Raw genomic sequence first — 121,896 nt, 5'->3', positions numbered from 1 at the left:
GTGGAACACGGGCCGGTAGGGGAGAAATCGGAACAGTTTGGAGGCCACCCGTTTCTTTCGTATTAGTAAACTCCCACAGTTCAAAGCGACGCTAAGCACTCTGGGATTTTCTGAACTCGCCTATTCAGACAGCAAGAATTCCTGTTTTTTGAAACAGCGACGTTCTTCATGGCGCGTTGTTTCGGTTTCACTATGCATACCGACGTCATTATTACGTCACGGTGACGTCTCTTTGGGTAGAGGTCTATCGATATGCTGTTTCAAGACACACGATCGGTAGTAAAATAGTAGGTGTCAACATGCAGATTCGTTTATTTCTGCGTGGTATATAAAAAGACGTTCACTCGTGCTTGACTGGCAGCGCGGTGGTTACCCCTCCCTGGATGGCGATGGGCACGACTCGCTCGTTGGCTGCCAGGGGCGGTTGTTTGGGGGCCGTAACGGTTAAGACACCGTCGGGGCTGAGACTGGAGGTGACAGCCTCGGGGGAGACTCCCTCGGGCAGCACGTAACGGCGGGTGAACTCTCGGGAGACGAAGCCGTGTTCGTCCATCTTCTCTTCGTGCTTGGCGGTGACGGTGATGCTGTTGTTCACCGTCTTCACGGTGATCTCTTCGGGCGCGAAGTGGCTCACATCGAGCTTTACCTGGAATGGCACGTCAGCGTGTCAGGTCATGTCAGCGACGACTAGACATGGTAAAAAATCCTGCAACTACATGAGGCCAGGAGACCTCAGTTCCACGTACGGTTCTTTATGGTGATGTCAAGGACTCACCGGGAGGGCAAACAGTAGTGGCAAGGAAAGACCCATGCAGCGCAATATCTTGGCCCAGTATTGGCCGGATGTCGGCAATACTGGTCCAATACTGAACCAATATTGGACCAAGATTTTACGCTGCTTGGAGACATATAACCGAACTTGGAGTTGGGAACGGTAGCGAAAACAGCAACGTGTACCGCTTTTCCCCCATAAATGAAAACATTGCGTGAGGGTTTGTATCCGTTGACAAGCTTTCTCCACCTCCACGTCGATAGGAAAACGGGATGTCGCAAGTTTTAGTTGTTGAGATTTTATACGGTTTAATTGTTGAGTTCGTTGTTGAGCAAATGACATTGATATGTTTACTGCTCGGACTCACATCAGCAAAGCGAGGTTAAGAACTTGTTGTTATTCTTCCGGTTTTCCTTCGATTGTCAAATGTCCTTCATTATATGTGTTGTTTTCCCAAAAGGAAAATGCAATGATGTTAATGGCGGCGATCTGCGCTCTAATTCATGCGCTTGTAAATGTAAGTATCGATACCTCCAGTGTGACGCCCTTGATTGGCATGTTTTTAAAAGTTGCGAAAGCAACAAGGAATAACTGCTGCAATACATAAAAAAGTCTAACTCTCAGGCTAACAGTTAAACGCGTTGAATATGGGTATGGTGAACTATAATATGGGCTTAATTATTCCGTTATATGACACTTCTTTCTCCTTTGTTTCTTTTTTAATACAGCTCACGTTAAAAAAGCTCTACGCCATTACGCTCTAAAAAAAAGAACTTGACGCTGAAAACCAACCGGGATTCCGAACGATATTGTTATTTTTCCGATTTTTTAAAATATGGGCGGCATACACTGTTTTGTGGTAACTTGGATACGCGTAAATTCTCACGCGGCCGTGATGGCTACAAAAAAGCGTACATCCCACTCTGTCCTCAAATTAGAAGCGATAACTGCCCCATTCGTCGCAATGATTGGCGCACATCATGATACACACTGAGGTTCAGTTTTTAGACTGTCACGTCGAGACTGGGAGGTACCCGGGTTCGAATCCCGGTGCCGGCTGTGCTGTCTGGGGTTTTTCCTGGGTTTTCCTCAGACGCTTTCAGACATATGTCGGCACAGTTCCCTTAGAAGTCTGCCCAGGACGCACATTCCCCCAGGGCGTGAGTCGTGACGTTGCCCACATACGTGAGGCCGACAACGGCAAGCCCTATCACCACCACCACCACCACCATCAGTTTTTAGACTGTATATAGAATTTTGTACGTGTGGTAGTACCGTAAGCCAGAATCGTACATGCAGACACACACCACTCGCCATCTCTGATGCAAGACCTCCACTTAGCGTTATACTCTTTGCACAGTATAGTCTCTAATTCGTGACTTCGAAGAAAAGCCTTCAAAGGACCACTGCGATGTGACCCCCCACCCCCCCCCCACACACACACGAGTTTTCTATTATTTCCTTTTTTTCTTTTTCTACTCTGCACCATGTGCTGCAATTAATAAAGTGAACTCCTCCGACAGAACGACGGACGAAAGTTACACGCAGCGCGCGCGCGCGAGGCCTCGGTGGTGGTGCTAATGAAACAGCGCGTCGTTGTCGGCTTATTCACACATGCGTTTCAAAAAGCGGCGCCGCCTGAGCGTTCGCGGTGCCGCCGAGAGGAGCCTGTCACACATAACCGAGCCGCCATCCTGCAAACGCGCTTCGTTGTTGTTGTTGCTATGCGTCAAGATCGTACCGACACTTCCAGCTCTCTTCCTCCAAATTTACATCGTGAAGCATGTTATCTACTTTATCATTATTGTGAAGTATTTCTGCTGGAATCATCAATCGTTGAAACGACAGACGTGACACAATATAGCACGGATGCAGAGAAAGAACGGCAGAACGTCACTGGGTCATGTGACCCTGTGACGTCACTAGTTTTCTATGCGGAGCCTCTACCGGAGCTCATCTCCTACCGGAACCTATTCAGAGCCCCTACCGTCAATCGCGAACGGCCCATCACTACTGGGGAATGTGCATCCTGGGCCGACTACTAAGGGAACTGTGCCGACATATATCTCACAGCGTCTGAGGTAAACCCATGAAAAATCCCCGACAGCACAGCCGGCACCGGGATTCGAACCCGGGTACCTCCTAGCCTCGACGTGACATGGCCAGAACGCTAACCCCGCAGCCACGCGAGCTGGTAGCACGAGGCCTCTGTTCCGCAGACCTTTCGAAAGAACTCCACTCGTGAAAAAGAGCGTATATCGGAGAACGAGGGAACGTCGTGACGTAACCTGGTTCCTGAGCACGTGACTCGTGACGCAGGGCGGCGCTGCTCAAGCACGTATAAGCGGCGCTTGAACTGAGAAGAAAGAAGGAAAGAAAAAAAGTCACGGCGACATCCCTACGTCACGCGAGGATCGTGTCGGCCATCCGCAGGTGGCTCTCTTCGACTATTTTTGTAAATTTGATTGCGCAGTACACCGCAGAGCTAAAATATTTTTGCATGGTGGTCCCTGATGAACGACTTGACTGAGGAGACAGGGTTTGGAGCCACATTAGATGTCACCTCATTGCCCCTTTAATCTCTAAGAGGCTACGACGCGTGCAGAAGCGCGGAGCTAGCTCATAGGTATTACCCCCAGCACCTAATTCCTTCCAAGAATAGCCCTTGGATGATGGACTTATGATGCAACGAAGAAGCCGTCCCCGCCCCCTCCAAAGTTGTATAGGGTGTTCATTTCCTCAACGTCCGTGCAAGCGGGCTTAGGTGTGCTTCATTCTGCTGTTGGTATATTGGAGCGTGTTACCTGATGAAGTTGCATTTCTCTTGGCAGATCGCACGGAAATAAAATGCCACCGATCAGCCTATACACACAGAAAAATAACCGTTCGAGAAAGAACCATTTAAAGTTCTTCGGCTTGTCCGTATTTTTCACAATGGAAGCGTTCTTCAGAAGTTCAGAGAAAGAGGTTCTACCACGATGAAGAACTCTTGAAGAACCCCAGACAGCAAGAAGAACCTACTCCTTGAAGAACGGTTATTTTTCTGTGCGTTACCAATCTGTTTTAAGAGCGTACATTAAGCCTAACTGGAGCAGAAGGCAATAAGCAGAAGGCTGTTGCGTCAGCCGTCTCCTTACCTGGAAGGCTTCCTCCTCATTCTTCACTTCAGACACGCCCGTGTTCCGAGACAGCTGCCTCCTGAACGGGCGTAGCGAGACTCCTCGGTACAACTGAGAAGGCAGCAGGTCCTCATCGCGCAGCTCGGAGCCGAAATGCTGGTCCAGCAATCGCGAAGGAACGTCCCAGGAGTCCCACCAGTCCCGGCCGCCGAACCACGAGGATGGGACGAGGCTTCGTGTGCGTGGAAACGCCATATTTCGGGTGCGCTCCTCACTGTCTCGCCGTGGAAGAAAGAGCCCCGTGTTCCGAGTTTGCTCCGCTTTTTGCTCGCTATTTCGGGCCTTCGGTTGGCTGACTCAACTGAAGTTTCTATTCAGGTTTAAGGTTGCGCTTCTGTTTCTTTCGGCGTGCGAAGGAATTTCGCGGCAAAATTCTTTCCTAAACGAAGGATTGAATCAATAAGTTCAGTAATATTCCGATACACCGCCAGCAATGGGTTTATTTGTTTTTTTTTTAACGGAGGATCGAGAAACAACTAACTATTCACGTAAAAAAAATATATTTCGAAGAAAGTAAAGGGAAAACGCTCTTACTCCCTGCCAAAAAAGGCGACCTACCCAGACTATCGAGAATTTATTTTTTAGGCTTCTCTTTCCCTTAGCGATGAGGGTCCAACATGACCGCCCATTCTCCTCTCCTCGGAAAAAGAAAAAGAAGAACACGTCGTGATTAAAAACTTTAAAAGAAGAACTTCACTGCATAACATGCTCAGTGCCGACCACCATTCAGAATGTTTGCACTCTCACTGCGAGAGGGATGACGGTGTGTTTATTACGTTGAAAAGAACTAGAATGAACGCGATGCCCTGTCAGGTTAGGATAACAGACAGTGACTCATCATCTTCTTTGGTGATATCTTCAACACTCACTGATTTGCTGAGGAGGAGGGGTGCGTCTTCAGAACACTGTGTTCGTGTGTGACGTACATTCTCCTGGGCGTCAGTCTTGACGTTGCCCACCTCTGTGAGGCCGACAACGGTGAACCCTTTCATCATCATCACCACCACCTCTGTGTGTGTGAAGTGTTACACAACTTTCAACAAACAGAGGACGACTTCATTGTGAGTTCTGGTTGTCATTGAGCGTGGTGGTAAAAGTTTTGTTTTTAGAGTGGATGTATATTGAGAATATGATTCTCCGGTCGATCAAGCCAACCAAAATGATAAATAAACGGAACGATAAGCAGTGGGAGCATATGTCATCAGTCTTGTCTCCTATGTTGTTTTCCTGTTGATCGTATTTCGTAGAACTATTTTCTAATACCGAAGGAAATTGTTTTTGGCTTGACGCGCACGAAAGAAAACAATGGGCCTTTTCCACATACGCGTCTTATCCTAGCGGCTCTCCAGAGAACCACGCTTGGCGCGTGTCAAAACAAATTCACGTGGGTAGCACAAAGGACCAAAACCGGCCCGGATTGCGACCGACTAGAGTCACTAAATAAGCTTCGTAGCTTATTTAGTGACTCTACGACCGACGAGCTCGCGCCGTTCGTGCGGTTCAAGGTCATGCGCATGCGCAGAGGTCGTTGTGAAAAAGGTCCATACGACTTTGCGTGCCGTGACCGGGTGGTGACTCGTGTTCGAATCGCGACAACGGCTTTGCTGTCCGGACGTTTTTCCTGTATTTTGCCCAATGACTCCAATATCCCCGGCACTCGTGCAACCAAAAGGCATTTCCAGAGAAGGATGCCTACTAAAACGGGGTTCTCTGTCTACTGACGCAGAGAAACTGAGAACCTCCTTTTTTGCGGCACGGCGCCCTTTTCGAATCAGGAGATCGACCATCTCCTTTGTGGTTAAAAAGCGGTAGCCTCGAACGCGGGACCACCTGACGGTTTTCATATCGTCATTACGCGGGACAAAACCATATTGGTTATTTTTTTTTGGAGGAATCGCTGAAAGAGTTTGCAAGCTCTTAGAGCCTCCATAGCCTCCATACCATAGGCTGTCTCGTCAGTATATCCCCCAAGCTTCCAGCACGACGCTGCCAGAGATTTCTGCTACTAATGATAAACTTCACGGCCAGATGCACTCCGCTGCACAATTTGAATGAAATGCGCGCATACTTAGCGTTTCAAAATTTACTGCCCTGAAATATGCTGTGTTTCTACTTCGTTAGGGAAGTCGTTGTCTCTCTCATTTCGTCCTGGCTTTGCTGTGTAAAGAAAAAAAAAGTGTCTGTTCAGCTGCGTTTGAGACTTTGTGTGTGTGTGTGTCATTTCTCTCTCTCTCTCTCTCTTTCTCTCTCTTTTTCATTCCTTCTACTCGGGATTTACCGTCATGTATTCAGGTCACAGCTTGCTTGCTTCTGAGCTATTATTTCGATGCTACATTGCTCCGTCATTTCTTGTCTGAACAGCCAGCGCCACATTTCTGGTGGCGTACGCCGAGAGAAACGGCAAAGGGAGATCGGCAATGCTGTGTGCCGGCAGCGCAAACTCTTTTCGCTCAGGAGTTCTTGAAAATTGTACAATACCCCTATACTCCAAAGAAGTTGTTGGCTGCTCATGTGTCGGGGGTACAAGGCAAACTGTCGGGACAATCGATGAGTTCAGAAAATCCCAGAGTGCTTAGCGTCGCTTTGAACTGTGGGAGTTTACTAATACGAAAGAAACGGGTGGCCTCCAAACTGTTCCGATTTCTCCCCTACCGGTCCATTGTCCACGACGTGTCAAGGTAAGCGAAAGCGAAATGTGAAGGATTATTCTTCGTTCCCCCGCTCAGCAAGTGCCCAGGATGCAATGCGTGCGCAAAGAGCACTGGGATTTTCTGAACTCGTCTATTCCTCGTCAAGTCGACCGCACGGTCTCAACGAGCACAGGAAGGCAACTAGGTGATAACGCCACTCACCCTTTTACCAGGATTAACAATTACTACGGCGTCTCTAAGAGAAGGAACGGAAGGTAATCGTTTTCGACATCCTAGACTGAGTCGTTACAGACCTTGTCACTGATTCTTTTTTTTTCTTCTTTAAGTATAATTCGTGGCTGTACGTGTCGAGACTGCTGTGATCATGAGTGACGCCACAATCTGTGGATTAATTTTGGACTACCTGGGGGTTCTTTAAAGTGCGCTGAAATCTCAACACACGGCACACCGATCTAACGTCACTCGCGGAAGACGGCCACATGCAACATGCCACCAGCGCCCTCAGCGGGGTTTTCGGGTAGTAATACAATGTAATTATACATCATAATTTTGCTAACACGACAAATAATTCTAACGTGCGCATATCAGATTTTGAACGCGTATACTGTAAATGAAATATTAAAGGGAGGCTTCGGAACCAAATGGATTTCAAGCTTGCGGTATTCCCACAATCATTTACACGAATTTGAATTTACACAATCATTTACACGAATTGAACACAGTTGTGAAATATCCGACTTCGAAAACGAAGGCGGAATCATAAAAACAACTTTCGAAATTTGAAAAAGTCTTGCTCCCACCGAACGTCGCTGGAAGTACTTCTTGCTTAGAGTCACTGTATACGGATTGTATACACGGTGTCCATCCAGGACTCTATTCTTCCTTTCTCTGCTCCACCGACGTCACCGTGCATTTGTCATACCATTCCTGCGCTGTTTTCTGACTCTCAGGGAAGCAGGTGATCGATGTTTCTTTCCATCTGTGTCTGAGTGATCTGATCCCCAATCTTCGTTCATTGTTTTGTTCCGGGATTGTAACGCAGCGGCTACGACCGGCGTGGTATTCTACTTGTCCGCTCCATGCAGGGTGACGTAACACGTTGGCCTTCTGAAGGGAAAGTTTTTGAGTCTCCTCTCCACATTCATGTTTCGGTTTGATCGCTCGTTTATTTGGTTTATTTGAGGCATAATTCGTCACACGAGAATGAAACAAAGTTGATGGAAGGCATACTGTGGATGTTATGCACCAACTACGATGTGCAGCAATTTTTTTCACCGGTCGACTAGGTCCACGTGACTCACACGGCGCGTGAGAATCAAAAGCTAAATAGTTTAAATAGCTTGCCGTTGTTGACCGCACGCGAGTAGACACGACTATAGCAAAAGAAAAAAAAAGAAAAAAGAAAGCAAAAAGAAAGGTAACGGGGGTATATTTATTAGAACAAAGAAAAAAAGGGAGGAAAGGTCAGCCAAACGACGTGGCGGCTTGCTATTCAAAAAAAAAAAAAAAAAAAGAGAACAAAGCAAAATTAAATAAAAGTAAAATAAAACGAAAAGAAAAGAATTAATAAAGGATAAACTAACAAAATGTGAAAGCAAGGTGAGGTAGATTAAAGACAAAAATGACTTTTAAAAAAGATGAGGGCAATGCATATGAGGATGAGAGGTCAGGGTGGGACACTGAAGAACGAGAACTTGATTTCACGGGCTGTAACATGAGACCTGTGTCGCTGAGGAGCGTCAAAACTCAAAACTGCTTTTGTCACAGACCGGTGTGTGGGATGTCGTACTGGGCAAGCAGAGTGGACAGAGAAAAGTCTGTGCACCGCAGCTCGAGTAGGCGTCGCCTGAGCGCGGCTCGAGGGGTGTCCAATCGGCGGCAGTGGAGGAGATGATTCGGAATATGAGCTTCAACAGCGCAAGTGGGGCATTTGGGCGAGTGGAGAAGACTTATTTTATAGAGAAGCAGAGGTGTCCTGGCGACATTAAGTCGTAGTCGGTGTAGAATGGACGCTTCTCGACGCGAGCAGTAGTGTGTCGCAACGTAATCCACCGTCGGGTCGATGGACCGGAGATGATCGTTTGACCGGATAGCGCCCTCTTGAAACTGCCGAGTGACGCTGTGGCAGATTCGGTGTATATGTAATCGACATGCTGAGTCTGCAAGTGGCAGTGGACAGTTATTAACCGGAACGTCCCCATGTACCTGACGTGCTAAGGCGTCTGCGGGGGTGTTTCCATGCAGGCCGGTGTGACTGGGTACCCAATGGAAACACAGGCTATGACCCGAGGATAGAAGTCGGTTGTATATGTTGCGACTATCATGGTGTCTAGGCTGTAGATTGTCTGGTACAATAATTTGCCAGAGCCTCTAGCACCGCTATACTGTCCGTGAACACAGTCCACGCGCAAGGCGCTGATCCCGCAATATGGCTCAACGCGTAAGTATGTCGAAGAGCTCTGACTCGGTAGATGACGTTTCGTAGGGGAGTCTCTGCGTCACTTCAACGTTTTCACGTGTGATGTAAAAGGCTGCTGTTGAACATCCTTGAGACACTGATCCATCGGTGTACACAGGGAGCCGTTGAGAGTAAGCTGAGCTGAGGTGCTCCAACGTAAGTTGATGAGCAACAACGGGAGGGACAGTGTTTTTCTTTAGAAGACCAGGAATGTGGTTTCATACAGGAGGCCTGCGAAGAGGTCACATTGGCGGGCCATAGGAACGCACTGATGGTGTGTGATGGGGAGGCACAGTTTCAGGCGGTCAGCAGCGCTGCCAAAACTAGAGTTCGGACAGTCAATATCGATTAGCCGAAGATAATGGTTGGTAGGGGTGTCGTGTGCGCATAAATCCGAAATGTTTCCACGCCCCGTAGGACGCCTTCTGGCGTTTCGCGTGCCTCTGCCAGGACAGTGTTGGTCTCTGTTGTTCTGGGAACTCCCAAACAGACGCGGAGGCTTCGGGCTTGAATATTGAGAAGCTCACGCTCTCCAGACACGCTGAGGCCGTGTAGAATAGGCAGGCTGTACCGCAATGTGCCGAGAATCAACGCTGTGTGCACGTGACGGAGGTTAGCGCAGGAAGGGCCCCACGATGATTCAGCAACGCAACGTAGAGCAGAAGGTAAAGGGTTCAAGATAAGGTATGGGTAGGATGAATGACATTGATGTGACTGAAGTGCACTGTGGATGAGGGGTGCGCTAGAGGAGTCTTTGCACGAGGAGAAAAAGAGGACCACAGAACTTCACCGCACAGCACGACCTTACTAAACCATAATCCCGAATGACATCGTGCTGCCCCGATTTTAAAAACGGAAGGCGTACGCCTTTTTGTGACACTTATGCAGTTACGTTAATTGTCGCAAAAAAGCGTACGCCCCGCAGTTTTCACAAACCAGGGGTGACACAATGGGTGACAATGGGGTGACAGGGGTCCGTACAATGATTGGCCCTCACTGTGCCATATGGTGAAGTTCTGTTTTAATAGTAGGGGCACTAAACAGGTCGACGAACATTCTCCGATTATTATGCTCCATGAACGAACGTGTCTCACGACATCCAAATATGGAAATCATTTACGAGCGAGCATCTTTACCACGAAACAATGCCCTTCAAAGATAATAATCCGCGTGAGCCTCTCCTTCATCCCTGGAACCGGATCACGTCACAACGTTCCAACTCGTACAACACTGCATATAGAGCGCTGGAGGTGGGGGAGATTTCGCTTTCCTAGTCAATGACAGGCCTCGCTGAGGACAAGCTGCAGTTCTCGAAGGAACCGGTTGCCGGAGCATCGCGATGGCCTCGCAGAGATATACAGCACTGAAAACATAGTGCGCAGACGAAATTGAACATAGCGTGATTTTGGTATACCATCAGTTAAACCTCTCCCGGACCTATAAACAGAGGACGGCGTCGGAGCGTCAGTTGTTGATAGACGATTTAAAAAAGATGCGCGCGCCATCAAGCGCGTGGCGCAAGGCAGCATGGGAACTTTGAGGGACACTGCTCCGTCGTCTGCTTGGGATATGGTTTATATCGGCTGACGCTGATGCAGCGCACACCGGGAATGTTGTTGTTCTTCTTCTGCCTCCGCCTCTGGCCGTATCGTAATGCTTGAAGGCGCTCTAAGTTCCCATGAGCCCTTGCGTACCACAGGTGGCGCTTGCTTTTCTAAAATGGTCTATTGCGGCAGTCGTCTTCGTCACCTCGCCACGAGCCATCACCGACATACACCACCGCCTCGTCGTCGTTACTGTTCACAGTGGCTGACGACGTGTCAGTACCGTTTCATCTGGCTACCTTGGGATTGACAAGTGGAAATATGTTTAGAATTGACCTCACTTTCAGATATTACAACAAAATCAATGTATACGCGTCCCACAAGTTGAATGGTTGATGGTGCGCGACGGGCGGGGCATGAGCGCGAAAGAGTGCATCGAATATTCGGTCGATTTAGAGCCATTATTTACTTTTTTTTCTTTTTTGGCGACAAATTTTTTTGAAAACTTTCACCGTGGGCAACGAATCACGCTGCATTAGAAAAAAGCGCACCTTGAATACCTGTTTATTTCCCCTTCAAATAGCGGCTCTGCAGAGCGTACTCCAACCACTCTGTCCATCTCGCTCCGGAGCCTCTGCTAGAGAGCGTTACGTGTGCAAAGCTCCTCTAAGCATGCTTTTTAAATTTCGTGTTAGCGCCGCGAAGCAACTGTGACTATGAGCGGCGTACAGAGGCGGGGAGATGGAGAGAGGACAGCAGGGCGTTAGTATGTATCATTTGCCGACGTCAGGGGCCTCTACGCCCCTGAAAGGCCTAGGCCTAGGAAAGGCCTCTACTAGGCCCCTGGGTGTGACTGCATGTTCTTTTCCGATATAGAGCCGTCTTCCTATCCGGCTGTCTGTGCAGCCTTAAAGTAGCACAGAAGTCATTTTTAACACCCAGTTTTCTTCCTATAAAACTGTTAAGTAGGCCAATAAGATGCACCATGGGAAGTAATTTACACCACGGAGTCATAATTATCGCAGAAATTGAATTTAAAATACGCCGCAAAAAGCGACCGTGCGCAATGGTGGTGAAGAGCAGTACCAGCCTGTGATCTGCCTGGAACCTCGCGCTGACGCTATAAGGAGAACGCTCGCTGATTGGCCTAAAGAAATGTTGTCTGCTACTCCGCTGTCGTCTGCTACTCGGCTGTTCGGGGTTCTGATAAAGCCTTTCTCCTTGCTCGGTAATGCTTCGGCCGCTCCTTCTATCCCCAATTCTCCAGGAGAACTGGCAAAACAGGTTTACGGCGGCAAAGGGACAAGGCGCTGACCCCCACTGACCGGCAAACCAGAACGAGTCTCCTTATGCCGTCATCGGTGACGTGCCATGATACCTCCTCGTTCTCGTTATAGCTGGAGTGGCGAGTTAAGGGTGAAGGCGCGGAGCTATGTTTATGTGAGTTTTTTTTTTTTTTTTCTGGGAAACAAATTGCACACATCAAAACCTTTCGCGCTATTCGGTATAATGACACGCACACTTTCATCACATGTCTTAATCTCAAATTTTTTTGGATGGCCCTCTGTACTCCTTTAATAAGATTAACTAATGGGAAGGTGGGTCCTATACCGGAGAGGAGGGCGGAGAGCGCGTCGCTGCGAGATCGAACTATATAGGGGGCGACACTGTCACCTTTCTAGTGTGGATAACACGTCGGCCGATGTTCGGACTTGATGGTTCTTTTCCGTAATCCTTTTCACCGGAAGATTACTTGTGCCGCGATGGTACGATACCGTTCGGTTTCCCAATGCTCCGTCTATTGCACTGAATGCGGAATAAACGTGTAAAGCAGACGACGCGTCCACACTACGGTAGTTCTCCGTTCTCCGCAGCGCGCCGCCACCGTTCGATCGATCTCGGAGCGAATAGGAGCGCCGCAAAAGGAGATGACCCGTTTAGTAAAAAAAGGAGCGCGCTCCATGTGCTCCGGGGCCGCTACTTAACGCGCCGTCATAGTGTTATGCCAATTGTCTAAGAAAAGCGTACGCTCACCTCTCACTTCGAATCAGAAGTGATGACACTATCATTCGCGACAATCGTTGACGCACAGCGTGCTACGCGGTGAAGTTCTATTTTTAGAGAGTATCGGAGAACGAGGTGGGTATACAGTATCATTCTGTGCAGTGCAGAGTTGTGCCTAACTCGTTACAAGTAACTCGTTACTTGGTAACGGTTATTTTTTTTTTTTGTAACGAAGTAACGATTCAGTTACTTTTTAAAAAATGGTAATAGTAACGGAATCAGTTACAAAAATTGGTAACTCGTTACTGACGTTACTCGTTCAGCTCTGGAGAGCACATTTCGGCACTCCGTGTGGTGCAATGCGTGGACTTGCGTGACCCACGACCACGTGTGACTCAATGTAGTATTGCAGACCCTCCCTGGATGTGTTGTTGACGTGCTGAATCGTCTTAAACGAAGGCCCTTGTCTTTTCTCTTGCTTCCGTAATCTCCGACCATCACTCCTTCCCAAGAATGGGCACCAGTTGTGCTATGGCTACAAAAAATGCTTTTCGACTTCTAGTCTTTTCTAGACTTTGCTAAGCTTCTGAGCGCCCTAAATTATGACGCAGCCCCTCGTCTGTTTTTGGGAACCGTTGGTGATCGGTGGCAGGAAAACCGGTGTCTTTTCTTGTGTTTTCATAACTTCCGGTCACCCCCACTTCGGCAGCAGATGTCTTCACACGAAAGGGAACGAAGATCACTGATGTAAATTTCTTGTGAAGTGCAATTTCTCATTAATAATGAGTTGACGGCATGTTTGTTGGCTCCTTTAACTATGCGGCGGTAACGTAAAAGTAACTCGTTACCTGTGAGTAACGAGAACTCGTTACTTTTGTATGTTGGTAACGAGTAACGTATTTAGTTACTTTTTTCTGAAGTAACAGGTAACCGTATTTAGTTCCTATTTTTTGGTAACGGGCACAAGTCTGGTGCAGTGGTTGTCCTTGAGAGTGCTATGTGGTCAAGTTCCATTTTTAGAGTGCAGAAGGGACGCGATCAAAATGGAAACGACGAGTCGACACGTTCAGATCGCATACAACCTTTCCTCTGCCACCCTCCCTCCTCAAATAGCGACGTGGAAAAAGAAAAGTTTGTTTTGCTCGCTCTGGAGTTGCGGTCGTAAATTTAGCCGCAACACGTGCGACCCGACGGCTGGGCATCTGTTGTTGGTAAACGAGCGCTGCGTAGAGTGAATTTGGCCCGGTGGCAAAGTGCATAAAATAACCAACTCTGGTTTTGCGCTCGAAGGTTTTATGCGCATAGATACAAAGCCTTTCAGAAATACCTTTCGGGACAACACGTTCGGTGGCACTAAATCAGCCTGACTCTCGCTCTCTCTCACTATGACAAATAGTGCTTCTTGGATGGTCTAATCCAGCCCACCAACGCTCTGCTCTAAAAGCACAGCTGGCGTTCTTGGAGAACGTAGGGGACGTGGGTTCTCACTCTGAGGCTCATCAACCAAATTACCGCGAGCAGTGGGGTAGAGTAACGCCCCAATCATAATCATCAATGTACAATTGTTGTTGTTGCACGGGGTGTTTCACGAAAAATCATCCGGCTGAATAATCCGGTTGACACCGCATGTCGAAGACCTGACCAGCCAGTGGCTCACTTGCGTACGCTGACATAAAATAAATAAATAAAAATGCAGACTTTTAAATTTTACTTTGGACACTTTCGGTACCTGTGCCGTAATGACAGGAACATTCAACAAAATATATCCCAGATAAAAAAAAAAAGGAAAAACAAGAGCGCGTCGACACTGGTATTGGAAACAAAAGAAAAATATGGAGATGTTAGTCCCGACCCAATCGGGACTGGCTACTCCAAAACGCTTTTGGGGGTGGAAAAATAGAGCAAAAAAAAAAAAACCAAGCAAACAGGAAAGGAGTACAGTGGGTCAAGCAGAAGAAAGCATAAAGGAAAGGGGGAAAGGAAAGGGGGAGACGTTAGGCACAGAGAAACACCCACTGGTTCGTAATGGCAGATACCGCGTCGACACTCTTCGGTTTCGGTTTACACGCTCCTTGCGCGGAGATGCTCAACAATGCGTTCTTTCGCTCAGCTACCCAACGACAGCTGGGAGCGGTTGTGCAATCAGCCGGGTTGAGGAGAAGGAATACCTGAGCGTCTCCCAGCAACATCCCGGAGTATCTTTCGCCGACAGACACCCGAAAGCTCGCAGATCGTTCCTTCTGGCAACGGACTTTGCGCAAAGACTCTCGCTTAATGTTACTCATCCCTGCTCATATTTCCATAAAGTACTTCCTTTCAATCCCGACGTAGATCCATCTACTCCTCTGCTTTCGAAATCAATATTTTTTTTCCATCTCGGCTACACACGCTGCCCACAGTGAGGCCAACAGCGACAAGCTGCTGTACAACCACCACCACCAGATCTATTTAATTTTTTTCTAAATACGCGCACGACTATAGAGAACTATTGCACAGTTTTCGAGTCGGCGTCGTAAAAATTTATTTTGTCAAATAGTCAATATAATTACGCCGTGCAATTCCAATTAGACTACACGAACAGAGTAAAACACAGCTGTAGTCTACCAACATTAAAATGTTTCAACAACATATCTCGTGGGTGGCGTAAAACTCTGAGACTTACTACCATAATTTATTGCATTCAGGCTGTACTTTACAATCGTTTTCTTTTGCGTGTCTGCATGATGTACGTGTTGTGAATGTCACCAAATAGCATAATGTAGGAGTTACTCACCTTGCGTGTGTATCTACTCCCAGTTATTATTATGTTGCTAGGACGTAGAAGAATTGGAAAATTCCCACGGTTGGTTTCGCGTGCACGCTTCGAGTTCAAATTCGTTGTCCTATACGTACGAGCAGACACGACAGCTGACACTGTCGCTTGCCTTTCAATAATCCCATTTTCCTCTTCGGGATATTTCGCGGCCTGTGAAACGTTAAAAAAAAAAAAAAAGGTACAGCCACTAAAACGGGTCAAATAATGGGTTTCAGTGGGTCCTGGTCTCGAGGATCCAGCACTGCTCAAGGTATAGGGCGATCCAAATTAATGTAGTGTGCTTCTTCGTCAACACAAGTCGTCAACTGATCTTGTTTTTCTTCAGTTTTCCTCAATAAGGACCATCCCAAGATTGGGGTGATTTATGGATTTGAGAAGAGGGATCACGTGACAAATACTTTATTAACAAGCACGATGAAGAGGAGGGAAACACGGCGAGTGATGGAGGACGGGGAAGTAGTATTGCTAGGTGAGGCTTTGGAGGCAGTCATCATGAAATCCATGGTGATTACGCTATGGTGATGCGGGCTCCCGGTTGGAGCTGGAAATTGAGACGAAATGAAATTAATTCCTATTATTAGGATACACGGTTCCCGCTGAATTTGGGAACAAAAATTCGAGGGTTCTTCGAGGACCTTTTTCAGGTTCAGACGTCATTTTGTCTGGGATGTAAAACACAGTTTATGACCAATATTCAAGATTTGCAGGAATATTTATAAGCTACAATTATCACATGAGAGAATACATGGGGACTGCACAATATCAGTTCACATATGTGACTGACATCTACCGAATTTCAAAGATCGTACTATACAGAAAGAAAGAAGAAAATAATAGAGGATGTCGTTCATTTTTTACTGCTGATTCTTATTGCAATAAAGAGTGCTAACTCCTGTGCTTTTGAACAACAACAACAACAACAACAAATAAGTAATGATGATGTAGTAGGATGTTTCGCCGCGGAGCTGGCACCCTATCCGATTGCTTTTGAAGTTGTGACTCCGGAAGAGCGTAATTTGCACAAGCAGCCGCATAAGAACCTGCACCCTATGTGGCGAACTTTCCCCATTCATCGTCATTAATTTATCAGTTGTTGTTGTTGCATAAGAACAAGAAACGAGAGTTTTTGTAGAACTGCCAAAAAAAAAAAAGGAAAATTCAGGGCTTTCCAAACATTGAAAATGGCATTTCCAAATTCCAGGATATTCAAAGCTTCCAAGGACCAGTGAACAATGATAACAGATACCAGCATTGCACTCGGCGAAATCGCCGTAGTTGCTGTCGCACTCTGTTTGATTCGTAAGAGGTGCGGACTTAAAATGTTCCGGGTCGTTCTATTTCGTGGCCGCTGAATGGCGAACGACGGCGAGTTTAGGAAATATCTTCGCGCAGGTATACTGACTGCTGGACGTCACGAAACGGTTGTTGTTCCAGTCCCACCCTGAGCGATTCATAGGAAGCACATAGTTTGGTCTAACATCCTGTTAGACCTCCGTCCTGTTAGGACTTCCTGCGTGACCGGAAGTTGCTCAATCGTCGCGTTGCGTCAAAAGGATGGTGTCGCAGCGGATTCCAAACACATCGCTTTAATCTCCGGGGACTCGCACGAATTTCGAATCACACGAGCTATTTATGTCTCTCTCTCTCTCTCGTTTATTTTATTTATTTGTTTGTTTTTGTGAACGCATTGCTCTGTGCTCATTACGCTGTGCCGTAACCTAGCTATTGCAAAAGTTCGTTTGGAGTGCACACAGCACGGCTCCCATAAGCGAAAAGAATGCCACTTACATTAAACTGCGAAAACCCAGTCCGGAACTGTGCAGTGTGCACTCCGAACGGATTTTGTGGAGCATATAGGTTACGGAACATACGCCAGCAACACAGTTACCAGTTACTTGTGCAGTAAAATTACGGATATTTTTTCTTACAGTGCAGAGAACGCGAATGCGGACATCGGTCCTGGAAACGATAAATTTCGAAATTTCGGCCAGAAGTAAACGTTTGGCGGAACCGTATGTGGAAGGCTGATTTTCTCCGTCTGTTTAGAGCCGCCTCTCAACCCGTGACTGAACTGCACTCTTAAAAATGAACTTCACCGCATTGCACCCTCCTGGCCAACCATCATCTCGAATGATATCGTTATCTGCCCTGATTTGTTGAAAACGGGAGGCGTACGCCTTTTCTGTGACAATTATGAACAGCATAAGTGTCACAGAAAAGGCGTACGCCTCCCGTTTTCAACAAATCAGGACAGATAACGATATCATTCGAGATGGTGGTTGGCTAGGAGCGTGCTATGCGGTGAAGTTCATTTTTAAGAGTGTGGGTGACAAAAAATATGTGAAGAACCTGTCTGTCGCATGGTGGGAACAAAAACTGTACGGAAAACTTCCGGCGCTGTAAAAGAATAGAGGTGAATACCGCTCAGAAATCAATACTTCGATAGAGTTTGGCGGCGGTCCGAAGCGCATATCGCAGACCCTAGCGCTGGTCGTTATCACCGGTATTTAGCTTCCGCCCAAACGCATAACGATAAGAAAGAAAGAAAACGTTCTGGTGGACACTTTTTCAAAAACAACGGGGGATTTTCTTTAACCCTGTAAAGCGTGCTTTGCCTGCATTGCTCAGAAGGAATGCGGTTCAGTCACATCCTCAGGCTCGCTCCGTGACACATGAAGTGGACCATGGAGGTTCAAGATCGTCACGATTGCTTTACAATTTCGCGACGAGAAAACGGCTGCGGTGTCTACTTTTCACGACGACTGCCAAGTGCGAGAAGTTGCCCTAAACTTTCTAGAATTCATTCGAGACGACATACTTCCCAGACGATCCCGAACAGTTCAACAAAGCTCGGTGCGGGACACATTATTTTCGGCGCGAGCGGTAATTTATTTTTTATTTATTTATACATACTGCAGTCTTAAAAAGGCTAACTGATCCCACCGATAAAAGGATACTACTCGCGCGCACACACAATGCGCACGCACAAACAAACAAGCAAGCAAGCAAATGGGCACAATCATGTGTGGAACAGACAACTGCACTGACGTAGTCATTGAAACTTAATTAATATTGTTACTACAACACCAGTGAACAAAAAACCTGCTACGCAAACAGCTTTTATGGGGGTCGCGCGATCCAATTTCGACGAAACGTCGTTCCTGCACGAAAAAGCCGACGCGATATTATACGGTTCCTCTACCTTCGATGTCGCGTGCACGCTCACCATGGTGGTACAATATGGCTCATAGGAAAGGCGAGCCATCAATGCACGACCAAAGCTTCTCTTTCTCAACGCCTATTTGATATACTACGTGAGACGACCTCCTCCCAGGTATGCCTGGTTACGCGCTAAAGTGCACTGTACTATACTATATTGTAATGACAACATTACTTGCTATTTTGGACGACGTCGAATATCTGTACGAGAAAGCCGAAAATTCCTCAGAACAAACTATACGTCACACCTTTTTTTTTTTCTGTTTTCATGAACTCCTATGAAACTTTGGCTCAGTATCCGAAAGGCACACTCACCCAGTGACCGATGTTACTTCTTTTTGCCTTTGCTCTCCTTTTTGTCGTCCTTCTTGGCATCCTTCTCTTTCTTTTCCCCTTTCCCTCCTCCCTTCTTCTTGTCACCTGTCCAGAGAAGAGAGATCCTCCATCAACTCCCTCGGATTGAAATTGCGCGCGTTACAGTACAGTCGGCGGTAAGGTCCACAAAAAGAAGCGGACCATTAATACATTACGGACCATTTAAGTTATTCAATTTTTACGTAATATAAATCATTCCTTATCTAGTAAATAATTAGAATATTTAGAAAATACTCGTATAATAAATCGTATTAAGCACCAAGGAATATTAATTCGTTGATTCGTTCAAACTCATTTAATCTGTCAAAAAGTGCCCATTTGCTGGTAATAGTTTTCATTGCGCGCATACACCACCGGGTATTTTCCCAGCATCCCCTCTTCCTTAACCCTTTCCGAATATCTTATAACGTCCCCCAAGAATCTTCTGTTGTGCTACGCTTCCAATCGAGCGAGTCTTACAGCGAGTGCGAGGACACCCTTACTTCTCGCCTCTGTTCCGGAAGGTGTGCACGCGAGAGACGTTGGAGCAGAATACTGTAATAATAACCCAAGCAGCACAATGTACTGAAAGTCGAGTACAATAGGGGTGGACGGTATGTGTCTTATCAATGTTCTTGAGCATCACGGGTCTGTTCAAGGTCTTCCACTTACCCGTCCACCCCTATTGCACTCGACTTTCAGTACATTGTGCTGCTTGGGAATGCGGTCTCAAATGCGCGCAGTTGCTCCACTTCGTCCGATGTAACGCCACTGTTGCAAATACAACGGAAGAACTATCATAGATATTTTAAACTTTGTATACGGTGAGACAGACGTAAATGTAATTTTAGGAAAAATCTTCCAGGGAACAGCACCGCAAAGGATGCTGCCCCGACAACCGTTTCATAGGCCGCACAATCAAAGACACGGCACACCCATGGGTGGATCGCGTTATCAAGGGGCCCTTCTCCAATCTGCCTCCCTCCACCGCGCACGCGGATTTGAAGGGAGAACAGAGACGTAAATGGTGATTTATAGGGAAAAAATCTCCCCCAGAACAACATTGCAAAGGATGCTGCCCCGACGATGGTTTCACAGTACGCACAATCAAAGACACGGCTCATCCGGGGGCGGACCGCGTTATCAGGGGCCCTTCTCCTATATATGAAGGTACGGCTCCCCTTTGCCTCCCTCTACCACGTACGCGGTTTTGAAGGGAGACCAGAGCAGAATGTGATTTAATGGAGGGATTCCCTCCCCCCCCCCTTTTTTTTTTCGCACATTCACTAAGCGCGCGAAGCTCCACATCGATTTCTGAGTTGTGCTGTAAGAAACAGCTTTTAATTTCCTCTGTGTCTTTTGCACGGACTCTCGTAACTCCACGGACAACACGAGACTTCACTGCAACATCGCTTCGGCTTTTCGTAATATTATTTATCCAACTTTTTCAACCTTTTATCCCACGTTCTGCACCTATGCGAGGCATTGGCCCATTTTCTTACAGTATAATTGCGGGCCAGCTGATGAGAAAATTTCATATAGTGCAAAAAGTCTAAGTATGGGGCACAAAAAGAAGTGTTTGGTGTCGTCCTTCGGTTTGTTCCACGGACTCAGGCCCATTTCCTTGTTTTATGAAACATTTGCTGCGACGTGGAATACGTACCCCAGCGGATTCCGAGGGGACTATATTTCGTTGTTTACGTTGTTGACTATACTTGCACTGAACAATTTGTTTAAGATATTGCCAACGTACTTAAAATGCCAACCAGACGGGTAACCTGAAACAGAGAGGGAGCGAGAACAGAAACAAGACGTCTCTCATCGCGTCTGCGTCTTAGCCCTCGTTTGATGCAAAACGTCTTCAATTTTTTGCTTCACATGGTTCAGTCAAAATTGTCTCAATTGTTGTTATAGGAAAATTTATTGACGACAATAACATGCGCGACAAACTTTGTGACAGGCAGTTATCAATTGTCTTGCATCGGCATGCTCTTACGTTTTCGTTGTTTCTTTTTTTTTTTTTTTTCTCCTTACGAAGTCTTTGTACCTTCCAGCTTAAATGTATTTCGCACCAAAGTGACTACAGTGGTCCCCGCTATGAGGCGACACATTATTCCGTTTCACCACATTACAACCAGCAATGGGGCACAATATCGCCCCTGGCGATGAAACTCCCCAACAATGAGGGGATACCCTGTGGGGAAACCCAGTCTTCAGAAGCAACTTAGTTGCAAGTAATCACTTAATGAGAAACGAACTGAAATGAACTGTAGTTAATAACGCGTTCTCAGCGAGCAACTTTCATGTTGAATACCAGTCGACGACAGGCCGGTAGCGCGAACCGAGGTGTGACTAGTTCCCGAAACAAGAGAGAAAAACAGGAAATTCTGAAGTAACTATAACTATAGTTGCTGTCTGGCAGTCACTTTAGTATTTCCGCTTTGTCTCGCTAATTTCAGAAACCAGTCGGACCTTCGTTCGCAACCTGTCATCAGCTCGTATTCAATATGAAATTTGTTCCATGAGAAAGCGCGCTACGTTAACTACAATTTCCGGTTAATTCGCTCATGAAGCGATTACAATTCCAGGTTGCCATATATGCCCCAGAAGTGCGGAGCAATGCTACCCTGGAAGGTGGATGCGCTTTTCGAGGCGTTTTTTTTTTTTTCCCAAAGCGAAACTTACTTTGCCTGTAGCCCTGTTTTGAATCCATGTGCTCAGGTTACGTGCTTTATTTGTCACCGGATTAGTCACGGATGACCGTAACGAAATTGATTCGCTCTTGGTCTCCGGCAGCTCACCAAAGCCATGCCCCCCAAAGCACCTTGAAGGTCATTGTTATATTTTCACCAAATGACCAATGGGTAGAGTATCGCCCACCACGATGAAGCGCCCCCTTCATCATCATCATCATCATCATCAAAGTAAAGTGTTCTCGTTACGTACACTTTTGTTTCGGTATGGACAAATGACGTTGTACTGACGTCATTAAAGGAGCCTTTACATGAACCTATAGGGAACCTCCCGTCTTATATGTGAAGTTCTAGTGTTGTGTTGTTGAAAGAGAGCAACACTAGGTTACGGTGTTTGCTGGAAGGAATCGTTCGCAAGATAGGCAAATAAGCGCTACCATCTGGAACGCCAATTCGCGCTTTCCCTTCTCCTTTTGTCCTTCGAATAAACATATACCCCCTCGGCTTCCCTCGTCGCATTAATTTACGGAGTTGACTCGTTTTATTTATCTTTAATCAAGAATACAGCGAAGAAAGAAGAGATCAAAACAAACAAAATGGCGGATAAGGCAAAAAACAAAACAAAAAAACGCGTCGATGAGACATGGCGCGACAAAACAATGAGGTAATGCGGTGAAAAAAAAAAGCCTAGGAAGTGTTTCTTTTTTGAAGAGGTTAAGACGCATTATAGTAACTAAATCTGAAGGGAGGTTATTTAAGTCACGGATAATGTGAGGGGGGGGGGATTAGAAATTCTGGAATTGCGCAATATAAATAAAACTGAGAAAAGTGCGATGCAAAGTAAGAAACGGCGACCTGTTTACATTCATACGATCGGGATAGACTCTCTTTGAATGTTTTGCTTCGTGACAAGAAGGAACTTTAAATGTCAACAAAACGGTCTTCCGCGACAACGGGCTCGGAGGAGTTGCCACTCCCTCGATCCGCGAAGCAAAGTTCTATACGTGCTGCGGAATGAAACTTGCATGGTCATATATTACACTTTGGAACACGGCTACACGGCAACGCATATGTCAACGTCAACTGTCCCCCTTCATTCCGAATACCATGCAGTTGCTCTGCTTCGGAGCTACGCAGTAATGAAACTCATCTCTTCCGCCTCAGGAAACCCAAGTTTCGATAGCATATTCGTAGCAACCATGCACCAAGCACACATACACACACATGCTCATCAAAAACAGAAAGGGACATGAACATTACCTCCGCCCATGACTTCTGTTTTCCTGGCTGGCTATTTTTCCCGCGGAAAAAAATGCTACCTATCAGGTCTGAGGGCCAGAGTCCAACTGGGCCCGCGCGGGGCTAGAGCTCCATCGATCGCAGTCTGGGAACCGGTTCCAGCTGGGTCCGGGCCAGTTACTGCCGCCTGTTTCCACTACGCATGCGCGCTGGCGATTTCTCTCACGGTGCGCCCCTCGGAACGGTAGAGGGCTTGAAAATAAGAGTGACGTATCGATATCCGCGATGTTCGATCGGTTCCTTCTTTTGAACGAGTGCCGCTTTTGTTGTGGGGAGAAGTTGATCGGGATTGGCCGCAACGACAGCAGTCGTAGATGGAGGATGTAGATTGAGTTCATTTTTTCCGGAGAAGTTTTCATGTGCGGTTTTCGACGAAAGACTTCTTAAAATCGGAAGGAATATTTATCAATAACCACCGAATAATATATATTTTTTTAAACAATAGTTCTGGAGCATGCTACGCATTTGCGCTGCTTTTTCCCGGCCGTTCATTAACATCTGGAAGGAACGTACCTTCTACGTGAAATGGAGAAATTATAAAATATACTGTCAGGACGTGCGAGCTCTCACAGCACCGACGCCTGCGCAAATATGACGATATAGAGCAAAGTGCTGCGACTGGCTGACTTATGAGTATAGGGTTCCGAGTTTACAGAGTTTTCATTTTTGAAAATTTGGACGGTGTTTATCGGAGTTTTCAACTTTTCGGAGATTCGGCGTTTCTCGGAGGATTACAAAGTCTGAAAAATGAACGGCGCCGATTTCGGAGTATTGCGGAGCAGTCATCGCAGAGACAATGCAGGGAAAGATGTGCACAAATTGTGAATGGTGCCCAGACTCAAAATGAGTAGCAGCTGTGACGAACAGAGAACTGTTCTGTGCCAAACTAGTTCAGTACCCGGGGTCAAGTAGAGTCACTAGGGTCGAGGATACATAGAACAGATGGGACAAGTGTGTGTAGTATCCTCCTTTTCATGTAGTATTCATGCGTCCACCGTCTCTGAAGGAGGCAGCCACTTCTGACCTTTTCTTTTTTTTTTAGTTGTGAATCATTTTGAAGTCGAAAACTAGGCGTGGAAGAAAAGGGGGACAAAGGAAGAAGGAAACGGGAAAAACCTTAAGGCCGCCCCGTGGGCGTTGGAAAAATCAGAGTTTATCGGATAAATCCGATGTTTTGCAAAAAAAAAAAAAAAAAACATCGGAGGGAGTGTGATGCGGCAGACTGTGAGTCAACCTACGTGACACCTGGTCAATTCACAGTGCCTACACTGGACGTAGCCGCCAGAGCCCTCAGGGTAGTTCGGACAGAAGCCAGCACGAGACAGAGTCATACAAGGTTGTAATAAGAAACTTTACTGTGAGCGAGGGTAACCCTCGGGGGCGGACAACGCCAGCAACCACGCAACCAGAGCCAGAGACAAGGACCCGGTGGGGCACACCAGCAGCCAGAACTTCGTAGTGCAGACCCGCAGCCAGAGCCAGGAACCCAGGGACCAGGTGGACGTTGAAACCCAGAGCCAGGCGGTAGGACCCCCAAGACGATGCCGACAGTCAGCCAGGGATCTTCTCTTCCAGAACACAATCCCCCGTGCACCTCTGTCCGTGCCCGTTACGTCACACTTTTCCACCTTGCGCGTTTTTCCCCGAGCTTCTTCTTTCCCCAGGAGTGACCACAACCATGACAGGGAGTTTATCAGAGTCTATCGGATAAATCCGATGTTTTGCAAAAAAAAAAAAAAACATCGGAGGGAGTTTATCGGAGTCTATCGGATGAATTCGAAAAGTCGGAAGCCTACTTATGAGCTACGGGGAATCCCTTCATTCTTCGATACAACCTAGGATTTCTTTATGTATATTGAGCTGGAGAAAAAGAAACTAGATCGATTCCTTTGCGGTGTAAAGAGAGCGCAGGAAGTAGTGCCGTTTTTAGGCGGATAAACAGCGGCTCCGACAGCAAGCACTGAGTAATGCCGCGCGCGAGAAAACAAGGCGGACACTTCGATGTAGGAGCACTGAGGTGACCCCGACACGTACACTCTTAGAAATGAACTTGACCACATTGCAGGAGGAGGAGGAGTGTCGTTGGGAGGAACCCGAGAGGTCTGCATGCTGATTAGGCGGCATGTTTCTCGGGAAGGGAAAGGTGGTGAGGAGGAGAGGAAAGGGTGAAGTGGAAGACCGAGCGGAATCCGCTCGGGGGGAGGATAGCTGCGTCCATGGGCCGACTTCAGGGGAACTGTGCCGGCATACGCCTATTACACATCTGAGGGAAACCCAGGAAAAACCCCAGACGGCACAGCCGGCCCGCGGATTCGAACCGCGGACCTCCCAGTCTCCAAGCGCACGCGTTACCGCTGCGCCACCGGAGCTGGTGACCACATTGCACGCTCCTAGCCAACCATCATCCCGAATGACAACGTTCTCGCCCCTGATTTGTAGAAAAGGGTAGGCGGAGCCTATTCTGTGCCGTGCATAATGGCACAAAATGGGCTCCTCCTCCCGTTTTCAATAAATCAGGGGCGAGAACGTTGTCATTCGGGATGATGGTTGGCTAGGAGCGTGCGATGTGGTCAAGTTCATTTTTAAGAGAGTACTGCAGCGAATAAAAGGAGCTCCTGCGAAAGAACGACGAATGCATGTAACTTGCAGCGCGCGTGCGAGGCCTCTGTTTTGCACTCCTTCCAAAAATCATCCACTCTTGGGAACTGCGTATCGGAGCTTGAGGGAAGGAGGAGGGTAAGGCGTGACGTAGACTATTCCCCTGGCATGTGACTCGTGACGTAGATCAGCGCAACTCAAACGCTGAGAAGCAGAAGAAGAAAAAAACGCCACAAGAAGATCGCGACAGCCGTCCGCGGCTGGCTCTGGCTGTTTTTGTGAATGTGATTGCGCGGTGACAATACAATGCACAGCGAAAATATGTCGCATGGTGATTTGATCCTGGTGTATAGCTCGACAGACGGGACAGGGTTTAGAGCAACGTTAAATGTCACCTTATTGCTCATTTAAAGTGCCGCAAAACCTTCTACGGCTGTGATGCATAGGCCACGGATTTGTCCAGGATTTTCATCTTAGGACACCTCCGTCCACGTGACATCATTCGCGTCGAAGCGGTTTTCTCCCCGATCCATTGCGTCTTTGTGAACACGTACATAGGGGGTGCGTTGAAACTCGATAAGGGGGTGGGGGGTGACACACGTGTCGTAGCTAGGCCTGATCAAAACGCACTCGTGACAGGTAAGCCTAGGATTCCGCTTAATGCGAAAATGGTGCGGATTTAGAAAAGGCGGATTTTGAGTTTGGTCACGCGGGGAAGACACGGATTTGACATTTCGAAAAGAGAACTCGTAAACTTTATTTTCTTTGGGTGCTGAAAGACGAGAATTTCGTTTCCCCTAACGGAAGCAAATAGTGCTACACACATCGCCATGGACTTTGGACCACTAACGCGATGCAGTTCCTGGCGGATCGTAACAGCCAACCGTAATTTCACGTGCGAATAAGCGTGATAGGAAATCGTATAAGCGCCCTCTGATTCCGAGTCCGTATATCGCTGTCAGCCAATCAGATATAAGCTACGTGATGTCAGCCGCTCTCAAAGAAGTGTCCCTAGAAATCGATCCCTTGGGGGAATGGTGGGGGGGGGGGGGGGGGGAGCGAGCTTCTTCCAAGGGAGGGGGTACATCCTCGTCTGACTAATTTTTGTGCGGACGGAGAACACCAGAGCACGTTGATGAGATGTCGATAATGTTCTTCAGCTGCGATTTTATTTGTAAGCAAATATGTTATAACCACACAATTTTTAATTTTTTTGTTTAGTTATTTTTCGCAATGAAACACCGAGGGCTTCAGAACAAAAGGCTATATAAAGCCTGACGGGGTTCTGAAGGCCCAACATACATGCAATTTGGCAGCGCAGCGCACCTTACGTATAAATCATACAGGAGAGGTAGTTAACAGATGACTGAGCGATACCTTAGCAACAATAATATCAAATACTACAGAACAATACTACAATATTATACTATACTACAACAATACTGTAAAGAGCATCATATCAAAAAGCACTCGCAAAAGCGCTCAAAAAAGGAGGGAGCACTAAAATCATACATGCTAAAGAGAGGGTGGTCAACAACATCTAGTAAGGACACAATGGTTTATCGAGTATAACACCTTTTAGGTTACTTTGATAATCTCTGTGGCCTAGTACCCGCTGCATGGACTCGCCTACAGTGTTGAAGAAGTAAATTACGTGGTATTCCATCCTTTGTTTGCTGTATGTTGCTATTAATTGAGGAGCCTGGTACCCGGTAATTTAAATTATCTATGAGTGGTACCGCTCTTTAACCCGTACTTTGTAGCAATTAGCTTTACTGGTGGTATACCCCACACAAGATTGCAGTGCATAAATTTAGGATATATTACGGCATAGTTGAGGCGCGTGATGGCATAAAATAAGCACTTGTGTACAACGCTCCAAGTGTTCGGGACAGATCGGAGGCTACGTGATATGTTGCTTCCATGATAAATTTTTGTGAAACCATGCAGACACCTAAAATTTTATATTGCTCTACTTCAGGGATTTGTTCAGATTTGAAATTAATGAGGATACTCACCCTGTGCCAGTCTTTTGGCATAAAAATAGTGCACGCAGCTTTTTCTTTTTTTTTTTCCGTTGAGAGACATCTGGAGAGATATCAATATCATACTATCTCGGCGCAGTTGAATTCCACGTGTGCCTCGCAAATTCGATAGCAACATTGATCTGAAGTAGCCGGCTCTCGTAATGAGCGGCTATTTCTCCAATTTTTTTCTTTCTTCTCAACTCAACTCAACTCAACTCAACTCAACGAGACGAGACGAAAGAGAGTTGGTGACTGCGTTGCAAAAATTTGTTCCAAGTTGCATTAAAACAACGCATACGGTCATCTGCATGGCTGTGTCTCTGTGTGTATTGGCATCGAGGCGGAAGACCAGACACAAGGACTGGCCCCCATATAACTATCTCAACAAGCTAGGGCTAAAACTAGAACTAGTGCAATGCCAACTCCTGCTTGTGAAATCACGTCACGCTAAGGATTGCTGTTCGTGCTTGTCGTCGCCATGCAACAGACCAAGACTGCGGAGAGTTGCGTACGGGATAGCGGCACGAAGGAAAGTAACGCTTAGTAGTGAACAACGTACCTTCCATGCGTTTCTTCGAATAGCACAGACGAAGTTAGTCAGCGTCTTCCGAACCCCCATAGCACCAAGGACTGCTTTCTCCCTCTGTAAAACTCTGCGAACACCCGCTCGAACGAGGCTTAGAACGTGTGACGGCCCCCGAGCGCGACCGCAGTGTACTGCTATGCAGCGCGCAATCCACATTTGGTAGTTTATCTCTACGGCTAAGAGAATGAACTGCCGTCTATCTCGGATTGGAACGGGGGGTTGAAGGAGCGTTTGAATGGTGCTCCAGCGAATCCGTGGAGCCCCATACAGCTCCTCAACTCTGTGCCACAAAACGTCGGGAACGAGACACTCATGAAAAGCGTGCTGCGCAGTTTCATGGCTAGAACAGAAAGGACATCGAGGCGAGGTGAGACCATAACGATGCAAACGATCCCTGAGCGGCAGGAGATCGTGCGCAAGTCTCCACTGCAAACTTGCACGACGAGAGTCCAACCATCCTGCAGTAGCGTAGCGCCACGCGATCTGACACGGAACAGATAGCTCCGGTGCACCCGTGGGTGCCGGAAGTAAGCCCAGCAAGGACACACAGAACCGCCTCACTGACCATGTAGAAAGATCAGCGTCCACGTGGCTCTCGCTGAGGCGACGGACTGATGACACCTACTCTTTTAAGTGGGGAGCTGTAAACTCTGAGCGCGGCCTATTCTGCTGAAAGGAACAAAAGACACGAATCTCCGGGCCAAGAAGGTAGTGCAAAAGGCCGTGTGCAGGATGGTTAGGCTCACTCAGGGCATCAAAAATGGCCTTTATACCTAAAGCAAGACACTTCACTTTTACATGTGGCACTCGCAAGCCACCAACCTCAACGCGACTGGTACAGACGCGCGCGTGACACCCATTCCACACTGTTACCCCATATATGGCATGGCTGTGTCTCTGTGTGTATTGTCATTGAGGCGGAAGACCAGTCACAAGGACTGTGTCTCTGTGTATTGTCATCAAGCAAGATAACTACCTATGGAGGTAGCCTCTTTTACACAAACTCTATCTTACATACCAGATAACAACGCTCCAAAGCGAGATTGCTTTTTGTAAGTGCCATACCCTGCGAACAATCCTGAAACTCCGGAAGAGTCGCTACGGGGGAGCAGTACAGTCCTAGTGGGCTTACTAGAACTTGATATGCCACTCACCTTGATCATGATCAAAGAGCCGAGTCGCTGTAAGCCAGCGGCGACAGCACTCCGCAGACCCAAGTAATGACTGCTCACGGGTAATATGTGCACGCAGCCCGGCTCTCACTGCCTGAAAAATAGCCATGCTCCCAACATCTGGGCCACCAAAGGACAGCCGGCATCGGCGAATCCAAATTTGGAAGTTAATTTCCGAAATCAGCAATGCTAGTTGCTTTCGCTCTGCGCGTGCGACCGGCAACGGCTCCAGGTACCTTACGGTGGCCCAATCAACTGCTGGGAGCCCAAATATTTGCGCCGCCCTACTCCATAGTAAAAGTGGAATATGGCATCGCAAAAAACAATGTTCTGCTGTCTCAGACATGCCACAAGACGGACAACCGTCCGTCCGACATATCCGAAAACGGTGCAAACGTTCACGCAGTGGGAGGACACCATGGGCCAGCTTCCACTGGAGACTAGCGCGCCGTGCATCAAGCCAGCCAGCAGTGATACGCCGCCAGGCGAATTTCGTTGGCACTGCTGGCCTTGCAGGACCCGGTCGCATTTCCCTGTAGGCGGCGTAGAAATCACGGACGCTCCACAAGGAAATGTCTTCATCTGAGCATTCGACTCTGTAACTCAAGTTTTACGACGCGGAATGTCATGTACTGCAGGGAACACGGTTGTCTATGATCACCACCCAGTGGTTTATCACACCTCAAATATCCGGGTGTTGCAAGACTATATTCTTGTGAGTAAGAAACACGTGCTGCACGTGATCCACCTTCAAGTACAATATTGGCACAAAACTTTGAAGCACAAAACTTTGACGGCGAAGTACTGATAGGCGATTTTAGATTAACCCTGTCCCCAACAGCACAGCACAGAATGCTCCATTCGAACGCAATGGCAGCCGAGCTGTATTGGGCAATTTCCGAAATTTCAGCGGGAGGGGGGGGGGGGTGCAAAAGATCTGAAGGGGTGTAGGGAAGTCTGTGGGGAATCATGGAGGTCGATTTATCAAGTGATTGTTGACATGGTTGATTTATCTCGTGATTTCAAACGAGAAATTAGCCGAGGCGAGCTACAAACATGGACGACACAAACGCGTAAGCCTCCAGGGCCCAGAATGGCGTCAGCACCTTTTTTGTTTTTCTGGGGTGTTTGATCTAATTTGGCTTATCGTGCCTTTGGAAACGTTGTCGTGAAACTTCTACCTTTTCCTAAAACTCCCTAATAACCCGCACTTTTCCGACAGGTCATCAACAAATTCGAGTGGTCCCTCAAATCGTGATAACAACGCTCCAAGAAGGGACGAGGAAATTACTCGACAAAAGGAACTCGTTACCAGCAAAAAAACGCGTTGCTGCGCACACCACCGGCACTGGGGTAGAGTATAGCCCCTGGCGGTGAAACTCTCGATCCATCATCTCGAAATAAAGTTGTCGTTGTCGCTGCGCAAAAAAACATAACGAATAGGTTACTGACGAAGTTACAGGTAATGAATATGAACTTGAAGTTTCTAAGCTACTTTGGAGAAGCGACGAGTCACTTTCATGTTACTCGCTACCTAATATATACATTTTAGTTATTGACCTTTCTAGGATAATTAATTCGGGTCTTGATATCAGAAATTGCGGTGCAATACGTTTTATAATAATTTTTTGATCAGAGCCGTCGCGACGCGAGTTTGCGCCCAGGGCAAAGTAAACATGAAGGGCCGCCCTCCCTCCCTCTGCCGGAAGCTCTCTGCCGACAGAAGCTCTGTAAAAAAAGAAAAGAAAACGCTTCACTGCCGAGATCGTAAATTCAATTTCTCTTCATTCCCGCTCGAATGTTGTCGGCATACGTGGTTATGGTGAGAACATCTGGTCAGAAGGGAAAGAGCTCATGAGAATGTTAAATAGAATGGGAGACAACACCGAGCCTACGGGGCGCCTCTACTCTGGGAGACAAATCGGCTGTCTGAAAAGAAGAAGGTACAGCAACCCCAGAGAAATTTCACAATCCAAACAAGCAGATACCAAGGAGTGGCGCGGTGTCTAGAAGGCTCTGCAAGAGCACAGCATGTATGATACCGTCATAAGCTTTGGCAATATCCAGGGTAACAAGTGCAGAAAAGTGCCCCATCTCACGTGAAAGGCGAATCTGACTCTCAATGTCCGTATGAGCCAGCCATATGACTGCGGAAAGCCGTATGAGCCAGCCGAGACTGACTCTCAATGTCCGTATGAGCCAGCCATATCGAACAGTGAGGGCGAAATCCTATCTGATGGACACTGAGAATGTCACGGGATTCTACATGGGAAAAAAGTCGGCGATTAATAATACGATCAACAGTCATCCAAAGCACAGATGTCAAAGCAATAGGTATTATATTGTCCAGCGCGTTAGGCCATTGGAAGGGACTTTCTTAACAATGACGCGCCACCTTCCAGGCAGGGGGAATCCATGCATATTGAAGGGACGTATTCACAAGATGCAATAAAGCCGGTCTATGTTTGGCCCACAGATATTTGACTGATGGCAGCAGAAATTCCATCGGGTCCAGGGGCTGCTTCAGGCAGGACCTGCACAACAAGTATCAACTCGTCGGCAGAGACACCCAGGCATGAAGGGGAAGCAAGAGCTGCACCAAGGGGCACAGCGTTGAAAAAGAGTAAAGATAAACCCTTGACAATTTCTTCAAGGCGCTCCTTAGAACCCGTGTCCGAGAGGGTAGTGAGGCCTGAGGAGATGGCAGATGCAATATGCCTATGTAGCGCTTTTCTACGATTCGGTGCAGAATGGAAGGTGTTGCGTCCCTAATAGAAGTCACGCTTTGCCGCAGCAACAGACCGCTTGAAGAGAGCTTTATAAAACTAGTAGTTCTTCCAGTTCACATAACAGGTATTGGCAAGTACTTGTTTCCATGCAGCCTTGCGGCGTCTATACGCTCTTGCACAGTCGTCGTTCCACCAAGGCGCACAAGGCGATGTAGTGGGTTTCGTAACGCAGAAGGAGGGTTGCTGGAGGGACTGGGCGACGGAGAAAGGTTATCACATTGGGACAAGACAGCTTCCAGCTTCTGGCCCTGCAGGCAGCGGTTATTGAGGACCCGAAGGAAGGTGTTACGCGAGTCAGAGCAAGGAACTACAAAGTATATGGGAAGGTGGTCGCTATTGGTAGAAGAATCAATGGCCTTCCATGAAGACATCTCGGACCGGGAAAAGCACAAAGAAAGATCAATGGCAGATCTCGCCAGACCAGGGCCAGGGCGCCACACCAGCATGGGCGTTCCCAGAATTTTTTTTCCAAAAGGGGGGAAGCGTGCAAACCCCCACCCTGCCTACCAATTTCGTTCTTTTTTTTTTCTGGAGGCGGACATTGTGCACTGTGTGGGTGCCCAGAGGATCCTATCATGACATCTGAGAATAAGCATTACGACATATGACTAAGGGTGCATTTTTGAGAAGCAACCTTGTCAGCAGACCACTCATACCAGCTGGCCTGTCTAAACGGTAAGAATGAAAACGAGGAAAAGAGAAAAAACGGCCAGAGGTTAGCCACGTTTCCTGGAGAAGGATCACATCGGGAGAATAAGAAGAAACTAAGGCGGGAAGATCAAGGAGGGCTGGAAAAACGGTGTAAAAATTCCACTTAATGACTTTAACCATAGCCTCCTGTATACTTCCTAGGAGTATAGCCTGAAGTATCTCGCTGAAGAAGGAACTCGCTACAACATCGGCAAGGACATCGTTGCCCCCATTCGGCCGGGCACCCTTTTTGTTCCGCTTTCCTTGGGGACTTCAGGATCCAATCTTAGAGGGAGAGGCACCGGGCTTAGAGAAATAGGGAGTTGAAGTCATTTTAGTGTCTATGTCAGGTGAAGGACAAATAGAGATAGGCGTACAGGCTAACGGGGAGGGCAGGCGATGGGGAGGGAACGGAGGCACCGTTGAAGGCGGGAGAACCTGTCCACCCTGTGGTGTACACAGAATTTCGCCCCTGGAAGGGGGGGGGGGACGTTGGGCTCCGCAAGAGGGTGTCTTTACATGCTTTTGACGAAATATTGCGCATTCTCACAAAAGTTTAGGGGGTCTTCTGCAGATTTTGGGGGTGTAGGGGTTCTGGATAAATCACTGCCACGGTCGGGAGGGCCGGCGGAAGAACAGTGGGAGCAGCCCGCGTCACGGTCGACACCACAGTCGAGACTACATTCTGCAAAACAATCAGACAGGGAGGCAAGGAGAGAGTTGATGGAGGAAATTTCATCTCTCATGTTTGGCAACAGCATTATCCACGGCAGAGTTAAGTATCATTTCAAGCCTGTCGGAAGCAGGTCCTGCAGCTTGAGCCATGGCAGCGAAGGATCCTTCAAAATAGCATTAGCGTCGCTACGACAGCAGTGGCGAGAATGCATAATCCCCGACACGGAAGCCTCATGCTCGCGCGAAAGGTAGCTTTGGTAATCAGCAATGTGCGCTCCACCGTACGAACAACACTTCAAGAACGAGTCTGGAGGGCAGTCGGACACGTCATGGGAGTCAGCGCACCGACGGCAACGCACCCCAGACTTGCAGTGTTTAGTAACATGCCCGAAGCGGAAGCAACGTCTACACTGAAGTGGCATAAAGGGATCCACGCGAAATATTAGCGGCAACGACTTAATTTCAGAAGGTTGGTAATGAACTTATGACCAACAAAAGTAACAATTACTGACTCTCTGGGAGCACGGTCCCTGTTTACGGATCTGCTGCAACGGTAGACTTTTACTGCGCCGATGTGCGAGAGAAAAGATCGAGGATTTCCAGTGAAGATAGTGCCACATCCACTCCCGTCACAATACCTTTGACACAAGCCTGATGAGGGGGATAAAAGCTTTCGCATGGGCGTCCACCTAACGAAGAGGTCCCGAGTAAAGAGCGGATAACAGTGACATCTGAGAATCGACAGCCAATCCCGTCACCGCCATATACTGGCGCACTTCAGAAATGTCCCTATATAGTCATCTGCAATACCTTCAAGACATTGTGTAAGGAACTTAGGGTTCTTCGCGCAAATGGAAGGGGACGGACACCGCGCGGACACCGCGATGTTCTTCGCGCAAAGGGATGGACACCAGTCCATTATCTAGAAAGTGTTCTAAAGGAAAGGACAAAATGTCACGCGTCGCAGACCAGTACTGGTAGAGCCCTCGTCGGGCGACATCGTGTAGTCACGCAAACGTCGGCCAATCTCCCTTACCTCAGGCCGTAGAGGTTTGCCAACAAGATACCTTCCTCCCTCTTATCAGTGTAATGGACCTTTTCCATGTACGTGTCGACCCTGGTGTCGGAATGCAAAACGTCGTATTTTAACCCCAAATGAGCAAGGGGCACGCCGCGTGGGAAAGTAGCAAAGAAGTTTGCAAAAGGAATACGGAGAGAGTGAAAGCGTATTGTACTGATTACGAGTGCAAAGCGTTATCAAGTGTCGGCCTCGAACATTTGCGCAACCTTGACACCGACTATCTACCCCAAAACATGGTAGCCGTGGCTAAGCATGCGCATATGCTTACGCGGAAAAGGTCCGTTCGGCTCTTCAAGCCTGACGCAAGCCTTCATCAAGTCTTCTGCTGTCTCACGAGTTCATGACTCGGTGAGCTTCTTCTGCTCCTGGCACATTCGCAGCATTTTATTGGCACAACTGTGTGGCGCTGCAAGCATGATCACTACACCTTCACTTGGTGTAGCACAATTAGCAAAATTAGCTTAATTATTGTGTGACATGTGTGCTAACATACCACAACGTGTGGCAAAAGTCTAGCAGGACTAAATACCGTTGACCCCGTATGCATACTTTTTAATTATTATTTTTTTTACATTGTGATTGAAACGGTAACTGAAGAGTACGGCCCATGCAGTGCACTGGCAAGAGCCCGTCTGTGTGCGCCAAACATTTAAATAAGGCGCCTATTTGCAGACGCAGGTAAGTGTCGTGCGCAGCCGCCTCTACTGTGAAAGGGGGGGGGGGGGCTTCTATATCTGTCGCACGAGAGGAAGGATGTGAGACGGACGTCGCACTACTTTTCTGTAAAAAATGAGACAAATAAAATTAAGCAAGAAAACGAAGTACCCCTGGCGGGACTCGAACCCGCAATCCCCGGTTTAGGAGACCGATGCCTTATCCATTAGGCCACAGGGGCAACACCAAAACGCTCTTTTGCAGCATATTTAACCCAAATTCTCTATGTATTGCGACGATATATGACGTACACACTACAGCATTTCTTGTTATGATCGCGGTTTAAAGTGCGCACAAAATCAAACACACTACTTCGAGAGCTTTTTCTTTTGTGATCCAGGTTGTTCAATTTTGCCAAATTGCCGATAGCACGGATGATTCCTCAACCAGTGGGAGGTCAGTACCCAAGTAGAAGGCCCAGGCCTGCCTAAACCTGCAGAGGACCCTCTCTACGCACCAAGGAAAGCCGCGAGAACCTCTCGTCGCTATTTATTCCGCTATCGCTGTCCATTTTCCCTCAGTGTAGCGGCTAGCGGCAGGCAGCAACCAACTACCGCGGCTGTTCGCTGCTGCCACAACCAACGTCATATCCGGTTTGGTGAAAGTGACGTCATCCACACTATCACTGAATGCATAAAAATAAAAAAGTTTCAAACAGAACCGATGTATTCACCCGTTCATCACGCTAGAAGGGCAGCAATGAATGATGATACAGGCAAATGTAAAACTGTAAAACCGTAAAACGTATGGATGCAGCGAAGCCAAGCCCAAGCCAAACATGGAGCCAAAGCCACATAGGATTCCAGCACGTTTATCTGAACGCAATTTATACAAAAAAATATAATAATACAAATTCTATCACCTCTCGCGTAAAACCTACTCTAATTATTAATACAAGGAATTCACGGAGCACCGGAAGAGTAACGTTACTCTGACACACATTTTGCCTTATTGGATTATTGGAATCAAGGCGATCCAATCCAATTTTTTCGGCGTCGTTTTTTGAATGTTTGAGTTGTTCTCTCGCGTCTCGTGCACTTTCTCCGAATTAGCCGATGGAAGTAGGTGTTATAATTCTGTTTGTCGCTATATTACGTTGTATCTTCGCAGTTGCTTCGTACGCTAGCCCAGATTCAATTGCTGAGGGCCAGCGGCGTTACGAGGAACTCGTCAGCCAAGCTCCCCGATATGGACCATGCTGGCGCCAGGCCATCGAGAACCTCGAAGTCGGATGTAAACATCTTACAGACGAGATACAGACACGGTTAGCTTTGGAGTTTACCAACTGCCTCTTGGAAAAGACAGGAGGAACCAAGTACTACTGCCCGAAATCGGTGCGCTTCGCCGATTGTGACGACATGAAGGAGCTGGAGAGAAAGCATTTCCCGACTTTCACGTCATTTTTCACGCACACCCAAGTCATCTGCTTGTTCCTCCAGGAACAGATCTGGCAGGAACGTACGGAAATGAACCTCGCTTCTTTGAGCGAAACCAGCAAGAAAACTACCGAGGTAATGCTGAAGGCCGAGCGCGTCCAGGAAGATCTCCTCCGCTTGCAGCAGACGACAGCCACAACTCAGAGAGACCTCATTCACAAGTTGAATTCCGAGTTTGATCGATCTCGCCAGGAAGTGGCAAGCTGGGCCAGGCAGCAGGAGCAGGTTTGGAGGCAAACTATTCGTCAGGTGACGCAACTGCACGATTTCTTCGTCAACTTGTTTTCCACCATGTACGCCTACGGTTATTACGTTGGCATGTTGGCAGTTTCGTTCGTCTTGACCGCGACCAAGAGATCTGCGAAAGCGAGGTACTGGCTGTTCCTGCTGTTCACGGTCAATTTCTTCGTGGAACGCTATCTGGGAGCAGTCTACGCACATTTGGAGATGGACATGCCCATCATGTTGTCGAGAGACGTAAGTCAGTGTCTGTACTCGTTCTACGGACCTGACATGACATGTTGCAGAGCTCCGCGCTCGCATATTTAACAACTAATGGGCTGCATTGTAGGTGTAGCTTGATGATGTGCTTGAGGAAATGACATCTTTCTGTTCCATTTGCAGGGTCCTGTTGGTTCTAGAGTTACTTTGTGTCGCAAGGTCTTCTGTTGCATAGCCCTCGCCGTGCTCACCTGGTTCGCCGCAACCTATAAGGACTTCATGGAAGAGAATAATCGAATACTGTTGGCTCTGCAAAGAGACGTTAAAAATCTCATGAGCATCAAAGGTGATTTCTTGTTTCCTCATGGAGTAAGACAGCAGGGCTCTAGTGCCACCACAGAGGCAAGAGTGGTGGCCACAGCAAACATTCTTGTACATGTGTATGTGTGTGTATGGGTTGGGGGAGAGGGTTATTGACTACGAATGGATATGATTACAGACACTGCAGCAAAATTACAAGAAGTACCTTAATCACTTTGTGAAAGCAGAGAGACTGCAATGAGAATTCACAAACTGGTTAGGTTAGGCAGTGTTTCCAAAACTTTGCTACCCCCCAAAAATATAAACTATGGTGTCACCCCCCCCCCCCTTCATTTTTTTGCGATGCCATAAGCTTTTCAGTGAACCATAATACACACATTTGTCTCTGAAATATTCTTTGACGGTTAATATAGTCAGAGTAAATCAGCTGGGCTAGGAACCCTCATTAAAAAAAGTTTGAAAAATGCATGTCAGCAGGAACGACTGTTCCTAATGACTAAAATTCGCTCACTTGTTACTGCATAGTTTGTCAAAAAGAGGGCGGAGTTTGGATGCCACAACTCTCAGTTCTGGCTCCTTGTACAGCTGCAGCCTGCACTTTAGTTTCATCGACACCATTGCCGAGGCGGGCTAGAAACATGGCCGACACGAACACACTAGCCTCCAATGGCCAAGAATAAATGGAATTCTAATAACTCGGGAAAAAATTACACCGTTGAAGAAAATAAATAAATAAATAAACGGTTGCATCCCAGTCCAGAAATCAGGATGTTCTAGGTTCCAGTCCTGGGGTCAGCATCTCTCTCCTGAGTTCCTAGAGGGTTCTTGTACATGGAACAAAGGTTCTTCGAAAGTACGGAACCATTGCGTCTCAAACTTAACGGCAAATCAGAGAAAATCTAAATCCTGCTACAAATTCTAGTGCTACGTTTCCAACACGTTGCTGTATTCATCCGTGTTATTCTTGTTTATCGTCCTCCTTGTTTTTGCCTCGTACGAGCGAACTATGTAATGAAATGCACATGGAGTCACACTTTACTTCTTTCATCACTCTTAGGAATTATCCCGGAGGTGACTCAGGAACAATGCGATGCTGAGAGTATATCAGGTGCGTGTTTGTTAAAGAGTGTTGAGCCACGCTAATTGGAGATATTCTTCTGTGTCAGTTGCAGACAGCCAATATCATTCAGAGAGTGACGAGACGTTCACATGTTCGACGGAGGAATCGCGGAGCGAGATATCCTCGGACAGCTCCTCTGTTGTCCCTGAAGATGTCGATGAAACATCTTTGATAGGTAATAGTTTGTTACATTGTGACAAAAATTATTTTTCTGAGATTGAAAGTGCTTGTTATATCAGTGAATACGATCAGTGATTATATCAATCACTTTGATTGTTATTGTGAAGGGGCTCGTTATTTTATTCCCCACGTTCCCACCAGCAATGGGGTAGAGAACCTCCCCGCTCTCCAAAGTCAAAATAAAGTAGTTGTTTCGTTATGTACCTATGCACTTCTGCTGAAACTAAATATTTCATGTTGTAGGCGTGGGCAACAACCCTACGGAGTCAGCTGTTGAGAGCCTTAGTCTGCAGGCCCCGGTAAGATACTGCTTGGTGTCTCGTTTTAATAGCACGCGAACGAGCATGTTATCCTAACGATTTTTACGCGTCAACAAAGTCCAGAGAGATCCAAGCTGCGAAGAAGTAAACGCTGAACACTGAACGCATATTTGTTACTGTACTGTATGCATAACAGTACTAGTGGACAGTCATGCCTTTGCCACCTGTGTCCTTTCTCTAGAATGTATCTCCACAGCTACATATGCTTCATTGTAGTTTCATGCAGCGTGTTCTGTGTGTTCATAGTGTTGCAGTTTCGTCTGTGTACCAGCATCAGGAGAAATTTGTCAGCCTGACTGGTACGATTACTGCCCCACGTGTTGGTCCAAAAGCGGCGCGACTGCCCGCGAGCACAATTTATCCGCCTAATCGGTCACTGTGGCTTTCGTCCAAGGATTGTTACCGGAAACAGAAATGGAAACGAGAAGTGGTGCATACCCGAATTTCGCTAGAAACGAAAATGGATACAGAAACAAAAATATTTTCGTTGGCATTACCAGAAACCGAAATGGAATTCGAAGGACAGTAACCACAATGGACATGTGGTGGTGCTAATGCTGTAACATGTAATGGTGCTGGCCATTGTTGGCCTCACACAGGATAACAAACACCTATTTTTCAACTCCGCTATTCCTGAATGGGCAACCCCACAAATTTTAATTTTTTTTACATTCGGAATTTACAGCGTACGGACCTTCTCCACATACGCGTCGTATCAGCTTTTCCAGCGAACCACACGTTGTGCGCTCCATAACAACACGCTCGGCCCTTTTGCCTCAGTGACGATACGCTAAAGCGTAGCTTATTCATAGGGCCTGACTTTTTAGGGTTAAACCCGTATCCGCCCGATATTTACCCCCCGAACGAAATCTGTAAAATTCGGGTTTAACCCGAATCTACCCGAAAACAACCGGGTCGCGTGGCACACTCATAAGTGTGCATTAAAATAAAGTTTGATAACATTGCTAAACATTAGTTCCATGTTAAGACAAATTTTTATTAAACAAAAAAAAAATCACCCGAATTCCTGACGACAGAATATGCCGTAACGGGATTTAACCCGAATACACCCGAATTTTCGCATGAAAAAATATCACCCGATATTTACCCCCCGAATTTGGCCAAAAATAAAACCCGAAAAAGTCAGGCCCTACCAGTGACTCTACCTATGACTGGTTACGTGCATGGACCGTAAATTTTGTTAACCGCCCCAGACGTCTTTTTTTTTTTTTTTTTTCCATCACACAGGGTATGCTGGTTGTTGCAAAGTAACGCTTCTTAACACTCCCGCAGGAACCCTTCTCCCCCACGAAATACAACCTGCGGCCCAGACGGTCACAAGGAACGCCCAATGCTGCGCTGAGGGAATCTGTTGCAGAGTTTGTGCAAAACGTAACCAAGGGTTTACGAAAAGGGTCCCGCACGCAAGCGCGACACGCGCTCGGAGTGCTCTCGTCGGATGAAGATTGAACGCCGACACCGACCTAGTCCACGAATATCATGATAATGCCCCGTGTTTCGCGTCAACTTTACCCGTTTCACATTATTTCTATCGATAACTTTCGATGCACTTTGAAGACAATTTTTTAAATGAACTTTATCTGTCACCTTGTTTTAGACATAGGCATCTTTTTGTTGCATGACCCAGCCTGCTAGGTGATCTATTTTAAAAGCAGTGTCGTCTGCAATTATTTATTTTGGCTACATCACAGTTATTTCCATAATTTTGTAATTTACTATTACCAGCGTGTCATGTTTTGTTTCTCGATTGTGTGATTTTTAATGATATTATACCATGCTACGATGAATTGCGGTATAATAAAGGTGCATTGTCCGTCCAATTGACCTCTCTGACAATGTGTGCCACCAAAAAGCATGTCTTTTTTTTTTATGAATATCTGGTAGAGTCATGTCTCTGTCATCCGGAATTTGTTACCCGTATCCGGACGGTAAGTACGAGAACAGATGCTCGAGGACCTGTGTCACTGTGATTCACATGTCCAGACTACAGTAACCAGAGACCCTAATCTAGACGTGTCAACACCACCTGTTAGCATTTGTCAGCATCGTTTGACCTGTTGCGGAAAAGGGTCACCGCTCCGGAGGGGTGGGGGTGGGGGGTGGGGTGGGGGGGACGGGTCCTCTGTCAGCTGCGGCGGTCAGAAAGCTTCTCTAACATGTAGCAGCGATGCCCACAACTTTCAGGCAGCCCACTTTCTATGACGTTTTTAAGTAACTGGTGCTTTGGGCAGATAGATATACTCTATTTGTCTTTGTGCAGGAGAAATAAAGTGCTCTAAAAAAAGTTTGCATTTCCCTGGATTTTTGCTTGATTTGCTTATCCGGAAATTATACCCAGGCACCGAGCTGTCCAGGTAACCGAGACTGCATCTGGTTAATATTCATATATAATTCATAATATTCATATTCTTTTTTTAGAGCACTTTTTTGCTTGATTTGCTTATCCGGAAATTATACCCAGGCACCGAGCTGTTCAGATAACCGAGACTGTACCTGGTTAATATTCATATGTAATATTGAATATATATAAATACAGGGTGTTCAAAATTAAGCTTTCACTAGCACTTTATAAATAGGCGAACAAAAGAAAACTGGTGCTATTTTTTCTGTTCCTTGAATAAGAAACAGGTGCTACATAATTAGCAGCACCTGTTTCTTACACAAGTAGCATAAAGTTATCATGCGGTTTCCTGTCATCGCTGTGTTTGCGTAGCACTCGTGAAAGCTTAATATTGAACACCCTGTATATAGGGCCTGACTTTTTCGGGTTTTATTTTTGGCCAAATTCGGGGGGTAAATATCGGGTGATATTTTTCATTTGAAAATTCGGGTTAAATCCCGTTACAGCATATTCTGTCGTCAGGAATTCGGGTGTATTCGGGTGATTTTTTTTGTTTAATAAAAATTTGTCTTAACATGGAACTAATGTTTAGCAATGTTATCAAACTTTATTTTAATGCACGCTTATGAGTGTGCCACGCGACCCGGATGTTTTCGGGTAGATTCGGGTTAAACCCGAATTTTACAGATTTCGTTCGGGGGGTAAATATCGGGCGGATACGGGTTTAACCCTAAAAAGTCAGGCCCTACCTGTATATTGATAAATTAATAATTATAATAATAATATATGAATTAATATATTGATATAATAATGAACATTCAGACAATGGGTTCCATGGCATGTTTCATCAGGTAACTGCAACAATGAACTTGGTAATCATTTTGAAAGTGATACCATTATTTACTCTCATATTTGATGTACTCACGTACTGAACGCTGAGGCGCTGGTACATTTTTGTTCCCTGTACATTAAATGCACTCACCACCTGGTGGGTGATGAACAACAGACGTCGAGGAGGACGTTAGATTCCGGGGATATGTTTTTTTTTTTTAAAGTTCTGTGTTGGTGCCACGAAGCAACTATGGCTATGAGCAGTGTATAGATGTGGACAGAGGGTGTTAAGGGGGGGGGGGGTTGGTATACGTCCTGGGCAGACTTCAGGGGGAACTGTGCAGACATTTGTCTAGAAAGTCTTTGGAAAATTCCCAGGGAAAACCTCAGACAGCACAGCTGGTGGTAGGATTCCAACCTACCATCTCGCAGTCTTCAGCACAACCTTCAACAAGCGGGACGCCTTAACCTGCTGGTTCGGGGAGGTCACACAATAAACTGGGTGTTGAGTGTACCTTATGTGCTGGGTTCCAATTTCCTCCGCGTATTGAATGGACCTCCTCAATGGTGCAATTTGGGCAAAAATGTGTATCATACGCAAGCAAGTACCGTATTAGAAGAGAAGAACTTGCATATAGGCGAGGTAATGTGTCTAGGAATAATCTTTTTGTACCTCATTGCAACATGTCCAAGAACTGCTTTATATACTCACAGGGATGTGCTGCCCTCGTCAAGCATGAAGATTCAGTGAAATAGGTTGGCCGTAGAGCAGCTGTTATGGACATCTGCTCACAGATGCAACTTGACTGCATGTAACAAATATTGTGAACAGTAATACAAGTTCTGAGTGACTGTTGTCTTATTGACTCATACGAGCTAAAACTTTTGCTGGTATGCACCAGATCATTCATGGATCCACCAACGAGTACCACAAATCCACAGATACCTACTTATGTACACAAAACTTCCAAAGATATGCAATCGTCACAACAAAGTGCGCTCGCATGCTAAAAATTGCTGCATGAACGCTGATCATGTTGTGAAAACACTTGTCATCAGGGCACGTTTGGGTGGTATTTCTGTTAACGAAACATGAATCTGCTTCCCCGTCTGCTTGGCACTCGTCACGTATCTCATATGCCCCACTCTAATGTGCAGACACCATCATCTGCTGGCAGAGATGCACTTCTGCGGCTGTAGGCGAATGTGGTTAAGCTTCAAGTACAGTTAAGAAATAAAGCAGCCCAATTGAAGTTACCCAGGACCAGTGCACAGGTCACATCTTAGGGCCTGAGCTAAGCATTCCTTTGATTTACCTGTACCTGTCTCAGGCCCATCCCAAGCTCGGGGTATTTTCAGGTTTCCCAGCCTGGCTCAAGCCTGAGAAATTTCTAGCCTCACCAAACCTGTCAACAGCAGGGTAGCAGGATATAAAAATTAGCCTAACAGTGTGGTGACACAAGATCAAGCCCATCAATGGATGGCTCTAGCTTGCCCCAGGCCCACAATGTCTAACCTGAGCCCAGCCAGGGCCTGCCATAGGAAGGCTTTACTGCACTTTATTAAATTTCAAATGGAGAAGGAAGCAAGGGCAACCTCAAACTAGTGATGACTATTGACTACCCTTTCTCCATCACTCCTACTGAGGATTGCGTGCATGTTTCCTGCAACACCGTTTCTGTCCATTTCCTTTTGGCTTATTGTTGGATCTATACGGCAAGGTCTCGAAAACCTAAAGCTTTATGCTTAGAAGAAACACTGTGTGAGGAACTGTTTTGTAAAGGCTGGATTTGCCAGTGCTACGGCAGCTACGGGGACACAACTGGAACAACACGAGCAACTCCAATCAGACGCGTGGAAACGCTTCAACATGTCGAGTTCGACCATTTTCTATCGGCCGACGATGCCATTATAGTGGCACCTGGACTGACAGACAATATCACTGACGAGTATCACTGAAGATATGACGAGCGGTAACGATGATGGCTAGGAAGATGAAAAGAAAGAAACAGAAAAAGCATAATTGTGTACAATATGGTCGTAATGAAGCAAAAAAAAAAAAAAAATCATAGTCCGGAAATTGCGAGCGGCAATTGTTGTTTTTGGTATTACATACAACCAAAAAAGAAAGCAAGGACCAGAAAGAGTACGTGTTACGACACGTCTAAATCATCGATTAGATCTTCACCTGCCCTTTCCACCGCAAACTTGCTGGGCCCATCGTACTTTTCATATTCACCGCTCACGTAGCGCACAGGAATAGAAAATCACACATCCCAAAACCATTAACATGATGTGAAGATGCTTTATTCTTTCAACATGATAACTCCCATATCACATGTGCCCCTTTCACAGAATGCACGACCATCATAAATAGAATAATGTAAATCTCTAGCTTCTACGTGCAGTGCCATGCAGTTGCACACGGAGCGATAAAACGAATGAATAAAGGGACACTATTCAGTCGGAAATTTCTATGTACACCATAAAGCTCTGACTCTCTGTTGTATTTACACAAATCAGCCTACTTCGCAAACTGGGTGTAGAAGGTTAACTTGATGCGTTCTATGAGGTGACAAAATTTAACGGCAGGCCCCATCTTGAGCTCGAGAAACTCCTGCACCGTTGGTAGGGTGAGCAGAAGCAAGGCTTGGCCGTCAATTTCCTGAAAGTAGGACATTCTATGAAGAGTGACCAAAACTTTACTGCATGTATCAAATATTGTGATATCAATCAATAAATATCCATCATAAATATATATATATCAACATATTTTAATTATCAATACATAATATGCATAATCAATAATATAACATAATCAATTAATAAATATTCATAAATATCAAATGTTGTGTCTTTTCTGTAATGTCGAGCACAATGTAGAACGGAACTAGACGCGTTCGGTTGCACCAAATTTTAAATAGAACCTGAAGTTTTCGGGAAATATTTGTTTCTAAATTCGGAGGGAAAAAAATCGGGTAAATAAATATGTACACTAAATTTACGCGAATTTGGGTGAAAAAACTTCCAGTACGTTAAATTCGAGGAAAAATCTGGCTCAGTTGCTCAAACTAACTGTACTGGTTTGGTACAAACGGTGATGTAACCACATGTGCAGCCAAACAAGTTACTGTGAATTCCTACAAACGTCTCAGTGAGGGTAATTTGCCGGGTAAAAATCGCGGTTTCACCCTAAAGAGGACACGTCCAATTCAGAGTGTAAATTCGGAGAAGAGTCTGGTTAAACACCAAAACTTCAAGGCCGCAACGCAGCCTATTACACCAGGCTCAAAAGGTGAAACAAAAAAATTCAACTATTTTTTTTTCTCTTGCTCACAGTTACACATTTCTGAGGGAAATTAGACAATTTTGGTTAGAATTTTGTTTCTTCCATTTCGCAGCCTAGATATGAGAGTGTCGCTGTTGAACTGCACAAAATTGTATTGAGCGCTTTCCAGTATATACTGTACACAATGGGGTTCAAAATACAGGCACTAGTACTACACAGGAACTGTAAATTCCATTAGTGTCCACTGTAATCAAAGCATGTGCATCAGGTGTGAGCACTTTTTACATCTATCAGGTAAGCAAATTTTGCTCTAAGTAATAAAGCTCCTGTATGGTTGGTGTTGTAGTTGATTTCGGTCTCCTTGCCGGACTCTTGCACAATTTTCAATAACGTCAGCCGTCTAAATCGGGGCCACTGACACCCTGCCAGTATCGCGTGCTTCCTGCACCCAGTTCACTACCCTCGGTGTTTGACACCTCTGTCTGGTTTCTCACCGCCTGTCATCCAGTTTTTCCGAACATGGCACTTAAACGATTCGCAAAGTAATCTGTCTGTAACCGCATTTACATGAACGGATATGTCGACCGAAGGCCACAGTCCACTGACTGTTAAGGTCGACTGGCGAAGGTTTACGCGACTGCCAACAGAGATGCCATAGAGCTCTGCAGCGTTACAAACAACTTTGTCATCGCGCTAATTATTTTACTTCTGAAATACTTTTGTAGCCTTTCGGCAACCACTCTTTTCATAATCAGTCAACCGTCACTTGTATTCTTTTGGACGCACTGCACGAAAATCTGCTCCTCCCTTGACTGTGTCTCTGTTGTTGTCCACCTTTTCTATTCCAAGGCGAGTGAGATAGACCCTCCCCCCCACCCCCACCTACTTATGCCCTTAGCTCTGAGCAGTGATGTCAGCGCCCCAAATCGTGCAACACACGGTAGTTTAGCAGACGACGCGGCACTTTCAAATACACGGTCTCGAGTTGTTCGCACTTTTCAAGAAGCACCGCTTCTTCTGTGGATTTCCTACAGGTTTTGTAGCTTCCTTGGCACCATACTGTTTGAAACACCATGCAAAACACGCTGATGAAACGACCTACTGTTGGGATCCGTGGCCGTTTGGGCCCGAAATGGCGCTGTGCAAACTTCACTGCAACAGCCCTATGGGGAGTGGCTCAATAAGTCAACTGACATGGTTTACACGGTGGGGCTCAGTCGACATTTGTCACCCGAGTTACCCAAGCCGAGCAACTTATCTCAATATACTGCACTTACTGCGGGAGTTTATTGAACGCATATTAAACTTGAGCCCCGAAATGCTGACCCATTAATTCGAAATCTCTTAATTCGAACTGATGCCCGATCCAAAATGCAAAATTTGCAAAATTTTCGGATCGCTCCAAAAAAAATTTTTCTTGTTTGTTTTTTTCCCGAAAAATTGGAAAAAATGGAAACAAACGCGGTTACTGCTGAGTCGAAGCATTGCCGGCCAAGCCACAGCATACAATGAGCTAGAATCTTTAGTAGTGTTCACCCTCTAGGCATAAATGCAGAGCAGAGCATCCCATGAGACTGCTGTCTACTCAGCGATAGGTAATTGGAACAACTCGTCCACTCCGACCAGAACTCCGACATTATGTGAACGCGATGGCGATCGCTTGGAGCAGCCAGGCGGAGCTCTAAGTTGTTGGTTGTTGGCGAATTAGAGGCACCTAAGGCACCGTTGGCGGGTTGGAACGCATCGAAGGCACGAAAATTAACATTTTTGAATTTTGTCGCCTGGAAATTTTGGGCAATTTTTCCGGAGACGAGAAAAAAAAACAGAAAAAAAAAAAAACTTTCCCCCCCAAAATTTCAGTTTTTTTTTTTTCCCGGGGCTTCGCATCTCTAGTCCTGGAAAAGTCGTGTACTAACGCCTAACTCCCTAGCACATGCCGGCCCGGAATAAGTAATAAGTAGGGGTGTGTGAACCCGAGCATTTGTGTCAATTTTACAGTACGCGCCTTTTACACTAAAAGTTTGCAATTTGTAGTCCATGGCTCTAGAGTAATTAACTTGGGCTAATGTTATCTTAAACTAAACACGGGTCCACCTATGTTGGTCCTGCAGCACCGGAAATTTTGTAAAGCAGGCTTCACCTCATGCAGGGAAGCATCAGGTGAAGCTCACTTTCGGGGTGTTGCTGTTCATATTCGGGAGACCAAATATCGGATACTCGATTCCGAAAACGAATACTTTGATGATTGATATTCGATTCCACTTCGAGGTCTCGAATATTTGCACACCCCTAGTTCTCAGTAATAAGTAGACTTAGCATTTAATAAGTAAGGGCATCCCTGTCATGCCAGCAACGCGCCCCTGCCACGTCTGACTGCGTATGCATACCACCTTACGTATGCTTGGCAATATAAGGTGTGCATAAAACTCTTCACCTGTTCCTGAAGTGTCTTGGCTAAGTGCGAACAGTCTGTTGTCTTGATGAACCGGACGACGTCACTCACACTCCATTCGAGTGGATTCGAGTCAAGCGGCATGGACTGTGCTGGCACACTTCCAATCTTGAGAGTCTGAAAGAGTCAAGCTAGTCAGTACTCCCTGCCAGCTTCCACAACAAGTAGTATTCGCACAAATATGATAATGAATCGACGAAAGAAATGCAACATGGAAGAACACGTAATGCAGTGATGGCCACTAACTACTTCTATAGTAGTTTAACTATAACTACTAACTACTTCGCGATGGACTAGTTGAACTAGTAGTTCAACTACTTTTCAGGGGAGTAGTTAAAACTACTTCTTTAACTACTGCAATGCAGTTTAACTACATCTATAACTACTTAATGTTGTCCATCAACACCAATCCCTTGTAGTGTTCTTGGACACCTAAATACGAATCACATGGAATGATAAACTTTGGCTCAAGCCACTGCTACGATCGTCAAATACAAAGCTTGCGGCGCGATTCTTTCTGTGCCTACGCGATAAACTAAGTTGCAGAATTACTTCACAGCAAATGAGGCTTCACTGGACAAGCATTAAAAGTGAAGATTTAGTACACACGCACGACACAATTGTTCTGCACCTCCGTTCTCATCAAACAGCGGCAGTGGTGGAACAGGAGGACACAGTTCTCTCGCCATCTATGTGCTTCCGCAGTTGATGAATCGCATGTAGTTCAGTTTGTAGGCCATGCAACCAGGAAGATACTGATGTTTGAAGTGAGGTCTCTTCGATTTGGCTGCACTTGCTGCGCCCGTTCAAGCGGTGGAGCATTTTCCTATTTGTTTTTCTAGTGCTACGCAAGCCACGAGCACCTTCCTTTTCAGTTTGTAAAAGCGCCCACCCCTAGTTCTGGACGAGTTCACGGCAAGGCTGAACTTCCTGCATAGTAGCTGCGGCAAGAGTCCACTACAACAAGTAGGCAAAATTACCGTTGATCCAAATTTTATGGTTTTTGTACGTTCACTTGCTCGAAGCACGTGATCGTTAGAATATCACTCGAAACGCTAATCTTGAGTGTCAGCTTCCCGGAGCAGGCGCCGAACCACCCTGACAAAGTTAAAGGGGCTCAGGTCCCCCCAAGTCCCCTACCAGTCGGCAACTATGTGTACTTCAGTGGCATAGTAAACAATTTCACATTTGTTTGCACATTTTTTGCGACAGTACATTAAAGAAATGACAAGTGGCCGAAAACTAAAAATTACAACGCTAGGGTTCTTGAATACCAGCACCCTCTGTACAGAGTGAGGTCAACCGTGTTGTCCGCTACGACGACTGCCCCCTTGAAGCCCGCACATGCTGATAAAGCTATAGCTACACACTTACGCTACACTCTTTTGGAATTCAGTAAATAAGTAGCAGAGCAGCTTTTGAGAAGCTGACGAAAGTGGAACACGGCATCCAGCACGGTGACCGAGGGCTTCAAAATGGCGGCACTCGCTTCTGCAAAGGACGGCTCCGCCGTACACAGTGGGAACTGGTATTCAGGCACCCTAAACAGAACGTGCGAGAGGAGCAGAACAACGTCGACAGTGCAGACGAGGCCACCTCATTCGCTAATACGTTTCAGAAGAGACCATGGAATTCTAGAGTCAAAGCTGCACGCCCACAGTATCATCGAGGAATAGGGTTGCCACCTTTCGTAGTGAAAAATACCGGCTGAGGGAGAGGAGGTGGAATAGGGGAAAGGGAAGTGGGTGAGAGGTGGACGAGCACACAGAGAGAGAGAGAGAGAGAGAGAGAAAGATAATACGAGGAAACATGTGTTCCTGTGTGTGGCTGTATCACTGATGCTAAAAATTGCTATAAACAGGCATGAACGCTACACTGGATCATATTGGAGCAACCGGATTGGACTGCCACTTACTTTGAAAAACGCATCGACGCCAACTAGCCCTTCTTTGCAGGCAGGGATCTCATGGTGGTTGTATACGGCCCAAGTTCTAGCTGGCTCGACACAGCCATACCAACAGCTTTGCACAACCACTCCTATTGTCCCCTCCGAACGCAAGACTTAATGAACAACAATGAATAATAATTATAATGGGTAACTAAGAAAACGACTGGTGACTGCGGAGTTGGGTCTGTGCTCCAGATTTATTCGAGCCGTAGTGGAATGTTGAAGGGAAAACCACCGTAAAAGCCCTTACGAAAGGCCTCGAGCCACAAATACTGGCAAAAGGCTGCCAGTATCACCTTCCTACCGGCAGAGCGCGCAAATAACCGGTCGTGCCGGTATAATACCGGCCTGGTGGCAACCCCATCGAGGAACTTTGCAGATCTACCGCAGTGAGCGCAGCCAAGTGGAGGAGTACGTGCAATTACCTCGTACGTGCTCTCATCCTCCCTACTCTGCTGCCTGAGGAATGTGCACCACGTATTACGCACCTCAGGCGCGGTGGGTAAACACTGAGGAGATTCTTGCGTTGCTGCGGACTGTGAGGCCTCTTGCTGCGGCTGACGCACCAGGCGGGACTTGAGCGACTTTTGCCATTTCAGGTCCAGGTTGATGTTCTTGAAGTCCGGCAGCTGTGCTCCACGCGTCTTCATCCGAGAAGGGGCGGAGGAGGCTTCTTCCTTCGGCTTCTTCGCAGGGACCGACGATTCCTCCTCAGATTCTTGTTCGTTTTCCTGTTTCGTCAGAAAGTCTCACAATCAGCTTTTTTTTTTGTTGTCAGCAGAAAAGTAGTCAATCTTTTTTTGCATTGGCACAAAACCAATTGTCAAAAATTAGGTTTAATTTTTAAAGGTGGTTGCGATATCGGGTGGAAAAAATACATGTGAAGACATTTTGCATATTGTAGCCGCCACAGGGGCCTCCTCTGCACATTGAGGCACATGTAGGAGCATTCTTTCATTTTGTTGGATGCGAAAACTGGCAGCCTAAATATCTTTTACATTGAAAAAAAAAAAAAAAAAAAAAAAAGGACCTGTGCAATATTTCTCGGTGGTGATGTTTTGAGAGCACACTTTCGCCCGAGTAAACTGACGAGAAAGAATTATGACAGTCAGCGCTCTTTGAAGCAAACGGAGAGCCCAATGTAATGAATGTCTCCCCTTGAGATCAGGGGCATTTGTACAAAAGTGTGCTGTATATATAATTAGAGCCTGAAGTTTTCGGGAAATATTTTTTTCTAAATTCGGGGGGTAAAAATCGGGTAAATAAACGTGTGCACTAAATTCGTGCGAATTCGGGTGAAAAAAACTTCCATTACGCTAAAATCAGGGAGAGATCAAGCTCAGTTATTCAAACTAACTGAAGCGGTTTGGTACAAACGGTGATGTAACTGAATTTTTCCGCCAAACAGGTAAGTTGGTGCATTCCTACAGACATCCCAGAGAGGGCAATTTGCCTGGTAAAAATCGGGTTTCACCCTAAAGGGGCAACGTTCAATTCGGGGTGCAAATTCGGGTAAAACCCTAAAACTTCAGGCTCTAATTATAATCAACCTGAGTAAATTTGGCACGTGCTTCACATTGGTGAGGTAAAAAAAGAGACCTTCACCTTGGCAAATTTTTGAGTTCAGTTCAAAAAAATTGACATGATAAAATTTAAGGTAGGTGATATTCATACCAGAAGGTGGCAAAAACCTAGAAAAAACAAATGCCGCTGACCGCATGATTCTAGGTGGCGTAGTTTTTTTATTACGATTAAGGCCCTCGATTTTCTGCTGCGACAAGTTCAAAATTCCGCAGCACTGACTCGTAAATTCCGCAATTTTCCGCGGCGAGCAGTCTGATGCGGTCTGTCACCTGCAATCATTTTATACTCGCTGAATAAACTTGGGCTAACGTTATCTTAAGCTAAACTACAATCTGTCTGTCTTTACCCTGCAGCGTAGACAATTTTGTTAAGCGGGCTTCACTGCATGCAGTGAGGCGACAGGTGAAGCCCACCTTCAGGAGGTGTTGTTTGTATTTGGCGAATAGTTGAACATCTGGAAACCCAAATATTGGGTATACGCAATTAATTCCAAATTCCGCAAAACTTTGCGGAAAACCTAGGGGCTTAATTATAATTCGGTGACACCCCATATACGGAGCACCAACCCCGGCACTCTGCGAATGCATATTCATTTATGTCAGAAGTGAAGTCAGTTGCAACCAGCTACATTGTTTCAGTAGGAGGATCTTGCCTCATGGTTTGTGCCCCCATCCCTGCATTCGCACTTCACCTCATTACAGTCCGAACTAATCGGCCAAACAAAGTGATCTTTTGTAGTTAGAACTGTTCTCTCCCTGCACATATTCAATCAAATTCTATGGTGCATTGGTCAGTTCTACTGAATGTGTTGTCAAGAGCCTCAATGCAAGATGGCTGCCGGTACCTTTTCTACTTGCCCTCCTGGCATCTTCTGCTCGTCCTGTGAGGATTCCTCTGGGGCTGGACTAGGCCTTGCTCTTTTTTTACCGGAGGGCTGCTTCTTCTGTTTCTTCCGCACAACATTGTATGCTAAAAAAAAAAAAAACAACAACAACGTAACACGAGCAAGTGGCCTCCATTATAGTACTAGTATGGAAAGTTTGCAAGCACTCTCAATGAATAGCACTTGTGTAGCAAACAACCCAGACCCATGGGTATTCCAGGATTTTTTCTGGTCCGGAGCGATGCAGGACATTCTAGCAGAAGGGCTAATAACTACAACTACCACATCGTAATTAGACACTGCGGTTTTAGGGTTTAACCCGTTTCTTCCCCAATTTTGCACCCCGAATGAACGTTGCCTCTGTAGGGTGAAACCGGAGTTTTACCTGGCAAATTGCCCTCACTGAAACGTTGGTAGGAATGCACACTAGCTTGTTTGGCATCAAACGCAATTACAGTCGCCGACCGTTATTTCGGACTTCTAATGGTCACGGGATTTGTCTGAATTATGGAGCAGTCCGAATTAGTAGTTGATGATAAAAATCAACTCTCACACTGGCGTTTATTACAAAAAACCTACACGGGACGGAAGAAAGTGTCGATACGCATCTGCCTGACAGCACGCGCACGACACAGAACGTCATGCTGCATTTCTGATAATATCACACTGTCGGAATAAACTCGATCACATGAACGCGAACTTAGCGCAGGCGTGCGCTTCTCCTCCCCGCAGGCGGCGCTCCGAGGTTCCGATTTTGAATTTAGGAGCGTGGATTTTCACACAAAGTAGGGAAAGTCGGCCAAAATCCGTCTGAATTATCGAGCCGTGGCTCCGAAAACGGTCCGAATTACTGGAAGCTGAAATGCGTTGGTTCTATGGGGGCTATTGATTGAGTCCAAGATTTTGTCTGAACTATTGGAAAGTCTGAATTATTAGGGTCTGAATTAACGGTCAGCGACTGTACATCACAGTTTGTATCAAACCAGTAGTTTGTTTGAATAATAGAGCCACATTTCTCCCCAAATTTAGCATACTGGAAACCTTTCCACCAGAATTCGCATGAATTTAGAGCACATGTTGATTTCCCCAATTTTTACTCCCCGAATTGGGAAAAAAAATATTTCCTGAAAACTTCCAATATCTAATCACGATGTTATGACTGTATCTTCAAGTGTGATGTCTTTAATTATTAAAGCATCTTTGAGACTTCGCTTTCCACGTGTAAATGCATCTGTCCAGCCACATATCTGTAAACTTTCTCTTTTAGAAATGCAAAAATTCCACTTATGCACTCATTATAACTATGAAATGACATTTCAAGCACGTGCTTAGAACACTAGTTCAATGTCACCTCTCGCAGCAGACAGTTAACGACATCCTAATAATTACCACAACTTACTGTATTTGGTCTTGGTTAAGTTAAAGCACTTCTCTGGACAGTTGTCACCAAAGCATTTGGGTCCAAAGAGGTTTGGGCAGCATTCCAACTTCATGCATATGTTACGACAGAATTCTTCCACTGCACTGCTGTTACGCACTGTTTCCACTACTCCCCGGTACGTTTTCCCCTTGTACCTGAAATATAAGACACAAAATAGTGGCGTGAAAATATGGATTTTCTCAGACATGAAGTGAACAATGGCTGCATGGCTAGTCAGATTGTCTTCAAATTACAAATATGACAATTTTCGAGCACTTTATTGCGTTCTCGATACCGGATCTGTTGGGCGCGATCTCCCCAGCTGCTGTGTAGAATATGCAAACACGAATTCAATACAACTACAAATGTGTGAAGCTATGCAATCTGTCTCATTGTGTCATCTTACAAATTACGCTATCGTACAAGCATTTAAAGAGATTTAAACATTCAAATAATTCATTTGACTAAAAAACAAGCTTTCGGATGGAGTCCATCCTTCATCAGGTGCGATACATTTGGCACTTGATACAGATATTTATACTAATGTACATCAGAGAAAGGAGACAAGGAAGGTGGTGAGGAGGAAACACAAATTCTTGTTAGAGAGAATTAAAGGTACAAAAAAGGAAAAATAAAACAAGCCTTCTTTCGTATATTACATTAGTATAAATATCTTAAATATCTGCACCAATTGTTAAATGTATTACACCTGATGAAGGACGGACTCCGTCCAAAAGCTTGTTTTTTAGCAAAATAAATTATTTGAAATGTTTCAATCTCTTTAAAATACTCATCTGATTCACTCACGAGTGTGACTTTTCCCATTTTTGCCCTTTAGTTTCCTTATTGTACAGCCCTATACTTGGATTGGGCCGGCTTGGCCGCAGACTCCTGCTCTACCTGAGCCTGTCCCGATACATTTATAATGAATTTTGTTCAACCAGTCCAATTACAGCAATCTCCCCGGTGGTTATCTCGAACTCGCACATCTCGAAATATCGGATAATTGAAAGGTTTCTAGCATTGTGCAACTAAATTCAATGTTCACCGTGCATTTTTCACCGCTTATCTCCAAGTACTTTTAGGGTAGAGTACGAACATATCGAAAATTCGTCATTGAAAATTTCGAAAACGTGCGCGCTGGAGCTCCGTCCCTTCCTTTCCCCCCCCGATGTCCCCTCCACTCCCAGCTCCGCAATCCTCCTTTCACCTCTCGTGCTACGAGAGCCCCGAAATCTTACTGGTTGGTGCTGCAACGGGAGGAATGTTTGTTGGGATGCTGGTTGGCCTTTAGTTAATGCCCAGCCCGTATCGCGGACGTTCGTTGAAAACTGCAAACAGGTGACCACGTGTCTGTTGGAAGAAGGCAAAGGCTGGAAAGCAGTGCAAAGCGGAAAGTTGGGCGGGGCAGAGTCGCTAAAATAAGTTACTCTAGCACAGCAGTTGAGCGCATGGGTGATGATGAACGTTATATGTTTCGTGTCGAGCATCTTGAGGAGGCTTTACCTGCGGCAACGGCCCGAAACCTGTCGCTGCTAACGACATTTTTTGATAGTGCGTACATAAAGCGCTGAGCTTGAATTTGCAAAGCAAACAGGGATTGCGCCTCCGTGTGTTTCAGGCCATAAGTACTACAGCCTTACTAGGGTTTGCTAGTACTAGTAGTGTGTAGCACTACAGTGTGCAAATACTGCAGTGAAGTTTCACTATTTCCTCCGCAAGCGAGTTTGCAAAAGCAAGGAAATCTTGCAATATCTGATTATTGCGCCGGATATCACGACGTATCGCTTGTCTCGAATTTTTCGGCAGCTTTTATGACCGTGAGTTAGCGGGAGTTTACTGTATGTGAAAGGGAACGACAAACAGAACTGAGCCCAGAGTCAAGGCGACCATGAAGCTTGGGTTTTCAGGCCAGACTGAGCTAGTGGAGGACCCTGTCATATGCTACTGTGCACTTTTACAGATAATTACTTCATGTCGGCGATGCTAAACTGGACAAATGGACAAACTTCTGTACGGAGCAAAGTTACAATGGCCCACCCTTCCTACAGACTACAAGTAGAGCCTGAAGTTTTCGGTAAATATTTTTGTCTAAATTCGGGGGGTAAAAATCGGGTAAATAAACATGTGCCCTAAATTCATGCGAATTCGGGTGAAAAAACTTCCAGTGTGCTAAATTCGGGGTGAAATAGGGCTCAGTTACTCAACTAACTGTAGTGGTTTGGTACAAATGGTGATGTAACTGAATTTTTCTGCCAAACAAGTAAATTAATGCATTCCTACAGACATCCCAGTGAGGGCAATTTGACAGGTAAAAATCGGGTTTCACCCTAAAGAGGCAACCTTCAATTCGGGGTGCAAATTCGGGGAAGAATCGGGTAAAACCCTAAAACTTCAGGCTCTAACCACAAGGGATGCCACCTTTCGAAGAAATGTGTCTTAAGAGTTTTAGGCAGCCTAGAGAAGAATATGCCCAACAGAAAGGACTCACTTTGCTTTGAGAACCTGCTGGTGCATGGTGGGGTTTGGTTTCCCCTTGAGCTGAAGCTCACTGAGCACTCGGCTCGATTTGTACGCGACGTTGATGACCTGCGTGAGGACTTCCTTGAGCACAAGGGATATGGGACCGGGACCTATCTGTCTGGGCAGCTCCGCCAGGCGACCCTTTGACAGGAAGGGGCCAGAGAAGCAACGATGGTTGAGGTAGATGCAGGGGCACCAGGACTTGCTGTTCTTCATTCCTGGAAAGGTGGACACGTGCGCAACAACAGACATTAAAGAGAAGAAAAACGCAGGCAAGACCGAGCAATTGAATGGCAGCAGTCCAATAAACTTGTTTGAGCTTAAAGTAGCACAGAAGTCATTTTTAACATCCAGTGTTCTTCCTATAAAACTGTTAAGTACAGTCGCCGTCCAATTTTTCGGACTCGGCGGGGATCGCGCAAGAGTCCGAATAATCGAGCAGTCCGAAAAAATGAATTTCGCTTCAAAATAAACTTTACTAAGCCCTAGTAGGCTGGAAAAATTTGTCGATGCTTTCCTAACGCGCTCCCAGCTCTGCCTGATAACATCAGCTTCTATTTCCCGAAGCGACATTTCGTCACTGTACACTGACAGAGGCACCGCAATCATCAAATACGCAAGTCGGCTTCACCTAACGCATGCGTGCTTTAGGTGAAGCTCGCTTTACAGCGCTGTCGCGCGACTCGCGGGCGGACAGCACGTGCTGGGCCGTTGGCCAAAAACGAAGACGCAAAAGCGCTACGACAGACCTCTTCTACTCAGAGGAATGGGAAATCAACAATCATCACTGCCTATTTTTTTGTCTCAATATTTTAGTTGGTTGATTTCTTTTGATATGAATTTCGGATGATACCAATGTTTTCCGTCACCCCATGAGAGAAATTCGCGGGTTGGGCAAACAGAGTCCGAAATATCGAGCGACGGAGCTGCACGGGGTCCGAAATTTTGGACGTTCTTATACATCACCTCTATGGCACCCGCGGCCGTTCCGCGAACGAGTCCGAATAATCGAGCATGTCCGAAAAATCGGTCGGCGACTGTAGGCCAGTAAGATGCACCATGCGAAGTAATTTACACCACAGAGTCATAATTATCGCGGAAATTGAATTTAAAATACGCCTCAAAAAGCGACCGTGCGCAACGGTGGTGAAGAGAAGTACCAGTCTGTGATCTGGCTGGAACCTCGCGCTGACGTTATAAGGAGAACGCTAGCTGATTGGCCTAGAGAAATGTTGTCCGCTACTCCGCTGTCGTCTGCTATTTGGCTGTTCGGGGTTCTGATAAAGCCTTTCTCCTTGCTCGGTAATGCTTCGGCCGCTCCTTCTATCCCCAATTCTCCGGGAGAACTGGCAAAACAAGTTTACGGTGGCAAAGGGACAAGGCGCTGACCCCCACTGACCGGCAAACCAGAATGAGTCTCCTTATGCCGTCATCGGTGACGTGCCATCATACCTCCTCATCCTCGTTATAGCTGGAGTGGCGGGTTAAGGGTGAAGGCGCGGAGCTACGTTTATGAGAGTTTTTTTCTGGGAAACAAATTGCACACATCAAAACCTTTCGCGCTACTCGGTATAATGACACACACACTTTCATCAGATGTCTTAATCTGAAATGTTTTTGGATGGCCCTCTGTACTCCTTTAAGAACGGTAGTGTGTAGATTGAAAAATGCACTTCAACAGGAAGATTGAAATACAGTAGAACCTTGATGATGCAATCACGGATTATACTGTGGTGCAGGAAAGGACTGACAACCGTACGAACACTTTATGTGTAGGGCCTGACTTTTTCGGGGTTTATTTTTGGCCAAATTCAGGGGGTAAATATCGGGTGATATTTTTCATTAAAAAATTCGGGTGTATTCGGGATAAATCCCGTTACAGCATATTCTGTCGTCAGGAATTCGGGTGTATTCGGGTGATTTTTTTTTGTTTAATAAAAATTTGTCTTAACATGGAACTAATGTTTAGCAATGTTATCAAACTTTATTTTAATGCACGCTTATGAGTGCGCCACGCGACCCGGATGTTTTCTGGTAGATTCGGGTTAAACCTCAATTTTACAGATTTCGTTCGGGGGGTAAATATCGGGCGGATACGGGTTTAACCCTAAAAAGTCAGGCCCTATTTATGTGTAATAGGGCACGCTTTGGTACAGTATGAACACTTTCAGGGTCCTGATGAATGATACAAACAGGCAGAAAGCATCTCCTGTGCTCGTGCCAGAAATAATGCAGCATACAGTGACATCACCCATCTGCATGCTCGCAATTTTGTGCTCTATGAAAGTGTCTACAGGTAGACAATGTCACAAATGTACAAAGATACTACACTAAAAACGTCAAATCAACTTCTTTGATCACAAGCAGAGATAAAATGCGAAGGAAGTATGCATTTTCCACACTTTGATTTACTCATCTACTTAATTTCTGATCATACGATTATTTTCTGCAACCCCAAGAGGTCCGCATCATCGAAATTCTACTGAATACACTCTACCGTCTCTTTGAAGGGCCTCCAGATTTCCTTTGCTCTGTGGAACAGCATCTCAAACTTGTTCAAAAATTTCAAACATTTTATATGAAGACACCTTAGCATTGACAGTGCAAATTTTGCTAATGAAGTGCATATTTGTGAAGTTTGGAATCATGGTCTGCAGATGCTTTACCAAATGCACATTGTGTGTCACTTGCAGCTAAGAGCAGCAAATCCATCACACAGCTACACAAATGAAGCCCGAATATCACGTTACAATGTTCTCGTGTCCTCTTCACCCCCTCCCCAACTACACCCCTGACTCCTTGCTGTATCCTTTGCTACATGTCACGAACAAACTCTACTACAAGGAAACTGTAAACTTCATACCTGAGAGTTTGCCATCCTTACTGTCATTCTTTTTGCTGCAACGAGAGGAAAGGTAAACGATAAAAATAGAGAACAGCATGGAATAGAGAATTCAGAGAACACACCAGAACCAAACTTAAGGCTCCTGAAAATGACACCTTAATTTGCTTCAACGAAAAAATTGGATCTTGCCTTTCGATATTCACACATTTTACCTCTTTACACATTTATTTATTTTTCATAGCTACATTTACAGCTATCGTTTAGCTTACATTTTTTTATAGCTATCGGGAGGGCTGATTGCTATACGCAAGCAAATGCGATTGTCGTATAGATTTCTTTCCATGCACTTCAAAAGGCAAGTTGACAGGGCCAGCAGTTTGATCGTAATATCAGAGCTATTATTACATCGTATATTACAGAGTTATTATCGACTGTAATATGCGCAACTGCGTAGGTTGCACACACCTGGTTTGTCACGAAAATGCTGAGAGACAAAGAGCGAAAGAGAAAGCAAACACAGCATGCTTTCGATCGTCAGCGCACATAGCGGCAACTTCCAGCGATGTCTCCACGGTTTTCACTGGTAGGGCAAGCGGCATTGGGCCCAGCATTTTGCCAATCGACCTTTGCAGATAAGGCAGCATTTTGATACTTTCTCGAATTGGGTTGGGCTGAACAAATGAACACAAATGCGTATAAGATTATTTTCTATCCCGAGCTGTGTTGATGCTTGTCTGTAAATAAATATTCTGGAAAGAAACAGTGTACTCTTATACTCCCGTCATCGCGTGACTGTGAACGTGCAGCAAGGCCTAGCAAACCATGACTAGGGCCTGACTTTTTAGGGTTAAACCCGTATCCGCCCGATATTTACCCCCGGAACGAAATCTGTAAAATTCGGGTTTAACCCTAATCAACCCGAAAACATCCGGGTCGCGTGACACACTCATAAGCGTGCATTAAAATAAAGTTTGACAACATTGCTAAACATTACTTCCATGTTAAGACAAATTTTTATTAAAAAAAAAAAAAAAATCACCCGAATACACCCGAATTCCTGACGACAGAATACAGTCAAACTCCTTTACAACGAAACTCAGGGGACAGCAAAAAAAAAATCGCAGTAAAGGCATTTTCGTTAAAAAGGGTGTCCATTATTGGACCTATAGGGCTCCAGCGGGACCGCAAAAAAATTTGCTGTAGTGGTATTTTCGTTAAAAAGGTGTTCGCTATAAAGGAGTTTGACTGTATGCCGTAACGGGATTTAACCCGAATACACCCGAATTTTCGAATGAAAAATATCACCCGATATTTACCCCCCGAATTTGGCCAAAAATAAAACCCGAAAAAGTCAGGCCCTAACCATGACATGACATGTCTCCTAAATAGCCTGCATGTGCTGCCAACGCATCAAGCCCTCATTCGGTACGGCTCCCTCTAGTTAGAACTCCGCTTTATTCAAACAAATCTTCACTCCCGTTCATCTTGGAATTAATGGGATTGCACTGTATGTCACCTTCCGGTAAAAGTTAGAGCAGTTGCGTGGGTCTCTGTTTATTGGCCCGGCCCAGACCTGACCAAGCTGCCGATAGTTCAAATAACGGTACCGTGATGCTACACGCAAGGTCTGTCTGCGCAGTGCGGAGACATGTTGTACGTGCCGCAGGGTAGGACTGCGGATAATTTGGACCACTCGGTGTTCTTTTGACGTGCCCCCGAAATTTCCGACACACGGTGCTGGAAGCAATGTTTACCCTCCCCCGCATTGCTACCGCCATCGGCCGGGATCGAACCCGCGATCTTGAGCTCACCAATGCCGATAGTTCAGCCCAGAGCTGTTTATAGAGAGAGTTTGGCCATTGGAGGAGCCTAACTTACAGCGCGTCACGCGATGTCACGGCTGAATGACCTCCCTTGTCGTGCTCTATTGTTATCCAGTCGTCAACCGGCCGCAGACGCCATATTGATGCTGATCGTCGTTTACAATGCAAGGTGAGAAGACACGTGCGTCTTCTTGCTTCAAAAGCCTTTCGTCCTTGAACTCTTTCAGTTCGGTAACAAAGCCCCCATATCACAGCCAGCTGTGGGTCATAAGCCGGTTATTCCTGTAGATTACATTCAACGCGACCACGAAGCTGCCGACCAGCTGGCGAACAGCATCAATACGGCGCGGACTAGATGGCTGATAAGCGGATTCCGCTCGGATTCAGGCTCTTAGGGCGGCGCAACGATGACTCTGACGTCAAAATAAGCTCCTCCCATGAGGCGGCAGAAGATCAAAGAATGGCCAAACTCTCCCTATAAATGGCTCTGGTTCGGCCCAGCCAGTGGCTGCAAAGCCCTGGCAAGACATATATTTATCTGATCCAATCAATCATCCATATTATGCAAGAGAAAATAAGACAAATACATTCGGGCCTGGCACAGCTACCCCCACCGGACTGTCTAGAGTAAAACTTCCGCTAAGGCTTCAACCTGACTCGGGCTTTCGGGTCAGCTCTGGTGCACGCGGCGTTCTATTACGACTGTGCAACGCATACTTCTTGGAAGGCGAATCCAGCAGTCCCGACGGCCTTCGAGCGGGACGTTTGGAGAGGCGGCTGTAGTTTGAAGGGGGCCGCAGGGGAAAACTGTTGGAGGCGCTCCAGCCCACTGGGAAGAGCTGCTGCGAGCGCAAGGGCTGTACAAAGTTGCACTCCTCGCTTTCCAGGCGAATCCACACAAAAGGAGGCGCCACCTTCTCCACTGTTGCCACGCACACCTGGAAAAAGACATTAGAGTGGAAAGGCTTATTTCCACACACAAAAAAGTGCCAAACGGGAAGCTCGCCCCCAAAAATTGCTGCCTCCACGTGCAGGCTACCAAGTTATGAAAACCTTTACTATCACGATGAGTGGACTACTCTATGCTGGTTGTTGAGAGACTAACCTACAAAGTATAGCTAGAGCCTGAAGTATTCGGGAAATATTTTTTTCTAAATTGGGGAGGGAAGAGGATAGGTAGAGACCAGCTAGGTTTATCAAGGTAAGATAAGCCCTTGTTGACTGACTCGTTCTGTGTATTATGTTTAGAGCCTGAAGTTTTAGGGTTTAACCTGATTCTTCACGGAATTTGCACCCCTATTTGAAGGCTGCCTCTTTAGGGTGAAACCCGATTTTTACCCCGCAAATTGCCCTCACTGAGATGTCCGTAGGAAAACACACCAACTTGTTTGTCGGCAAATGCAGTCACATCACCATTTTCACCAAACCAGTACAGCTAGTTTGAGTAACTGAGCCCGATTTCTCCCCGAATTTAGCATACTAGAAGTTTTTCCACCCGAATTTGCATGAATTTACAGCACACGTTTAATTACCCAATTTTTACCCCCCAAATTTAGAAACAAATATTTCCCGAAAACCTCAGGCTCTAATTATGTTCCTTCACGGGCTGGGTGGGCAAACTCAACCGCGAGGCTGGGACGGAAGATCCCACATACTATATTTAGACCCTGATGTTTTAGGGTTAAACCCGATTTTTCCCTGAATTTGCACCCCGAATTGAGGTTCACCTATCTAGGGTTAAACCCGATTTCTACCTGCAAAACTGCACCTAGGCTAGGCAGCTCAAGGCATCGACATACTAGTTTCTCACAAAATATGCGACTGGCCCCTTACTTCTGGCACTCTGGATAAACGGTACAGTGAACGTTTATTCTACAATAATGCCCGATTTCTCCCCGAACTCGGTCTGATGGTAATTTTTCTGCCCGAATTTGCAGGAATTTTCGACATCAATTTAATGACCCGATTTCTACCCCCCGAATTTGGAAAAATAAAAAACCCAAAAACTTCAGGGTCTAACTATATTACATGTCAATTGGCAGGAATAAAATTTTGAGCACTCCGTAGAAACAACAGCTGAACAAAAGTGGAAAAAATTTGAAACATGCACAATGTTATCTGTCAGCTATGGCGTCAGTAAAAACAGCAAAATGCAGAAAAGCAAGAGGAATTAGACGAAACACGCGAGTCTACCTGATTTAAGTTACGAATGTTGACGGCTTCCAGCTTCTGTCCCTCTTCAAATCCCAGGGTGTCTTCTTCCTGTGTGGGGGTTCAGACAACATTGTTGATTTATGAGACAACTGACATTTGTAAGACAACTGAAAAGTTCAAGTTCACTCAATAGTCATTGACAAGCTACGACATCTTTGAGCAGCCATGATGGCATCAATCAACTGGAATCGAACAACTCTCACGAGTGACAGTTCCATGTCTATACATAGAGCCTGAAGTTTTCGGGAAATATTTTTTTCGAAATTCGGGGGGTAAACATCGGGTAAATAAACGTGTGCACCAAATTCATGCGAATTCGGGTGGAAAAACTTCCAGTATGCTAAATTCGGGGAGAAATCGGGCTCAGTTACTCAAACTAACTGTAGCGGTTTGGTACAAACGGTGGCATTTGCTGCCAAACAATTAAGTTAGTGCCTTCCTACAGATGTCCCAGTGAGGGCAGTTTACCGGGTAAAAATCGGGTTTCACCCTAAATAGGCAACCTTCAATTCGGGGTGCAAATTCGGGGAAGAATCGAGTAAAACCCTAAAAATTCAGGCTCTATCTATACAGCATATGTGGAAGGCATTGCCAGTGCAAGAAGAAAGCACTTGCTACCTTCGTTTTCCCTTGTGATAACTCGTGATTTGAGAAGGTTGCTCTCTCTTAGGGTGAAACCAGATTGCCCTCACTTGGATGTCTGCAGGAATGCACTAACTTACTTCTTTGACAGCAAATGCAGTTTGTATCATACTTCAGTTTGTACCAAACCACTACAGTCAGCTTGAGTAACTGAGCCCGATCTCTCCCCGAATTTAGCATACTGGAAGTTTTTTTTCACTCAAATTCGGATGAATTTAGTACACATATTTATTTACCCGATTTTTTTACCCCCGAATTTAGAAAAAAATATTTCCCGAAAACTTCGGGCTCTATATATGTTCCACATTTCCATAAGCATTCACTCATTCATGCAGGAAATCACATTTCTTGTGTCCTGTACTTTCAACATAGATTTTATCATTTTTTTAATCAAATTTTTATAATTTGATCAATTGTACAAAATCGAGACGTACCAAGTGAAAAATGTCATTCGGTGCTGCTGCAGTTCCAGTGGACGACAGGTAGTCCTGCCATGAGAAGTTTGCCTCGGGGTAACCTGTACGAGATTACGCCCTCATTTTGACAAGGTTTCTAAACTACAAACGCTGAGCGATTTTCTGGCCGTCTAGGACCCATTAAATTAGTCCAAATATTTAGTGAATGGCATAAATCAATGTTATTTCAGAAGAACATTCAAAGTGGCATAAAAAACATATACGTCCCTGCTTCGTTGCGTGAATGCGCAACAATATATCACGTCGAATTTTACAGAGTACTATAGCACTGTTCCTGTACACGTTCATCAGTGCAGTCACCACAGAAAAGCATACAACATCACCACCAACAACACCATACACGACACCAACAACATACATGGGGTATACGAAACTGTACCAGGTTTTCACTCACTACTTAAAGCGAATTCCATGACCAAAACAAAAGGGAACTTAGTGCCTTATGCTATGTTTTGATACAGATCTCTCATAAAACAGTTCATACAGCAGAGTCTCGATGATACGAATCTCACGGGGTCGCGGAAAAAATTCGTATCATCCGAAAATCGTATCAAACGAATTCAACCAAAATAAAAATTGAGGCAAGAAACTAGACAGTGACTGTTCATTTTCCGTTACTGTCAGTGAAAGAGGTCGGTCGTAACGCTTTTGTGTCAATGTTGCCCAAATACGAGAGACGATTCAAAAGACTTAGCACATGCTTTCCACCAGCGAGCCTCGCGACAGTGTTCTAAAGCGAGCTTCTCCTAAAGCACGCAGGTGTTAGGTGAAGCCGACTTGCGGAATGGTGACGCGTAATGTTGCCACAAGTTGTCCCGATATGTTCCTTCCACGTGTTCTGGTCGCTGTTTTCAGTCAGAGCCATGTCACACAGCTTCGTGGTTTATTGATGCGAGGGGGGTAAAAAGGTCAAAACAGAGATAAGGTGATAAGGTTCCCGGCCCTGCAATCCCTTTGATCTTATCTCCTCCGCTACCACCAAAAGGAAAGTCATTGCTTGCATTGCGCTACATGTAAGGGAGTCCGTGGTGAGGACCGCCCTCCCTTTTCGAAAGAAGCAGCAGCATGGCTCGCGCGCTCTCTCGTCAAGGGGGAACGACCTCTGTCGCATCCTCGGCTCATTCATCTAATCCGTAAAGGCAAGATAACGCGTTCGTATCATCCAAACTCGAATACATGGGAAGAATAGGCATTCCGGCCGGGACCGGAAAAGAATTCGTATCATCCGTGATCGTATCATCGAGATTCTACTGTACCTTGAGTAGTAATGAGGCTGCACCAATTTCTTGGCGAATTGCTATAATCGTGGCAACGTTGCTGTGACGTGGCTACTCAACCACTGATGGGCACTTGCGATTCGCTGCACATCGTCACGGCACTTGTCTGCGTTTCCCTGACTTAATCTGCTTCTCGGCTAATTCCCCTGACAGTCCCACGACTTTTCCAGTCGCATCGAAATTCCCAGACAATTCCGGGTTTTCCAGGTTGGTAGACACCCGTGGTCAAAGTACAAATTCAATCACTGTAGCTAGCCATAACTTGTTCATTTGGAGCGTGAGAAGCTCATTTTTGTTTCACCCAAAAATCTGCTCTCTCACAGAATATGTCTCAATTGTACTGTTTTACCGCTAATAACAATTAATCACATCTTTGCAAAACCAATTTTCTTTATATCCCATTAAAAAAAAAGAAAAGAACACAAAACCCGAAAACACAAGAGCCACAACGCATGGTACGACCTAAAAAAAAAAAAACGGGTCGGAATGATCTCATGCTGCTACAGTGCTTGCTGTTGGGGTTGCCACCAGGCCGGTTATTTGGGCGCTCAGCCGGTTGTCGGTGGGAAGGTGATACCGGCAGCCTTTTGCCGGTACTTGTGGCTCAAGGCCTTTCATAAGGGCTTTTACGGGATTTTCCCTTCAACATTCCACTACAGCTTGAATACATCTGGAACACAGACCCAGTTCCGCAGTCATCAGTCGTTTTCTTAGTTATTCATTCTTATTGTTATTCATTGTTATCATTATTATCATTGTTATTGCTAGCATCAATGATACAGCCACACACAGGAACATATGTTTCCTCGTATTATCTTGAGCGAGCACGCTCTCTCTCTCTCTCTCTGTGTGTGCTCGTCCACCCCTCACCCAGTTTCCCTTTTCCACGAACATTTCCTCCTTTCCCTCTACAGTCGCCGACCGATTTTTCGGACATGCTCGATTATTCGGACCCGTTCGTGGAACGGCCGCGGGTCCCATAGAGGTGATGTGTAAGAACGTCCAAAATTTCGGACGCCGTGCAGCTCCGTCGCTCGATATTTCGGACTCTGTTTGCCCAACCCGTGAATTTCTCTCATGGGGTGACTGAAAACATTGGTATCACCTGAAGTTCGTATCAAAAGAAATCAACCAACTAAAATATTGAGGCAAAAAAATTGGCAGTGATGATTGTTGATTTTCCATTCCTCTGAGTAGATGAGGTCTGTCGTAGCACTTTTGAGTCTTCGTTTTTGGCCAACGGCCCAGCACGTGCTGTCCGCCCAGGAGTCGCGCGACAGCGCTGTAAAGCGAGCTTCACCTAAAGCACGCATGCGTTAGGTGAAGCCGACTTGCGGACTTGATGACGGCGGTGCCTCTGTCCGTGTACTTACAGTGACGAAATGTCGCTTCGGGAAATAGAAGCTGATGTTATCAGGCAGAGCTGGAAACGCGTTAGGAAAGCATCAACAAATTTTTCCAGCCTACTAGAGCTTAGTAAAGTTTATTTTGAAGCGAAATTCGTTTTTTCGGACTGCTCGATTATTCGGACTTCCTCTCCCTCATCCGGTATTTTTCACTACGAAAGGTGGCAACCCTACTCGCTGTGAGTCCCAAGCATGTGCGCCCAAGAAATAGCGATGATAGGAATAGATTTGTGGCTACCATGACGATGGCAGGAAGCCATAATTCCGTGCAGGTGCTTTTTTTTTTTTTCATACAGCCCAAGAGTGAAGACACTTACCGGGCGGTGGAAGGAGGGGTAGACCATTGCGTTCTGCCCAACCCACGGGGACAATGGTCTGTGACTGGGCGTGGCAACAGCGTACGGTCGGTGGAGAGTCCTTGGGATGGCGCATGTCGTCTGCTTGTACCAAGAACCAGTGCTTGTTGAGCACCCTCGTCACCGTAGCTACGCAGGCTTCCTTCCGCGTTGTAGGATGGAGGAGCTCCAATTTCATTCCCACTTGGAAACCGTGCTCAGCCAGCTCAACGGGAGGCTGAAAAACGTCCAGTTAACGCCGCTCGATCAACTTGGGTATTAATGGTTTACTGTTGAATAAATTTTGCTATCTTTTGTTTGTACGGTGGAGGTTTTATTTGTTTTTGCAATATTTGCAAAAATGAGGTCACCGGATGAAGGATTTGTATTGAGACATTCAACAGTTCAACAAGAAAAAAATGATGTAGTTGGTCATTTGAGCATACAGCTCCTACAGGTGAAAATGGCACTTCCTTCATTGTTCGACACAGTAGCTGTGGGTTGATTAGATTGATTACATTGATTGATAGATTAGATTATTGACAAAATTGTTAGTAACCCTCAGACTGCTCTCTGCATGCTAATTTCTCTGCTTGCAGTACAGCAATACAAGTTTAACTCCCCATATTTTGACGCTGTTTAGCGGTTGCCACTTTTCCTGCACTAAAATAAAGCAGCACTGCTGGTGTGAGCCAAGAATGAGATCTACAAACTAAAAATGCTCCAAAACAAAACCACTGTCCTCGATGCATCATTTGGTAACGTGTCTGCTCTCTGATCCCAGGGTTGCCAGTTTGAACAAGGCAGGTGGCACCAGCAACTTGGTGGCATTGTACGAGATGCATGGATATATTGTCCCCCCCCCATGCACACACAAACACCAAGCGAGGGATGTTACCGTATTTTTGCAATCATAACGTGCATCTTTTTTCACAAACATTGACTGTCAGAACGGTATGTGCATTACAATAGGAGACAGAGCAGGATACAGATTACAGGATACAGAGCTCGAATCACATTAGCAGTCACTGTCATCACAAGATGGCAGTTCAGCGTTTATACATAGAGAAATCTCTGAATTTGCTGCAAACATTGGCCCAAACTACTTTGGCTTTTGCTCCTTTCTGTTGCCGTGGTCAGTCGAGGCATTGGTCACTGTCCCGTCTGCCAAGGTTCAGCACACTTTTCAGAAATGTGGTGATATGTACTGGGTGGATGGCAGAAAAGGCGGCACGGTGTGAAGAGCTGGCCAATTCAATTTGGCATCCTTTCAATTTTAAGTTAAAACGAAGGTGTAGAACACACAATAAATTTCAAAGGCGCGTATTCAAAGAACACAATACCTGCAGTATGTTGGCCAGAACCTTGCTGTTATATTTCTGAGCTTCATCCATGGAGGTCTTGAGGATAGATTTCCACTCCTCCAAGCCGTGCAGGTTCTCGATAACTGCCGCGCAGGAGTAACGTGTCATCCAAACTTGCAGCGGCTACGTAACGCACGGTTCTCTGTAATGCGAGGGGGCTCACCTTGAGGTGGTTTGTACGTCTGCTCTGTGCTTGAAGGGGTGTCTAAGGCTTTCACCCTATGAGACAGATAGAAGAGCCAAAAGTCCCACACTGCTGTGTCGCAGCCGTCGTATCTGAGCAGCAGCCGACCACCGACGTTCTCCAGGACCTGAAGTGCAAAATCCCTTTTTCTAATGGGGGAGAGACACTCTGAACATCCCCTGTTCCATTGAACAAATACATTTACATTTTCCTTCTTTTTCCTAAAAAATGCGCGATTGGAAGTACAGTTGAACCTCTCAATAACGAACGTCGATTTAACGAAATCCTCTGTTTAACGAAAAATTTCCGTTGCACGAACGCATCCCTATAGACGCCAATGTATTTTTGCATTCGATTTAAAGAAATACATTCGTTTGGTCACCTCTATTTAACGAAATCTCTGGGCTCTTCTGCGCACCTTCCCTCTCTGTTGTCCTTACGCGAGTTTTCGTTGGTTACTTCGGTTGTCACGTGCTGTAGGCACGAGCGTGCCGACATGTGCGTCTCCGCCGCCGGTAATCGTTGCGCCGACGCTGTTTCGAAACCGGAGCGAGGGTCTCTTCGCACCTGTTTTCGGACAAGAAAACACGCATTGCTGACATCTCGCGAAGTCTAATTTGCTTGTGTTGATGAAGACCACAGTACGTTGCGGTTTTGTGCCTTTTCATTACTTGTTTTTGTTCGCGCCGCTGATGCTGACGGTGGTAAAATGGGCATGATGCCGCTGCCGTTCAAGGTTCCATCGGCGCAGACGTTTACGTGACATGTACCCGTTTCTCGTTCTTTTCGGCGGTGTACGGTTGTTCTTTCCGGACGTCATGAGTGCAAGTGAACCAACCAAGAAACTTCGATACGCGATCGCGTAGGAGGAAGCAGTCGAGGTCATCAGGAGTTACGAAGGTTATGAATGCTCAGAACGATATTGTGCACAAATTACGCATTACCTAGCGTTATGTAATGAATAAAGCTTGATATTTTGTGCCCTTCTTACCTTAGTACCTGTTTTATGACAAATGACGTTTTGCGGTACGCGCGGCGGCCATCTTTGTTTAACTTGGCGTGTTCCATTTAACGAATATCTCAATTTAACGAAACAAAGAGCCAGCATTTACAAATTCGTTATATAGAGGTTCAACTGTATCCGTCTCTCAAAACTACCGATGTTTCTTCACCAATTTCCTTCCTGTCCACTCTGCAAACACTGGCTTAAAGGAGCATGGAATGGAATGCACCTTAAACGCACAGTGAAACGTCCTTCAAACGTACCCTCATCGGCCATTTTTCTTTTTTAAATTCAATTGCACAGCTCAATTTTTCGCATTGCACAGGTTTATAAAGAATCCTTTATTTTGCTTTCTTGCACGGAATTTCATTCATTCATACTGCCATAATGACAACTGTTATAGACATCCTATCGGCAGTAATCGATAAATTCTGAATAGAGACAAGACTCACAGAGGCTGCCCATCCATTGAGAGGGTTTTCTTCTTCTAGAATGAGCAACTTCATGCCCTGCTTTATCTGGTCTATTGGAGCAGAGCCTTTCTGCAAAAACGCAACGAAACGTCAGTCCAAAGCCATGACACCCACTTACTGAACTACATACCAGTTCCAAGAGGTACGAGGGGACTGTCACAGCTCCTTGCAATTCAGAGTCCAGCAGCGTTTCCCAGCTCAGATGGCGATCTTGGATTGCTACGCATAATATTATAAGGCAATAAATCCAATGTTGCTTATATAAATCTAACCTTATGATTAGGGCCTGACTTTTTCGGGTTTTATTTTTGGCCAAATTCGGGGGGTAAATATCGGGTGATATTTTTCATTTGAAAATTCGGGTGTATTCGGGTTAAATCCCGTTACGGCATATTCTGTCGTCAGGAATTCGGGTGTATTCGGGTGATTTTTTTTTTGTTTAATAAAAATTTGTCTTAACATGGAACTAATGTTTAGCAATGTTATCAAAGTTTATTTTAATGCACGCTTATGAGTGTGCCACGCGACCCGGATGTTTTCAGGTAGATTCGGGTTAAATCCGAATTTTACAGATTTCGTTCGGGGGGGGGGGGGGGGGTAAATATCGGGCGGATACGGGTTTAACCCTAAAAAGTCAGGCCCTACTTATGATGCCCTGGCTGTTACCAAACATTTTGTATACAAGTGCCAGTTTCTACACTGGAGATTGATCCTATAGAATGCTGACATTCATTTTCTGAAGCGTTATAAACGCATGCTCCCATCAAATCCATTCAAAATTTGGTCAAAATTGACTGTGAAATTGTATTATATAGTGTACTTGTTGGTGTCTGCATGCCTTTGGCCCCTTGCCGTTAAAACTCAAGATCAAAACAAACAAAAGGAAATGAATATAAACGAGGATTTGAAATAATTAGGGGTGTGCGAATCCGAATATTTCAAGTCGAATCGAATATCGAATCGAATGGGGGGAAAAATTCCGAATACCGAATCGAATATTTGTGCAAAATTTGCAATATGTAACTTTCGCACTAAAACTTTCCATTTTGTAGCCCATGGCTTTAGTGTAATTTTTCTGGCATTAACTGTCACGAGAGAGACATGCAATTCTTCTGTTTAAAGCCCCTACTCTTTAATTTTACATGAGAGTGCTTCCTGCTTTTCAGGTGAGCCTACACTTACTGGAGTGGTAACCTTCATTTCAAAATTTTATGTCAGGCAGTAGCATGTTATACGGATGAGGCTGTAATTGTTTCAGACAACCACAGGCCATTTGTGAAACAAACGAATTGGCAGCCTGCCTCAGTTTTGCCATGAACACCCTTTAGTTTCTTTGCACTCGTCCTAGGAAGTTCCACTACTGAAATTTTAGATGTAAAGGACATCTTTAAGACACCCTTCTTGTTCGTGGGCTGTAGTCATTATTCAAGAGTCCTAACATTTTAAAGGCAACCTCACAGACATCAAATCAAAGTCCCTCGTCGGCACTGCTAAACTGCATGTGGGAGGGGCGCCGCCCCTTCCACATAAAATGTCTACAAAACTAACTTTGGATAACGTTATCTTAAACTAAACACCGTCCAGCCTGTGTTGGTTCTGCACCAAGGGCAATTTCGTAAAGGAGGCTTCACCTCATACACGGAAGCATCAGGTGAAGCCCACTTTCGGGTTGTGTCGTTCATATTCGTGGAATAGTCGAATATTCGAAAAATCGAACACTGGATATTCGATTCGCGAATCGAATAGTTTGAGCGTTTGATATTCGATTTGAGAATATGAATATTCGCACACCCCTAGAAATAATGTATTGACATTTCACTGTTGTTTGTTAATTACTCCATTCTTTCAGATCCATTACATGAATAATGAGGTATGAGTGACATTTAAAGTACTAAAAAGAGAACTAAACAGGCATACAAAGGGCACTTTTTTGTTGCACTTGGCAAAATGTATGAGCGTTGCACAAAAATGCCTCTCTCAACAATTTTTCTCTTTTTTTTTTTTTTTACAAAGACTGGGCATAGACATTGCTGTCATTGCAAAATGACATAACTTGTGCCATTCTGGAAGCAAAAGCAGAGCAGAGAAAGAAACTATATTCTACTCAAAGTGCTGTTGTACCAGAGGTACCAGGTTGTATTTGTGAATAATGCCAAATAAATTCTTCTAGCAACATTTAAACACCTCGTTTTTACTTTGATTTCAGCAAGCTGTTCCACACTCACTTCAGTTTAAGTGACCTTTTTCTTCATTTTCAAATTTTGTTCAAGTGATTGTATGGATTACAACTAGAGCCTGAAGTTTTAGCCGATTCTTCCCCGAATTTGCACCCCGAATTAAAGGTTGCCTCTTTAGGGTGAAACCCGATTTTTACCCAGCTGTAGCTGTCTGTAGCAATGCACACTAGCTTGTTACACTTGTAACACAAATTACATCACTGTTTGTACCAAACCAGTGCAGTTCGTTAGAGTAATAGAGCCCGATTTCTCCCTAAATTTAACATATTGGAAGTTTTTGACCCGAATTCAGATGAATTTAGAGCACATTTTTATTCCCCCGATTTTTACCTCCCGAATTTGGAAAAAAATATTTTCCGAAAACTTCAGGCTCTAATTACAACAGGGTTTCTCAACCGGGGCCTCTTGTCCTGACGTTCCGCTAACGGGACACTCTTCAGCACCCACGTGTAACTTGACACCCTACCAAGGCGCGCTCTCGGACAGCTTTGCTGTAGGACAGTGCTTGACGTGTGATCATTGACAACGCGACTGCCATCGAGATCACATGTTCAGGTTGCCTCGGCCGACGGTCATTGCAAGGTGTAGAGCCAGCAGCTGTCTTCTTCAATGGTTTGATCAATCAGTACAACTCAACCCGACAATTTTTCTGCACTACGCTTTAGCTTTTCTCTCATGTTTCGAAAGCATTACAAACACTTGGAAAGTCAGAGCCACTTTAGAAAAAGCTTCGGAGCTACACCCCTTCCTATATGGACTCGGAATTTACGAGCCTCCGTGGCAATCCGCAATGCGTTATCTGAGGGGAAGTATCGCGAAACAGCCGAATGAATCCAGCAAACTTTAAGCGAAATAAACAATTGAATAAATTATAATTAAACAATTAAATAATCAGTGATATAGAATAAAATCTGCTACTTGCACAACGCCTAGTTCACCTCACCCAGTTCTACACGGTTACCCCAATGTAATAGGTTCCTTGAAGTCCTGCTTGAATGATCACGGATTACCTCAAATAACGTAAGTTGAGCACCACTCGATTAGAGCATTATGTCTACAGCACACTTTTGTACAGATGCACTTGATCTCAAGGGCAGACATTCATTACATTAGGCTCTCCGTTTGCTTCAAAGAGTGCCGACTGTCATAAGTCTTTCTTGTCAATTTACTCAGGCGAAACTATGCTCTCAAAAACCACCACCGAGAAATATTGCAGAGGTCATTTTTTTTTTCATGCAAAAGATATTTAGGCTGCCAGATTTCACATCCAACAAAATGAAAGACTGCTGCTAGATGTGCCTCAATGTGCCAAGCAGGCCAGTGTGGCGGCTACAACGTATAAAATGTCTTAACCCCTATTTTCCCACCCGATATCGCAACCGCCTTTAAAAATTAAACATAATTTTTGACAAATTTTTGAAAAAAGAAAAAAAAAAGAAAAACCTCAGTGGTCTCTTTACTGTCGGCACTCATATTTTTCTGCATAGAAGACGGATACCAACGTTGAGGTATCGAACATGGAAGATTACATTAGCAACTAATCTTGACGCAAAGTGTGAACAGAGTCTTGCTAGCTTCGCACAAGTTATTCGCATCCAACTGGCAACAGATTCGGTAGGCACATGGAATACATAGGGTTCTTCGTTTTCGGGTTTTATGATTTTTTAAATTCGGGAGGGAAAAATCGGATGCTATTTACACAAGAGAATTCGGGTGCTATGACCTCTGTTTCATATGTAGAACTCTTGGGTGAAACGAAAGGCATATGAAACAAGCCACTGCTGTGACACTGAGACGAGAAACAATAATCTCTATATTTCTGCTCAGAACTGGGACAGCGAATGACCGCGGTATCCAAACATTTGCCCGAGCTCCACAAAAGCTCGTTTTTGGCTGCAGGAGGGGACTATAAAAGGTTGTCAAACAGGTCATCACAGACAGCTCTTTTTGACGACATTATGATTAGACCCTGAAGTTTTCGGGTTTTATAATTCGGGGGGTAGAAATCGGGTCAATAAATTGATGTAGAAAATCCTTGCAAATTCGGGCAGAAAAATTACCATCAGACTAAGTTCGGGGAGAAATCGGGCATTATTGTAGAATAAACGTTCACTGTACCGTTTATCCAGAGTGCCAGAAGTAATGGGCAGTCTCATATTTTGTGAGAAACTAGTATGTCGATGCCTTGAGGTGCCTAGCCTAGGTGCAGTTTTGCAGGTAGAAATCGGGTTTAACCCTAGATAGGTGAACCTCAATTCGGGGTGCAAATTCGGGGGAAAATCGGGTTTAACCCTAAAACATCAGGCTCTAATTATGATTCACTTTCCCGACGACAAGTTGAAGGACCGCAAGGACTTCTGGTAGATATCGGATTTTACCCAAATCCTTGAAATCTTGTTTTGGGGGGGAACTATCGTGAAAAATCTGGTTTAACCCGAAAACGAAGTACCTTATGAATACACCATAATGTTTTTTTTTTTTGCCAATGTCTTTCTGAATCTGCCAAGTACATCTGCAGGTAGTGTAGGGCTCTAGTGTCGATGCAGAAGCAATATGGAACCGCGGCTTATGAAGGCACGTACTGGTTCCCCACCTTGAGGAGGACGAAGCGGCTTCTGATGCTGAGCACACCATCCCAGGGGGTGTACCTCATTTGAGGAAACGTCGAACCAGAAGTCGGCGGAGCGGTCTGCTCCGTACCCGAGGTACCTCAGTGACAACAGGGGTCCGCAAGTAGTGACCACGGAAGCCAGCCAATAGTAGCCAGGGGCATCGGGGGTGGGAACTTCCAGTTTCATGCCAGCTTTCAGTCCGCTCTCCAAGCTTCGCTCCACCTTGAGATAAGATAAGTAAGAGATGAGAAAGTGTCACTGCAGGCACTTGCAAACTAGAAGACGGGAAATTTTACTTAGCGCCAACCAAAAGCAACAAAGGGCACATAAACCGGGTACATACGGACAGACTGATAACACCCTCACTTGAGTGTGAGAAACGAAACAGAGGCACAGCACGATGACACTATGAGATGATAAGAAATAACAGTAGCAACCTAGGTAGCAGATAGGGGCCAACAAGTGACAAATATCTAAAGTAGCCCGCTATCAGGATGTGTTATTAGGTGTGATCTAAAAACACGTTTAAACTGATGGTATGAATAATGGGGAGCTATGAAGTGCGCGAACCTATTAAGGAGGTGGGGAACTACAGGTTTTCCCGGTGATTTTAATCCAAGCGCCATCGAAATTAATCCACGTGCCATGCAAACTTTATGGGGCATGGATTAATTTAGCTGGAACTTGGATTAAAATCGCCGGGAAAACCTGTAGATACCTCATAGACTGCAGCCGTAATTGGTCCTCAGTGATGGAATTGCAAATTTTTGAATGTCTGTTATAAGGTACAACATCGTCCTTTGCGTAGGCACAAGATGGCCTTCTTTAACCTGTCTAAAAATGTGTATTCCCAGCATATAGTCGAACCTCGTTGTATCAACGCCATCAACTTTCGCTGTATCAAACATTTCGTTGTGTTGCATTAAAGGTCACGAATCGTGACCTTCGCAAGGGCGCACGCTGTACATAAGCGCCGATAACTACACTCCCACTACGAAGATGGAAACGTTTTTCCTCTTATGTTGTCCTCTCCAAGCTGCTTCTGCGTCAGTAAATGTCTCTGTTGGTGGCTTTTTGGGAGCTGCTGCGTATGGAACGATCCCCAGAAGCCTTGTGCTTCGAATAAACTCTATCTCAATCGCAGACAATTTGCGTTTCACCATATTTCTACCGGCTATGAGGACACATATAGGACAGCGTGGTTTGTTGTCCCACGTGGTCCCGCGGGGGGTGCGCTCTCGGTCGTGCACAATTGCCCGAAAGGACTGGGTGCTGATGACGTAAGCCCACTTTGAAGGGATGTATCCGGCGGACATCCCCACTATTTTTGGGTACTCAGAATTTGTGAGAATTTCATGGTACCTTTGTAGTGGTGGAAACTGTGTAGGAATACAGTAAACCCTCGTTAACCCGCTAATCTCGAATTTATTTTGTGTCCCAACCCTTGTCCCTATGCTTCCTATGTATTTTGGGCCCTTTTAAGTCGAAGCTTTTTTTTCCCCCAAGTACGGATATCTCGAAATTCCATCACCGGTAGGTCACCATACTTACGGCTAATAACGTGCATTATTCGGTCCCCCAGGCCAGGTCAAGGTCAAAGCCTTTCAGTCCTTGTTACTCACTGTGGCAGGCAGACCGCACTGCCCTTTCCACCCAGCGTCACTCCTCCTCCTCCTCTGCATTCGTGTGAGCGTCTCAGTTTCGTTTCGTTCTTCGCGGTGTGATGGCTGAACAATGCGCATGCAAGTCCCTGTCTTTGGAGCGGAAGGTGGCACTTATGAAAGGCCTTGCAGCAAGTTCATCGAGCCATTATCGCGAACTGTTTCGTTCATGCGAGTTTCTGGTCATCCATCGCCGTATCAGAGCCAGCAGACGAGTTCAGTGGCTGTGATGAGTTGTGCAACGACGTGATGCGCCTTGCATGCTGTGGCGGAGAGCGTTGTTATACCTTGAAGTTAACGCCCAATTCTTTTTTTGTAAACGTTGGTTGGTGACGCGATGAATGTTTCAGTACCAATAACTCCCGTTTGTGAAGCACAGTTAAGCGTTAAATTTAAGTTAAGGGACCGTCGATGTCGGTTGGAGTGTTAATCGGCGTTTTTAAAACTGCGCCTTAGAGGACTTGAACGTCGAGGACTATGCGCTTGACGACGGCGATGTTCTAGTAAGCGGTGAATTGAGTGACACTGAAATCGTCGAGAGTGCCCTCGGTACTGACGTGCCGGGAGGAGCGTCTCATGCGTTGCATTGAAGTGCTTGAAGATGCTTTCTTGCTCCCAGACGCGAATGCCAAGCGGATTGCTATTACGGAGTTATTCCCTCTCGGGTGATGTTAAAAAATAAACAGCTCTGGAATTGTTTACGAGCCCTATTACCACAGTCGCCGTCCGATGTTTCGGACTCGGCGGGGATCGCGCAAAAGTCCGAATAATCGAGCAGTCCGAAAAAGCGAATTTCGCTTCAAAATAACCTTTACTAAGCCCTAGTAGGCTGCAAAAATTTGTCGATGCTTTCCTAACGCGCTTCCAGCTCCGCCTGATAACATCAGCTTCTATTTCCCGAAGCGACATTTCGTCAATGTACACTGTCAGAGGCACCGCCGTCATCAAGTCTGCAAGTCGGCTTCACATAACGCATGCGTGCTTTAGGTGAAGCTCGCTTTACAGCGCTGTCGTGCGACTCGCAGGCGGACAGCACGTACTGTGCCGTTAGCCAAAAATGATGACGCAAAAGCGTTACGACAGACCTCTTCTACTCAGAGGAATGGAAAATGAACGATCACTGCCTATTTTGTTGCCTCAATATTTCAGTTGGTTGATTTCTTTTGATACGAATTTCGGACGATACCAATATTTTCTGTCACCCCAAGACAGAAATTCGCTGGTCGGGCAAACAGAGTCCGAAATATCGAGCGGCGGGGCTGCATGGCGTCCGAATTTTTGGACGTTCTTATACATCAACTCTATGGGACTCGCGGCAGTTCCGCGAACGAGTCCGAATAATCGAGCATGTCCGAAAAATCAGTCGGCGACTGTACAGGAACGCTTTTTTTTTAAGTTTCGTAACAGTGCATTGTGGTAACACCGTGGCAACGTAATTTTCGTCGTTCGCTTAACTCGAAACCCCGCTTATGTCGAAGTTTTTCCATTTTTTTACGACTTCGAGTTATCGGGGGTGGGGGTTTACTGTATAATTAAATGAGTCTAGCTGCTCGCAAAAGATGGCTTACATGTGCAAATGCTGTTGGTGGTGTGGCTTCAGCCTGTGTGGCATCCAGGTAGTACTCCCAATGGAAGTCTTGATCTGGGTCATCATCTGCTGCACAGGAGCAAGGTAAAGAAATGAAGAGAATTTAGAACAGGGGCATAATCAGTAGGGCGCACCCAACGAATGGGGCGTACGCGTACACAAATGAAGACAATAGGACAGAGTTTTACAACACTGTTTCCCCAGCACAGCCCACAATAAGAGCACCTCATGCTCACATCACTCTTCAAGCTGTAACCACGGCAGTGATGGGCAAAGTACCTCAAAATTATACTTAAAGTAAAGTACCAAGTACCTGGCATCATTAGTACTTCAAGTACAGTACAAAGTACCCAATTCAAAGTGTACTTCAAGTAAAGTACAAAGTACCAGGCAAAGTACTTCAAGTACTGATCAAGTACATTGCCAATTTAGTTTGTATCACTTTGCATTTTACTGTTTAGCATCTGTGACTTCTTTTTTTTTTTTTTTGCAGAAGTTTAGCGAGTATTCTTGACAAATGCTTTGGAGCCATAAAGTCTTAGGTTAAGTGCTAACCCGTGAATATAAACGTAATCAGAGGTCATAATGTGCAGTTACATGTAGGAAGGTAATCAGCAGCTGTGCTGTGATTATGCAAAATAGTATTACACCCTGACTGATCCAGGATCACCTGCCTAGTGTGGTGTTCTGGTACTAATCTTCTGCTATAGCAGACTAGGAAATTTCAAGAAGAAAAAAGTACAAGGCAACAGAAATTACATATTTCTGGGAATTTCTTGCTGCTTTTTGTTTAGAAAAAGAACATGATGAAAGTAAAAAAGATGAAGCACAGTATAAGCCTTCATTTTTATACGACTGTAATCTGCTGCAATGTAATCCATGTGACCAATTAAAAAAAACGTAAAATGTAAAAATTAAAGCCGGTGTGTCTTGCAGAGTGTTCATCATGTAATGCAATCACACATATAATGTGATATATAATGCATAAATGCTTATTAATTGCCAATGAAGGAGACATTATAAAAAAGCATAGAACTCTGCATTGCGAGAAATGAAATGACAATGGACCAAGTCATTGTGCTGCCGGTTGCGATGTCATAATGTGTGCGTGTCTTTGTATTCCATTCGTTTTACATAATAATAGAAGTGTTGATACTTTTTACACATTTCAAGCCTCTCAACAATAGATGTGCTTCAACAAATGTGCTATTTAAAAACACAAAAATCCTTTTTGGTAAAATGTACCGCATCCCACTAAAAGCGCTGAAGTGACGGCAGGAAGACGAAAACTCAGAGATAGCCCTATCTGTGTGTTTTCGTCTTCTTGTTGTCATTTTAGCGCTTTTAGTAGGATATATTTTTGATACTCTTTTGTGACTTTTTGCCTGGAGTCCAAGTTTGGGTACTTGAGTACTTGATGGGAAAGTACTCGGAAAAAAGTACTTGAAGTACAGTACAAAGTACACGATTTAAGATGTACTTAGAGTAAAGTACAAGTACCCAGAAATGTACTTAAAGTACTACTTGAGTACTTGGTACTTCAAGTACTGCCCATCACTGAACCACGGTATTTGTGCTGCGAGTGAAATTCACTTCATTCACAAAATACAAGTTTTGGTTCCAAATATCCTTGTTGGCTCCCTTCTCAATATCTCGTGCTGCATGAGGGTGACACAAGTTCTTTTCGGGGCGAGCTTAGAGTCGCGATTGTACAAAAAACGGCATGCACCCACAAAACAGGAAATGGGAGAGCTGATGCTCTGAGGCTGGAACAGCATACAACGTAACATTCAACAGTTGCCGCTTGCGTCGATCCCGTCGTACGATTGTGTGTATGAGTGAGAAAAATGTAAGAGTGAAAGAGGGATGAGTGAGAGAGAGTGGTTGGTTTGTCCCTTCAGATGATGCACCCTTGGAAGTCGCTGGGGAGGTGTGTTAGCTTAGCTCAATCGGTAGAGCCCTGGACCGGCAATCCAGAAGATGTGGGTTCGAGTCCTACAGCTGGCTAGCCTTTTCAGTGACTTCCATCTTTCAGGAAATGGGTTCTGCGCATGTGCGGCAATGACCTCCCCACCCCCTCCAATTACATTAACGGGCCCCAAAACGGTTGGCTACCCTGATCTAAAACCCGTGTAGGTACAGGAATGTGTTGGTACATTACCTGCCAGGCCAGAAGAGCTTTGACGTTTTCTGGGGCTATTTGGCTTTTTGGGAGATGCAGATGTGCAGGGCTTGTCATCTCCAGCTTCTTCTTGCTGCGGAGTAATCATTTTTTCAATTTTTTTTTCATTCAAATATCATTTCATTCAATCACCAATCTTTTTGTTTTGCAACCAGGATTTTTCATTTGAAGCAGGCCACTTGTGCAAAAACAAGTACAGCTGCCTCTAAACTGTGGTATACATATTTAAATGTCATGCCCGGTGATAACCACAATCCGGTGTAAACAAGATTAGAAATGTAATCGAAGCAAATACGTAAAAAGCTAATAGCTCTTTCGTAGAGCCGGATGTGAGAAGGCTACTAGAATAGTCAGAATTCATCTTGCATGTCGCATACGAGATTAATTTAATGTCAAACTGATTTGTTCCAACACATGGACATTGGATCAAAGATCAAACAAGTGCACTACAGAATGTTATTGCTCAAAAGCGAAAGAATGTTCAAAGCACTAACAAACAAAGGTGCATTTAGGTTTCAGTTAAAGCAGCGACAAGTGGTGATAACTCAGACTCACAGAAAAACAGCACTATGCACAATATGTCTGCAAGTGCTACACACTTAATCAGTTGTAGTGTTCTGGAAATAGTAAAATAATAACTGTACTGTTTCGTAAAGAAACAGAAGGAAGAAAACAATTGGTCTACGTGCACGTACATCCTTGACCATGACACACAAGGTCAAGCTATTCTGTCTGCATAAAGCAAAAAACAAAAGAAATCACCATTTTGGCTTACACATATTTTCCCATCATTGATTTCCTTTAATGTAATTCCTTTAATTGAATCTCCTTCCATGGCACAGTGACTGTGCCAGAAGAACATAAAATAAAATAAATAAATTTCTGCATAAATGGCACTTTTGATTATTTTTTATGCTAGTGCATCACATTTGAGAGCATTAAGTAGGCTGACTGAAGTATCTTATTGAGTGAGCCAATAAAAATTATGGACGGGAATCAGAAAGAAAAGGGACGTCACTGTCAACCGATTTTGCAATTACAGTTGTGCTCGACTCAAGTTACGAGCAGATGCCACATGCTAAATTTCCACTGGGACAACGTCACAGCTTTGGAGATAAGCGAGAAAAATGAATGCCGCACAATGAACGAAGAGCGATAACATAAAAACAACGCCAGACAAGCACAGCTGTTTCCTGTTCTTACTTTCCGTTCAGTGTGTACGACAACCAACCAGCCCAATTTTCCACTGTGACTACAAACAGTTTTACCGTGACGTAAGTAAGGTGGCGTCACCCTTTGTAGAAGGCAAATGCTGCAAAGCCACCATGTTTACCATGGCGGCCACACCTAAACCATGCTTACCATGCACGAATGCTGTGTACTGATTTCACCCACTTTTTCAAACCTCCTCTGCTATCTATTTACTCAAAACTCCAAAATGTAGTGTGTAACTAAGCGTATAGCTACACTTTTGTGAGCGCATCGTGAGCTGTGCGTGGGGGTAAACATGGCGGAAATTTGTAGCAGACGACACGGTTGCTTAAGCCCTATGCAGAGGGAGCTAGTATTGAGGCATCCTAGACGTAAGCATTAGCTACTGCCCTCTAGTGGACATCACGAGGGTGATTAGCCGACATAAAAGTGATTGATTGAGATATGATTAAATGTAATCAGAGAGTTTTATGGGGAATCAGTGGCTCTAGTGCTTGGCAGAACAAAATCCGGAAGCTACTGACAGCGACATCACAACGTCAAAAGTGGATGCTATAAAATTCTATTCCAAGCTGCAAGTGTAAGTGGGATATTTTGCATGGTGGCTCTGAACGTCCTAAGAAAGCAGACGACAGTGTTTTCCTAGCTTTGGCTGGGTTCGGACTGCCGCTTTAAACATTGGCCCTGCTATACTTTGCAGGTTGTTACCGTAATTTCTACAATATCACAAATCTGCTGCTTTGCATTCTTGTGCCACGGTCACACAGTTATATACAAAAGGCGAGGCACTATAACAAAAAGGTCACTTATTGCTCATGGTGGCTGCCCCCTAGATAAATTTTGGGAAATGTCACCAATTGCAACAATCTGCAGCTGCCAAAAAAACTTCGTGAGAATTGTTCTCGGGTCCACAAGTTGCATTGTAGGTGCATGATGCACACATAAAATAGGTGCAAGGGTTATGCATTGATAAATGCCACAAATTTTAGAATCCAGAATTCACGAGATTTAGTGACTGTGAATATGTGCCCAAATCACGAAAAACTGCGGCCACAACAAATGGCTTTTACATTACATTACCTAAGCCACCTTCGTACGATAATGAATAAATAAAAAAAGGAAAGGAGTAGGAGAGAAAGAGTGAAATCTCCAGCAGTATTTGTATAGCTTGATCACCACCCGAGAAAGAATGTGGAGAAACAGATTTTTTGCAGTGTAACATGAAAAAATGTGGTCAAGAAATGCAAGCTTGGTCAAACCATTTCAAAAGGGTTGTGTATTCTGCTAGAGAATTGATGGGGGGTATTTATCTGAGTTCCCACACCTAAACATCCGTTGTATTAGAAACACCCTTCATCCGTAATTTCGGAACACTGTTTTCGTGGAAAGGCATTTCCAGGAACACGAAAGAAACACGGGTTCCAGGAACCCACCTCTTGCCGTTCGCATCTAATGCAGAAGGTACGAATCACTGATCAATACCTATGATTTCTGTGACGCCCAGCTTCCCTCTTGGTATTTTAAAGGGGACACCACCGGTGCCGCTGGCGTGCAAACTTCTGACACATTCCGAAGAGCCTACGATTGATCTCAACAGAAAAAAAAAAAAAAAAAAAAAGAAGAGAAAAAAGAAACAGCGGAACAATCGAAGCTGCGTTTTCACAGGGCGTACACTAGCGATTCTCGAAAGATAGATGTCGGGGAAACAGAATCCGTGCAAGAAATCTCAAGTGCTTAAAATTAGAAATCGGAATACAGAGGCATCGAAGTGAAACCGCAACTTGCACCGATGCTCGGAGACGAGCACTGCACGATCGTACACGAGAACATCGGAAAGACTACCTTGCAAAGCAGCTCAAATGCACCCGGTTGATTTCAAACACTGATCAAAGGTCTGTTAATGTGGCTTACTTGTTGAGAACCTTCCATACGCTTTCCTTCGCCGTCAAATTTCGATATAGCAAGCACATAGATGCAGAAAACAGTCCAAACGCATTAGCGCATGCGCTATTTAGACACCTTGCCAGTCACAGCCAACTTCCGTATTTCCATTCCTTGCCTACATGTGGCGCAACGTTTTGCACTTTTACCACCGTCACCATAACTAATAAGCTCTACTTCCATATATTCGTGTCTATTTCATTCATTTCATTGCCACTGGCCGCACTGGCCGGAACAGCTGTTCGGATTTGGCTACGACTTCGCTTGGCTAGCTCTCGCTTTGGCTCTGACGCTCGCCCGCTCCGTTTTGCTTTCTCGCTTTCTCCCTCTTTCTGCTCTGTGCTGCGGGTGCTGCGCTGTCGTTTGCTGCGCGAAGGGAACAATGGCGATTCCATTGACAGATGGCGAATTCGGGTGGTCATTTCGTAGCAACTTTTTTTTGTCAGATCTCGAGCAGTCATGTTCGCTTGGTCAAAATGAAGCAATCTAGCATGTTCGCGTGGCGCTTTTCGAGCGCTCGGAATTTGCCAGCTAGCCATGTTCGGGTGGCAACGGTCACGTGATCCAGCTCGGTCGCCGACCTAGCAATATCCGAGCTCTCGGCTGTGTTGCTACGAAATGACCACCCGAATTCGCTAAGAGCTGGGTCAAAGTTTTGCCCTGTGAAGGGGCGAAAAGCTTGCGCGTGATATGTGAGGCCGTGATGTTCGAGCTTTTTTTCCTTCTTTTTATTCGTGTGTCCCGCAGGTTGTCGTGAGCCTCCTGAACAGTGGAAATAATACGTCCCGCTGTGTGTTGTTATGTTGCGCGAATCCGACACAGTTTGCTAAACCCCATGCGACCAAAGTAAACTCGACAGAAACCGCGTGTCATGCGCACCTTGAATGCTAGCATTCCACTGACAAAACAAACCCGCGCGACCGACCCGGCGGGAGCATATGCACTGGAACTCCACACAGCGCGGGGTAAAAATTGCTTTCGCAATAGAATTCGCCAGAACTGTGTAAGTTTTCGTAAAAACGGAGCACTAGGGCGATGATGGGGGAATAAAATAAATAATAATAGTAAAATAAAGTACACAGTCCAGTCTGGTAATAGCGAGAACGCAATAAGTCCAGCGAATAAAGCACTCTTTGGAATAAAACTAATATTCGAAAGCTTTCGAGCAGAACCTGCACTTTATCGGATGAAAACACAAATAACGTTCACATCCCAAACAGGCCATTACAGCCTCACACGTCTAGTTTACCCGCCACTTTTTTATGTTAAGTATCCAAAAAAGAGGCGGGTAAACTAGACATGTGTAGGGCTATAATAGCCCGTTTGTGCTGTGAATGTTATTTGTCTTTTCGCCTGATTAAGTGCAGGTTCTGCACGAAAGCTTGTCAATATTAAAGTCTTATTCCAAAGAGTGCTTCATTCCCTGGACTTATTGTAAAAATGGAGCAGTACCAACTTGTAAAGTAATTAATTACGAGCAATTCAATTACTAAAGTTAGCTATGCTCTTCGTAATTAATTACTTCCAAAATTACATTTGATCTTTGTGAGTAGCTTGTAATCCGTTTGGAATTTCCTGTTGGATACGATTTGGCAAACAACTTCATTTCGAATATTTGATCACTTTCATAATATCCACAAGCAGGGAAGGACAACGGACGTATTTTGGTTACTGTTTCCATTTTCGTTACTGCTATATTTTCGTTTCCGTTTCGTTTCCGTTACTGTTTCCGGTAATGGAACGGTTGTTACAGAGCTGCGGGAGGACAGCCCGTCCGGCTCTATCAGCACCCTGTTTTGCCCAAGAGCTGCTTCAGTGTCACGCGTACACACTACGCAAGTAATTTTAAGTCATTGGGATGCGCGCATCTTGCAAGATAAAATATATATATGTATATAATTAGGGAGTGACGTTTTCGGATTAAATGCCTTTCTCGGATTCGGGGGTAAAAATTGGGCGCAATTTTTAAATCTGTAATTCGGGGAGAAATCGGGCAATAATTGTGCCTTCGGGTGTTATCGGGTTTTTTTGTTTCTCCTCTTGTCTTTTAAATCCTTTCCTAAGCTCTCTATTTCTTTTCTTCTTCTTTTTTTTTTGCGGGATCGTGATCTTCCAACGGTAATCCCCGAAGGCATAGAGTGTGTTGACACACATGGGTGTATTGCTGGGAACGTAAGTGACCCATTCTTACATGTGTTACATGTGGCGACCTTTGTTCGTCTTCTGTGTGAACGTCACTTGAGGATTTCATAGTGGCTGGAATTCGGGGAGAAATCGGGTTTAACCCGAATTGGTCGGAGGTCAGTTCGGGGGGGGGGGGGGGGGGGGGGGGGGGAATAACCGGGAGGAATCGGGTTTAACCCGAAAAAGTCACTCCCTATATATAATATGTAGGAACGTGTTTTCAGTCTTCAGTCACTCGGAGTCCAGCAACTAAAGATGGGTGTAACTTTCATCTAATGTCGCATTCATAAGCGGACCCTTTCAAAAGTAAATAATACTGCCATGGCCACAGCGAAAAGAAAAAAGTACAAAATAAGCAACTAAAAATCATAGGCTGCCATCCTCGTGCTATGGTGGAGTATAGTCACGTGTCGATGTTGTGGAGTTATGAGGACTGGGGCGAGGTAAGTGAGGGATGCACCATCGAGATCCATTTTGCGCTTTTTTTCCATGCTCTCCTGTAGTATTTATAGCATTACAGGGAATGGAGTCATCAAAATACAAAAACAAAAAAAATGAAAAGTCACTCAAATGTCATCGCACAACAGGAATAGCCATTACCCGAATTCAATGCCGGACGATAAATTCGTTTCTGTTTCTGTTTCCGGTAATGGAGGACCGTGGTATGTGTTTCCGTTTCCGTTATCGTTACAATCTTCAATTTCGGTAATATACCGTTTCTATTTCCGTTACCCTTCACTGTTCACAAGTTTGCTCCTCTATGAAAGACAAGACCATGGTTACTACAACGCATGTACACAACAGTGTGTGGTGCGCAACGGTAAAATGGTGGTATAGATCATTATTATGACCAGAAGGTGTGGCAGACTAATTGCTAACAGCATTGTGAATACTTTGCTTCCGAAGGCCAAGTGGCATTATGAGCTGCATGCACGAGCAGCATTCCCTCTGTACACAGAGAAAGACATATCAGAAGAGACTGTGTACATTTGTCTTTTCTGTGTTGCTCAGACTCAGGGTTTCGTCCATGACAGAGAAGAAAATTCCCTCTGCCTTTGACATAACACGAAAAAACGCCTTTGTCTTCGCTGTCTAATGTTCTAATGCCTCTGCTAACTAATAAGCAGATTTCTCCAGAAATTCTTCGCTACCAGTAGTAATTTTCTTGCTTAGTCCACTAGTCATTTCTGTTTGAATAAATATACAATAAAGGTATACACCAAAAATTGAATGTAACTGAATTGAAGTGTAACTCAATTTCTTTACGGAGTAACTGCACAATTACAATTCTTGAGTTAGAATTGTCACTGGCGTCATTGTCACTGTAATTTAAGTACTTTTGTGAGCATGTAGTGGTAATGTAATGTAGTTGTAGATGACGACACTGAAGAATCACGTGTGGTGACACTCCAAGAGGCCCGAAATGCACTCGGAGCTGCTAATGGAAAAAGTCTAGCACTCGTAAGTGAATGAGATAAGCTTGTTTTTTAGTAAAATAAATTACTTGAATGTTTCAATCTCTTTAAATACACATGAGCCCAGGAGAACTTGGTGCTTATAGTAATCTTGCACAAATGAGTATGGACTGTTTCACGTGCATGCCAAAACCACCGGAACAATCTTCCCTCCTACAACCATGAGGTCTCTCTCTCCTCTCCATACATCCGCCGACACACCAGTGCCACCTCGTGGCCGACACCAGCACATCCATGACGGCACCTAGGCTGGCATCACACACTGCCCCCCCACCCCCCTGAATCAAGTGGTAGGAGGTGTCCACAGAGGGTGGTATGGGCTCAGTTGATCTGCATTGGCCAGGCCTTGGTCTTTCCTGGTGCTTGGGTCTTTCAATATGTACAAGATGCGTACAACCTGTTCAGTCACACGAAATGGCCCTGTATGGAGAGGGGCCAGTGTGGCCACGAAGCCCACACTAGTTTTGCTCAGTGGATGCACTTCCTACGTGCACTTCCTACAGCATGAGGTCGTCCACCTTAAACACAGCTGGCTGGCATTTCTGGTTGTACTATCTTTCTTTGTTGGCTTTTGCCAAAGCTTGATGTTTCCTCGCAAACACTAGGGCATCCTGAAGGTACAGGTCTAGTCCTGCTGCAAGTGAGTGGGGAGCGGAAGAGGGTATTATACCATATTCTTGGCTCGCGGTTGGTGGTCCCAGGGAGTCCGGAGTTCCTTCCCATAGCACAAAAATGCAGGAGTGTACCCAGTCGCGACACTCTCTGAGGTACGCGTAGCAAAGGCCACTTCTGGTAGTCCTTTGTCCCAGTCTCTATTATGCACTGCTTGACAATGGCATTGTGGGGCTCCACAGTCAGCCCTACATGCCGGTACGCTCCAGTGTAGCGTTCCCTGATGCCCCAATGTTGTAACAGTCCGTTGATTCGAAGTCTCTTAATTCAAATTTCTGGGAAATCGTAACTGATGCTCAGGTCCGACCCAAGTCCTGTGTACTTGAATGGGGGGAAAAAATGCCCAGTAGTTCGAACACATGAACATGCACAATGGCTTATTTGAACGAGATTGCCCGGCCAATGCGTTGCTGGAGTGTCGGGGGACACAGTTTGCTTATTAAAGTGGGACTCTGCAACAAGATCACCACAAAGGTTGTAGTATATATCCGTAATGTTTGGGACGTCAGGAATATGTGTACGAAATATCTTGGTCCAAAACTGCGCAAATTTTACTCAAATTATTACGAAGCGAGTGCTTCACCTCTGTGAAGCGAGACGGCACTGGAAGCAACACACCGCTGACATCATCCGGCATCCGGCAAGGGAGAAAGAATGCAGGCTGGGAAGCAGACGACAATGCTGGGTGACGTCACGGAATCCTCCTCCGGACAAACAGCCGTAGTATGGCCGCTCTGTTTTCTGCTCTCCATATTTCAGTTCCGGTTTGCTATTGTCATCATTTACGAATTACGAATACTGGAGTAGCTTAACTAGTAGTTGAACTACTTTTCAGGGGAGTAGTTAAAACTACTTCTTTAACTACTGCAATGTATTTTAACTACATCTATAACTACTTAACGCTGTCCGTCAACATCAATCCCTTGAAGTGTTGTTGGACACCTAAATATGAATCACAAGCATTGATAAACTTTGGCTCAAGCAACTGCTACGATCGTCAATTACAAAGCTTGCAGCGGGATTCTTTCTGCGCCTACTCGATAAACTATAAGTTGCTGAATTATTTCACATGAAATGAGGCTTCACTAGACAAGTAAAGCTTGCGGCAAAATTGGAAGTAGTTGGCACCTGCAGTAACCTAACTACTCAAAATAGTATAACTAGTAGTTGCCACTACATTTCTGCAAGTAGTTGATAACTACTTTTTAACTACAATCAGGTAGTTTAACTACATGTAGTTAACTACTGGCCATCACTGGTACTAGTATCCTCCTTTTGTGCCATTCATGGCCTTTTAGGCCATGCGTCCAGCGATCCTGAAGGAGGCTACCACATCTGACCCATTTTTTTGTTGTCCAGTTTAACGTCGAAAGGTATGTTGTGGAAGTGTGCGGAAGGACAGTGACAAAGGGAGAAGAAAACAGGAAAAACTGTAATGCCGCCACACGGGCGTTGGAAAAATCAGAGTTTATCAGATAAATCTGATTTATTGCAAAAAAAAAAAAAAACATAGGAGGGAGATTATAGGAGTTTAGCCGATAAGTCGGAAGCCTAATTATGGGCAATGTTTTTTTTTTTTTTTTTTCCTGTGATTGTATAGCAACCTACTGAAATAGTATAGAGCTTAATCCTAAATGGAATCCTGCAGGCTTTGTGGACTTTACTGATGTCTATGCACATGCGGTTCCCAGACAGTGGAGGGCGAATACAAGCAGCGAACCCAGCAGGGCATTGTCAAAGTTCCCCAGGTCTGTAGCAAGAAACTTTTGTCGGGAGGCTGCTGAAGTAAAGTTCCTCCTGACAAAGTAGTACGTACTTCTGCAGCAATGTAGGTCACGTGCCCTGGCAATGGGATCCGTCAGATCTACATAGATTTTGATTCAATTTTTTCATGTTATAATACAGTTCTGCAACATCTATACTTTAGTATTTCACTATTCTATTTTTTACTTCCATTTTTTTATCTATGTTTTATGTGGCAATATTTCGGAACACCATTGGTAAAACTACCATTTTTTCCCTTTATTTTGTTCATTGCGCATCTTCGGAGACGTGTCTTTCCTTTACCCCCAATGTGAGAGGGTGAAGGACCATCTGAATATTTTTTTAGCGTTTGCCGTTCCCTTGCCTTGCCAATGCTCACACTATTTCACAAGGGAGGTCATTAGCCCAAAAGAGGCGTTCCAGCTACACATCTAAGCTACTATGCAGCTTTTAGACTGCTACGCAATCATTGGTTCTCTCGAGCACCACTAGCATCCAGCATCAACTTCTGAAAACAGAACGTGCTACAAGTAATGAGCAAGTCAAGTCGTGCTTCATAAGAGTAAGGAAATCGAAGTACTGCGATCTGTGATCGCTGTTATCAAAGGCAATGAAGAGCACAACGAAGAGCTGTCTGTAGATGAGCTAGGTTGCTAGCTAATTTGTCACAACAATATCCAGTGATGTAGCACACATTTTTGTGGTACATGGCTTCCTTAACTGGCAAAACAGGTAGGTTTTAATCCTCCCATGTAAGAGTGCATACATATGTATGCGTTGCACATTTTTAAAAACTGAGCATGGCTATGGTGATATACTGCAATGGCCAATGGCTGGGTGTACACGAATGAACGTACTGTCAATAAGGAATATGAATTTTCATTTGTAGAAAGTTTTTTTTAGACAATTTGGGTATCTGTAGAGTCCCAAGGTTCGCAAAATCTTTCAGAGCAATGTTCCTGACATCATATTTATGCATATTTAGACGTTTTGTGCTGCATATTTTGGAATATTTTTGTGCATTCCCGGGACCACTGATCAATCGTTGTGTGCCTCAGACAAAGTCTGTTAATAAAACCTGAATAATAAAAGATGGTGCCCACAAATTGGATCCATTATTTATGACTTTAGAGTATGCATGCTACTATCTCTTACTGGGTTGCACATACACAAACTGATGCTGTCACAGGTACACTCAGCATTAGACACGCAGCATACATAATCAGCATAATATATACCACTACCCGTATACCATATATACGGGTAGTTCCATTTATAATCGACCAAGGGGCGCAGGCAACATTTATATTTTCTTCAGGAAAAAAATAAATGTTATTCCTAATCTAAAAAGAAGCAGAACAAGCCTGGTCGCAGGTCTCTGCGATATTTCGTTCTCGGTCTATGAGGCTCCAAATAAATGAGCGTGACTTGAGCAATTCCAGCTTTTCCAGATTTCACGCGCTGGATCCTCCGAACGGCTGCTCTCTTCTGAAAGCAATTTCTTTCACTGACGGAATGGGTGGAGAAGATTTGTTTAAGACGATTAAATGGCGGTGGCAAAAATTTCAACAACAAAAAATAAGAAATCGCAAAAACGCCTTTGGTGACGTTTGTAGCACAACTTTGCCAATTTCTTACATGGTCCCACGATTTCCAAATATGACGAAAGTTATGCGAGATCGAAGAGCTTTTCTTAGTCTTTCGTTTAGTACACAGCACATTATCATACCTTCAGGCATCCGTCTACAGTGACGCCGTAATCACGAAGGCGTGCCAGAAAATCGCCGTTTTCGGGGCAGTTTTTCTCAAAAAGGTTATCTTCATTTTGTTCATACAGGGTGTCCCAGCTAAATGCGAACATATTTTTTGAAAATATATACTATATCCTTTTTCCGAGATGAAATCAATTGCAATATAGCTAGGGCCTGACTTTTTCAGGTTTTATTTTTGGCCAAATTCGGGGGGTAAATATCGGGTGATATTTTTCATTGGAAAATTCGGGTGTATTCGGGTTAAATCCCCTTACGGCATATTCTGTCGTCAGGAATTCGGGTGTATTCGGGTGATTTTTTTTTGTTTAATAAAAATTTGTCTTAACATGGAACTAATGTTTAGCAATGTTATCAAAGTTTATTTTAATGCACGCTTATGAGTGTGCCACGCGACCCGGATGTTTTCGGGTAGATTCGGGTTAAACCCGAATTTTACAGATTTCGTTCGGGGGGTAAATATCGGGCAGATACGGGTTTAACCCTAAAAAGTCAGGCCCTAAATATAGCATATGCCGAAGGGCACCCCTTAGGAAGACATTAGCAAACTCCTAAGGCAATGTCTTAATTAACTTTCAATAATTAACTTTTTATCATAAAAGCTACGAAGTTGTCCCAATGAGAACATCTGGTCCCTTCGGTCACCTGATACTGGAGCCATTTCCAGAACAAACATCCGCTCGGTAGATCGTCCGCAAAAAATTCGGGAATAACACAATTTTTTTCTTTATTTTGTTCATTGCGCATCGTCGGAGAAGTGTCTTTCCTTCACCCCCAATGTGAGAGGGTGAAGGAGCACAGTGCCGCCTCATGCGTCGAAGATGAGCTTTAACTTGTGGAAACAAAAAAACAAATGTATCCGGTGACTCTATCGGAACTGCCCTTATCTTGGGTTGCATTTTCTGTTTTCTTGTAATTTTGGGATGGGTCTTCGAAATTGTGCAATGAACAAAATAAAAGAAAAATATGGCGTTCCTTCACGAATTTTTTGCGGACGATCTACTGAACGGATTTTTGTTCTGAAAATGACTACGATATCAGGTCACCTAAAGGAACAGATGTTCTCATTGGGACACCTTCGTAGCATTTATAATTAAAAATTAATTAACGATTTTTAGGTAATTAGTCATTTGACGGTTGAGCAACATATGGCCAAGAACGTCTGCCTGCCCAGAGATGATAGAAGTCTAGAAAAGAAGAAAACAGCACGTCTATAGCCCTTATAGTTATTTTGAAAAATCTGTATCAAAAAAAAAAAAAAAAAAGAAGCACTATAATTTACCTAATGAAAATTAAACTTTTGTTCGTTTGAGTAGAGTGTTTGTCCTTGTCACTCCTAGTTGTGCCTAGATTCAGGCTCTTCACGTTGTGGAGTTGCTTACAAGCACAAAAAGATTCGCTTTTCTCGCGATGCTCTCCTCTGCCGCTGCACCTTCCCACATTTTCCACTCGCACTCCATAGTCATATCTAGCGAATTTTGTTGTGCAGTAAGCAACATTGTGCGGCAACATGCTGCAAATATCTAGAAAGAGCATATGCAAGATTCTGCAGCTGCGGCAGAGCTTTCCCGTCGCAGGGCAGGGGGCGCAGCCATCGTTTTTTGTCGCTGGTTATGGGATCCTGCCTTCAGTATCTGCAGAGATTGGTCTGTGTATACCACGTGGTCTTCGCTCTGCCCTCCACTTGTACCCGTTTTAATGGCAACACCGATTTGGGCGATGGTCCACCGACACCGTGAACCATACTGTCACTTGAACTACAAATCGGGCGGGAAAGAAATGGACAAACATGCATGAAGTTGCAGCAAACACGACAAATCTGGCAAACACGGCATGTTTTCGATCGTCAGTGTGCCTAGTGGCGACTGGTGGGAGAATCGTAGCATCTTGCCGTACTTCACCGTTTGGATGAGCGGCACCCGCATCTCTTCCGCTTTTTTTAGGCGATAAAAAGTGCACAAATTATGCGCATAAATTTGTTAAATACCAGATAGGTCTGTAAAGGTTGACCTTTGGGCTTAAGTATTAAGTTATACAGACATTTTCACAACTGGCTGCAACGGGACTCTCTGCTTCCTCCTTTTATGGGCGCGTTCGTGTGTACGCGCATTACTTCCAGCTAGGGTTGCCACCAGGACGGTATTCTACCGGCACAGCCGGTTATTTGCGCGCTCTGCCGGTTGCCGGTAAGAAGGTGATACCGGCAGCCTTTTGCCGGTATTTGTGGCTCAAGACCTTTCGTAAGGGCTTTTACGGGGTTTTTCCTTCAACATTCCACTACAGCTTGAATAAATCTGGAGCACAGACCTAACTCCGCAGTCTCCAGTCGTTTTCTTAGTTATTCATTATTATGATTATTCATTGTTATTATTATTATCATTGTTATTCATTACGTCTTGCGTTCGGAGGGGACAGAGCAGTGGCTGTGCAAAGCTGCTGGTGGTTGTGTCGAGCCAGCTAGAACGTTCCTCACCCACTTTCCCTTTCCCACGAGTCTTTCCTCCTTTCCCTCTATTCCACCTCCTCTCCCTCAGCCAGTATTTTTCACTCCGAAAGGTGGCAACCCTACTTCCAGCAGCTCTGGTACTCACACATGCACGATAGAAAACAAACATTTTGTGGAAAGGGTTGGCAAAAGAACGAGATGACTCCAGCAGTTGACAACGGCAGTGACGGACAGCAGTAAGGCTTACCAGTACGGCATGATCGGGAGAAGTGTCATAACGGGGCTTGAGGCAGCGCCACCTCTTCTGGCTTCCAGGATCCTTTTCCTGAATTGGGGGGCATTCACTGTCGGTTGCCAGACCTGGTTTCTCACTCGGCTGCTTTGGACCCTTGTCAAATTCTGCAAAAGCATGCGGAACTATTTTGAGTCCCAAGGTGGTCACTGCATCGGGTAACTGGAAATGCTCAAACAACACGTAGTTAACAATTTGGGCCAGAGAGTTCCTGCAAAATGCATATTTTTAGAATGCATTCTAACGGATATCCTAATATTTCTCCACATATCACCAGTCACAATGACGTAATCTACAATGTTTCTTGTGTCACAAAGTTGCATGTTTCCCACTGATCGTCACATATTATCAGGGTTGTATATTATGTTGTATTGCTGTGCCATTCGAATGCTTTTCTAAGCATTTGCCATTACTTTTATTTCTGCCACTGCTCACCTAAAATCAAAAGCAGAGCATCAAACCAAACCAGAACCGGAACCGAAAACAGGAAAGAGCCGTTATTTTTTGCCGGAACCGAACCAGAACCAAACTGAAAAGGCTGCCACCATCTTGGTGCTGAACCGGAACCAAACAGACTTAGCAAATTTCGGTTACCATTTCAAAACAGGTTTCAAAGCATTGAGAGTTCGAGACTGACAGTTTTTCGTCTTTCCAGCCTCAAGTGCCCCAACCCGTTCCAAAAGTGACCAGTTGGTGTGACATTTTTTGTATCCCGAGTCTCCAATACAAGCGGAAATGCATAGCTGGACGCCCTTTCTATAGTTTTGTATTCCTGTGGACAAGCGTTCTCGTCACAGCTTTGCAGACAGCCTGTGGCCAGCTAGGACATGCGAAGAGAAATAAGGCTTTCGGAACTTTCCTACGCTTTATTTTACGGCATCTACGGTAGAGCACTGCACGGGCTTACCCGAAAGCCCGAGCCCGGCCCGAGATTGAGAAGGAATCATCATCGCGGCATCCTTCGTTTGGCACGGAATATCGCTGATTCCTTATTTTGCAGCGTTCTGCCCAGAATTTTGCTGAAATCCGATTGGGTCGAAGGATGCAACTGGTGCAATGTGGACGGTTAGTACAACGTTCAGCATCTCAGGAGAAGTATTGCACGCTCACGCAAAAGGGCACCAGATAAAGCGCTGGACTGGTAATAGCCTGGAGTGGCACTTACACAAAAGGAAAACCCTTGGTAGTACGCACATTGAGCTGTTATCCCACAAAGCATACAAATCTTACCCTCGATATCCAGTATCTGGTAGAGCCTGTAGTCACACATTCCACCGTCCACTCGTCTGACATTGTTGAGCTTGTCCAGAGCTGAGCGGATCCTCTGCTTTGCTTTGGACATCCTCTCTGGGTCGTCGCTGTCCCAGCGTTTTTTCCTCACTGACCAATCCTGGAAAAAAAAAAGAGACAATTATTGGTTCTTTGTGTCCCTTCAGAAAACCTATCATGTGCTGAAAGTAATGTCATAATTTTAAGATGTTCCTTTTGCACAAGATTACGAGCATGTATGAAGTTCTACTGTAATTCAAGCAGATCAGCAGCTAAAACCTGGGACTGTTACCGACAATAATGTTTCCTCGAAGGCTTCTGATAAGTACCCAAAGATCTCAGCTCATTGTTTCCGTTTCTGTTTCCGATCGAAATTCGGTATTGGTTTTTCGTTTCCGTTCCTGAAGTAGATATTTTGTTTCTGTTTATGTTTCTCAGCTATTTCTGTCGCATGTTCCATTTAAGAAACAACAATAATAATAATAATAATAAGGCTGTTCTAGCATAGGCAATGTGGCATTGACAGCATTATTCACACGTAATGCTTGAGGTAAGAAACATAGAATGATGGTGGCCTTCCTCGAGCACTCATACTTCAATTTAGAGGTACACGCTGAATCCGATACGGCAGACTAGCACATCCAACACAAACAGTCACAATTACCACATTTACTTTCCCCTGAAGTCAACCCAGGATGCATACTGCATCCCCATTGTCCCCTCATTCCTTCCTCTTGTTGTCCTCTCTCCACCTGTCCACATCTGTACGCTGCTCATAGTCACAGCTGCTTCACAGTGCTAACATATAATAATAATAATAATAAAAAAAACTATATTTACCCACACGCTGATGGACTCGCGTATTGAACACCGTAATTTTCTGTTCCAGGCAAATTAAACGCACTGCAACTTTAGTAGCATGAACGGATCATCGATCATCGTTACTCTTCTGCGTTGATTAGGTTCTAATTGCTGACCCGAAAGGTTCGTATGATTGAGATTCTACTGTATACGAGAGGCACCTCCTTTGAGGAAACCTTGCACAGCGTCATCTCGAGCGATGCGCTGCCCCTCTATCCTACGCTGTTCCAAAGATGTTATAACACGCTCTTATAAAGATGCTACATTGAAAGGCTGAGAGTGTTTTCCCTTGTCTGAGGATGCAGCATAAATGCACTCAAGTACAACCCTTAGGTACAACTTAGGTACAGCCCTTCACTACAAGGGTACTGTAGTAGTGACACCCCCGTACTCGACACTGCGTGTTTCATTCTAAACAGTGTTTCACTACATCTTATAAAATGGGAGAAAACATTGCAAGTAGGAAAACATTTTTTTAAAATAGTCATTTGACCTTGTACCGAGAACAATGAAAAATACTGCATCTATTCAGGACTTTTACTGCATAGCTTGGGAGTCTTTAGCGCATATTTATCTGCACACTATTAATAATTAACGAGGACTCAATTAATTTAAGCAATATTCGCTGCAGTAAATTCTACACCCACATAGGGTATCGCACCACGCCCATTCTCTCCAATGAAGACAGCCTCCCAATTTTAATTTTCTGGTCCGAAGCTTTCGTATGTCGTCTAAAGGAAGCATGTGCACCCACCTTGAACACAGAGCCATTCTGCTCCTTCCAAGCCTTCTTGCCTTGGTGCTCCCATCGTATAGAGAAAATCCCCGAAGGCCTGTCGACCCAGTGCAGCTGCTGTCCGTATCGACCTTCGTCCAGGCTTGGGACGAAAAAGTCCCGCAGGAGAAGGTTTTGTAATCTGCAGGAAAAAAAAGAAACCTCCTGATGAGAAGCCAGTAGTAAGGCACTTTCAACAGCACAGTTGCTGACCTTCTGAAGTAATGGTTTAGTGAGATGTCGACAAATTGAGAATGGGCATAGGGTGTAGGGGTTTTCCCAGCAACACCCCTCCCCGAAATTATTGTCTCAAATATATGTGCTGTACTAGCCAGCTGACGTGTGTGTCAGCACCCCCCCCCCCCCTCCCCCCGCCTCCATGAGATATCAACCACTGCCCTAACACAAAAATCAGAAAATATAAAAACAAGAACAAAGGCCAATGTCATGCGGATAAGACTGGAGAAATTATGAGATTTCTTTTCTCCTGATAAAGGGCCAAAAGTGACGGTGATTCTTAACACTTCAGTCAAATCAGAAAGTAGAAAAATTGCTGTTTTAAAGACCAAACAGTTAAAAGGCCATTCAAATGTCGAATGCACGGACTACTGCATACAAGACATAGCCATGCATTTTAGTGGGCCGCGTGTGGTTTCCCAACCCCTTAAAACTAGCAAGCTTCTAGAGTGTTCTGCAGCCACCAGAATGGCACAGAATGCAAGATCATACAACTCTCGATCAAACTGTTACCTGCAAGACATCTGGAATATTCTGGTTTATGCAAGAATGACTCCTGTGGTTCCACGCCTGTTGGACCCAATTGGGCTCATGAATACGCCTACAACGAAAACAATTCGCAGATTTGAAATTTCTCACAGTATACGCCTTCAGTAATATTTCAATCAACGTTAGTGGCAGATATTGCATGCAAGGATCGCATTGAGGCCGATTTCCTTTTATGGCAATACGGTAATGGTCGTAATTCAATAAAGGGAAGCACAGTGAGATTTAATAGCAAATTATTCGTTTACAGTGACCAACTCATACGCTCCCCCCTCAGCGCCGTAGCCTGGAGACCTACGTCGGCGTCGGCAGAGATACCCTAGTGGGATTCAGTTGAACTATTGGGAGAGCACCTGTTCCATTCGCGGTGTAGGGGTGCCCGTTGTTGCTCAAACGCTTTGAAGGCAGCCATTGCTTTCTGAAGATGCCGTTATCGAGATGGCAACTGTTTGTGTTCTTCACAGAGTTCGAGGTAACTCGTTACTGTAACTAAGTTCCTTTTTTTGGTAACTTGTAACTGAACTCGGTACTTTTGCGCCGTGGCAACTTTCACAGGAACTCGTTCCTTTTTCAGGTAACCTTGCCAAAGTAAGTTTAGTTAAGTTCCAAGTTACTTTTAACTCGCTTTTCACTCACGTCCACATATTTTCTTGCTTTCTCTCCGATTCCTTCATGGCATTTTGCCATAAAACGTGATATTCAATCAATGACAGTACTTTATTCAGGAGGTAAGAACCGCTGCCATTGAAATGAAGCTGACCCATTGTGCGCCCACAGGGAGTAAGATGCTAGCGTTCGAATAGACCTCTACCAGAGAAACGTCATCATGACATTGGTAGACAGATTGAAACCGAAACAAATCGAAGTAACTTGGAAGTAACTCGTTCTTTCTTTTAAGTAACTCAGTAACTGCGAGTTACATTTCAGGCTGAAGAACTTCGTTATTAACTTAGTTACATTTTGCACACGGTAACTTAACTTGTAACGAGTTCTTTTTGACGGGAACTTCTCAATCTATGGTTCTTCATGCGAGATGCGCGCTAAGTGGTATCGCTAATATCGGCGATACGTGAGGTGTGGTTACGGTGGCAACTAAGAAAGATCTTGCGCGCCCAGATGAATCATCAGTGATACTGTACGAACTTTAAAGAAATAAATGAGGACAGACACAAGTGCACCTCATATTCATTTTATTCAGAAACTGCCGATTCAGCGCTGGCAGCAACGAAAAGTTAGTGTTCCTCCCTGGTCGCGGATGTTACCGATCCACGGGTGGCATTATTAGGGGCCTTCCTCCCTAAGCGCTTAAGTCGCTTTACTTTCCTCACACGCTTAAAGGAAGTGATGCAATCGGCGCCAGCGCGCAGAACATGCTAGCAGACGACAAAGTCATTATTTTCATTCGCAGGGATCTAGAAAACTGCAGTAACCTTGTCGAGCTCGTTGATTGCAATCAATTCCCAGACTGTTACTGTAGGGAATGGCATCATTTCAGCCCAAATATTCCGGGCGTGCGTGCTGAGAGAAGCGATTTTGTTGCATCTCCCATAGAAATTTGACAAACTTCGCCAAACTTAATTCGCCAAAAATCAGTGGATCGCGTCACGCCTTCGAAAATATGTCATTCCCTAGAAAAACTCGAGGAGAACGAGCCTGTACCTGTTTCGTGTAGAAATTTAGTGAGATTTACGAGAACCCTGCGAACAAAAATTCCCCGTAGACTTTCTTAAGAGGGGAGTTCTCCTAAAGTTTAGGTGTACAAGGTGTCACATTAAAATTATGCCGATAAAAGCGATAAAAGACTGACGGCACACACAACAGGTGTTTGGCTAACCTTCATGCTAAAAGTATGTCGACCTGTGTACCAGCCTTTCAGTCGTTCGCACCTACTACCAGCTAGCTTCCTTTCTGCATTATTTTCTGAGGCAAATAAATGTGTGATATGCTTCCGTCTATCCTCGTTTATTTAGTTCGAGTTGACACAGCATCACGTTCACGTGCAGAAGACCATTCTTAGCTGTAAACGCAGCCACGCCTCGGATATCGCCAAGAACACATCGCTCAAGGCAACCGATAACAGCATCCTCAGAAAGCAACACCCGCCTTTGAAGTGTTCGAGAAACCTCGGACACCCCGAAACAAGCGCTCCCAATAGGGTTCATTCACTGACGTCACCTCGCCGCCATACTGTAGGTCCCTCGAAGTTATGTTCCTGCATTAGATCGCTGCTATATGCTTTTTGGGTGACTATTAACCTCGAAAACATGGAAATTGCTTGGATATGTTACAAAGCACAATAACTTTGAAACACCAAATATACGGCGAGTACGATATGGGTAGCGGGGCTTGGACGGGACCTACAATATGGCGGCCGAGGTAGCACATCTGCCTGCAAGCGATAGTGGCGGGTGGCGGTCTCCTGCGGATGACGTCATGTGAATAAACCCTATAGTTGAGCTGAATCACACTAGGGTGTCTCTGCTCTCGCTCCGCCAGTCGAAGCCACGTTCAAGTTAAGGTTGTGGAAGCTGTACTAAGTACTTTTTTATTGAGACTGCAATTTAAAAGACCTTTACGAACACGAAAATGTGTAAACTAGAGATATGCACAGTCCCTTGACCAGTGGCGTAGCCAGACCTCCAAGGTAGGGGGGGCTCGATACGAAAACTCGCCCCTCCCCGCTGATCCTCTGTCGACAACACACACATACTTGTGCACACTGCAAACTGAGGATTAAAAAGACGAACGAAAATAGTTGATTTAGACGTTCACAGTACGATTACATGTATAGGCTGTCATGACCAATGAGGTGGTGTCACGAGATTGGAAGTATTTTGAAAAGCTCATACTTTGAAAACCATTCAAGTGTGCTTCTTAGATAGACGCCATGAACTGCAAGAACTTTCGCGATCGTCACACTGGTCCCCCCCCCCCCCCCCACACACACATATATTATGTTCTCGGATTTGCTCGATTTGTGTGGGTCGGTCCGTGGCAGGTAGGGGGGGCTCGAGCCCCCCCTAGCCCCCCCGTGGCTACGCCACTGCCCTTGACCTACTTGCTTTGCTGCGCGTACAAATACGCGTGAAAGAAGAAAAAAAAAAACAAGCTATTATCAAGCGAAACTTATGTGCTGCGCTATGTTGTATCATGTTCGACCGATTCATTTGGTACTTGTGACATTCTCTCCAGATAAGGGTTCAAATCTTAGTGTCACGAATCCGAATGATTTAAAAACGCTGATGGGTACCTGCGAAAGAGAACAAGCTGTTCCTGAAAGCCATTTGCAAACGCTCCACAACCACGTGCTTAAGGCAATTACTACTATTATTATTGATCGTTAACAATATTCCCGACATGGGGCCGCACTTTCAATTTGCGCGATGGCTGTGACAAGTGGCAACAAGAGTACCACAGCGGTACATATGTGCGCTGTTATACGTTTGGGAAGATCTGATGGAACGGGAAAGCTAGCAGGGTTGCCTTTTAGTATCTGCAAGCACGCGCTTTGTCCTCTACGTAGACTCCGAACCTTGAGCGTATCACACGCAACTTTCGGAAGTCACCATGAAGTTGTGGTAGTCCCTTGGTGATACTGGTGGACACATGACAGCGTCAAGGACGCAACGATCTATCATAATAATCGCACGCATGCTTCTTCTCCTACGCAACATACCTCAAAAGACCTTGCACGATGAATGGCCAACGAAAATGACTGAAAATTCACAGGCTACACTTGTGTCAGCGAAGCAACAGAACACGGTGCGTAAGACGAGAAGAGGACAGTTCACAAAGGCGATCACATGAAATGTGGGAACAGGAAAAGCCTATTACATTACGCATTTTACGCGGCGTGAAACATGGCGGGAAAGAGTGGTTCGCAGTGTTGCCACCCGTCAAACGAATGGATCAGCTAGAGTCCAGAAACGGTGTTTCATACTTTCGCGTGACAAAGGGCAATCAAAATCTCAAGTGCAAATACTGCCGCGCTGAAATCTTACACAAACAACTGCATGCATTTCCCGATCTCATCTCTGAAAAATGCACAACACGAGATGACATATAAATTTGTAGTTACTTCTATTTCGAACAGATGGCAGCAGCTGTGCCGTGAGTTTTTTTTTTTTTTTTTTTTTTTTTTTTTTGTCGGCTGCCGGTTATCAATCTCCCGCACGCCTGGACGCGCGCTTTACAAAGCTTCGCTGACTCCTCCGCGACAGTATATGTCGTGTGGCAAGGTGTTTTCCATCATGTGCTAACATATTTATGCGCATGTGGATTAGCTCATGAATGAGAGATAACACACAGGTTGGTTGTACATGATGGAAGGGAACCCCGAGGTACGACCCCGTGTACTTGTTCCTTGTCTCAGGGTTCCCTTCCATCATGTGAAATAACCCTCAGATGGATAAAACTAAACAATTAATCCGCTGTAGCCGCTTACGAACGGTCATAGTCGCCTCGCGACGTAAAGCCACGAATTATTATTATTGTTATTTTTTATTACATTTATTAGATTGCGACGTCTCACTGTTGTGAGGCAGATGACCAAAGGCGTAAATCATGATACGTGCCATGAGAAATAACGTTTTTTGTTATGACCCGCTATACAATTTAATGTAAGTTAATAACGAATCACCTTTAGTGAAATTAAACGACTGTTAATTAAACTGTAGTCATGCTTGTAAAATTGATCAATGTTAGTTAGTTAATGCATTCTATAAGTACTATATAACTGCACTCTTTTTAGAACACGTCATTTGTTGACATACCAGCAATGCCCGGACGAACAACTCCACCTGAAGCAGCAAATGCAGAGGCGTCAGAAGTCCTTCACGACATGTGGGGCAAACCCTAATCTAACCCAACCTAACCTAGAGGCACTCCAGTAAACCGCAAACACCACGGCGATGCCCACGCAATATCGTGAAAAAGATATTTGGATATGACAGGGATTATTTCAGACAGCCTGTAGACATCCCACGTATGTCCAGGAGACTTAATTTGTCCCACGGTTCTCCACATTCCAGGAATGTCGCACAGACGTCAGCACATGATATTTGGATATATACCCAGGATGTGGTTAAATCCCTGAGCTTGTGTCAATACTTGATGAGCTCTGTACGGAATGGGTACCCCAACCCACTCATTTGGGCAGTGGGGTAACCGGGCAGAAACCACTTGGGTATCCCACAACACATTAGGAAATCTCTTCCCGGGAACAGCCCCGCAAAGGATACAGCCCCGACGACCGTTCCATAGGCCGCGCGTTCAAAGACACGGCCCATCCGGGCACGGACCCGGGGGCGGACCGCGTTAAATCTCGGCGGAGGCGCGAGGGCGACAGGAGCGGCGTCATAGTTTCTTGGGTACACGTGAGCAACGTCATGTGTTCTCGTGCACTAGTCTCTCTCCAAGTATAGCTGGGCGTCCTCATGAAGACGCCTCACCCTCACCTCATCGTCGTGAGGTGAGGTGAGTAAGGCCAGACCACACTGAATGTTCCTCACGAGGACAGTCGTGTGGCATTGTCCCTCATGAGGCCCACCGTGAGGGCCCTCATGAGGCCAGTTGTCGTGAGGCCATCAATACGTGAGGGTACAACGTATTCCGTGAGGAGCCTCACGGATGAGGCCGTGAGGCCCTTTGTGAGGAAGGAATAATTTTCGGTTACCCACCACATCATAATCGCATTTATGTGTGTGTGTGTGTGTTCGCCTATCATGTGACAGCTATACGAACTGATTAAAACACTGTGAAACTTACTACATCGCTATCGCATTGCCTTCTTCGTCCTCCGAAGCTTCGCGGATGAGGCCATGAGGCCTTCCGTGAGGGACCTCACGGATGAGGTGATGGGTACGGGCTCCTCTTTGCTGATGCCAAACACTAACGTTAAGCCTCACTGTGACGGTCACAACTGTTACCGAATTTATCCAAGCACCGCACGAAACCCTATAAACAAACGAAAGGAAAGTTAGGTAGCAAGCGAGCTGGTGGTGACGATCCAAGAGATGAGACCGTGAGAGACCGTGTTAGAGACCGTTGAGACCGTGTTTGTGTATGTCTGTTTTCGTCCCTACCTCGTCTCGGGTTTTCAAGTCATGGATCCCTATAAACAGTTTAACGCCGCACAGTATCATTGGTACCAACTACTGACACAGTAGTTCAACGCCGACGTGTCATGTGAACATGACGGAAAGTTCTTTTGAGGCTCATGTGCCTACTATAGTGACTTGAAGACACGTCAGGCCATAACGGTATTCACGAGGCGAGGGCTCGTGAGGATGAGGGGTCGTGAGGCCATGAGGGTCCTCATTAGAAGAAGGTACGTGAGGCCATGAGGGCCCTCATGAGGTGAGGGAACGTGAGGATGAGGACTCGTGAGACCATGTGGGTCCTCATTAGGCGAAAGTACGCGAGGCGCCGTGAGGACATGAGGGCCCTCATGAGGTGAGGACACGTGAGGATGAGGACATCATGAGGTAAAGATACATGAGGCCATAAGGGTTGTGAATAGCCTCATGAGGTGAAGACATGTGAGGATGGTGAGGCCTCTCGGGATCCCGATGCCCTGAGGTGAGGTTTGTGAGGGCAAAATTTAAAATGGAATGTGAGGGTGAGGGTGACAGCATAGGCTCTTTGGCTGCACGTTGAACATGTGTTTGTAAGTCCCAAACGTCGCCACACCAGCATTGGACAGCTGTTTCGGCCTTATTGGGCCTTCATCAGCAATGCGTAGGTGGGCGACGTTTGAGCGAGTGGCGTCGGAAGGTCACGTGGAACGTGATGTCCTCCCGTCAGGGTAAGTGACTCACCTCTGAAAGCCCAGTGCGAAGCCAGTAAAGTATTAAGTGAAGAAAAATAGCATAGGCTCTTTGGCTGCACGTTGAATATGTGTTTATAAGTCCCAAACGTCGCCACACCACCTGTCCAATGCTGGTTCAGTGTTTTCCACTGCCCCGCACAGTAAACAGTTGGGTGAGTCCACCTTGCCCACTTTATGAAGAAACTGGCGACCATAGGGCACATTCAGGCGTAGACGATGCAGGAGAGTTTCTACGTGTCTGGGCGTTCTTGAAGGTATGGCAAAATTCAGCTCCGGGCCCAGCGTGCGCAGCAGTGACGGACCACTGTCGGCTTGGTGCCATTTTGTCCTGCGGATGTCATCAGTCATAGATTTTAGGAGAGATTTGATGTCCTGCTTGGAAAACGTGACCAGATGTTCTGTCGATGGCAGGTGTGCGATGTTCGCCATTTCGTCCGCCTTCTCGTTAACACTTATGCAAATATGGCCAGGTATCACTGAGGAATGACGTCGTTACACTGTAAACTGGAAAACACCATTATGGGTGTAAATGGCTTGTCCTATAACTGACACCTCTTTTTACACCGTACATGGTCTGGAACACCCTTTTTAGAGGGTGTATTCCGTGTAAATCACCCCTGGAAAGGGCGCTTTTCTTTGAAAATGCCCTCTTTTGCACCCTTTAAACACCCTTTTAAGAGGGTGTAAGATCGTTAAACACCCTCCTAAAAAGGTGTATAAAGGGTGCAAAAGACGGCATTTTCAAGGAAAAGCACCCTTTCAAAGGGCGTTTTACACGGGATACACCCTCTAAAAAGGGTGTTCCAGACCATACGGTGTAAAAAGAGGAGTCAATTATAGGACAAGCGATTTACACCCATAAGGGTGTTTTTCAGTTTACAGTGTACCGATGCCTGTGCACTTACGATACACAAACAGGGGGTCTCGTACTGTTGACGCCGTATGGCCTTTTTCCAAGAACGATGAGATAGCTTCAAGGCTAGCTTTAGAGTCGCAGTACACTATCCATTGCGCAGGCAGCTCGAGCGTGGCAAGGTAAGTCATGGCTAGCTGTACGGCTACCCAGCTCCGCTGTCGTCGATGATGTCCTGTGAGACAATCGTGCTATGCCTTCCCTCTTGTGCTCTGATATTATAAATGCGGAGGCAGACCCGAATAGAGTCGTGGACCCGTCGGTGAAGATGGCTACACGACATTTGTGCCTTTCCATCAATTCGAGGCAGTGCTGTCTCATGGCCAAAGGCGGGAGGCTTGACTTTCCCTGGTTGATCCCGAGCACGGTGGTACAGATAAGAGGTGTCTGTAGCGTGCATAGAGGGTGTGGGTCCGCTTGGTCTCTTTCGTCTCGGCAATGCGTTTTATTCTGAGACGGGGCACCCATGTCCCTCTTGGGAAGGAACACCGTGCAGCGGCTCCGATTTGGGAGCATGCAAGAGGCGATCTGTTACAACAACAACAACATATATATTGTGATGATGAAGTGGGGAGGTTTTCCACTCTAGGAGTGGAACGCTACCCCATAGCTAGGGGTCTAATATGAGTGGTGACAATGATCAGTGATGACGATGAAAGATGACGGGAATGATCGAAGTGGCGATGACGATGCTGGACGTGATCGTGGTGGTGGGAGTGTCCGAGGGCGCTGCTGGGGTCATAGTGAGTCATTTAGGCCTGTCGCCTCAAAGAAGTCAACCACGTGACGTAAGGCCGCCCTGGAGTCGGCCGCGGTGTCCCAAGGGCCGAGGATGGTCGACAAGTTGAAGGGGCGGCAGCCAAGGGTGGCAAGCTGCGACTGCAGTGTACGCCTCTCGTTGACATAGGTCCGGCAGCGGATGAGTATGTGCTCAACGTTGGCAAGTACGCCACACTCGTTGCACATAGGGCTAGCCTCACAGCCTAGCTGGTATCGATAGGACGGAGTGAAGGCCACATTCAGACGTAGCCTGTGGATGAGTGACTTCAGAGGACGAGGAAGCTTTGCAGGCAGTCGGTATGACAGCGTTGGGTCTACATTTCCCAAAGAGGACATAGTTGGAATGTCGTGTTGCCACTGTAGGGTAGACAAGGAATCGGACAAATGCCTGAGGAGGGATCTTCTGTCTCCTCTCGAGAGTATAATGGGCATAGAAGGTCGTTGTTGGTGTGCAGCGGCAGCGGCAGCGTCGGCCTCGTGGTTCCCAGTTATTCCGCAATGCCCTGGAACCCACTGAAAGGCAACGTAGTGGGAGCGATCTTGTAGGGACTTCAGGGCGCACAGGATGTCTATCACCACAGGCAAGGGAGCACCAGGCAAGGGAGCCGCGGATGCCCATGTTTTTAATGCACAGGAGAGCTGCTTTGGAGTCTGTGTAAATTACCCAGTGCCGCGGTTCACAGTCTTCCGCATATGTCAAAAATAACAAGATGGCATAAAGTTCAGCGGATGTCGATGAGGTACGGTGAGATAGACGACACCCACGTGTAACAGACTGTGATGGGATGGCAAAGGCTGAAGTTGAAGTGTCCCTGGTCGACGATCCATCCGTGTATACAGCGGTACTGTTGCGGTATTGAGCCTCGACGAAGTCAAGGGTAAGTTGCCTAAGAATAAAATCAGGATAGTTCTTTTTGTTGTTCTTGAGACCGGGGATGGAGACAGTGACAGGCGGCGATGGCAACGTCCATGGAGGCACTTTGGGTGCCGTCTGGTCGACTATGAATTTGGGGATATGAGGTCTGAATGATGTCACAGCAGCATGAACCGTCGCGTTCCGTCTAGTGTGAAGCTTGCGAATCAGAGTGTGACGGTTATGATGGGCACGTAGACGCAGATAGTGGCGTGCAGTTTCCCGAGTACGGAGAACCTCAATGGGGATGTCCCTGGCCTCAGCCACTACTAGACGGGTTTCAGCGCCTCGTGGGACCCCAAGACATACCCGAAGGCTGCGCGCTAGCATGGCTCGAATCCTTTGAGTCAGTGTCTGAGGAAGTCCGTGTAGGACGGGAAGGCTGTACATCACTGAGCCACGAACCAGGGCATTGTGCAGCATGAGGAGATCCTTCTCATCTCGCCCCCATCTCATACCTGCGAAGTGACGAATCACGTTGACCCAGCGTTGGACTTTCTATTCAATGACGTCTATGTGGCGCTTCCACGACAAATTCCATGATAGAGTCACGCCTAGGAACTTGTGATGTGTCACCTGCTCCAGTGGGCTTCCACCAATATACAGGCGATATCTATGCATGTCTTTGCGCGTGAAGGCTAGAACTGCGCTTTTCTCTACGGATATCTCCATTCCTGCCTGGAGCAAGTAGAGGCGAATGGCATCTAACGTGCGCTGAAGACGCTGACGGAGTGCTGGACGGGAAGTGCCTGTAGTCCAAACACAGATGTCATCGGCATACAGGGACAAGTTGACTTTCCGCTGAATGCAGGTTCCAATGCCCGCCATAACGGCATTAAAGAGGAGCGGACTTAGGACGCTTCCTTGTGGTACCCCCTGAGAGATGGGGAATTGCTCTGTGTCGCCTTGTCTTGTCCGGACGAAAATACCTCGTTGACTGAGGAAATCGGCTATCCAAAGCAACGTTGTACGTGAGAGCGCAGCACTGTATAGAGCATGTAAGATTGATGGATGGCTAACGGTGTCGTATGCTCTCTTAACATCAAGAAATACCGCCGCCGAGATCTTCCTGCCTCGTCGTGCCTCTTCCACCGACGTGACCAAGTCGAGGACAGAGTCTATCGAACTGCGGTGCCGTCGAAACCCAGCTTGCTCTTGAGGGAAGAAGGCACGGCTTTCGAGCCACCACTCAATTCTACGCAAGACCATTCTTTCCATAACTTTCCCCAAGCAGCTGGTCAGAGTTACCGGGCGAAATGATGCCAATTGGGATGGGTGTTTCCCTGGTTTTAGCAACGGTACCACTTGGCCGACTTTCCACTGCCTAGGAACCTGTCCATGCCTCCACGAGTGATTGCAGATGTTCAGCAGGGCCTGAAGGGAAGTAGGGTCAAGGTTTCGAATCACAGTGTATGTAATGGCGTCCGGGCCTGGAGAAGACTTCTTGGATGCAGCTGAAATGGCTGACGAAAGTTCTGCCACGGAGAAGTCCATATCCAAGGCAGGGACAGCTGCTGGGTTGGCATGCTCGAGAATAGATGTCACATGGGCTGTATGCGTTAGGTACTCCTCGGTGCTGGTTACATTGGCTCCCTTCGTAATGACACGGCAGAATTCCCTGGCCACCTCTTTCTCAGACGTAGATGTTAGGAGCGCAAGAGCTCCAAGTGGGTTCCGAACTGGAGGGTTCTCCTTTAAACTTCTTGCGACTCTCCATATCCGAGCAGGGCTCTCAAAAGGTGATAAGGAGCAACAGAAGTGCCGCCACCGTTGACGGTCAAGGTTTCGGAGTTCTTTCTGGACAAGCCTACTCGCGCGTCTTGCTTCCTGTATATCAGAAAGATCTCCTGTCCGTCGAGCTTTACGTTCAGCGCGCCTTCGGACAGCACGTAGTTGCTCCACACGAGGGTTAGACCCTAAGTGACCAGAACACACGCTGACTGTTTTAGAGGACGAGGCAAGGGCATCGGCAATGACATTCTCTAGCTGATCCACAGAAAGCAAAGGGTGGGCCCTATCTCCACATGCTGTACGAAACGAACGCCAGTCTGTTAATTTCGCCGTTCTACCTCCCGCTCTCGTTGAATATCCATCATACGTGATGTATATGGGCACGTGGTCGCTTCCCCTGCCATCAAGGTCCGTGTACCAATGGAGCTTCCTATAGATATCTCTTGAGCAGAAGGAGACGTCCAGAACGTCCGTAGTGAAGGACCTCCGCAAAAACGTGTGTGATCCATCATTCAGGATGCAGAGATCCATGCTCTCGATCAGCTCCATCTGTTAATCTCATCTGGCGATCTGTTAATTATCCAGGGTATGTCGGTAAACCATTGAGACCTCTACCAGACAAGATAGTGCCGAAAGCCACATAGAGAAAGAGGACACGTAGAATATTAAGAGTGAGTTTTAGAAGACGTCACGATACGGGGGACTGACGGTACGGTCAATTAACGTCGTGGCACTCCCGCATGGCAAATCCAGTCCCCTACACCGTGAAGCCTTTCGATGTTACGCTGTTGAGGAGTTCTGTTATTGCAATCCATTTCGTTACATCCACGAAAGGGTTACTCTCAGCCACATTGAGCTGCTACGGGGGTCCGCACCGCCATCTTACTTCTCGCCAAATTGGTCGTTTCTTCGCTTGGCGGAGCCCCGCAGCCCGCATGACGTCACAGATAACATACGCTATTCTTCTAGAAGATTCGTACCGGCGATACGCAGCGAAGCTCAGATAGCGTCGCGCATGCGCCCTGAGACCAACACCGAACCGCGGGTATCGTATCGGAAATGTAGAAACGGTGCAGAAACGGAATGTCCTTCCATTTTCCTATATAGAGTTGATTGCTTTAAATTTAGCTTTTTTCCAAGATGTGTTGACGATTGAATGCTCTTGAAGGTTCTGCTCTCGAGCTATCTTCTAACCAGTTCTTTCATGCACTCCTGCAATAGTCTCCATTGAGACTGCAGTATATGTAAATAAATAAATAAGAGAAAAACGACAGCAAATTCTGCTGTTTCTGTTGTTGTTGTTCGCATCTGAGGAGCGCCTGTTCAGTGTTGCGGGCAGAGGTGAGCGTTTGTCCTCACTAGCCTCGCCCTCACGTCAGTTTTCTGGAAGAAAAATTTTCCTCACCTCACCTAAAAAAAAATTTGGAAATTTTTTCTCACCTCACGACACCTCAATTTTGTATTGAAAAAAATTCCTCACCTCACCTCACCTCAAAAATGTTTTTCAAAATTTTCCTCACCTCACCTCAAAATATTTTTGAAAAATTCTCCTCACCTCACTCACCTCAAAAAAAATTTTGAAAATGTTTCCTCGCCTCACCTCTCCTCAATTTTTTATTGAAAAATTTTATTCACCTCACCTCACCTCAAAGGAATTTTTGAGACTTTTCCTCACCTCACCTCACTTCAAAACTGTTTTTCGAATTTTTCTTCATCTCACCTCACCTCAAATTTGTTTTCGAAATTTTCCTCACATCGCCTCACCTTAACTTTTTAAAGCTATTTGTGTATTCGATGTGAAGATTGTGTATTCGATGAGCGTTGGCTTTGACTGCCAATGTAAATGCATGTACCTCAAGCGTGAGGGCATACAGGGTGCGGCACGAAACGTGTCATTTGACCATTATAAGAAAACGGCTTAACGGAAAAATATTGGGTAAACGACTTTCTTCTAGACATTTAGTTTGTCACCAAATACAAATAGTTTCATCAATTTGCCATTGAAATACATTTTCGAAATTGAACTCATGAAATTGCTTCGTCAATATAACGTTTTCTTTTTTTTTCTTGCTGGAGGATTTGGCCTACTCAATCACAGAAAACGCTTCGTTGAACGATTGCTATACCCGTAAAAGTTGCGCAGAAATTGAGGTTCAGTTGCGGGTATGCGAATGACGCGCAAAGTCGGGCGTCAGATCAGTGGCGAGAGAGGAGGCTAGAGTCGCTCTAGAGGAGGCGAGTCCCCGCCCAGATGAGAGACAGAAGCTGCGGAAAGAAAGAAAGATATCCCGAGTAGGCGCGGGAAAAATTTTCATAAAGTACGCGTTCATAAATTTTTCCTCGCCTCACCTCAAAAATTTTCCCATAGTTTTCCTCACCTCACCTAAAAAATTGAAAATTTCCTCGCCTCACCTGACCTCAAAAATTGTAAAAAGATTTTCTTCACCTCACCTCACCTCAAAAATTTTTAAAAAGATTTTCCTCACCTCACCTCAAACATCACCAGAAAAATCGGCCCTCACCTCACCTCACCTCAAATATCGTGAGGTGAGGGTGAGGAAACCCTCACCCTCGCACGCCCTCGTGAGGGTGCCCACCTCTGGTTGGGGGTAATGTGTTTAAAAATAACCAGGGCTGTGATTTTGAAAAGCAGTTGTTACTGCGAGCCAATAAAGCTCTGTGGTAATGCCATTTTCAACTTCGCGCTTTTTGTAGCTCTTTATCGATAGCGAATTCCACCTTCGACGTCAAGGATCTCGAAAGTAACGCGTTACGTTTACGAGTATTTAATACTCTGTCTTAAATACTTTTCGAGATTCCGCATTTAGTACTCTACTCAGTCACTTTTTTCCCCGGTGCTCAGTAACTTAACTTAAATACTTTTTTGAAGCCTATACGAAGAGAGGAGTCAAGTCGTGTAGATCACATAAACAAAATACAGAAACCGACACTGAAGATTCTTGTTTAAGTTTAATTTGTACAAGCTTTCGCGTGGGGGTCCACGCTTCCTCAGGTACACTCTAAATCGTTTTACACCTTAAAGGGTGTAAATCAAAATGTTCATGGCGCACACCTTTTAAGGTGTATTTTAACACCCTCACGGCAATTGGGGTGTAAAGGGTGTAACGCCGAATAAAACTGCTGGGTTCGTGGCAATATCCTGGTAACTGTGTATTCACAATTACGAGCATATTGCATATTGAGGTCCATATATGTATGCACATCAAGGTGATTAAATATATGTGTAAACATGCACAGCCGACAAACAGACAACCATGTATGGCATGGCAGCTGTGCATAGCAATGAAGCATGGCAGCTGTATATAGCTTTTCGTGAAATTGTAGGCCTTCTCATGAGCAGGAACCTTCCCTATATGCATGTTCATTACTTAGACCGTTGCATTTATTCGTTTCTTCAAGGCTTTGCAGTGTTGTACCCACAGATATCTAACCCCTGTAAAATGCATTACATTGTTCATTATCCGCGACTGATCAGGGTGGTTGGTCCTCTCCTAGCTGTATGGTGTATGCGTTTCGAAGGGAAACACTAGCACTTTAAAGACGTTGCTAGAAAAACTCGGAATTTTAAGAACATAACCCTTTCATTAGAAAGAAGACATGAATTTTATCAAATGTATGTGTGGTCGCAGCCCTTCATCAGAAATACCACATCCACTGATGGCTCCGAGGAGATACTACTTCAACATGCCCCAGAAGCAATTCAGAGTTACATTCATAACCGTGATATTCACGCAGAATCTATAGTCTATGTGAAAAGTGCAGTTGATAATGATAACACATTTGCTGTTGGCTGTGTTGTTGCCAAAGAATCTTCCGAGGAGGACTTACCCGTGTTCGTTGAGATTACAGGCATATATGTTATTAACTCTGATACCATTTTTCTCATACAAACATTAACTGCAGTTGAGAATGATGAGCACTATCATGTATTTGTTCTGTCTTGCAATGAGGAGCAACGTGTTTTAAGAAATGTAAGCACTATCTCAACAGATCTTCTAAATCTGCATACATTATCAGATGGTACACTCTTAGAAATGAACTTCACCGCGTAGCACGTTCCTAGCCAACCATCACCTGGAAAGATATCGTTATCTGTCCTGATTTGTTGAAAACGGGAGGCGTACGCCTTTTTTGTGACACTTATGCTGGTCATAATTGTCACAGAAAAGGCGTACGCCTACCGTTTTCAACAAATCAGGGCAGGTAACGATATCATTCGAGATGATGATTGGCTAGGATCATGCAATGCGGTGAAGTTCATTTCTAAGAGTGTAGACGTGTTGTAAATCCATGCCATGCACTTTTGTAATATAACTTCCCGTTCCCTGTTGTTGTATATATTTACTTTTGTTCATGTGAGCGAAAATAAACATACTCCCTTTATACACCCTAGCGACACACCTATCACCATAGTTCACCTGAGGGTGTAGTACGCCATTGTTACACCCTCAGAAACTTCCAAAACAAAGTTGTAGGGTGTGAAAGGGGTGTGATCTTTGTTAATACACCTATTTTACACCTTTAAAGGTGTGAAACGATTTAGAGTGTACAAAGTGAAGTGGTGACACACATAAGTATAAATACTAATATAATATCTAATTATATTATTTTATTAATTATAATCTATATAATACTAATATAATACTATAATACATAATATAAATACTTTTTGTGAGAATCTTGCACAAGTCTGCTTGACGTTGATACCTTCCCGTGTGAGCCGCTAATCTTTCTCATCTACACTTTCCAACAGAGCAGTTTCGACATGGGTCACTCCCAACTGATCGTCGTATTGGGGGAAAAACTTTTCCTGGAGGGAAATTTGTGTGGATCCTCTTTGGTGCAACGATGGACGACGTCCGATTGAGCAGCCACATGGAACGGTAAGCCTCTCCGCCCCTCAATGTGTCTCAGAACGGAGGCGTACATCGAAAAGATGTCCCTCTTTCTGCTTGGCTGCTGTGTCCTCCTGCTGGCACATTGTGACCTAGAGTTTTCCTGCGACCGTTAAAATTTTTTTACGAGAAAAATGACATTATACGAGGTCATGTCAAGTTCGCACTTTTCTCCGAGTCGCAGCAATATCGAGCTTCTCAACGTCTGAGCTGGTGGAATATCATTCACTGTAGAAACAGTCTCCTAGAGTGGATTTCGGCATACCTGGGAACGACAAGGCAGGTGCAGCCGCTTCCTAAATACTGCACGATCCATGCATCGGCGTTCCACCTGCTCTGACGCGCGAATGTGCGAGGAGCTCTTATAGTTTATAGTGGACACGCGTCGACGAGCACGTCGTCAATGTTCAGCAGAGGTCTGAAACGCGCAGGCCGTATATGGCCCGAACTCAGCTATCCTGTGGCCCGTTGGCCCTTGACCATCAAACTGAAGAAAGCTGTCATCTAAAAAAATAATGAAGAATTATATTGTTCTGACGAGACATTATGCATTCGCAGGCATTGTTTTTTACACTTGGTATGTGTAGTGCTGTAGTCACTGCCACTGCCACTGTGAAGTGGGGTATAGACCACTTTCTGTTTACAAACATGTGGCGTCTCGAGAAGACCGGTTCGAGGTTATATTTTGCTCTGGTTGGCAAAAAGCGGGAAAAACGCGTCTGCTGATAGGCCGAAAAGGCTGATAAGGTTGATAGGTGCCCACCAGCATGCTTTGCGCGGCGGCGAAACGTAATCAATGACGTAGGAGTGCAAGTGGTCTAAAGGGTCCTGTGGCTACCACGGGGAAACATCCCATGTCATCATCACTTCTTCATTTATTGTTGTTGTTGTTGTTGTTGCCCATGTCCATATTTGGCAGCACATACGCACGTGAACACTTCTTGTGGCTCATGACCCTCAACTTTTAGCCCCCCCCCCCCCCATACTATATGATGCCGTACTCTTAGTCATGAACTTCACCGCATAGCACGCTCCTAGCCAACCATCATCTCGGATGATATCGTCATGATTTGTTGAAAACGGGAGGAGTACGCCTTTTTGGTGACAATCATGAACAGCATAAGTGTCACAAAAAGGCGTACGCCTCGCGTTTTCAACAAATCATGACGATATCATTCCAGATGATGGTTGGCTAGGAGCGTGCTATGAGGTGAAGTTCATTTCTAAGAGTGTACACTCTTAAATATGAACTTCACCGCATAGCACGCTTCTAGCCAACCATAATCTCGAATGATATCGTCATGATTTGTTGAAAACGGGAGGCGTACGCCTTTTTTGTGACAATTACGAACAGCATAAGTGTCACAAAAAAGGCGTACGTCTCCCGTTTTCAACAAATCAGGGAAGATAACGACATCATTCGAGATTTTGGTTGGCTAGGGGCGTGCTATGAGGTGAAGTTCGTTTCTAAGAGTGTAGGGTCATGCGGCCAATCCGGGGAAACATCCCATATCACCATCACGTTTCCTTCATTCATTTACTCTTGTTGTCGTTGTTGTTCCAAACGTCATGCCGCGGGCATTACAAAACAGGCGTCGCGCGACGTGGCAATCATGATTTAGTCACTGTAGGACGCACACGGGAAACTTGTTCGAAAACTTAGAGTCCCCGAAGACAAAGCCCGACAAAAGTGTGCGAGCGACACATGAACACGCGTCACAGTGTGCGTGTTCAACCGTGGCTCCTAAAGTGCGTAAAATACTGGCAACGCACACGCCCAGCTTTCGTCATAAATTAATAAGACGACAGAGAGGCCGTGAAGTCGGCAAAGTGTAAGACCCGTCATAATACTCCGATTAATATAACTCCTTGCGCGTGACTGGATGGCCTTTTCTAAGACCCCTACGGTTCTTTAAGCCCAGCGAGGCGTCCAGAATACGCATATTTTAGGCCGTTCTGGTCTGGGTGGTGTGCATCATTCAGTTGGAGTCATCCGTATCCTGGATGTGACGCCCAGCTTCGTAACACGCGACGTCACACAGGAGCTTTGCTTTGCAGATTGGACAGGTCTGTAAAAGGTTAGCTCTTTGTTCTTATTTTCTCCTGGGTAGGCACCGTGGATGAAATGGGAAGCGCACTGCGTAGCAGATGTCTGCGTTCGTTAGGAATAATTTTATAAGCGGGGCAGGTATCTTTGACCAGGTCTTTAGGCGGGACACGCTGTCAAATGGGCCTAAATTATAGTAGTAAATTGTAGTAACTTTCATGTCGATGGTGATCTGAAGAGTCACGTGACTGACACATTTTAAAACGGGACATCCTTCTAATTGGATGGCCTATCGTGACCCCTGTGGTTTATGCTATTCTTCCAGCAGGGCGTCAGTCGTGACGTTGCCAACCATGTCTCATAGCCAACCATCATCTCGAATGACAACGTTCTCGCCCCTGATTTGTTGAAAACGGGAGGAGGAGCCTATTTTGGGTCATTATGCACGGCACAAAATAGGCTCCTCCTCCCGTTTTCAATAAATCTTGGGCGAGAACGTTGTCATTCGGGGTAATGGTTCACTAGGAGTGTGCTATGCGGTAAAGTTCATTTTTAAGAGCGCACAACTGCTTGCTGACAACTAACAGAAATTCTAATGCGAAAAGGCAGAAAAACACACACACAAGGGGAGATGACAGGAAAAAACTGGCTTTAACTTCTTATACACTCTTAAAAATGAACTTCACCTCATAGCACGCTCTTAGCCAACCATAATCTCGGATGATATCGTTATCTGCCCTGATTTGATGGAAATGGAAGGCGTACGCCTTTTTTGTGACACTTATGCTGGACATAATTGTCACAGAAAAGGCGTACGCCTCCCGTTTTCAACAAATAACGTCAGATAATGATATCATTCGAGATGATGGTTGGCTAGGAGCGTGCTATGAGGTGAAGTTCATTTTTAAGAGTGTAGGGCGGTCTAACAGCGCGTGTCGCACACATATTTTATGTGTGCGACACTTTGGCTAGGCGTCACGGCTAATGTGCGAGTGCTTTCTTCTTTGTGTTCATGGAACGTATACTGCTTGTTTTCGGGAAGGCTTTTCGCTCTGTTTGGCGAAATTCAGGTCGTAATGGAATATCTGTGACGTTTCGGTGAGATGTGGTGTTCAGACTCCGGGCTGATCCAGTGCGCGAAATACTCCCCACATATGTCAGAGATCTTTTTCGTCCGGATCCACACTCTTAAAAATGGACTTCCCCGCATAGCACGCTCCCACGACCTACTCTACACTCTTAAAAATGAGGGGGGGGGGGGGGTGATGGCAGGATAGGCTCGCCGTTGTTGGCCACACAGAAGTGGGCGTCGTCACGACTATAGCCAAAAAAAGAAAAGGAAAACGCATAGCAAAACAAAACACAAAGGAAGGACGGACGGATGGAGGAGAGAGGAGGTTGAAGGATGGGGATGGGCGGTGAGGTGCACGAGTTCATCGGGGAGAGTACAGTATTAGATGGGTCGATCAGCAAGGCCTGTCTTCAGCAGGAAGAGAATGAGGTTTCTTGCTTTGGCGGAACGTTCGGAAGAAGAACCAGCGGGGTAGAGGATGTCTGCTAGCGAGCCCGAGGTGGAGCGAACCTCACCTCATAGCACGCTCCTAGCCAACCATCACCTCGAATGATATCGCTATGTGCCCTGATTTGTTAAAAACGGGAGGCGTACGTCTTTTTCAGTGTGACACTTATGCTGTTCATAATTGTCTCAAAAATGGCGTACGCCTCCTGCTTTCAGTAAATCAGGGCAGATAACGATATCATTCGAGATTTTGGTTGGCTAGGAGCGTGCTATGCGGTGAAGTTCATTTCTAAGTGTGCAGGACAATTGCTCACCCGACAGTTGCTCACCGCCTCTTTCACCGCACTTACACGCAATTTTATTTCTCGTTTACGGCGCTCATATATTCGACTTTTTTATGTTAACTGCACTTGGGTGTACCTCGAAATAAAGAGATCGAAATCCCCATTGCAAAATAAACTACTGTAAACAAATGTTATCTGACTATAAAATGCAGAGTCGCGGGCGGGAAACTGCATCAAACACCGAACTTAGACTAACCTGGACATTGAAATGCAAACACTGAACTTGTACTAACCTAATACTAAACTGACCAACGTGTTGTTCAATCGTGTCCACCCTACTAAGCTCAACGGGCGCTAAAATGTGACTTTCGTTCGCTAAACGGACTTGGACACAGATTGAAAATTCCTGAATTTTAGTGGTTAAATAGTGATGTGTTTTTATATCTCCACCGGCTTGTGTCTTGGAAGATCCTGGTGAAGCAGGCATGGACATACCAAGAGGGGGGCAAGGCCACTTGTGAAAATTGTGCACTCTTTATTCATAGGTCATGATTTTTTTTTCTCAGATGTCATAATAATATGAGCCTGTGAACACCCCTACAGCCCGCAGCGTCCGTCCCCAGGGAAGGAGATGAGGTGGTTGCACACTTTGGTCCCCTGGAAGTACTTTGCCTCCCCCCCCCCCACTCCTCGGAAAAAAAATCCTATAGGAACGCCCCATGGACGCAGGCCCTGACAGAGACGCTTCAGGCATGCCTGCAAGTGGACGACCTCTCGCCTCACCCTTTTCGCAGGTGGATTTCCTAGATCTATTTGAAGCAACTTAGAGATCTAAAAAAGAAGTTCAGCTAACATAAAAAAGTCAAGCGCATAAACGCGAAATAAAATCACACTATAAGTGGGTGAAAGAGGCGGTGAGTAAGTGTCCAGCTTCAACGGTTCTGTGGTGAGCAATTGTCCGGTGAACAACTGTCTGGTGAGCATTATCGGGTGAGCAATTGCCCGCGCCACTTTTCGTGCAGGAGTGTTCAAGGCTCGCGCCTTCTAGCTCCTTCTACTATCGTTGTAGTGCATTCGCCGCTCGTACAATGCCTACCAACAGACCGTACTTCACATTCGCCGCCCTCTTTAGCGTAACGAAGACGGGCGGCGTTCACATTCTAAACTACACCGTGGTGCGGCGCCTAAAGCAAAGCGACCACCAGCACGATTTATATTAGTGGCGCCAGACTTCTTTGCTGTGTGCTTCTGAACGAAGGCGGGTATATGTTATCGTGGGATCCCCGATAAAATACTCAAATTTTGTCAAATATACATTCGATGCATTGCTTTCATACCAAAAGCAATGGAAAACGCCGCACACATTCAGCGTTTTAGCTGCATTTAGTGCGTACTTCCACAAACAGTCCATGAGTTAGTGCATAGGGTACTTATCCGCGCGTTAATCGCTACATTAATTTCTAGTTTTGAGAGGTATGACGTAATAGGGTGCGCAATCTGCCAGCCGTCTGACAACATTGCTCCTGGAAGGTCGGTTTCCGTCTCCTCACCAATGCTGCTGGCAGTCTTTCAACGTGGGGCGGAGAACGGAGGCTGGGAAGATGCGCGCGCTCTTGCTCTGACACGGTAAACAAAGGGAGGCTGGTGTAGGGGGATCTGGAAAAAGCCTCTAGGAGAATACGAAACAATGAAGTTTCGCAGACTCATTCGAAAATACTTGGAACCGGGTAACGTTCTCTGACGACGTTCGTCCTTTGTCTAGTGAGTCTTTGAGCGACGTTAATTTTTAAATAATAAATAATGTTATGTGATGTGATGTGAATAAAGAAAAAAATGGGGATGTTAGTTTCGACGAAGTCAAACTGGCTACCCCAGTACACTTAATACAGAAAGTTCAAACTGATGATGAGATGATGAAAACACAAAGGGATGATGTCCAGAGACGAACAGAGATGATAATGGAGTTCAACATGTAGGTCAAAAGTTCAAGAGCTGCGCCCAAGTGAGAGTAAATAATAAATAAAATAAACAACACTCTTTAGTCCGTAGTGGCTCTTTAAAAAAAGTCATGCAACCACAGTGTCAGTGCACTTATATGGATGATAAAAACGCATTCGCTTTTCATAGTTGTGAGACCAACAACGGTTACCAGTCTGGCACCATCACTACTGTCTCCAGCCGATCATCCCAAGTCATACACTCGGCATTTGCAACAAGCACAAATGGAATCAAGAAACAGGGTAATCCGTCTCTTTGTTACAAACTTCTTCAAGTATAAATAACGTCTTATAAAGCCACGTTATCCACATTGACAACGCGCAGGTGCGTGCATAATGAAGAGGATTACCCGTGAAAATGTCGGTCGCTGACCCTCCAGGGAGCGCGGCGTGCTCTTTAGGCTTTAATGACGACGTAATCCGACACGAAGGAGCCGGAAATTTGACGCTCACCGAACTGACGGTGTCCCATTCAGGTGCTTCGCTCTTTCCAGGTTACGAGAATTGCAGAAGCTTGTCAATGTCCCTGTCAGCCTTTTTGGAGTTGACAACCTCTGATGCGCTAGTCACGCGGTCTTACAATGGACGGGGGTCACAAAGGAACGAACTCTGCTTTGTCGTCGTACTTACTGATTGACCTTCAAATCCTTTCCACCTCTCTTTCGAGAAACGCCTCTCTAACTTCTTATTCTTTTTTTTTTTTCTTCAGGAGAAAACGAAAGAAACATCGACGGTCTTCCACAGCAGTATATCGGCCGACATACAGAACCTTGAACATGTTCGTTTCCAAAAGCGCTACCCAGTTTTCCTCCGGCCTGAAGTGGTTACGGCAACTTTCAGACTTACTCGCAGCACTTACATAATCAATCGCGAACATGTGAGATATGCGACGGTGGCGTAATATCCGCTCTTCTGTTTAGTAACAGAGCGTTACTGTTTCGATGAATCTTTAAACTCTCAGCCCGTGCGCGCTTCCGCTTTCATTCACGGTGCAGAGCCACGGTGGTGATAATGTCGCCACACTCTTAAAAATGAACTTCACCACATAGCCCGCTCCTAGCCAACCACCATGCCGAATGACATCGTTCTCGCCCCTGATTTGTGGAAAACGGGAGGAGGAGCCTATTTTGTGACGTGCATAATGGCCACAAAACAGGCTCCTCCTCCCGTTTTCAACAAATCTAGGGCGAGAACGTTGTCATTCGGGGTGATGGTTGGCTAGGAGCGTGCTATGTGGTGAAGTTCATTTTTAAGAGTGCAAGAACGAAGGGCAAGTAATGTATTGCGTAGCGTTTATTTCATTTCACATGAGGAATGATGGTCAGGTATGAAAAGAGACGAATCCCTGAATTGTATCTTGTTCGCAACATATTTAATATCCACACTCTTAGAAATGAACCTCACCGCATTGCACGCGCCTAGCCAACCGTCATCTCGAATGATACCGTTATCTGCCCTGATTTGTTGAAAACGGGAGGCGTACGCCTTTTTTGTGACAATTATGAGCAGCATAAGTATCACAAAAAAGGGGTACGCCTCCCGTTCTCAACAAATACGGCTGTTCAACGTTAAAAAAAACCGCTGTACAACGTGTCTTAGCCACGCGGATACCCTGCAGATATTTTGTACAAAATCTGTGATTTCAGTGTGTGTTATTCTCGGTGTTTGGAAGAAATATTCAGGGAATGCGTCAATGGTAATCCAGCTGACGATACAGTAGATTCATAAAGTCCGTCATGGAAGATGTCATTCACCCGACTAACCTAGGCACT

The 121,896-nt window shown here is 45.5% G+C and overlaps 3 protein-coding genes, 1 long non-coding RNA gene and 1 other non-coding gene across 9 annotated transcripts; 1 reads left to right on the top strand and 4 right to left on the bottom strand.

The window, feature by feature from the left end:
- Positions 1-287: 287 nt before the first annotated feature.
- On the bottom strand, positions 288-4,158 carry LOC135400255 (alpha-crystallin A chain-like). The gene is made up of 2 exons (XM_064632035.1): positions 3,910-4,158; positions 288-646 (listed from the first exon to the last, which is right to left on the bottom strand). Exons 1-2 carry the CDS (start codon positions 4,144-4,146, stop codon positions 341-343), a joined length of 543 nt encoding a protein of 180 aa, XP_064488105.1. The 5' UTR covers positions 4,147-4,158; the 3' UTR covers positions 288-340.
- Positions 4,159-15,806: 11,648 nt separating this feature from the next.
- LOC135399599 (uncharacterized) lies at positions 15,807-23,089 on the bottom strand. The gene is made up of 3 exons (XR_010424360.1): positions 22,950-23,089; positions 18,958-19,062; positions 15,807-15,964 (listed from the first exon to the last, which is right to left on the bottom strand). It is a non-coding gene; the product is annotated as an uncharacterized LOC135399599 (long non-coding RNA).
- Positions 23,090-35,428: 12,339 nt separating this feature from the next.
- On the bottom strand, positions 35,429-35,501 carry Trnar-ccu (transfer RNA arginine (anticodon CCU)). Its single transcript has one exon. It is a non-coding gene; the product is annotated as a tRNA-Arg (tRNA).
- Positions 35,502-36,294: 793 nt separating this feature from the next.
- LOC135399598 (uncharacterized) lies at positions 36,295-40,838 on the top strand. The gene is made up of 6 exons (XM_064631324.1): positions 36,295-37,233; positions 37,381-37,543; positions 38,576-38,626; positions 38,685-38,813; positions 39,062-39,117; positions 40,432-40,838. Exons 1-6 carry the CDS (start codon positions 36,376-36,378, stop codon positions 40,606-40,608), a joined length of 1,434 nt encoding a protein of 477 aa, XP_064487394.1. The 5' UTR covers positions 36,295-36,375; the 3' UTR covers positions 40,609-40,838.
- A 3,778-nt stretch (positions 40,839-44,616) lies between these two features.
- Positions 44,617-102,091, bottom strand: LOC135400253 (scm-like with four MBT domains protein 2). 5 transcript variants are annotated; one of them, XM_064632030.1, is made up of 23 exons: positions 101,872-102,091; positions 98,163-98,250; positions 97,392-97,554; positions 95,738-95,897; positions 94,463-94,614; positions 80,732-80,825; positions 78,551-78,639; positions 75,303-75,543; positions 70,603-70,691; positions 70,452-70,541; positions 68,976-69,123; positions 68,792-68,895; positions 67,431-67,686; positions 64,389-64,471; positions 63,292-63,360; positions 61,816-62,036; positions 59,294-59,328; positions 56,399-56,648; positions 53,887-54,062; positions 52,449-52,573; positions 50,446-50,751; positions 48,055-48,189; positions 44,617-44,996 (listed from the first exon to the last, which is right to left on the bottom strand). In XM_064632030.1, the coding sequence occupies exons 2-23, from the start codon at positions 98,171-98,173 to the stop codon at positions 44,856-44,858; spliced, it is 3,138 nt and encodes a 1,045-aa protein (XP_064488100.1). In that variant the 5' UTR covers positions 98,174-98,250; positions 101,872-102,091; the 3' UTR covers positions 44,617-44,855. The 5 variants fall into 5 exon arrangements, with proteins under 5 accessions (XP_064488100.1, XP_064488103.1, XP_064488102.1 ...); XM_064632033.1 differs by having other exon boundaries at positions 50,509-50,751; positions 101,872-102,090; XM_064632032.1 differs by having other exon boundaries at positions 78,551-78,636; positions 101,872-102,090.
- Between the last annotated feature and the right edge of the window lie 19,805 nt (positions 102,092-121,896).

This window comes from Ornithodoros turicata, chromosome 7, assembly GCF_037126465.1.
Source record: "Ornithodoros turicata isolate Travis chromosome 7, ASM3712646v1, whole genome shotgun sequence".
Lineage (NCBI taxonomy): Eukaryota > Metazoa > Arthropoda > Arachnida > Ixodida > Argasidae > Ornithodoros > Ornithodoros turicata.
The sequence above is the reverse complement of the archived record's forward strand: the minus strand, read 5'-3'. Positions and strand labels throughout refer to the sequence as shown.

Bases quoted from the DNA above. Each gene is read 5' to 3' on its own strand.
- LOC135399598 (XM_064631324.1), top strand. From the start codon at position 36,376: ATGGAAGTAGGTGTTATAATTCTGTTTGTCGCTATATTACGTTGTATC. The intron at 37,234-37,380 runs GTAAGTCAGTGT...TTCCATTTGCAG, and splicing joins CCATCATGTTGTCGAGAGAC to GGTCCTGTTGGTTCTAGAGT. The intron at 38,814-39,061 runs GTAATAGTTTGT...TTCATGTTGTAG, and splicing joins CGATGAAACATCTTTGATAG to GCGTGGGCAACAACCCTACG.
- LOC135400255 (XM_064632035.1), bottom strand. From the start codon at position 4,146: ATGGCGTTTCCACGCACACGAAGCCTCGTCCCATCCTCGTGGTTCGGC. The intron at 647-3,909 runs GTAAGGAGACGG...GTGCCATTCCAG, and splicing joins ATGAGGAGGAAGCCTTCCAG to GTAAAGCTCGATGTGAGCCA.
- LOC135400253 (XM_064632030.1), bottom strand. The intron at 69,124-70,451 runs GTGAGTCTTGTC...TTTGCACTTCAG, and splicing joins TCAATGGATGGGCAGCCTCT to GTCCTGGAGAACGTCGGTGG. The intron at 56,649-59,293 runs GTATGAAGTTTA...CCACCTTTCCAG, and splicing joins TAAGGATGGCAAACTCTCAG to GAATGAAGAACAGCAAGTCC.